Here is a 144,179-nt window from a genome sequence, read left to right as displayed (position 1 = left end):
CCAAAAACAGCTGGGGACCCCAGGTTGAGAACCACTGATCTAAAGATTTGGAAATATAATTCAAATAATCTTTTACTATTGGCCATGCTGACTAAAAGATGCAGGAAAATGTTTCACAGATTTAATGTCACTTTCTAAATGAATGTAAAATGGATGGAAGTACCTGAATGTGTATAGATGTATTGTTGGAAATACAAGAATGCTCCACATTAAAAGCAGTGGCTCCTAAACTTTGGTCCTCAAGCTGTTTTTGACTTGAATTCTCAAAAGTCCAACTCAGGGCTTAAGGGAGTTGACCTAAAATCTCCTCATGCTATATCCACGTCTCCAATGCTCAAACAATTACACCATGTTGGCTCTTTAAAAAGATCTTTGGTATCTGCTGTGGTTCAGTTTCAGGGAAAAACCCTACGGATACCAAAATCCATGGATGCTGATATATAATGGCATGAAACTGTGTCCCTTATATAAAGCAGTAAAATCAAGGTTTCCTTTGAGATTAAAAAAAATATTTTCAAGTCCTCAGTGGTAGAATTCATGGGTACAGAATCTGTGAATATGGAAATCCAACTGTATACTTTCTCACCCCGAGTTTTAACTTAATGTTCATGTGGTCTGCCCTTGTTTTTATTGTCTCCTTGTTTTATTTTGTAATGGATATTATTTACTGTATTGTTTATTGTATTGTGTTGTGCTGTTCTTTTATATGCTGTTTACATTGTATTGTTTTGGGCGTGGCCCCATGTAAGCCGCCCCGAGTCCCCATTGGGGAGATGGTGGCGGGGTATAAATAAAGTTTTATTATTATTATTATTATTATTATTATTATTATTATTATTATTATACTAAGACTAAAACTGTGATTGTGTTTTATTCTATTAAAGTTTAATCCATAGAACCCAGAAAGAGTTACATGCACAGTTTTTGCTTTCCCGTCACAAACATTTTTTGCCCCAATAAATTGTAAAGCTTGCTCCTCCCAGCCACAAGAGGGCATAATTTACAACAAAGATACGTCCTCCTTGCACTCACATGCTCTGGTAGTCCATTTCCATGCTCTGCTTCATAAAGTTCTTGTGACCTAAATATAATTGCAAGACCAGATCTCTAGTTCATTTCTTAGTGCATAGCACTGAGCTGACAGTGACTGAATACTAACTATGAATAATTCCATGTACAAGTGGAGGCATAACCTTAACAATAAGGTCTTCTCACAGCTCTCAAGATATTCATGAGTGCATTTTAGAAATATCGTTATCTGCTTTATTGGTTGGTATTAAAAAGTCAAATGGCTGACATTATACTTTTTTGTATCCCTGGCATTTAATCTGCCGCTGTGCTGTTTGATTAAGGGAGTGTGGCATTAAGTAAGAAAGGGTAATTAGCTCATTTACCATGTGCAAACTGCCATCAGTATAGCATATAACCAGTAGAATATTGCACTCAACATCCTCCCTTGCACCTGACAACATTGTTCTGCATTCAAGGGCTACCTCTCAATGAGGAATCGACATGCCCTGTGTGCTTCGTACTGTGATTAAAAAAATCTTTTTTTCAACCATTCTTACTCAATGTGACAAGAAAGAAATTGCTTCCAAAAGGAGGAGAACCATTCAGAGAAATTATTGAGCTTGGAATTCAGGGTTCCCATTGTTACCTTTGGGTTTGTTTACACATGCCAGAACGCCAGTCTCACTGCCCTGCCTTAGGCAAAGTCTAGAGATACTCTGGAGTTCACTTGAAACTCCAAAGTATCCCAAGGCTTCAGAGCAATCTGGACAGTTGGAATTGGTTCATTTCAAATTGCTCCCCTGCCTCAAAAACACACTGTGTTATCATACTTTCTCTATGTTGCTCAGTGCAGGCTTATCTCCCTGTCACCACCATTCCCTGATGACCACAGAGCTCCATGTGAGCACCTGGCTTTCATGTCTGCTGGTGTCAAAACGGGGTGCCCACACAACCAGAAAGAAGTGGAGATCAACTCCCTCCTCCTTACTTCTTGTTCAGCCACTTCATTCTGAGATCAGCAGACACTACAGGGATGCCCAGGCACACACACACAGAGCTCCATGGCCATCTAGGAGTGGAGGCAGTGACATGGAAAATGAGGTGACGTTGAATGGGGCCAATGCAATTGCTGGTCTAGACAATGGCCCAAGATTCAGCATGTATGTGCTAGGTCCAGGGCTGCTCCAGGCTAAATTTACACCATAATAACCTACCCAGTGTAAACAATCCATTAGTTGTGGCCAAGGTGATGTAATCTGTCTTGTTTATAATTATACAAACATCTCCATGGTGGTATGCATACACACAGAGGGACATACACAAAACCCTTACCATTTGAGGTTTACCAAAAACCTCTCAGGAGCAGGAAGGGAAATGTAATTCCCCAGAAAAAATATATTGTTCTGTTGTGCAATTCAAAATATTGGGAGAAAATCATCTTGCAAAACTTTGAATCTATTTAGAAATTGACCACTCTGGAGGATCTAGAGATTCCTAGAGAGGTGTTTTCAGAATGGAAAATATACTCTTTCGTATTCAATTTTTCCCTTTTATAGGGGTCTTGTGCCCCTAACATCCACAAAAGTGGAGGGTCTATTTTAATTGTATAGCATGAAAAAGCCACAGCTCTTTCTGTGGATGAAAACCGATAGAACTGGTTAGATTGCCTATAGCTATACAACCATGTGAATTTTTGAACTCTGGACACTGTTATGTTAAATGCCTGATTGCCTTCCAAATTTACTCCCATACCATTGATTAAAGAGCAATTCAGTACCCAGTCCGATTCTTGGGAAAGTTATAAAGAGTGCACCTTTTTCATGAGACTGTATCTTGCTTGTTTAAGTAACCATTTCTATGCTTGTAGTCAAGTACTTAAGTACCTGATTGATTCCTGTTTTCTAAAGTGCTGCTTGTCTTTTCATTGATTTTTATGAGCTTCAGTGAAGGCCCCAAATAAGATTATGGTGCTAATAATATGTAAGATGTGATATACTAGAATAGAAATGCGAATTAGCTTGCTAAATTCAATATCAATTGTTCTCTGCACTGACGCATAAGCCTAAATTGTTCCAAGTACCTTCCCCATAAACTATTCAGGCTGCAGCCAGCCAATATTCAAAGGGGGGGGAATCAAAATATGGATACTGGAGAAGGCTAAACCCACATGATTCTCAAGAGAAGTTACCATCAAATAAACACAGTATTTTCTTTCCATTTCATGTTACAAAATGCTAGTGCGCCATTCCTGATACCTGGTGGCAACTATTTATCCAGATGTGTTGGATTAACTCTTATCATTCTCTTGCCAGCTGAGGTCATACTAGCTAGAAATGATGGGTCTTGTTCTCCAATGCATCTAGAAGGCATCATGTTGCAGAAGATTTTTTCAGAAGCTTTGAGCATCCTGTACAATACTTTTTCTTCTTCCTTGGATATTTATGGTCAAGTCACCTTTTAATAACTTTCTGGTATTTCACAGCTAATATTTAATTAATGGCAGAATCCCAATCGCATTGGGATTGTTTGGCAGAGATTGCCCCAGTAAACCCACGGCCCATCCCGTTTTCTTAACTGCTTTTAAAATGTTCCAATTAATTTCTTCATCCCACTTCCTACTTCTTCCTCAACAGTTGCTGACCTGAAGGTTGCCAGTTCGAATCTGCAAGAGGGGTGAGCTCCTGTCTGTCAGCTCTAGCTTGCAGGGACATGGGAGAAGCTTCCCAACATGATGGTAACACATCAGGCATCCCCTGGGCAATGTCTCTGTAGACGGCCAATTCTCTCACACCAAAGCGGCTTCCAGTATGTTCCCAAGTCGCTTACTGAAGACAGACCTGAAAGTGAAAAAAAAAGTTTTGATTTATTTAGCAAAAGGGAAAAGGGAGGAGAGGCAGAGTCGTGCTAACCCAATAGGTTAAAGTCAAGGCAAGCTTCTGCAGCTTCTCCTAATTTTTGGGCCCAAACACCCTGTGTTGTTTGACTCCAAATTGCTTCTTGAGGCAACCAAAAGGAATAAACACACCTTAATATGGACGTTTGTTCAGTTTTTATGTCATATAATTTTTGTCTGACTATGTTGGTTTAATTTATTGATGTTAGGTTTAATTCTTTGATCTTAGCTTTAATTTGATGTTAGCTTTTAATGGCTGTTTTCATATGTGGAGTTTTCTTGGAATTTTATATCAGTATTTGTTTGTTTTATGGAGCCATTGAATGTTTGCCGTTGTATGTTGTAATCCACCCTGAGTCCCCTTGGGGAGATAGGGCGGAATACAAATAGTGTTTATTATTACAGTAGAGTCTCACTTATCCAAGCTAAACAGGCCGGCAGAAGCTTGGATAAGCGAATATCTTGGATAATAAGGAGGGATTAAGGAAAGGCCTATTAAACATCAAATTAGGTTATGATTTTACAAATTAAGCGCCAAAACATCATGTTATACAATAAATTTGACAGAAAAAGTAGTTCAATACACAGTAATGTTATGTTGTAATTACTGTATTTACGAATTTAGCACCAAAATATCATGATATATTGAAAACATTGACTACAAAAATGGCTTGGATTATCCAGAAGCTTGGATAAGCGAGGCTTGGATAAGTGAGACTCTACTGTATTATTATTATTATTATTATTATTATTATTATTATTATTATTATTATTATTATTAAAAAGCAAACGAACAGGAGGAGTCCTGCCAGTTAACAACTGCTTTCCTTTGAGATTCCAGAATACCCAGAAGCATTCATGTAGTGCTCCCTCAATCTATCTTTTCCACAAACATTATCCCAAAACACACTTCTTAACTTTCCTCATTTGAATTTTATTCCTCCCTTCAGGAGTGATTTTCTTTTTGAAATTAGCACAAACATTGCATTTTAAGGATTGGTTTTACTGGTTTTCATTTCTACAGCCCTAATCCTATTTATGTTCCAGTGTCACAGAAAATAAACTGGAAGAGATTATACTGTCTACTTAAACGGTTTGGGCCCCACCTATCTCCACGATCACATCTCCCCTTATGTACCAGCACGGACTCTTAGATCTGGGAAGGCCCTCCTCTCGCTCCCACCACCATCTCAAGTGTGGTTGATGGGAACGAGGGAGAGGGCCTTCTCGATGGTGCCCCCCCCCCGCCTTTGGAACGCCCTCCCCAAGGAGAAAAAGCAAACCCCATCACTATCCTCCTTCTGCAGGGACCTGAAAACCTGGTAGTTCCAACAGGCCTTTGGAAATTAATAGCTCCAAATCCTAACCTGGCCACTGGCTAAGATCCTGCCTGCACTTTACCTACTTCCCCGGCCCTACCACATTGTTGGACTAGTCTAACCCTTTTATAGCTACTAAATAGTTTGTGAGATCGAGAAATCCAGTTGCACTTTACCCACCAGCTTGCACCTTACCCACCTCCATTTATGTTACTTTGTTGCACTAACCCTGGCCCAGCCTCTCATAATGTCTAGGCCCTCCCTGGAATCCATTTGTAGTTGAACTTCACCCAATGGATTAGCATAGAACTGGTTTAATTTTTAATACTGTTTGAATATGTTGTGTCATAGTAATTATGTCGTTGTTTTACTATAGTTGTGTTGTATGTTTTTGTGTTGGAAATTGAATGTATTAACTATGCTGGAAACTGCTCTGAGTCCCTTCAAGGAGATAGAGCAGTATACAAATAAAGTTTTATTATTATTACTTACTTACTTTGAGAAAGGTTTATTTTTCTGCCAAGCAATATGTTCCACTTACTCAGAAGTAAGTCCCAAGACTTTATTGTAAAAGGTTGAAGCTGAAGACATTCTAAAAATCAGTTAGAATGCATGGCAATACACTGGGTATGCACTTCAATTTTTGATAACTCTATGAATGAGTATAACAGCCCCAGCCATAATTTGCTCTCTTCAGGTGTTGCAAACACAGGGCTGTGACCTGTTCAGGTGCATCTATACTGCAGGATTAATGTAGCTTGACACCACTTTAAATGTCATGGCTCAATGCAATGGAATCATGACAGCTGTAATTTTGCCCATTCTTTAGCCTTTTCTGCAAAAAAAAGGCCAAATTAAAAATCCCATGATTCTGTAGCATCAAGCCATGGCAGCTAAAGTGGCATCAAATTGCATTAATTCAACAGCGGAGATGTACCCTTGATCAACTCAATCCACCCTGTATCACAATCTCCCTCTTTTTCTTCTGCCTTCTACTTTACCAAGCATTAGCATTTTTTCCAGTAATTCACATTATCTCATGATACATCCAAAGCATAACAGCCTCAATTTAGTCATTTTCACTCAACATTTCCTTTAACCTGCTTCCAGAAGTGGATTCCTCTTCTTAATGTATGAAAGGATACTTGCCTGAAATGAAATGATACTTGCATTGAATTTATTTTGCTTTATGTATGGGAATAGTGTTATAGATTGTAGCTTATTTTGTAAAACTTGGGTTGTTTTATGAATTAGCATGATGTACACATATTGGAGCCAGCTGCTTCCATTTCTGTATGCTAAGTAGTCCACAGGGAATGCTTAAACCAACCGCAATACAGAATTCACCACTAAAGCTATAAGTCACAATGTCCTTGGCTCCTGGTGCCTCCCATTCTCCTGACCATTCCTCCCTTCATTTGCCTGGCTAGGGTTTTCTAAGAAGGAAATGAATGCTGGTAATTATTTTCTCTAGAATCTGAGAACAGAATAATTGCATCAAATCATGTCATCTTATTTACGCATTTGTCATTCGCTCTCTCGGAGAACCAAATTCAATATCCTTGGTCTGTTAGTAACCTTTAATAATGTATTTAACTCAGGCATGTTGTTTGTGTACCAGAGAGCCAGAAGTACACGTCAGCTCAATGTATCTTGTTGAAACCATTTTTAATTTACTGGAGAACAGTTTTGTAATTCATATACATTTGATGACATCAGGATAGAACAATAAAGCAATTCAGGATGCAAATTAATATACTTCTTCGTGAGCTTTCTCATTCTATGCCAAGTGTATGTTGACCAGATGCAAAGTAAGCTAGGATCCAAATCTTACTATTGCAGAGGTGAAGAATTGCATGGGAGGGACAGGGGCCACTTCCCCAAGCCCTTTTGTGGGCCACACATACTCTTCAACAAGCCCAAACATCTGATTCTCCCCTTTTTCCCCTTCAAGAAACCTCCCCCTTAGTATCCCCCCCCCAAAACTAGACTATTTTTCGACCCCATGACATCAGAGAGCTGACTGGCTCCCTTAGATTCTTCCCCTGTTCGAGGCAAAACTGGAGGGGGGGGGACTGCCAGGGTCAGGAGATGGCCATTGAGGTGGTGTGGAGGAAGGGATGCCATGGTCAATTCCATCAGCCCAGGGAGAAGTGCAACAAAATCCTTGTGACCCTGAGAAAAAGTAGGTCAGGTAGCCTCCATGGCAGACCCCCTGGGTTTAAGGTCCTGTTGTTAAATGCCAGATCTGTTAATGATAAGACAGCAGTATTCCCGGACTTGATCCTGGATGAAAAGGCAGATCTTGCCTGCATTACCGAAACCTGGTTGGACAAGCTGGGGGAGTTAATCTCACCCAGCTGTGTCTACCAGGCTACGGAGTGCATCAACAGGCCAGACTTGGGGAGCAGGGAGGTGGGGTGGCAGTGATCTATCAGGATTCCATGCCCCTGACCTGATCTCCCCGGCCAGATGGGACCGTACCTTGAGTAGTCTGACTTGACCATGGTGGTCCACACTCTAGTTACCTCAACGATGGATTACTGTAACGCACTCTATGTGGGGCTGCCCCTGAAGATTACAGGGAGCGGTCAACCCCCATGTTCAAGCAGCTCCATTGGCTGCCGATAATATTCTGGGCCCAATTCAAGGTGCAGGTTATTACCTATAAAGCTCTAAACGGTTTGGGACTAACCTATCTTCGTGATCGCATCATCCCCTATGAACCTACGTGATCTCTGAGATCCTTCGGGGAGGCCCTCCTCTCTTTTCCACCTTCCTCACAACTACGTTTGGTGGGGACAAGAGAGAGGGCCTTCTCGGCCGTGGCCCCCTGACTCTGGAATTCCCTCCCCATGGAGATTAGGTTAGCTCCCTCTCTATCCTCCTTCAGGAAACAACTAAAGACCTGGATGTTTTGGTTGGCCTTTGGTGAGACAACCATCGGATAATATGCCCTAGATGGTATTATACCCCAACCCTGTATTTTATTAGGTCCTTATTATCTATGCACATTAACTTATCATTTTATTCTTACATAGATGCTTCAGTCTCTCCACCTATGTAGTCAACAGAATTGTGCCTGGTGGTTGACTGATATTATTAATTGTTATAATACTCCTCTTTTATATTATATTAGTGTTTTTATCTTTTATACTGTGAATTGTATTTATGTTGTTGTTTCTCTGTTTAATTATGTTGGTTGGGCTTCGCCCCATGTAAGCCGCCCCGTCCCCGCGGGGAGATGGTGGTGGGGTATAAATAAATTATTATTATTATTATTATTATTATTATTATTATTATTATTATTATTACATATCCATTTTCCCCTGCATCATATTACTCCATTTTGAGGAAAGTATTTGAGGCAGTATTTGGTATTTGTTGGGGTGGGATATTTTCATGTAGTATGATACATGTGGACAGTTTTGTATTATTTTGGGAGGAATTTCCTCCCAAATATACCAATGTTTTAATTAGAAGGTTTGGAAACTGATGTGAAGCTTTAGGGGTGCAAATTGGAGTTTAAAGTCTGTAAGTGGTCTTTAGGTCTTGTTGTGAATGAGTCTTCTGAGGCTGTCAGTGATAATGGTAGGATCAGGAGGGGAAGGAAGAATCCTCACGAGGAGGGCTCGTTGGAAGATTTACATAGGAAGGGAATCAGGGAGATTGATGAGGAATCTTCAAATGAGGATTCATTTGGGGAGTTGAAAGGGGATCCTGAGGTAGAAATGGATGCTGAGGAACCGGTGGTGGCAGAAGGAGTTGGCATAGACTGGGCACGGGCTCCGGAGGATCTTGGGAGGAAACTGGGTCCATGGATGCTGAGGATGCAGGAGAGGCTTGGGTTTCTTCAGAAGCAGATCCTACATGGTCTGCCTGGAGGAATGAGGGCAATTCCGCAGGTGTGGACAGGGTTGGGCGTAGGTAGAGCAATTCTGACTCTGATGAGGAACTTGGGATGCCTGATCCTAAGGCGTTGGCTGTTTGGAGCTTGGACTCTGATGAGGAGCTTGGGACACCTGATCCTAAGGCGTTGGTTGTTTTGGCCATTGTTCCTTGCGTGTGGCAAGGTATTGTTGGGCACCATTGGGTTTCCTGTACTTGACTCCGAAGACTGGCTTGGGACTTTGCAACCGATGTAAGTTTGATCCGGGTTATTCTACGACGGAGGGCTGGAACTGTGTGGGTTTTCTGTTTGGACTGCATTGTTATTACTATTTTGCATTAGCTGCCGCTCGCCTCCGTTGTCTTGGCTTTTTGTGTTATCCTGTGACGTGGACCCTGTTGTGACGACTTCACCCCTTTGGACCTTGGACTGGAATTCGACTTGGCATATCTCTTTGCTCCCAAAACTCGGCTTGGCACCATTTCTATCTCCGTGGCTGTCTTCCGTTACTGATTGCTGGCTTCGTCTTCGACTCTGACGCTGTTTTCCAACCCCAACTTCGGACCAGCTTGACTTCGCTACAACGCTTCACTCCTTTGACATCTGGCTTGAATTTCAACTCCTCAGTGACTAGTCACTATTGTTTCAGCGTTTTCCAGCTTAGCTTGCTTGCGCCATTTTTAGCGAAGCACTTTAGCCCGGTTTGGGCTTTCTTTTGAGTTTTGGGTTTTTTTCTATACTCTTGGGTTTTGGGGAAGTTTTGAGCTTCTGGGATTATTTGTCTTTGTTTGTTTTGCCGTTTTGAGCCTGCATTGCAATTTTGAACTTGATTCAAGCACCTTGGTTCTAATCCGGATTATATCTCCGGATAATTCGGATTATACGCCGGTTTGTTCTTTTGGCATTTTCTTCGTTTTGAATGCTTATTTACACTGAAGTTTAAGTGTTATAAGCTCCTTGGACGGTTTATTGAGCTGTCTTGAGTTGTTTGTTAAATAAACTGCATTTATATAACTGGCTGGCGTCTGACCTTTGACAGGTCTTTTGTATACAAAAGAGAGCTTCCCATAACTAGCTATACCTATCCAATGTCTGTATTCAGGATTACATCAGTCTTAGACTGTATAGCACATGGATTCTTAACCTTTTTTTTTTGTTCCACAGACTTTTTTGCCAGTAAAGTGAAAACTACAGACTCTTCAGAATGTAGCAGCAGATAGTTGTATGATGCTCAACAATGGCATGTGACACTATGGTTTGTATACAGCAGGAGTGTGATCACATGTGCTCTAGCATCCAGTATCACAACTACCATAATTTTAAAGTATGGATAAGCACAAGCAATTTTCAACATGTAACAACTATAAAGTGATATGAAATGAATACTACTATAATTTATTGCATACATTCATAAGTGAAGGAAATGCTAGATTTCAATTTGAGGTCAGAAAAAATAAAGATAATAAGTTTCTTTTCATTCAAGCTCACAGAACCCCTGGTATAGCAGGAACTAGGGTTGCAAGCAACTCTGTCTGCCAGTGGATACCATAAACGAATCTATTCTTTTGTCTTCCTTTCAGTCTGCCTTCAAATCTGATCCAGAGAAAAGGGGAACGCTCTGAAATTGGCATAGCCACAGGGAGAAAGACAAATGAGATTATTTCCTCCAAAATAAAAAATCTTTCTCCTGCCCATAAATTTTTATTTTAATCTTGAATTTTTTAGCATTTTAGCAATTTCTGCTGAAAATCTAGAAATTTAGCTTAATCAGCAAAAGAAAGGAATATGACAGGATGCCACAAAACCACAAAAGCAAACACAAGAAAGGCTTTCCACACATGTTCACTTTGTATGCTGCAAGACTCGCCTTTGATGTAGCTACAGCTGTGTGCAAATATTCATTCTCAGCATTGACACATCTGCTGACACCATTCAAGCATTCATCAGAGAATAGGAAATTTTGTTGTTTTGTTTTTTGAAAATAGCCTATTTGGAGAAAATGTCTAGTGAACTCTTTCTCTGCAAGTTTGTAGAGATGTCATTAACAGTTCAATCACTATATCAGAATGACTTGCAAAATATGCATGTAATCCCTAGTCGCAGTTCCTTAGTTTGCTTAATAATTTTGCATGTGGAATTTTTTCTCTCTTTTTTGGACACCTCATATTTTTCACTAAATTAAATTATCTGGGAATTATTTTTGTCATTACTCATGAAAACCTTTTCCCACATAATGCATTTTATAGTGACATGCTTAAAACCTTTTCCCAATTTCAGCAATATTGGCTGTCACCCTTAACATCCAAAATGTGCAACCTTGTAATAGCTTCATTTAATTCCAGACTAATTAAAGAATTCTCATGAATATCCCCAGTTCTGCACATCACAGATCCAGGAGAGAAAATTTAAGAGGAAGAGAAAGAAAGAGTAGAGCTGACAACTTTAACATACATAATGGAGCTTGTAATAATTTTATTTTATTTTATTGGATTATGGAATATCCCAGTCAGTATCTACATAAAACTGGTGGTATAAATTTACCTTAGACAAAATCCAGTAGTAATTTTCATGTTTAATAGGACCCCTAGGAGAACAGAGTTTGAATCATTGCTCAGCTGTGGAAACCCACTTGGCTTTTGCCTTCCTCCGAGGCTGAAGGCGTTTGACTTGCCCAAGGTCACCCAGTGGGTTTCCATGGTGGAGTGGAGATTCAAACCTTGGTCTCCAAAGTCAAAGGATCTCATCACATTGAGATTCAAAGAGCAGATGATAGTGTCTGTGGGGGGGGGGGGGAGCTGCCTGGCAGCATGGCAAATCCAGTGGATAGTGGGGGTAACCATTGCCCAGTATTACCTGCATCGCCCCCTTACCCATCCTACTGGAGGAAGCATCACTGCCCAGCTTCCTTCTACACTCATCCTATTCTTCTGTGAGAACACAGCAAACCTCCACGTTCTTTGGGCAGCATCCTAGGAAGTAGCTCTGCATCCGGAAGTAGCTCTGCATCATCTGATGGGCTCCGGCAGGCTCTGTGCAGAGGATTTGGTTTCAGCTGCCACCAAAAATATAGAGGACTCGACATGTGCTAGACAGATTGCCACACACTGACACCAATATATGGAGGATTCAAACTCGTTAGGTAGGCTGATCCATTACACTGTGCCCTCCCAGTGTCCTGGAAGCATCCTAAGACACTGAAAAACCTCAATGTGATGAGGTCCATAGTCCAATACATAGTGTGACTCAGTGATGCATGCTCTTGCTGGTTGACTATGACCAGCTTTACAAGATGGTTAGAAAATTTCAGTAAGGCTAGATGAAAGAGCAAATGTTCTAGCAGTACATTCTCTGTTTTTACACCAGCTGCCTGTTGTTTAGAGCACTGGATTTCACATTTAATAACAACAATAATTATTATTTATTCTTATATCCCGCCCCATCTCCCCAAAGGGACTTGGGGCAGCTTACATGGGGAGCAAGCCCAATAAAACAAGATTACAGATATATCAACATACAGTACAATAACATACCATATAAAAACATATAAACATGATAAAAACATGAACTCAATAATAACCAATCAATAGTCGGGCACAGTGGGCGTGTTCAGAGCTGAGAAGGCTGGGCAGGGCCTGTACAGTATACTACATGGGCGGGGCTGATAATAAAGTGCAAGAGCAGATATTAAGTTAGCGCTAGGGGAGCCAAGTCATGTTGAAACGATTAATCAAAGGCACATTGGAACAGCCATGTTTTCAGGCCATTCCAAAAGGTGGTCAGGATGGGGGCTAATCTAATCTCCCTGGGGAGGGAGTTCCAGAGCCACCACTGAGAAGGTCCTCTCCCTCGTCCCCACCAACCATACGTGTGATGGTGATGGAAGCCAGAGAAGGGTCCCCCCTGCGGATCTTAGAGTTTGTGCAGGTTCATAGCTTGAGGGATGCTTACCTAAAAGAAGGTGGTCTTTTTGGTGATGGTGCCCTAAATAAATATAGAATTCCTTGTCTACGGAAGGAAACATCTGTGGCCCATTCTTTAGAAATGCGTAGGAGAAATCTTAAAACATCTTAATGATAAATCTTATTTTTTAAAAGTAATTGGAGTGATGGCTTAATTGCTACAGTGTAAATTTAAGGAGCTACAATTTTGATTTGATATTTATATTATTTTTATTTTCATATAGAATTTTATGTATGGCCATGGGAGGGTAATTGGTTTATATTGCTTCCTGTAAATATATAAACTCATAGATATTGATTTATGAACAAATTAATAACAAAATTAAGTTACTGCCTTCACCTGTTTGCCTGTTTTGTCCCAGCAAGACATTTTGAGCCTCTTTTTCCAGAAAACTAATCATATGTTACTAAGTACCTGTCCTCCAAATTCCACACATCTGGTCATGCTTATCCTTTCCTCAGGCTGCCTACTAGATAGCTATTCATAATTTAGTTGTCACTCAGTTGTAGCTCAGTAGCCTCTAGTTATAGCCTTGATTATTAAACTATAATTGTTTACAGGTGTCCAAATTCCCATGAAAATTGTGGAGCAAAGCAAAGCCATTTGAAAAGAGTCCATAACAGTACAATGACAAGTGAATCATTTTCTTGTCACAAATAGTAGAGGTTCAAACAAACAGTAGAGGGTTGGAAAAAGACTGAGGAAATGCTTACCTTTGCTCATATATTATTTAGAAATGTGGCATAGAAAATGTTTTGTGGCTGCCAAATAAATATGGGCCATTTATTGTTGTTGTCTGTTTTATTTACTTTTCCTATAAATTCACCAGTTTGTACTTTTTTCACATTTGGGATGGAAAGACCTAGAGACGTTGCAAATTAAATGTTAGGGAAACAGACGCTGACAAGTTTGTTCATCCCGGACCATATAGTTGAGGGCTTGAAAGCAGTCTTGAATGGTGGCTTCCATGTCAAGGGGGTAGTGGGGAATCTGTTTTAACATGGACCTTAATGAAGATATTAAGGTGCTCATAATTTTTGGTGAGAGGTTCACTATCTTTAACACCAGTATACCAGGCAGATACAAAAGGTCCTCTCTAGGCTGTGAGCAATAATATATAGCCAGGTGAAATGAGGAAGAACTGTATTTCAGTTATTTTTTTTCATAATTTACCAAATTTCTTTTTTTTTTTTTCATTTTTATGATGGAAAGAAGATGAGGTTTAAAACAATCTGAATGCAGGAGAAAATGAAATTGATTGATTTCCGTGTTCCTACTTTCACCAGACTGTTTTGCCACTGGTCTAAAGGCTTCATCTCAAATACAGTTATACCACAATTAAAGAAGTGCCGTATACACTCACGTATAAGCCAACCTCATGTATAAGTCAATGGCAGGTTTGAGGACCAAAATTATAGATTATGGATTTTATATGACCTATGGATAAGTCAAGGGTTATTCTGCAGAGAGTAGAAAGCACCAATACTGCCTCAGGAGGCCAGCCAACCCACCCAGACATGGACAAAAGCTAGAAGCTTCACCACACCAGAGAGAGTAAGCTTTTACATTTTGCCACTCTATTCAGAGAAGAGGATGGGTCCTTTCCGATAAGAGTTAAGATACAGTACTCACACTGACTCATGGATAAGGCGATACATTGGGGGCGGGGGCTGATTTTTTGAGTAAAATTTCTAGACTTATACATGAGTATATAAGGTAGATGTGTTTCCGAGCATTATTTCTATAATTCAAACTTAGGCATCAGAGGCAAAAACAGATAAAACATGTATAGATTCCTACACCACAAAAAAGAAAAGCAGTCATTTCATTCAGAAGTAAAGATACTCACAAGTGAAATGAAAGAAACAGGTCAGAGAAGCTTTGCATGAGTAAACAAAAACATTTGGAATTTTCTAAAGCCCACTTGAGAGTTTCTTTGAAAATGACTTTTATTCTTTCATCAGACATTACTTTTCTAATCATTTCTGTTTTGGTGGCCAAACATGCTTTTTTGATGTACTGATGATGGCAGTGAACTTATCTGCTTTCCTCTTGTATCTCTATTTTGCTGTTTGCGCATGTTCAACATGGGATTCCAAAGGGAGCTGTTGTTTATCTTTCCTGATGTAAGGATGCAACAACAACAACAACAAACAACAACAACAACAACAACAACAACAAGATTAGAATACTGCTCTTTCCCTGCTCATGTTTTATTGCATAGTTTCTACAACCCAGCACTGAAAGTTTGTGTTTCTGCAGCTTTCCCTGATCATCTTCCCAAAGTCAATGCTGTAAAAAAATCTAGCTAGATAAAGAACATAAAGAAAAGGGAGCTGGACAGGCATAAAATGAAGTTTCTTTCTCAGTGATTTTGTCAACTTAGATGCGCCTGTACATATGAATGAACTGGAAGAAATCAATAAAAGAGGAATGCCTTTGCAAAGGGCCATGCTGTATAATGTGTTAGGACACCTTAACTTAGTTAAGAATGAACCATGTAGTCTATGAAAGATATATAAGATTGTGATCAGGAAAGAGTAAATTTTAAACTTTTTCAAATACGAGGAATGTTAAACCACTAAGCTTTCTAGCTAGAGCCACCAACCGAAAAGGTGAACACCTTTCAACTGGTACACACTTCTAAGGGCCCTGTTCTCCCCCCCCCCCCACCCCCCACCTCACATATAGTAACTATAGAGATGTTAGATGAGGGTAGATGAAGAAAAGGAGAGATAATTGTGGACTTTGGGTTCATCTTTGGATGGGAGGAAATTTTCTGATGGCTTAAATCATGTATCTTTTCCTGTGACTTTTTTCTTGCAAGTGGCTGCTTGAAAGTCCACAAAAATTAGGTTATACACAATATCCAGGGTTTTGTTTTTATGTTCTTATTATTTTAGAGAATTAACCCATTGAGGAATTACTGGAATGACACAAGCGGGTTCCTTCCAGCAAGAAAGCAAGAAAGGTCTCCTTCCAAAGGCATGACATTAATTGAGCAAACTCTCATTTCTCTATAAAACTGTCAGGTCCTACAAGATGGCCAGTTTCATGCTGTTGATTTGGCATGTGCTCTGCTTTGATCAAGGCCATGACACAATCACTCCCCGGCTGTGAGAGGCCAGGCAACATGTAAAAAAACAGACATTGCCCTCCAACCAAGAAGCAAACTGGCTTGGACCAGTAAGGCATTCGCTATTTTGAAAAGGGATCAGATTGCACCACATCATTAAAACATTGGGAGCACAATCCTATGTTGTACTAGTGGGGTATAGATCTACTTTCCTGCGGTTAGGAAGCCACCACATTTCTGATTAATAACAACATGATGCAATAAATTGTATATCTGCTAGTGTGCCTGTTTATCTGAGGTTTACCTGTTGGAGATTCCTGGGAAACCCCTAAGGAAGAAGCAATGAAACCATATCCACTGTACTCCAAATATCACAACAAAGTAGAATGAAGCATTCATATCCAAGGTGGTAACTAAACCACAGTGGGATAGGGAGTCGTTAACAGATTGTTGTAAGTGGGAAAAGAAATTATTTCCAAACAACTTAACAGTAGTAAGGCTTGGTAAAATACTGAGAGAGCCAAGACATGGTGTGATAAGCTGCAAACAAAAATGGGACTAATGTTGTGTAATTGTAGTATAACAGTGTTGTGATATAAGCTCCTGAGAAAGCAAAATAGCTTTATTACAATTCAAAACTCAGATCAAGGTAATGTGGGCCTAAATCCATCTAGAATAGAAGCATTGAACTGACTGCTGAATAGTAAATCAACATTTACATAAATCACATTGATTCCCATTATTCTGTTGAGGACTTGTATTCAGCTGCTGTATTTTACATCTGAATTGCAAGCACAGAACATGCAAAAACTTATTTAAGACTCAATTGTTATCATTTTGATTACCCCCAAAAATGTCCAAGTTCAAAGCACAATGAGAACCAATGGCAAGGGATTCTGAAATAGTTCTACCTCTGATCAAATTATAGGGTAGGCCTGAAACTACGGTAGTGTGTAATTGTACATTTCATTGTAGGGAAAGGGGGAAAACCACTCTTGTCTCATGAGAAACATTCCCTTCATCTCAGAAATAGTGGAACTGGATAAAACTATGCTCCCATCATGCAGTCAGAAAAAAGAACTCGCTTTTTACAAATTGACCTTTGCTATGGATCAAGTCCATAGTGAACTGGGATGTGAACTAACTTGAACAATAAAGCATTTGCTACTCTGAAAAGAGTTTGAATTGGCTGTCTTTAAGCTGGAACATTAAAACATTTGCCGTAATTCAATGATAAATGTAAAGAAACATGACAGGAAGGCAGCAAATACTGAAACAATGCAGCAAAGGCAAGGTTTGGGGAGGCTTAAAGACACACAAGGGACATTAAGAAGTCAGAGCTTCTTTATCTAGTTATACCTTACATAATCAACAAATGCTGTTTAAGCATTGCTTCCCTTTTGTTTTACCATGTTTCCCCGAAAATAAGACATCCCCAAAAAATAAGAACTAGTCGAGATTTTGTAGAAATGAGAAATATAAGACATCCCTCGAAACTAAGACCTAGAAGAAGGAAGCCACCACCACGGAGGAAGGCATCTGCGGTGTAAAAGAGAAGGAGGAAAAGGCACTTGCCTTACCCTCCTTCTCCTTTGTTTTCCTCTGCAGCGGCGGCAGCCCCCTCCTCCTCTGCCTTCCTTGGTAGGTGCTGCACAAAAAAGGGAAAGGAATGCACAGCACCTTCTTTTCTCCTTCCTCGGCAGGTGCTGCATGAAGGAGAAAGTGCTGCACACGCCTTTCCCTTCTCCTTCCCGCAGCATCTGCCGAGGAAGGAGAAGGAGAAGGTGCTGCACGTGCCTTTCCTTTCTCCTTCCTGCAGCAGCTGCCATGCCTTCCTCGGCTAATGGAGTTTAACTTGCAGAGGAAGGCGCAGTGGGCCCCTTCTTGCTTGCTTGCCTGCCACTTATACATCCGGGCACTTCCAGCACCAGACAGGGAAGATGGTGGCAGAAACGGGGATGGCGCTCCTTGCCGAGTGGATAAAGACTTGGGAAAAATCCAGCAAGGGCAAGTTGTGAGTGCAGGGCAGGGCTTCCCAGGGAGTGGGGGAGGGAGGGAAGGGGCTGATGGTTGGGTTTTTCTCTGCCTTCGAGCTCCTCAGTGGCAGGGACATCTACCTGGCAAGGAACACAGTGGGTCGGGTTTCTCTCTCATGCCAGGCCTCAGCCCTGTCTCCCCTGCCAGTCTCTAGATCCAATTTGTCTGCTTCGAATTGGATTATCTGGCAGTGTAGACTCATACCATCCAAGCCAAAACAGAAACCTGGATTACAGTTTAGACCAGGCCTGGGCCAACTTGGGCCCACCAGGCATTTTGGACTCCACCTCTCTCAATTCCTAACAGTGGGAGTTAAAGTCCAAAACACCTAGAGGGCCAAAGCTGGCCGAGGCCTGGTTTAGACTCATATCATCCACATCAAAGCAGATAATCTAGATCCAGAAACCTGGATTCTATGAGTTTAGACTCATATCATCCACTTCAAAGCAGATACCATATAATCTGCTTCAAAACAGATAATCTGGATTCAGAAACCTGTTTTCTATGACAGTTTAGATTCATATCATCCACTTCAAAGCAGATATATGGTTATGCTGGTTTGTGATGACAACTCTGTACAGTATATAATAAATGTTCATTTTTTTGTTCAACAATAAACGTGAATTCTTCTTCATGAAAAAATAAGACATCCCCTGAAAATAAGCATATCTTTGGGAGCGAAAAATAATATATAAGACACTGTCTTATTTTTGGGGAAACAGGGTAAGTACTGTCACACTTTGCATTGCTTTAAGTATTGCTGTCAGTATTGACTAGGTCCTTGACAGACCTATATAATCTCACACAACTCTCTGAAGGTTTTTGAGCTGGATCATACCTTGCATTTTCTATGTCCTATTACACTCAGAGGTTGCTGCTCTCAAACACACACACTCACACAAGCTTGCAACTCCAATATCCTTGTAGCTGTTTTCCCAACTCTTTCAATGCATTCAAATAAGCAGATTCATATCCACAGAAAGCTCATGCTATAACCAATCAGTCCCAATGTGATGCTGGAATCCTTCACTCTTTCTGCCTCCCTTTTTCATGCTGGCACATCTTAAATGAGCCAGTCCTGAGGTCAAATTGTTAAGAAAAATTCTCCACGTTAGAAAAATGTACACAGATATCAGTAGGTTCCTCCTGTATTCTTCATTTCTCTAGTCTACCCTACAATTACTCCATTCTCCATGGACAGCTAGAGGCCTGTTCTGTCTCCCAGGAGTTTGACTTGCATTGTCCCATAGTTGCAGGAAATAGCACCCTTTTTGCGTTTCTTCCAGGGTTGTTACAGACTCAGCAACACCCTGATAGTTAACTATCAACAGAGGTTTGTAGCCAGCCTGCAAAGCCTTTGCTGTTGTCGGCTTGCAAAAGTATCTTTTTGATCTTGAGGGCCACCCCTTTTTCCTGGGGATAAAATCTCTATTTTGAAAAGCCTTTTTTTTTTTGCCTTCTACAAATAGAGAAAGGAACTCAGATGTACTTGTATGGTCAAGCCCGGACAGCTCAGACAAGCCATCGTAAGTACTAACCTTTTGCCTTTAAAACTGGTTCTGAGTTTAAATAGGGAAAGACCTGCTCTTTCTAAAATAGCAACTCAGCACTAGGGTAGAGAATATCCCAGGATTTCTCTGCTTTGGAAGAAGCTCTAACTACTTTGTCTCCAAGCTAGTTTTGAGTTTAGACAGGGAAAGACCTGCTCTTTCTGATATAGCAACTCAGGGTTAGGGTAAAGAGCATCCCAGGATCTATCCACCTTTGAAGAAGTTAACCCAGCAGCCAAAGAGAAAGGTAAAAAGGAAACATCTGCATGATTTTATAAGTTGACTGTTTGTATTTGTAATCTCAACAAATTGTGCCAAGCCTGTCAAGAACTTTGAGAAAATAAAAACCTTGTTTGATGTTCAATTTGGAATGGCCTTAGTTGCTGGGACTCCTGAGCTTCAAGGTAAGGCCCCCGCAGTCCACCTAGCAAAGAAAGGAGCACATCTTAATTTCAACCAAAGGGTGCCTGGGTGTGACGGCACAAGGCCGAACCAGAATAACACCATTCATACAATTACAAATTGTGCTATTACTTGAGTATAAATAGCAGGCGAGATGGGATGGCTCTGAATCACACACACACACACACACACATATAATTGTGAAGAGAACTCTTTTTTGTGCCAGTAAATATCAAATCAGGTTTATACTTCTGGGACCACATATGTAGCTGAACAGCTTTGAAGCTACCCTCATTCACAAATAATACACTTTAGTGAGAGAGTCCAATGAGCACATGTAGGACACAATCTGTTAATTCACCCAGGAAATAGTACAAAGGGAATTCCATTGTTATCTATGACAAAGGAACAATGAACAGAGAGAACGTGATTTCTCCCCACACAGAAACATCATGTAAGCTATGCTTTCTGCATACTGTTTGCAGTATGAAAGCAGCAGGTGAAGAAAGAAACACTGTGCTGGTACAGCTGTACCAGAACCTTCTATTTTACTTTCTTGCTGCAAATGTTTGCAGCCATAGGACAGGCCACCTGTCAATCACCATTAAGTTTGGTTCCGCCCCCTGTTCAGGGCTCTGGGAGGGAAGGAGCCATTTTTAAGTTAGTCTCTCTTAGGAAGCTCAGCTGTAGGACATAAACTAGCTCGTCCCATAAAAGGCTTCCTATTTCAAGAATACCAGGGATAAAGACCTCCAGGGATAAAGACCACCAGGGATAAAGAGCACCAGGGATAAAGAGCACCAGGGATAAAGAGCACCAAGGTTAAAGAACCCCAGGGATATTGATTGTCCAGGGATACAGAACTACAGCACAGAAACATCTGAAAGCCTCAGCTGGTAGGTCCACTCAACAACCAGACGCACTTGGGAGTTGGCAGTGGGTCCCAGACCAGCTAGGCCCAGATAATAGATAGCCTGGGAGGGGTTATAAGAGGGTTTTCACCATTATTCAAAGACTATCGCCTGTCCTGTGGGACAAGACTCCTTGAAGATTTATTATTTGTTCGTCAATAAAGACTTTGCTATTTCTTTAAAGACTTCAAGGCCATCTTTTCAGGAAAATTCCTCAATGGCCCTTCTTTAGGCCCCTGGCTTCCCTCTTGGCGTAAAGCGTATATCCTACATAACAGTCAGTCACAGGCCCAGCGCGTGACAGAACAAACACTCACAAGCAGTTAAGTACAAACTGGAAAATTGATTAGCCACAATGAATTGGTTACAGCAATCGGGTTGCTGCCTGCATGGATCTTGACCCTGGCATCACAATTGGCTGATGAGCTCAACTTTCTGATCTGCTACGGGGGTGCCCTTGGGATGGCAGGAGCTGACTACGGGGGGCAGCTGCCAATCCCATAAGTGGTCCTCCATTTCTACAAGACCTACACTGGTCCCACACTCCCAGGTCCCGTGAGCTGGACCTCTTCTTCCTGTATCCAGGACCCATGCCTAACCACCATAAAGATGCCCACTCCAACCCCCCATGGAGGCCAACTTTCACCAACCCTGATCACCTGCAACCAACATTGTGTGTGCCACCCATCTTGGAGAGACCAGAGAAAGTATATACAAGCTTTTCTGGGTCCTTGCAAAACTAGGTGTAATCATGTTCCTGGTCACATTTTATTCACATAAATTAGCTGTAATCTAGACTTAAAGTTAAAGGCAATGAGTTAAAGGCAGAGAATATAAATATTTTCATTTCTGGGATATATGGAAACAATTCATCTATTACTCTATTTAGCCAAATATTTATTGAAAATGACAGAATCTAAAACAACAAAAATAATTTAAACGTATTAACAAGTTAAAACAAGTAAAACCACATATATAGTATATTCAGAAAAGGTCAGTTAGGTTCCAAAGGATTTAATAAAAAGCCCCAATTTTGTCTTGCCAAACAGCATAGCCCATGTTGATACCAACCAGGCCTCCAACGAGAGAGCGTTCCACAAACATACGAACATAGCAAACTGATAACAACTAATAGATAGCAAATTATAGGGTTTTTTATACTGTGGACTTTCCCCTTGACTCTTTCCACTTCCTTTAAGAACTATTACCTATTACCTTATCAATCAATCTTTATTACAAACTTTAAGCAGCATTATAGAGAAACAAACAAATTATGTGTACAAACGAAGTAAGATGGTTAATAGGAACCATTGCTCTATAATTTCCCCACAGTAGTACTAGTGGGGAAAAGTGAAGTTACGGTACCTTTGGCAGTACATCTGTTCTCAGTTGTTGCACTCTGGGATGGATGTAGTTTAATTTGCTCTCTAGGTGGCTGCATGAAATGCCCCGCTTCATAACAGAGGGCCAGATTAGATGACCTTCTAACTAGAAACATTTAATCTTCCCGTACCGCTAAGGGAGAAAAGAAGGCAGACTCTTTTCTGTCTCCCTTGATGCTCTCCTGTTGCAATGTTTATAGTTCAGGGGTTAACACATAGTTTCCTGTGGAAGAGGGGCTGGCAACCAGAGCTGTGAAAATTGAGCCAGGATGTATCCCCAGGGATACAGGATCACACAAGTACAGGACAAACCGTTCAACATGCCAGTGGATATTGGAGCTGAAATTTACATTAAATGTAAACTGTGTCAACAAGCTATTTCAGGCTTTTCTCTTCATTCACATCCTTCCTGTTGGTCCAAGCTACTGGATTATAACTTTTACGCCAGTCGTGAAAAACATTCACAAATTAGATTTCCTGGCTAAAAGCTTTTTTTGTAGGCATACTTTAACAAAGCATGAGGAAAAATTAAGAGATTCCAAGAATAGTGTTTGCTATTTATTTCTACCAGATAACAGATGCAAGGACAGATGGTCCTAATCAAGTGCCAATAGATGGGTCGCTCTTGTTCCTTTCATTTAAAAGAAAAGTGAGTAAAATATGTAAATAATTATGAAATGTGTAGTGTGCTAACTCATTTTAAAAATCATAATTTTTATATTAAAAGATGACCACCATTATGCCAAACCTGGTGCACAGAACTTCCAAAAGTTATTTTTGTATTACAATTCCCTTACAATTAATCTGAAAGTTGTAGTTCAATGCAAACTATTCTGAATTTTAGGTTTGCCCTATGAGGAGCATCTTAAAGAACTGGGTATGTTTAGCCTACAGAAGATAAGGTTGAGAGGAGACACGATCATCATGTATAAATATATGAAAGGATGTCATAAGGAAGAGGGAGCAAGCTTGTTTTTTGCTGCCCTAGAATGTAGAACATGGAGCAATGGGTTCAAATTACAGGAAAGGAGATTCCACCTGAACATTAGGAAAAACTTCCTTACTGTAAGAGCTGTTCAGCAGTGGAACTCTTTGCCTCAGAGTGTGGTGGAAGCGCCTTCCTTAGAAGCTTTTAAACAGAGGCTGGGTGGCCATCTGTCAGGAGTACTTTGTGCTTTTCCTACATGGCATGGGGTTGAACTAGATGGTCTATGTGGTCTCTTCGAACTCAGTTGTTCTATGATTCTATGAATGCTTTATTTCAGACAAATGCTTAGAGACGGTGGCATTACTCGTGGAATGGTGGTGAATTGCACCAGGTGATACCATCAGATGGTGTGGCACCAAAATGTGTGTCTATAAAATTTTGGTGCAGCATTTCAGCAGAAATATATTATTTTTTTATTTTCAAATTCTATGTAGTTTGATATAAAACCTCAAAAACATTATTCGTAAGCCCAGGTTACAGGTACAGCAGGCTCTCCTTATCAACAGATTCTACATACAGATTCAACTGCTCATGGCTTAAAAACATTCAGAAAAGGTTTCAAAAAACAAACCTTGATTTTGCCATTTTATATAATGGATATTGTTTTATTATGCCATTGTATAAAATGAGACTTGTGCAACCATGATTTTGATATCCATGGAGGGTCCTGGAACCAGATCTTAGTGAATATCAAGGGCCCCCGGTACTGCATCAATATACCTACAAAGTGGCTAAAATTCTCTGCTAATTTAATATTGACCCTTTTATGTCTGATTCGAGCTGTTATTATTACTCAATTACAGCATCAATTTAAATTATGTGATTTCATCTGCATATGCTACATGCTGTTTTTTATCATCAGTGATTGTGTCATATTTTCTGGTGTTTTAGTTCCAATATTGTGGTTTGATCTGATAGGGGAGAAGGTCCATGGGATGGCACCAGAAGTTACTGCATTGAGTGAGACCAATCCTAGCTTGAGAGGCTGTGTGCTCTATGCACAAATGGTGCATTTCCTGGCAAGGGTGTCGAAGCCTGGGATAGAAGAAATGTTTTGCACACATGCATTCAAATAATGGCGGGTAAGTGTCCCTAAGATGAGCACATTATCTTTCCCTATAACAGTGCCTAACAACTTCTTCCTTAAATTAGATGGAATAAATAAGTATATTTGGGACAAGTCTTTTGAGAGAGGGGCTACATCTACCTTTGGCAAGAACATGTGTACAATATATTGCAACACATCTGTTACTGCATATAATTGTAAACAGTTCATGGAAAAATTACATTGATTCTGGCTAATAGTACTTTTAGGCAGATACTACTCAGAAGACCTTGTAAAAACGCTCAATTTCCACCCATTTTCTATTATGTGTGTATGTGTATGTTTTAAAATAGGAGAAACTGAACAACAATGAATTGCAGACAGTAACAAGTGGTGGCTTATATGTAAATGAATCTCTTCCAGATTTTACTTTCACCTTTAAAAGAACCACACAAGGTGTTGAATTTATTTGGGAATAGAGTTCAGCATCTTGGTGAGTTGTATATTGCATCAGTATTTCATTGAGGCATCTGAGTCAAAGAATAATAGAAGTCCCCTGCTTTATACTTTATACACATATGATTGCACCTCCGTCCACCATAGCAATATCATTACCAAATCCGTAGATGATACAACCGTGATGGGGCTTATCTCTGAAGGGGATGAGTCTGCTTATCGGAATTAGGTGGATCGGCTGCTCTTGTGGTGCAGGGACAATAATCCGGTTCCTAACATAAATAAGACAAAAGAGCTCATAATGGACTATAGGAAGAACAGACCGGAAATTCAGCCCTTGATCATGAATGGAGACCAAGTGGAGCAGGTGGCCTGTTTTAAGTTCCTGGGTGTCACTGTTAAGGAGGATCTTACCTGGGACACTCATACAGCAGCACTGGTGAAGAGATCCCAGCAGAGACTGTACTACCTGAGACTTCCAAGGAACCAACAACTGAATGAAAAACTGCTGGTGACTTTCTCCCGCTGTGCTTTAGAGAGTGTCCTAACCTACTGTATTTGCGTATGGTTTGGTAACTGCACAGTGGCAGACAGGAAAGAGCTCCAAAGGGCCACCACTTCTGCAGTGGTGGTTGCCCTCTCCCCTCTCTGAAAGAACTTAAGAAAGCTCAGTGCATTCTTGGGGATCAATCTCACCCGGCATATTCTTTTTCTTTAATTATTGCCATCTGGCAGATGGTACAGGGTGACACAGACAAGAACAAACAGACTGAGAGATAGCTTTTATCCTAGAGCTGTGGCAACGTTGAACTCCATGGTTTCACATTGATGTGGCATTGGGGGCTATGCAGTGGTGGTTGGGGTATGGAGGGATGGGTTTGTTGTTTTGTGGTGTGTGCTGGGGAAGGCATTTAATTTCATTGTGCAATAGCACAATGACAATAAAGCTATTCTATTCTATTCCTATTCTGTTCTAATATGACTTTATATCCACACTTGTGCACAAAGTACCTGCAAATTCACATCAGAAAGAATTAGTACAATCAGATATTAGAAAGGTTACTTTTTGGACTTGATCTCCCTGAATTCCCTAGTCACTAGATAATGGGATTCTGGGAGTCATGGTGTAAAAAGTAACATTTCCAAGCTTTCAGTACATTATTTTAAAATACAGTCTTCGTGAAGCTTTTTAGGTCTATATATCAAATATTTGCAGCATGGGGCGAATGGATACACAGCGAAGTTTTATACCATATTACAAATAATTTCTAAAACTACCCTCAGTTTCGAAAGATGGTTGTATTTGATGTGGAAAGTTGCTTTCTGATACTGGCAAGCCCAAAGTCCCCTTGTGGATACAGAACTGGTCGTACTGTTCTTTGGATCCCAGCCTTCATTAGAACTTAAAAGAAGTGTGCTGTAAATGTTTTATTGCTTATAACTAAAATTTCAAACCCCAGAAGAGATATATTTTAATACATATAAGATCTTGGAAGTGGGGAAGGTTATTGGCACACAGTACATATAACTGTACAATTTAAAAATAATTTCTATGTCCTTTGGTTGGAACATGGATGGAAATCCTTCAGAACCCAAGAGGCTATGCACAAGTTTTTCTGGCTCCTCCAGGAGACCACAGCACTTTGTCAGGAGTGCCATTTTAGTAGACCAGAAGTGATATTTTGTCATTTTCAGCTGCCTTTTAAACTATGATACAGCTGTTTGTGGGTCAAGTCAGGTCAACTTTATTTATACCCCATCCCATCTCCCTTTGGGGACTCAAGGCGGCTTGGTGTGGGGTTGAAAAGCTTAGAATGTCTAGTTTGGTTCTAATGAGTGGAGTTTTATGTTGTTTTTTAGTTGAAAGACCTAACTTTTCAGGAGAACTGTTTGAACTCCTCAAAAAAGCCAAGAAGTAGATACAGGGAATTCATATCAATGTGCCTACATAACATATGCTGTAAATGAGGCAAGTGAGTGAGCAAGCTATATGTTACTGAAGGGGATAAAATACCCTGGAACTTAGCACCCATTTAATCTACTCAGCAGGTTAAACTAGATCATGCCATACATTTAAAAAGAATGCCCCCTCAAGTGATCCAACACATTTGTTTGTCATAACACCTACACATTTCCAATTTAATGTACTTTCTTTTGTGATTAGTCAGTGGTAAGAAAACAAAGGCTTAATTTGCAAATCTGATTGCTGCTCAGGTACACGTTTATGAAAAAGTCCTGTTGTGTATGGGGGGGGGGGAGAGAAATGGATTTGTAGCAAGTAATTAGCATTCCCCTTGACCATTGCCTTTAAATCTATGAAGTCCATTGTTCCAGTACTGGAGACATTAGATATAACACTTTTTTTGTGGGAGACATAGGGAATTCCTCCACTTGTGTTTGACTTCAAGCCATGTAATCCTTTCAAGTGGCCATACATCAAGAGCGCTTTGATGGTCTATTCCTGTATAGCAGGTGGTCAGAGTAGATGGCCCTTGTGGTCTCTTCCATAATTTTATGAATTGTTGAATTTTTTTTAAGTTTCATGGATTGGTTTAGCTTGTTTTCAAAGAATTTTTCTTTTTTCAAAGAATTTTTCTTTTTTTGTATTAAATATATGAACATTATAATGGAAAACACAGAGAACATCTAACAACAACACAAAACACAGCAAGATATAAGTAAGCAAATAACAAAGAAAATAAATAAATTGTGCTATCTCACATACTCCCTACACACGATTATAAATTTCCTCATTACTACACAAATGTACCCATACTCATGCATAACACACATCTACATCTACCTATATACACACATCAAGGGATTTTTAAAAGTATACTGAGGACTGTCAGATTTCAGGGTCCTACCTTTTATGAGAGAGCCATTACCTGTGGTTCCCCCAGACAGTTAAATATATTGGGCTGCCCTTGAAGAGATCAGGTTGAAAAACTAATCATTCATGAAGTGGGGGCTTTGTAGGCCTAGATGAACAGACTCTGCTTACCAGATATTCTGCTTCCAGTATTACATTTATGGCAGCAGGCGATAAGGACACAATAGAATACCTGGAACCTTGGCTAGCCTGTAATCCAGGAAGAGGGGTTGTTGTTGTTGTTGTTGTTGTTGTTGTTGTTTGCATTTAAGTCATTTTCTATTTATGACAACCCAAAGATGAACCTATCACCTATCTTCAAACATGTTTTGCCTTTGGCTTCCCCTATGATCAAGTGAATGTGTCTTGCTCTAAGTCGCCCAGTGGGTTTCCATGACTGAGAAGGACTCTGGTCTCCAGAGTCGTTGTCCAACATCAAACCACTGTTTCAAGGAAGAGGTGTGCCTCACCTCAGTAAAATAAGCCACCCCTACTACTTTGCTATGAGCTAATTCCCACTTTTCCACTTATGTCATCATACATATATTTTGTGTATATATGTGGGAAAGGAGGAGAGCTTCCTCATGGAACCTGAGCAGTGCTGGAATACTAGCAGTATATGTGACATGATGACTGATGATTATGATCTTTATTTTTACCTTGCCTTTCCTCCAAAAATAGGAGTCAGAAATGCTTGCACATTAAAACAAAAGTAGGCTGGTTAAAAATGCAAAAGGTCAACTTTAAATTAGAACTACACTATTAACAATAAAGCAGTTTAAGACACACAAAATGACAGGAAAAAAAACCTTTAAAATACAGTTGGCTTTCTACATTAGTGGATTTAACTTTGGTGGATTTGAAAATCCATGGATTATATTGATATGTTCTCTCTTGAAATCCATCAGTCCTCTGCCAGAAGTTGTCATAGATGTTCTCTCTGGTGACAAAAATTTGTATTTCTTTTTTATTCCTGCTTTTTTTAATTTTGTGGGGATCCTGCCTGCCTAACTGCACCAAAAGTGAAAGCCCTACTATAATACAGTTGACAGAGTATGGCATATTCTTAACTGCCTATTGATTGAAGGACAGAAAGGAAGGGCCATTCTAAGTCTCTTGAGGAAGGGAGTTCCATAGTCTGGGGCCAGTCGCTAAGAAGCCCGTATGAGGTAACTTCCTTAATTGTGCCTGAGAAATCATTGAAATTGTTAAAAAAAGGTTATTCTTTAGGATGCCATGGGCGAAGCTATTTTGTATGAGAATCTACAGTCCTTTAGATTGTCTAAGCTAAAGTAAATAGGTCTTTATAAATCAAAGCCAGCTCTTTAAATTGTGCCCAGAAGCAGACTGCCACCCAGTTAATAATCTGACTGCACTTTTCAAAGGCAGCCCCATGAAGAAGATGTTACAGCTATCTAAAAAGGATTTTAGTCCAGTGCTCTGATTAATCTGGGAAATGGGGATGGGGCTAATTGTTCCCAACCTTGGGTGTCTTTGTTGTAGACTTCAGACCAATTATTTGCACACTTCAGGGAATTCCCATGTCCAAACATAATTGACTGTTGGAGTGAACAGTAGAGTAAATATGTTGATTCGCTGACACAATTTTCTAATAATATTTTAAACATATCTGCATCATGGAAGGTGGGGTAAAAAAGAAAATAGAAAAGAATTGTACTTTATCAATTATGAAACTAAGAAATGTATCACATAAAGCTGACGAATCACAATTATAACAGAATGATAGCATCTGTAGCCAGAACCTCTCACACAATGTCATATCTCCTGCATTGCTGCTTTGCATTTAACCCTTTCATTGATGCACACCCTTTCATAGATGGGGAAAACTCATGAATACTGGTACCAATGACAATTGGTTGCTTCCCTAACAGTAGTGTGATGGATCCACCCTTAGGTTTAGTGTTAACATTAAGGAAACCACCGAAGTTATCAAAATTATAGAAGGGTGGGCAGATCCTTTAATGTTCACAATAAAACCTGAAACAGATTCAGTGCATCAGTCCCTGCTACTAGGAGGACCACTTGTGCATTGTTAAAAAGAGGGCTAAGTCACTCACACCCTAATACTGCAGGTCAGAAAAAGATTCATTTGAGGATTGAGCGCATAGAATGAAATATTCAAAAAAAGAATTTAGCAGGTTTTTGACTCAGTCTTCAAAGTAAAGTAACAAATGGAATCCATTAATGTTAACCTTAGTTTATTGTATTAACCTTGATGGGGAATTTCTACAAATATGTTAAGTTGGCACTTGTTCTTTGTTAACATTGACATTAGAAATCACAGGACTAATAGTGAAAATGATTTTGGTTTGACCCTGTTGCTCACATGTGGAACCTTTTCTTGATGGTGGCCAAAATGTGATCCTTTGGGGGGGGCGGGGATAGGTTTTCTCCTCCAATCTGGTATCCTGCTATACATCTCTGTGTGTGTGTGTGTTTCCTAATACCTAAATGCATGTCATGTTCCTATTCCTATTTTGACGTTTGTTCTTTTTTTGGTGCTGTTTTTTTTAATCATATCAGAAGTGAATTGTGAATATACTGCAAGTTGCTTCAGGTATGAGAGAATCAGCTGTCTACAGAGATGTTGCCCAGGGGATGCCCAGATGTGTTACCATCCTGTGGGAGATTTCTCAAATGTCCCCACATGGGAAGCTGGGGCCCACCCTGTCTTGCAAAGTCGAACTGCCGACCTTCAGATCTTCAGGTCAGCAGTTCAGCTGGCACAAGGGTTTAACCCATTGGGCCATCACTGCTCCCTTATTGATCGTGTGTATATATATATATATATATATATATATATATATATATATACACACTTTTTTGACATATATCCATATTTTTGATTAACATTTATAACTATCGCTAACAGGCTTCAAACGCATAATCCATATTCTCTGGAAATCACCACTGTAGAGCCAACTGGACTGATGTCTAGGGTATAAGAGAATACCAATCTCTATATGTTTGTAGAAGTTGGTATTCTCTTCTACCCTCAACATTGTCCAAAACTTCACCTCAACAAAAATGATCATAAATATGATATATTTCTCATATTGAGGATAAATTTTATAACTGGAACTGAGATCTTACATGGAAACTATAATGTAGCTATGATCTGTCTCTAGTTTTGACCTTCCAAAGCCTACCTTAAAATCCAACTTTCTGTTCTGAGAGGTGGAGTTGCATGGTGCTGGCAAGTGGAGTGCTAAAGGATGGCACATCCATCCTCGTAAAATCAAAGTTAGAAAAGATTAGTCCAAAGGCCATTCCAACCTGCTGCCATGCATGTTTATGCAATTGAAAATAGACAGCCACCCAGTCTGTTTAAAAGCCTCCAAAGAATGAGACTCCATTGTACTCTTTACTATCTGGAAGTTGTTTCTAATGTTAAGGTGAAATCTCATTGAATTCATTGCTCCTTGTACTTTGAATCCATTGCCCCACATCCTAATCTCTAGAGCAAAAGAAAGCAAGCTTACTTCCTCCTCCTTCAGTGAGTCTTATTGAGCTGAGAAGTTATCACAAGAGGACCCAAAGTGGTCTTAATTTTGCTTATACTGTGGTTCACAGGCAGGAGAGGGCTGGATGTGTTGCCTTTCAGCATCTTCATTAACACCACACTGTGCATTGCTGGATTTTAAGCTGGGTATCAGTTGATTTGCAATCGGGACAATGGTACCATGATTGTGAAAAAGGAAACACTTCCAAGGCCACAAGTCTGGTGTATAGCATTGCAATTGACTTACAGGGTACCAGCCTTAATTTTTTTTAAGTATTCAAACTGTGGAAAGTCCTTTGCCCATTTTCCACATTGACTCCTTTTTACTAATCACTGTCATCTCATTTCTAGATACAAAATTAACCAATAGTCTTTCCCTCTCTCTTTTCTCCTTTAATTTCAGAACTCTTTTCTGGGAAGTAAGGAAAATTGCAGTTAAAAGCATAGTGACTGTTATTTATAGTCGTTATTCTTTATGCCGCCACAGCTTTGTTGAGGTGCAAGGAGTTCTCAGTCATGATCTGCTACCATGATCAAAGCCATAATTCAGAACTTGGTTTGCTAAGAAAGATTTTAGCCTGTGGCTGTGTTACCTCCCAGTTAATTCCAAACCTACATAGTGATTCGTGAGTTCTGAGAAGCATATCCTGGGGTTACCGACTCCTTCTTTCTCACCTGGTGCCCACGGAGTCATTTGGGGCTGCAGCAGGACACAGCAGGTGGGTTTCTTTTGTGCTGCCTACAAGACTGATTTCTAAGCAACAATTCCCATCCATTCAGCAAAAAAGACCGTCCTTGTCCATAAATCAAACGAAAAAATATTTTCCCTGTAATTTCAATAAGGCAAGGCATAGAAGGGTGACAGGAATGTGGCTTTCAGTCAGCTGCTATTAATTACGTTCATGAGCTGTTCACAAAACATAACCCAGGGAAATGTAGCGCTGTGGTATTTTCATCAAGGCACTTGAATTGTCCAAACATGGCTGAACTACAGGACACTTGCTAATGCAGATTCTTTGCTAAGTGATCCATAAATAAAAACAAACTTTAAAGGTAAACATTAATAAGCTTTAGTTCTATTCACTCTCCCCCCACCGCTACACACACTAATTTTAAAAGCACAAATGGGATCAACACCAAAGAATGCTTTTGAACAAGAACTGTACGCCAAAGCTTTGAATACAACTCATCCCTATTAGCTTTTTCTTTTCTTTTCTTTTCTTTTCTTTTCTTTTCTTTTCTTTTTTTTTGGGGGGGGGGAGAGAGATGTGTTATCCTGTATTGTGATGACGTGGCATATTTATGAGAAATCTCACAAGGAGAGTCAACAGTAAGATAATTTTCTCCCTCTTGTGGGGCACAAGGTCTTTAAAAAGTAAAAGCATGGCAGTAATTTCCTTTCCGTTCAACAGTCAAGAAGTCTGTTTGGTTTCTGTTCTTTTATACTAGCAATGGACAACTTGTGCCTAACACTAGACTGAAATTCACACGGTCCATCATCAAGCCTAGAACTAATGAGAACTTTGATTCAACAAGTGGAAACTCATACAATCTTTTAGCTTTGCATGTACAATTCATGTATGGATAATGAAATGTATAACTTAGGACTTGATCACATCAGCCTGTTGTCTCACCGCAGTCATGTTGAAGAGGCCAGTGGGAACATATAAACAACACAGTGGTTGGAAAATAGTCACTCTCGTTGCAATCACACTATTGTACTTCCATCCTTTGTTTTTCCTCTCCACTCCTGGTTCTCTCTTTTCCTGCCTTACTTCTTATCTTTCTCTCATCTACACCTTATCACATGGGGGAGCCCAACCTGCTGTTTCATCAGCAAGCGTGGAGAAAAAGCAGGCACAAGGGGCAACTCCGGACTGCATCGGATGGAGTGAATTCAGCGTCCTAGAACACTTTCACTCCGTCTAGAGGAAGGAACTACATGCTGCTCCCTCTTTCCTCCCAAAGTGGAACTCTTCACCTGGCCTTTAAGATGAGATTGTATGTCTCCAAGTGTGCTGCTCCAGCATGGTGATGCTATCACATGGAGGAAGCATTGCCCAAACTGGGCAGAGGTTTGCTAGCTCCATTGGCGGGATTTCTGCCGGAAGTCACACATCATGTGATGGCAAGCATGGAAGCATCCTAAGATATTTGATTTGGTCAGTGTGATCAGGTCTCTGCTCCCATCCCACTTTCTGTAGGCTTTGCCAAACAGATCTTTCTAGCCTCCAAAATATTTTTTTAAACAAAGAAGAGCAGCATTTGTTTGAATCTGTTAGAGGTGACATCTCTGCTAGTGACCAATGGAGGGAAGGGATGCAGAGCATTTGGGAGCTTAGATTAAAGAAGGGAGTGTTTCCTGGTGGGGAAGAAGTGAAATCAGAACTAACATTGTTAAGCCTCCGTCTCCCTTCCTTGGGGCTCACTCTTTCATACATAAAACTAACCTCAGCCTGCTTAGGAATAGTGAGGGGAAGGGGGAGAACGGGAGAATCATACGACTCACTCAAGCAGTAATATTGGAAGACATACTAAGTAGTTTTATTTATTACATAAGTTTAAAACTGATAAAATAAAGGGATCACAAGCTGTTAAATAGATTTCGACAAAAAACAGGCAACAGTGACTGCACTATCTGTAGTTTTAAAGAGTTCTTCCTCTGTACATGAGTCTGGGCATTGTGGACAAGCATACAGATGCTGAGTTGTTTGTTCTGCTCCACAGTCGCACAAGGTGGAGGATTCTTCTAGGTTTTGCCAGGTTGTCTTTTGACCTGCCAACTCCGCTTCTGAGTCTGTTCAGGGACTTCCAAGTTACCTATTCTTGGTTTGCCCCTGGAGGAAGACCCTCGTGGGGGGCCATCCAGTCGGAATTGCCTAATTTTGCTGGGATATTCTTGCTGTTGCTTGAGGAACATTTAGAGGAGTGATGGTTCTCATAATAATTTTCCTTTTCCTTCCTTCCTACTGAGAGGAGGCTGGTATGTGATGAAATAAATAAATAACGGGAACCTTACTCTTCAAAATGCAGAGCAACATATATACATTTATATGAGCAGTTGCATTGACTCACACAATGTGCTTTTAAGATAGGTTCAAATAGTCCTTTTTGATGTCCATGCAAAATGTCTTTCTCTGGCAGCCTAGGAGCGAAACCTCTCTTGCTAACCTCCTTTCCAAACTGAGCTCCAGCAGAAACCTGTAACTGTATCCAAAACTCCCAGGCTTAGTTGGCTCCCTGTGTGTGGCCCAACCAATCAGCTTGGTGCTTTGCAATTTTCCTCTTCACACACAGTGAACCATACAGTGGGTGACTTTCACAGTGTTAACTCATTGCAAAGCAAAAATGCCAGCAATACCTCCTCACCAAGGCTGGGTAGGGGAAGAAAACATATCATTGTGTACACCGCTCAGAGAGCCAGGCCAACCCAAGACAAAAGGGTGCTTTCACTCCATTCTACATACAGAAACCATTTTTTTGGCTGCCATCCCTGGTAATGGGAGCACATCTTCCATAACACTAGCAGGCTGTTTTAGGAATAGATAATGGACTATCTTCCAAGGGACTCAAGGGAAGGGAATGGCTAGAAAAGGACTCAAGATTAATGGATTGGGGACCGCCATGTCTCTCTCCCAGCATCTGCAGCCAGAGGTAGTCATTTGACCCTATCTTATTGTAGGGCCTGTGGGTTTCCCACAGATTTCCAAACATGTGAATGATTGGACAATGAATGGAAGTTCAGACTATCTTTACTATGCCTCCGCTTCGGTGATTTGCCTCTCTCCTTGAATCCTCACACGTGTTTTCTGCTAGTAGTTTTTCTGAATCACTGTGATCTTATACATATTTAATGAAGTAGAGTGAAGGATACCAAGTGACAGTTCTGTGAGGGTGGTTTTTTTTAAAAAAAAATTCAAGCAAGGCATGTTAATCACATATTCACAGTGTTTTGTGTTTTCTCTCAAAGCTGAAAAGCTGTATGAAAGGCGATTGATTACCTTCATAACTTGCTGCAACTGGGCGTGCAAACTCAACCTTTATTGTAGAAACTTGAGACTTGGGGACTCAAACTTTAAAAAGGGTTTCTATAAATAGATATAATTAGAGGAGCTTTTAAAACTCTCGAATAAACATGACTACTTTGAAATAAAAATGCATTATTTATGAAGAGCTCGGTGGGATTACAAAATCACTTAGATGGAAGAAAATGTTTCCTAAACAGAACAGATCAGAGCCTGGAAATTTTCCTTTCAGGATTACAATGACTTCAGAATCTCCCAGCCAAGAGCTGGAGCAGATGTGGTATGAAAATGAAACAATGATGCAATAATAAAGAATTATAATGTCATTGGGTTGTTGCGAGTTTTCCAGGCTGTATGGCCTTGTTCTAGAAGCCTTTTCACCTGATGTTTCGCCCAAATCAATGGCAGGCATTCTCAGAGGTTGTGAGGTATATTGGAAACTAGGCAAGTAGGGTTTATATATCTGTGGAATGTCCAGGGTGGGAGAAAGAACTCTTATCTGTTGGAGGCCAGTCTGAATGTTGTAATTAATCACCTTGATTAGCATTAATTGCCTTGCCAGCTTCAAGGGCTGGCTTCTTCGTGCCTGGGGGAATCCTTTGTTCGGAGGTGTTAGCTGGCCTTGATTGATTCATGTCTGGAATCCCTCTGTTTTCAGAGTGTTGTTCTTTATTTACTGTTCTGACTTTAGAGATGATGTCCAGTTAGAAGTAAGTCCCACCATTTTGGACTAACACTCCCAGATTACCATGCTGCCTTGCCGTTTCTGAGAGTGATAGTCCCAAAAAGTAACTTTCCGAAGTTCTGATAATTACAGAACATCTCCCTATCCCCACAGCTGTGTTCAGTTTCCTCTCTCTTGAGAAAAACAAACAAACCTGAGTGGGCTGAAAAGAACTTTTGTCACTGAAACTTGCCTGGCCCAAGATGACCCCCTGCAGTGTGGTTTCTAAACAGAGCTGTGTTTGCCCTGAACTCCTCCTTGCTCCCTGTCAGTTTGTGGTTCCTGTTGTTATGGGAATAATCACACCACTCGCTAACACCTTCCTATAGCCTTTGCAGACTTCCTGAGAATCAGAGAGAAAAGCTGCTTGTCTCTGCCTGGGAACTTGACAATGTTCAGAATTTCAGAAGCTACACACGGTAAGAAAGAATACACCTTGTTTTTCATACACTCAGCATATTGGCTACCGTTCTTGACACGAAGTCCAGATATTTTCTTCCTTCCTTTCCTTCCACTTTACCAGAAACCCATTTCCCATTTACAAGGAGTTGGAAGCGAAGAAGAGGTGATCTGGTCTGAGAAACTCTAAGTCAAGCAAAATCTTTATTTTCTCTTTTAATTCACCAGCAGAGCCTAATGGCTTAAGGTCTGGTTGGCTGCATGTAGTGGAGATTGTCTCCTCGTCCAGCCTCGGAGCCCCCAAGGAAGTCACATTCAGTACTGGAGGAGGCTTGCTCCCTGTTTCAGAATAAACCCTTCACAAATTGTTGCCTTGGGTGTAAAAGACTGGATGAAGAAAGAAAAAGTTAGAATATTGTTATAAAGCCCTTAACGCGAAGGAGAAGTGTCAACTGTCGACACAAAAAAAATGAATGATACCAACAACATAAATAATACAAATAGTTACGATAACTTTATAGAGAAGAATGGAAGTCAAGAATCGACAAGGACCCTGACCCCCATACCCTTATTACCCCTTTCCCCCTCACTTTCTACCACCCCCCTCCCTACCTCCCATCCTTTCCCCCCCCATACTTTCCTAACCCACTAAAGTGGATTTTATTGTTATTTTCAAAATTTAATAAAAATTAAATTGTTGCCTTGGGTGAGTCCCACTCTCTCAGCCTCAAGCATGATTGCAATCCTATACATTAATCCTATTAATTTAATCCTACACATTAATTATGTCATCACGTCCCCCACCCCTCCCTTTCTACAACACTTGAGGCCTACATTTTATTGCATGACTCACGTTCGGAGTTACACTTTGGCCTCATGTTAGGCTTTGAGCACTTGCCAATAAATGTGGAGGAGGTGACTATTTTGTTGCAGGTCCTGAGTTTGGCTTTAAGATTTTGCCAGTAGGTTGGGAGGCCTCTATTTTGTTTCAGACCTCATGTTGGGCTTTAAGTCTTGATGGTATATATCTGGAGTGGGTATTCTGGCTGTGGCCTTCAGAACTATATTTATGCCCCATCTAGGGCCCTTCCTAGAAGAGACACTTTGCCTTGCTCTCACAGGTGGTGCCGTTTTCTACAGTGTTTGAGTAGACTGCTCAGGCTCATGGCCTAATCCCCTGAAAGGCACTAGAAGTTAAACAGTCACACACTCTCCGCTGTAAAGTAACACACACACACACACACACACACACACGGATTAAACATAAATCTCCATTATATTATTTACTTCATTGTGGTGAATGAATATCCCGACAGTGTCTTTTCAGGGCTATGCTTTTGACTTACGCCAAACTTCATCCAGAGCATTTTCTGGAAAATGCCATTTCTATTTATTGTAATAGCTTGCCAGTTCTGCTTTCTCTTGCTCATTTGGCCTAACCACCTGAACAGCACTGGAACTGGCCTGTTGTTGAATGCTAAGCAGTAGGGGTGTACAAAGCTTTGGAGTTTCATTTCATAATTTGGAGAGTCGTATGATTAATACGAATCTCCAAATTACTAATCAGAAAGGGACCCCTCCACAGTGTAACATACTCCTTTGTCCATAATTGTCTGGGGTAGAAGGAGAAGGGGGATGGTGTGATTAACAAGGGCAGCTGCATGCTGGTTTTTTCCTTGTCTGCCAATCAGAAGAAGAAAGGCAATCATATTGCTTTGTGCAAAGCTGGTCTCCTCCCCTCGGTATCTGTGTCTCTGCGGTATTTGCAGGAAAGAGAGAAAGATGTGTGTTTATAGCAGTGGTTTTCAACCTGTGGTTCCCCAGGTGTTTTGGCCTACAACTCCCAGAAATCTCTAACAGCCAGTTTACCAGCTGTTAGGATTTCTGGGAGTTGAAGGCCAAAACATCTGGGGACCCACAGGTTGAAAACCACTGGTTTAGAGGTCCATCCTGTTTCTGTGTGTTTCTTAAAATTTAAGATTATAGTAGCTTTTTGGTAATTCTGTTTCTTTCTGTTCCTTCATACCCAGTCTATAACCTTCCTCTGTTGAAATTATCCAACCCCAAACTTATATTTTCCAAATTCCCATAGCTAGCTAACTATACTCCCTCCTCAGCCCTTACCTTCCCCCTCAAATCTTTCTTTTTTCAGTTTACTGTGTGTGCTTATTGCTTATAAATCTCATTGATATGAAAGTGATCACACTGGAGCTGTAATATGGGCATGAACAGAAATCTGGCATGAGCAGAATTCTGGGAAATACAGTTTGGGAAGGTGAGGACCTCTGTAGCAGAGTATTCAAAAAGCCACATGCTAAACTACATTTCCCAGAATTCTGCTCGTGCCAGATTTCTGCTCCTGCTGCCCATGCTAAAGGCCCAGTGTAGGTTAACTACATGTTTTAAAACTGAAAAAATGCTTTAAAATCATTGGATAGACTGATTGTTCTGAAACTTGTCAGGCTTGCTGTCCTGCTCATGTTGTCTCACTGTGCCACAATTTGAAGGGATACATCTTGTGGTTTTTAAAAAATGTTTTAGTTGAAAAAAACTTTTTAAATACTTAAAAATCAGTAGATCTTTCTGAAGCTTTGCAAGATCAATGCCCTCCTTATGTTGTCTCATTGTGCAGAAATGTAACCCCGTAGTTTTAAAAAAATTATAAAAACTTTTTTAAATTCCTAAAAGTCAGTGGATAACTGAAACATTGTAAAACATGGCAGGCTTAAAGTCATACATGTTGCCTATAAGTGTGCAAAGTTTTATACTGATAGCTCAATTTGACCTAAAGGTAGCCAGAGGATTGCTATCCCCAAAAACTAGATTTGGTCCGAATTTGGCCAGGGGGTTGTTATCCCAAAAAACAAAACCCCGTTCTGAAGGTGGCCGGGGTTTTGTTATCCAAAAAAGCTTGTTTTGGCCCAAATTTGGCCAGGGGATTGTTACCCCCCCCCCCAAAATGATTTTTCCAGATGAATGGTCAACTGGGAGCTGACTATTGCCATGGGGCAAACTGGGGGCTGGGTGACCCCCTATATAAAGAATGGAGTACACAGAGGAGGGGAATGTTCTGTTTGTGGATGATTTAAAAGAGGAGATAAAGTATATGGTGGCCAGCCTAGTGGGAAAAAGGGACAAGACTGATACCTATCCCTTCTGGTGTCATGATAAAGGTGAAATAGTCCTGGTAGGCACTGTGGCACCCCCTCCCTTTTAGGGGGGGAAGGGTGGACTTCCATAACAGTTTCTATAAGTTTTGGGGGTTAGGGTCCTGAAAAAGGGGCCATGAGGGTTCTCAGTCTTTAAAAATTCTGAGGTTTGGAAGGAGCGTCTTCAGGATGGCCTTCCAGTTATGATCGGCTGAGAAGTGTAGTAAAAGAATTTTAGATGGCTTTCGAGATCTTTGGTGCCGTATGTCCTTGGAATGATAAGAGGGAGTGACACCTGGGAGAATTCTCACTAGGTGGCTAATACGCCATGAGTTAAATCTTACAGATTAAATACTCTTAACTGTGTTTTTCCTTCACAGGTTATTCCAGAAGTTTTTATAAATAAATAGCTCAGGATTGGCCCTTTAGATTCATTTTCTTGTGCCTGGTCTCTTTATTTCATGGTGGGAATTCAAAGAAATCTGGGGGCAAGAAGGATTTGTAATTTCTTTTCTGTTTGATAAATCAGGTGTAGAAACCTGATTGACTGCATTTTCTCCATTTGCCAAACAAAATAAGAGACACGTCTCTTGCCGTTTTCATGGTTGTGTAGCAGAAGGAATTTGAACAGTTGTGGCTTGTGTCACAAGCAATACATAATGAAATTTTCTCTTCTGTAATATATAAACCAGGGGTAGATATATTTTAATGTTGCAAGCTCTGTTTTGTTGCTTGCTATTTGTTTATTTTTTATGTATATACCCTCCTTTTCTCTCTAAAAAGAGACTTAAAACAGCTTACAGTAAAACCAAAACAATACAATTGAAACCTAAACATATACAAACATTAGAATGGAACCCAGAAACCTTTTAACCAGTATCTGAAGTAAAGATTATACATTTAAAATTGAATAATTTGTTGTGGCTATGAGTCTTTCTTCACAAAACCACACTTCAATCTGTCTTCCTTTTAAGAATATAATTTAGGCTAAAGAGCAGGATGAATCCTTTTATGGCTACTGTTATTAAACAATCGAAAATCAGAAATCCTTGGAAATGTCTTGATCTGTCTTCTCTTGCCTTCCCTGTATTTTAACCAATTACTTTATTGGTCAGGATTGTGCCATCATGGATCATAGACATTCAAAATATTTTGCACTTTTCTGTCCCCCTTTCCAGTTCTAAAAATTTAAGTTGCAACTCTTTTCTGATAATAAATCCCCATAAGATCCACTGTGAGAAATGGTTATGTTAAACTGTTTAAGGTTAAGAAAAGTCACTTTACAAACACAGGCACTTTCAAAAGCCAGTGCTGAAGGACAGACTTTGCAGACCCAAGGAACAACAACTACAACATTTAAGTGGCAGTAAAGGATTTTCTGCAATGTATCAATTTCCTGAAGGGATGTTGGGCAAATGTCTTCCGTAACAAAAATTACACAAGAGATCTAATAACATTTAATAGATCAGACTCTTTCGTAGAAGAGAGCCTACTTCCTTTGATGAAGTGGGTTGTGATTTATGAATGCTGATGTAATGAAAATTGTTAGTCATTAAGGTGTCACAAAATATTTTGCTGCTACAGTAGAGTCTCACTTATCCAAGACTCGCTTATCCAAGGTTCTGGATTATCCAATGCATTTTTGTAGTCAATGTTTTCAATATTGATATTTTGGTGCTAAATTCGTAAATACAGTAATTACAACATAACATTACTCTGGTTACACTGGTACACTTATTGTGGGGGTTACGTTCCAGGACCACCAACAAAAAGTGAAAATCTGCGAAGTAAGGACACTGTATCTGTGTTGTTTACAATCTCACTGGCAAGTAGCGTCTCTGTCCCCTCCTCGCCTCTCAAGCACACGCATGCCTTGTGAAGCGAAAATAAAGCTGCTTCAGCCTTCCTTTCTCTTCCTTCAGCTTCTTCTTCCTTCCTTCCTTAGGCTTCTCCTTAGGAAGGAAATAGAAAGAGGGATTTATAATATTATTTTATGATTTATACTATTATTTTAGTATTTATTAAAAACCGTGAAACAGTGAGGGCGCGAAAAGTGAACTGCGAAGTAGTGAGGGAACACTGTAATCATGGTCTGCCAGAATTCTCTTTAGTGGGAGGGTCTGTTCTGCTTGGGGGAGGGGGCGGTGTGAATCTAGATGCCTTTTCAGGGAACTAGTCATGTTGAGCTCCTGACACTGCATTGCTGCATGTAATACACACTGTTTATTGTAATTGAACATAACAGATGTTTCATGTAGGTAGTTAATAAAACCAAAATGACACAGTGTTGTAAGCAATGCTATGCTGTCAACAGCTGCCCTTGCTAGATGTATTATAGCAGCATTGCAAGGCAAAGAACTAAAGTAAGTGTGGATTGACATACGATCATAAGGAAGATGTCTACTGGCAGATGTAATAGTATTATATTTTAAGGCACCAGGAGCCCAGTCGCAAAGCCAGATTCCTTACCTTCTGTGTCAACAGTGCAGTTTGCCAGAAGAAAAAAGAGCACCACCAGTTCACATTACCAAAGTACTGGACTTCAACTGAAATGGTGAATCTAGGAATGAAAGATTCCATGAGCTCTGGTCATCAGTAGGCATGATCATCAAGTTTACAGATGACACCAAACTGGGAGGGATAGCCAACAATCCAGAAGAAAGGAGCAGAATTCAAAACCATCTTAACAGACTAGAGAGATGGGCCGAAACTAACAAAATGAAGTTCAACAGGGATAAATGCAAGATACTTCACTTCGGCAGAAAAAATGGAATGCAAAGATACAGAATGGGGGATGCCTGGCTAGACAGCAGTACATGTGAAAAATCTTGGAGTCCTTCTGGACAACAAGTTAAACATGAGCCAGCAATGTGATGCGGCTGCTAAGAAAGCCAATGGGATTTTGGCCTGCATCAATAGGGGTATAGCGTCTAGATCCAGGGAAGTCATGCTACCCCTCTATTCTGCCTTGGTCAGGCCACACCTGGAATACTAATTCTGGACACCGCAGTTGAAGGGAGATGTTGACAAGCTGGAATGTTTCCAGAGGAGGGCAACTAAAATGATCAAAGGTTTGGAGAACAAGCCCTATGAGGAGCGGCTTAAAGAACTGGGCATGTTTAGCCTGCAGAAGAGAAGGCTGAGAGGAGACATGATAGCCATGTACAAATATGTGAGGGGAAGTCATAGGGAGGAGGGAGCAAGCTTGTTTTCTGCTGCCCTGCAGACTAGGACGCGGAACAATGGCTTCAGACTACAGGAAAGGAGATTCCACCTGAACATCAGGAAGAACTTCCTCACTGTGAGGGCTGTTAGGCAGTGGAACTCTCTGCCCTGGAGTGTGGTGGAGGCTTCTTCTTTGGAGGCTTTTAAGCAGAAGCTGGATGGCCATCTGTCGGGGGTGCTTTGAATGTGATTTCCTGCTTCTTGGCAGGGGGTTGGACTGGATGGTCCATGAGGTCTCTTCCAACTCTACTATTCTAAGATTCTATGATTCTATGCCAGGATTTTCACACAGTGCCCAATTGACCATTATGTTTAAATGTACTTAAGCATAGGGCTCCGTTGGCCCAGGGGAGCTCATCTTCCTGCCAAGTTTTAATGATTTTCTTCATGTGGTGCAATTCTAAATTTGAAGGCATTGTTGCACCCCTAGGCTGCGTAGGCACCTCAAAACTACACTGGAGCCACAAAATATAAGCAAACAAGCTGTTTATTGAAGGTTATAAGTAAGCACAAGCAAATAAAGTTCAGAGTCAATAAAATGGGTTTAAATCCACAAGAGCAATGTACTTGAAAATCTTAAAGCAAGAGTCTAAGAAAGTCACTCAAAACATAGTCCAAACCAGATATCGAACTCAGTCCCATGAAAGACACCAACAATAGTTCAAAGTTCAATTCCAAGGTATGAGACAAACTGGAACCTCAGGAAACAAGACTAGATTGCAGGATCAAACTCCAAAGTAATCCAAGGTAATAGAAATCCAAACAGCAAGGTTACTGGAACATACAACTGGATTCAAAGGCAAAACAAGGCTGGAACTTGAAGCAAAATCCACGCTGCAAGAATATACAGGAACAGGGAGCAAAGATCTTTCTCTCTTGAATTGCAATGTTGCCACCTCTGCTATGGCAGAGAAGAACCAGGCATTTAAGGAAAATCCAAGGTCTTTCTTTCATGAGAAAACTTTTTCTCTCATAAGAAAACTATTCATTAGAGTGCTTCAAAAGCAGTTGTTTACTTCTCCATAAACATTCTCATTCCCTCCTTTGATGAGTTACCACTCCCCTCCTGTCAAACTCATTATCCTCCTCTAAACTAGAATGTCCATCTGGCACCTGGAGATCTGTCCTTGACTGCCGGGAGGAATGTGGTTCACATGTGTGCAACCATTCGGTCTCTGGTCCCAGAATCCCCTGGGATGAACTCTGGCTGCATGTCAGGCCCAAACCCAGAGTTCTCTGGCAAAGCAGGTGCAGGGACAATTACTGGCTGAATGGGCCCAGGCCCAGGCTCAGGCTGAGCTACAACAGGCATTCTGTTTTGGAGTGATTCCCAACATAGAGTTGATAGTCAATGGGAGTGTGCCAGAAAGCAGGTAGTGTAGGCCTATTGGGCCTACCTCCTTCAGGGCCCAAGTAAGGGGCCTCATAACTTAACTAGCACAGGGCCTAATTTGTCCTAAATCTCTCACTACTTGCACACTTAGGGTAGCTTTCCTGAATGAGTCTGTCCACTTGAAATACAGGCTCCCTGTTTTCCTACGGTCTCATGCTAACAAGCACTAGCATATTTTCCAATAAATCATCACATGATGTCTCCAAAGCACAATAGTTTCAGTTTAGTCATCTTCACTTTTAATGAGAACTTAGGTTGTTGTGTTCCCTTAAGTCATTTCCATTCACTAAGGTGAATGTATCATATATTTTTTAAAGCAAATTTGTTCCGAGAGCATTTGCCTGTGCCTTCTTCTGAGTCTGAGAGACTGTGACATTCTCAAGGTCCCCAAGTAGACTTCAGTGGCCAAGTGGGGATTTGAACCCTGGTCTCCAGAGTCATAGTCTAATGCTCAAACTACTATACCATTGATTTGTCTAGGACCTATTTGCCTTTTTGGTAATCCATGCTCAATTCCCCCATATATAGAGATATGAAAAGTATAATATGACATTAACATTTGAATGCTAAATAGTATCTATCTAAGTAAGGTTCAATACTTGGACATGTTACCTTTCAAGACTATAAGTCATAATGCTGGAGGATTCTAGAAGTACAAAAAAGCTAAGCTCTGCCAAAAATGGCCCTAAATGTATGAGAGAGAGATATTGTAATGTACTTTTCTGGTGACTGACTATGGGTGAAGCAGATGTGTGATAGAACTTCTAGCCATAAAACACACAATTCATGACTCAAAGGGGGTTACAAATCAATGAAGACAATACTGGTGAATCAGCATCAGCATCTCAACTTCCTTGCAACTATTTCTTTTATTACATCTCCCTGTGTTGTGGCCACTTGACAAAGAAGCCTTTGTTATCCTTGAAAGATATGAGACATTGTTGCTCACTGCTGTGAAGCTTATTTTGATATGAGGGTGTATCCGGAAAAATGGACATGCCCTCCAGGAGACAGTTTGGAAATGTTACTTTCTCTGTATTCTGGTAAGTTGTGGTTAGCCTCCAAGTAACAGAAACAATAATAACAACAATCTCCTTGTTGAAACAGTTTCACTAGTCCTTTTTAAGGGAAAGTTTGAAGTGCTAGTCATGACCTAGAAATATCAACACGGTTTAGGTACAGATTATCTGAAAATCCATTCTCTGTCTATATGAGCCTGTCCAAGTATTACAATCTTTGGGGAAGAGTTTTCTTTCAATCCCACCACCATCCCGGGTTCATCTGTTAAGCACAAGGGATAGGGAATTTTTGAAGGTTGATCCAATGCTATGGAGTTTTCTTTCAAGGAAGATGGAGTTGGCCCCTCTCTATTGGTTTTTGTTGAACACTGTCTGATGGAACCTCAGTGCTGCTGTTTTTTCTCTTATGTTTAATTGTGTTTATATGGATTGTTGTGTTTTATGATGCTTTTTAATTTTAATGGCAGTTTTGTTTTTGTTTCTGCCCCATACGTAATCCATCCCGAGGCCCTTCAGGGAGATGGTGGTGGGGTATAAAAATAAAGTTGTTGTTGTTGTTGTTGTTGTTGTTGTTGTTGTTGCTGCTGCTATGCCATTTAACCTGGTCTTCAATCTTTAATTGGCTGAGGGAGGAAATGCTACAGGCATGCTGTTTACAGAACATTTAACTCTTGTTTTAAAGGAATGTCTGAAAATATCTGCTGTCATTGGCTTGATTATACAGATAGACCCGAGTTACAAATGTCCAACTTATAAATGACTCACAGTTAAGAACAGGGGGTGAGGTAACAGGAAGTGAGGAAAATCTGCCTCTTGGAAGGGAAATTCACTCCTGGAAGAGTTATCATGGGGAAAAGGTGTCTCCACTGAAGCTTTTTCATCAATCCTTGTTTCCACAACAAGCTACATTTTCCAGAATCCAATTATCTCAGGGACAGAAAGTAAGTTGAAATCTTCTGAACTGGAGCACAGACAGCAGAACAAACACCACAGGGGAATTGATCCTTCCTTAGGCTATCCAAAACTTTATACATATTTGGATGGAGTTACACTTAAAAATATTCCTGTTCTGACTTACATAGAAATTCAACTTAAGAACAAACCTACAAAACCCCTCTTGCTCATAACTTGAGGATTGCCTATATAATGCTTTTTAGATTTCTGTATCTTGTCTTGTGTAAACAATCTTGTTTTAACTTACGGGAGCCAGCTGGCTGTAGCGGTTTGAACACCTGACTGCAACTCTGGAGACCAAGGTCAAATCCCTCCTTGGCAATGAAACCCACTAGGCAAGTTAATTCTCTCAGCCTCAAAAGGAAGGCAAAGGCAAACCTCCTCTGAACAAATCTTATCAAGAAATCCCTGTGATAGGTTCACCTTAAGATCACCACAGATGAGAAACAACTACATGTTTTAACATTATAAGCCACATTGAGTCCCATTTTGGAAAAAAGGTGGTGTATAAGTCATATAAATAAACAACACTTTCCCCCAAACTCTCTTGTAACTTGGCACAGTGGTGCCACAGCTGTGGCTTTGGGTCATCCCTTTGCTTCCTGCTCTTAAAAAGCAGTAACTTCACAGCATAGCAGTCTCTTGGGCATTAATAATGTGAAATGGAAAACTGCTTCAAAAACTCTCCAAAGCACAGTGCTCGCTGCTTATGTTTGTGTGCCCAGAACTCATTAGCATAATATTGGAATGACAGTGCTGTGATTATAATTGTCACCTTCATGCACTGAAATCGAGAGAGGAAATAATTAGTGGAAACCTCAGGTGTTAATAGTGGAGCATAAAGGTGACATGAGCGCTGCTGATCAGGACAGCTAATCCGTGTTTCCTCGTTGACATACAATGGAGGCTGGCAATTAATAAAAGCCCAGGCATGGTAAGCCGCCACCTTGCACTCAGCTATCTCCCCAGCCTCCTGTGCCCTGCAGAAGGCACTACCCTATCCTTGTCAGGATATCCTAGCAAAGAACAAATGGCTGCAGTGAAATCCTATAAAATAGGAACCCTAGACAATTGCTGCCTGAGGCAAGCAAAGGTTCAGTGTTGCCGGCTGAAAACTGGAGAGGAGTCTTGTACCTTTAAACATTAGGCAGAAAAGGGAATTTCAGCACATGTAACTTGTCATATGATCAGGCAATAAGCAATACCTGCTGGCATTTTCAATGCTTCATAACTATAAAAGATACAAGTGCCCACTCCAATTTCCATTCTGACAGTCCTATTAGACACCCATTTCTGATTGACAATACTGGGAATACGGCATGCTGTGTCTTTCCATAGGTATTTTCTGCTTTGAAAACAACAATTGTGAACAGAGGCGGTTCAACCACCAGGCCAACTAGGCAGTTGCCTGTGGCGCCATCTTGTTGGGGGCGCCATTGAGGCAACTCCTGTCTCCAGCCTGCCTCCGCAAGGTATTGAACTGCTTTTTCTGTTGATTTGTTGTAAAACATGATGTTTTAGTGCTTAATTTGTAAAATCTTAATGTAATTTGATGTTTAATAGGCTTTTCCTTAATCCCTCCTTATTATCCAACATTTTTGCTTATTCAACGCTTTTATTTTTCAGTGATTGGTTTTTGGGGGGAGGGCGCCAAAATTCTGTTTGCCTACACTTGAAAAATACCTAGGGCCGGCTCTGTCTATGAAGAACAGACACACTAGAAAAGGCTACAGCACTTTGCTTTTGCCTAAGCCTCCTGGGATGGCTCTTAGGCATAATATTATTTTCCCTCCCCTTTGAATGCAAACTACTTTTACATCCTGGTCTCAGTTTAGAGCAGTTTAAGAAAGCAAAGGGAAAAGGGTTGAAAAGCAGGAGAGAAAAACTGGAACGTTTTAAAAGTAGCTTAAAAGTGGGATAACAGAGGATTGATCAAGAATGTCCCATCAAATTGAAATAGGTGGAGGGTGTGTTTATTTCAAATAGGGTGCAGAAGAAGAAGCTACATTCTGTTTAACAGAAGTCTTTTTTATATGAGAACTCCATTTAATTTTATTGGTTTGAATGATTATCACTCCTAGAGATGTTCAAGCGATGATGATGATGATGATGATGATGATTTTTGTTGGGAAATTCAGAAGGAGTCTGGAGGGAGTCACAAAAAAAAAGCTCAAAGTACAGCTGACACCCAACCAGATAAGTACAAAAAACAATAAAAGGCAACATGAGAAAATTCTTTCCCTTCACTAGCCCTGAAAATATTATGAACTAATTGCATCAGAGACTAAAAATGTAGATAAAAATCTCTACAAATTTATAAAAAGTAATAAAGATGTGATTCCCACAAATTTTGTTGAGCTGCAAGTCCCATCATTCTTTATAGTGACTGGATCAGATGGACATTTGAGTCCAACATCTCTTATTCCTCTGGTTCCCTACTCGTGAGAGATACCCCTGCTTTTTAAGAGTTTGAATTAAGGGGTGAGGAATTTACTGTCATCTAGTAGTTTCAGACGTCAATGCCCAGAAGCTAGTTCAGAGATTATAGGAGTGATAGCCAAAGGCGGGGAGGGGTAGAGAGAAAATCAGGCTGTGCTTTTGCCTTAACTACATTTTACTGGAAGTCGTTGAGGGTTTTTGCCACTGAATTTGTATGCTGTTAATGATAACAGGACAGCCAGCAAGGAGTCTGATTTATTGCCCCTCTATTTTTGAACTGCTCGCCATCTATTAATTGGTTAATCAGCTCAATTAACCAATAAGTGTTCCTGGCTTTGAAAGCAGCAGTACATCCAAATATCAGCCTCTGAATGGTTACATGAATTTCTTTGACCTATGGTGATATCTTTATGAAAAGGGATGAAACAATCAAAGGGAAATTGCTCAAACATTCCAAAGGGGGAAAGCAATGATAAAGACAAAACAGCTCCAAAATCCAAAGCCTCATTTCTATTCAAAGCCATGAACTGAAACCTGTTTTTGTTCCCCCAAAGGGACTCAGTTCAGATTTAAATTCTAGTGTGGGAAAAATGCAATTTCTGTGCTTAAAGCAGCCCAGTGTATAATGGGAACATGGGAACATTTTACTCTGTAACTTCTAGAGCAGTAGTTCTCAACCTGTCGGTCCCTAGATGTTTTTGGCCTACAACTCCCAGAAATCCCAGCCAGTTTACCAGTTGTTAGGCTTTCTGAGAGTTGAAGATCAAAACATATGGGGACCCACAGATTGAGGACCACTGTTCTAGAGGATGCAAGGAGTACTTTGAATTTTAAAAAAAGTCAAGTTGGAAGATAGGTGGGAAGTTTCCATCTTTGAGAGCACATCTGTCCCTGGAAATCTCTGGAAACCTTTTGACCCCTGCTTTAATCCATATTTCATACCACCCATTATTTCTCCTTATTCTGCTTTGAACCAGAGTTAAGAATTTTATTTGACATTATTTTTTTGCTAATGGATCACGACTGAAGTGCTTTGTTTCCACAAGCCTTGCTGTCACAGGCTCTAAAATCATATTTTTGCCTTCATAGTAAAATGTATTTCATGCTTCTTCTCTATGCCACCTATTATGAGCTCCACAGCATGGAGCATATTTAAGATGTGCTTTTACTGTAACAAAAGCAATCAGTTCCTCCTGTTCTGCCTCCATGTGGACTTCAAATACTGATAAATAGATTACCTGGGGTGCCCAAGCCTACCTAAAGGTTGCGTGCTGCAGGTGGAGCAGACAAGAGTGGATATTTTTTGTTATTACACTGAAAAGATGTAAAATCTTATTCTTAGACAGAAATAAAAGAAGAAATTAGAATCAAGAGCGATTGAGAAAACAAGCCTCTTAATCACAAGTTAGATAGAATAACCTGTTCTCTAACATTTCACATATGAAAACTGGGAGATGTGTGGCTAAGCAATATCAGTTTGATCAAGGTGGCGAACATTAATGAGGAAGAATACACAAGCTAGGAGGGATTTGCACTGTTTCTTTTTGCCTGAACTATTGGGTCCCTTCCTGTCCTCTTCCATCACCCAAATCAATTGAATAAACACTATTTTGCAACAATTGAAATAAGTTGCGGGCAGAAGGGGAAAGTGGAAGGAAAAGTGAAGAACTGCACAGTTAAAAGCAATCCTCCTACATTCAGCTTAATCCTAACCATATAATTTTGGACAATTCTGAACTGAAGTCACAGAGATTGAAGGGAGCACTGAAAATGTGTAAAGCCAGTAATGGCTCCAGGTTTTTATTCCTTCGTAGTCAATTGTTGGGTTTTTTTATGTTTTTAATGTGCTTTTAAAAAAATATACTTGGCACATATGATCCTTTAAGTGAATGCTTTTGTTATTTTGGTCTCACGCTGGAGCATTATCACCTTCCTCCTTCAGAAAAGTATAGTATGTATCTTGTAGCTTTCCATTAGTGCATCTGTTGTCTGTTTTCACTTTTTGCTGATGTTCCATTATTTTACGGTTATTAGACATCAATTTCTAGAAAAAGGAAGTTTTTATTGTGTAAGTGCAAAATCATTTCCCCAGTGCTAAATTTTGCCACTGAAGTGTATCTGAAAGAAGCAGAAACTTGATGAGAAGATAACATTAAGGCATGCTTCTCATTGTAAGCAACCAGACATTTCCAAGGATGGAACCACTTCTGAGACAAGCATAAAGTAACTGATGATACTTATCTAGTGCTGTAGACATTAAGTCTCCTCTTGCAGAAGGTCTCATTCAAAGTACAAGACCTTCTGTACTTGATGGGTATCAGGATTTCTTTAAGATCCTGCCAGAAGCAGTTCCATCCCAACTTTGCTCCACATTCCATTTACAAGAGTAAATTGTAATTAAAAAAACAACAACTTTAAAATAATAATAACTTTATTTTTGTATCCCTCCCCATCTCCCCGAAGGGACTTGGGGCGGCTCACAAGGGGACTGAGCCCAGAATACACCATAAAATACAATAACAAAATGCATTTAAAACATATAAACATATAAAATCAGAAGGTATATAAAATACAATAAAACATACAACCAACCAAGGTGCAGTAATCTGTTTAATTGTTTAATATTGTTTATATGTTTAGATTGTTTATATTTTGATGAGATATGTTGTTTTTTTTACCTATGCCGCATTGAATTTTTTCTGGATTTTTAAGCTGCCTTGAGTCCCCTCTAGGGTAGAGAAAGGCAGGATAGAAATGAAATAAACAAATAAATAAATATTTGTAGGTCTGTATGCTCTAATGTCTTTGTTCAAAATAAAGATGAGGCCAGGCTCTGGAGGCTAATGTGTTTGAGAAAGCCGTATTGCTCAATTATTTAATTATATTTAAATCAAACATGACAGGGACTGTGATGTGATGCAAGGATGTCTGGATAAAGTCTACAGGAACACCTGGTAAATAAAAAGTAGTATTAAAAGCAAAGCAGAAAAATGGCAAGATTTGTGAATTTTCAACTACAGACAGTCCCCGGGTTTCAAACATCCAACTTACAAATGACTCATCGTTAAGAGAGGGGTTGAGACAACAGGAAGAGAGAGCAATCTACCCCTCAGAAATTCACTCCTAGATGACTTGTCATGAGGGAAAGGTGTCTCCACTAAAGTTTCTCTCCAATCCTTGTTTCCACAACAAGTGCTTATATATGCATATATGGCTGGAGTTACATTTTAAAATGTACCTGTTCTGACTTACAGACAAATTCAACTTAAGAACAAACCTATAGAACCTATCTTATTCATAACTTGGGGACTGCCTGTATTAAAAGCCTCTCTCTTCAGTTACAGTGGCAATATTTTTAGTCAAGACACTTGTCTACTTCACAAATGTATTGCTAGACTTCACAAGTAAAATTATTATCATCTGTCTGGAAGATAATTAAATTGCTCAGGTCCATGCATTTTTAAATTATTTCTGTTATCAGTCTGATTCTACTTAGGGCAATAGTTCATTCAATTCTTCAGCTAACCTTTTACTGAACCAGCATCGAAAAAATAACCCTGCATCCAGTATAACCAAATGGATCACAGTGGTCTTCTAATTTTCTTTAGGGTGGGGGTATAAGTATAAATTCTCCTGGATTTATATTTGAATAGATCCTCCAAAAGGTAGCACTTCATATAAAACACAGCTTTCAGAATGAAGCTTATCTCTCTAGTACAATTTCTAAGCATGAAAGGGCTATGAAACGTATTGGAGTGAACACAATAACTTGCCTCTTGCCTGTATATTTTGAAAATTGCTTCCCATATGCCTTGGGATCTGATTTGTGACCTGTATATTGGAGTGTCCCAAAAAGGCCTTTATTTTCTGAGAGATGAATTGATTCCTCAAGAAACTATCTTCCAACTCTATTTTCAGAACTATGCTACTATACAGAAAAGAATCCCACCAGTAAAGTAGCAATGTTGCTCTCTGGGTTTTAGTTCAATGCAAGCCCACAAATCATCTCAGCACCCTGGAGAGCTCTTTCAAACTTCATCCCCTTCCAGATATGGATGCTATTAGCTGTCACTGATTCAGAGCCAGTCCAAAAAAACTGGGAGGAAACACTGGTTTGCAGGCTACACGTTGACCCCACCTAATACAGGTAGAGGTGCTTCATTAGATACTTTGGCTCAGTTTGCTAGATATTTGGAAGCCCTATGTACTATACAGAACATGGCCTGGTCCCTACGTGAGTGGTTAGGACTAACTAAAAAATGAATAGTTAAATGGTGAGTCAACATGTAGGTAAACCTCATTGGTTCATTGATTCAGCACTTGGTAGGACAAGCCATTAGATTCAGGCACATATCTACTGAGCCTTTTGCTTGAATGCAATTCGCGATCTGAAAAAAATATTATTGAAATAATATTAATATTTCTCAATCGTGCCTCTTTTTTTCTCTCCCCTCTCAAGGGTCACAGATAGCCATGATTCCCAAATATTCCTTGAGGGGACCATTCAGAGGGCACATGAGTATCAAAAGTAGTCGTAAGTATTAAAACATCTTCAGCTGAAGAAGTGCTATGCATACTTTTGTTTGATTTGTTAAATACAGGTGATATGTGTGCAAGGACTATAGAAATGCTGGGATTTCCTAACATGGGATGCTTCTGGAGGTTCAGAATATTAATAATAAGCAGTCAGCAAAGTTTCCATTCAGATTTTGTTTAAAAAAATAGAGTGTTTGGTGGTTGTATTTTTTAAAGAGATGGTTTGTAATTCTTCTAGCATCTGTAGGACATGCTTCATTACACAACTGAAAACAAGGTGAGTAAATGATATTGTGCAAACAAGCAAGAGAGAATTATAGGAAGTTTTAAAATAGAGGAGGACCACTGCAAAAGGATAAGAAGCTGTGTTACTCCTCTCCCCAGAAAGTTTGGAGGGTCACACACACACACTCCAACAAAAATCCCAGCCTCTTTGCCCCATGTGCTGTCTAGGGAACAACGGGAACATGTTCATAAATAATATATTCCTGATTAATCCATTCTTGGTAAAATGTTACTTAGAATTAATATTCTGATCAAGCAACATTCCAAAAATGCCCATAAAATAGAAACAGTTTGTAAAAAGTTCTGGGGAGAATACACATTACTGCTTTTAAACTATAATTTCCAGATAGAAATGAATGTGTGTGTACACGTATATAGGAACAGAGGAATACCATCATCAGTATGAATATGCTCAGGGTAGACTGCAATGAGCTAAGGCAGTAATTCATTCCCTAAAAATCAATGCCAAAATGACAATATCAGTTAAAACTACAGTTCAGTAACTGAAAAAAGAGAAAGCTGAAACATTTGCAAAAACAATGAATAAAAAAGCACTAAAGAATTAAAAAGCAAAGGAGAATTTTAAAAGTATTTGCCTGGCTCCTAGAAAATATTGCAGAATTGTGGTAACACCATTACAGAAGAACTCTTATTGTCACCTCTGCCATCATATCTCACATAGTGACAGTAGTAAGAGAGAGGCATCTGTTTGCAGTCTCACTGAGTAGTGAGTATATGAAGGAAGGCAGTCAGGCGAATGCCAGGCAGCGACTGAGCTCCAGGATGTGTGGGGCTTTAAAAGTAACATCAACACCTTCATATGAATAAAATTCTGATCTATTAATCCCCCCTCCACCGAAAACCCTCATTTCCATTGATAGTTTATCATACCTGGAAACCAGAAAACTGAAAATCTTCAAAATCTCAAACTTTGCCACTGACTCCTCCCTTTCACTTTCAGGGCAGGGGCTGTGGCACTCTTGTGCTTACATTTAGGGCTGGAGAAAGCCTGAGAGACCTGGGATAGGCTGATCTGTGAAATAGTGACAGATATGAATTTGTGCAAGTTAAGATTGGTCTCCCCCACCCCGTTCTTCCTATTCTCCCTTTCCCGCCATTTTTCTTTTGGCAGGGGCTGGCAGGGCAGTAGCAGTTCACAGGTGGTAGGGGCTCCTTCTTTTCCACATCTTCACCTCTGTATTCTCCTCCTTATTTTTCTGATAGAAAGAAAAAGTGTTGGACTGGGATGGGGTTCCCTTTCTATTCTCATTTGTTCTTTCTCTTAGGATCAAGTTGCAAAATGGAAATTTACTGATTCAGACTTCCCTTCTGGTTCCTCCTTTATCATTCCTGCCATGACCACATTATCTGTCTTGTTTCTTTTTCTCTTTACTGGTTTCTTTTCTCTTTTCGATCCTCTTTTTTTTTTTTTTAATTTAACCTCTCCCTTTCACCTCTCCCTTCCTCCCTTCTTGCAGCTATCCCAACTACATGGCACTCTTTATAGCAGCCTCTCATACATAGCAACCCTCCACCTTCTGATAGACAACACAAGTAGTGAGCAAATGTAATGTGATGCTGGAGAAAGATATGAGAATATATGAAATGTATATGTATATGCAAATTCAGGAATTTCAAAATGGGGGGAGAGGGAATCTGAAACCTCTGAAACATTTCTGCTCCCAAGTATTTCAGCTAAAGGATACTCAGGCCATTATTTTCACTAAGATACACAATCTTGTATGTAAGGGAACATTTTCATCCAATTCAGCAGAAAGACCTAATGTCTTTGATTATTATCACATTTGAGATCCCAGCCATCACACTATATTAGAGCCTGACCTTCCTCCAGTTAACAATTTTCTGATGTTCCTTGTATACCAGAGGTTATGTTAGATATTTGCCACAAGTTCTCCTATCTTCATTGTGCTTTGACTGTTAGATGTATAACGACCAGGTTGTGAAATTTGCTATGATTTCAAGGAATCTATTTTTTCCTAACAATATTCCATCTTTTAAGCAGTACCACATAAACTGAGCTATTTTTAGTCTTTTCATATTTTTAATATGTGGAATTTTGGGATGATTGATCTGCATGAATTTTGGTTTGAAAAGATGTGACCCGCAGCTCCCAGACTAATGTGTAAATTGGATCATAGTTATGCACCATCTTTCACACTTCCCAATTATGCATCTGACATATTTCTCAGAATAAAAATAATATGAAAGTATATTGAGAGAAAATATGTCTCAAAATACACAGTGCTGAATAGCTTCAGGTACTAAGAAAAAAGGCTGTTCAAATTCCCAGGTGCTATGCAGATTTTATTCATTTTTTAAAAGCATAGATAGTGTTGAAATGGGAGATGAAAGCTCTATGGTTGAAAAAGATCCTACAAACTGAATAATTTTTTCATCTAACCATGAATGCAATTCTCCTTTGAGGAGTCAGACCAGATCTTGGAAATATTACATTTTAACAATAACTCTCATAATCCTCAGCTAATGTGGCCACTGACCATAATTCTAAGAGTTCTAACCCAAAAAAGGTAAATTCCCTAAATTATGCCTTAATTCTGCATTCCATCTATTCTAAGAACTACAAATTAACACATACCCAATAAAAACTCAACTTGTAGCTATGGCAAATTACAAAAGCAATGACAACAAATATGCACCATGTTCAAATGAAACGAAAAATTGCTAAGGGGATGGGAGAGAATACTAGTTCGTGGGTATCAATAAAGTCTAGATGAGGCATTTGATAGACTGGGATTTTCAGATTATTGTGTGGAGGATTGGCAGATGCTTCTCGTGGCTCCTTTCAAACTATGGTACAGCCCGCATATCCGTAGGGGACATATTCCTGAACTTCACATGACCTGTGGATAATAGTGAACCCTTTTATTTTCAATAGGATGAATTGTTTAGCTTTTAAGAGGATGTAGCTTGTACAGGAGGTCCTAAGTAAATAAGTGAAACCATGAATAAGTGAAACTGTGTACAGACAGTCCCCAAGTTACAAAAATACAGGTTCTGTAGGTTTGTTCATAAATTGAATTTATATGTAAGTCAGAACGGTACATTTTTTATTGTAACTCCAGTCATTCATATATATATATTAGCTGTGCCCTGCCATGGGTACCCTGAGAATCATTTGTTGACCAGGTGGAATAGCAGTGAATAGCCTTGTAGCCTCAAAGCCTGGCTGTTTTCTTCTTATGCAAATCCTTGTTTGGTGAGCTGGAATACATTGGAATAGGCTTGTTGTTCGGAAGGCTGGGTACTTGCATTCTAGGGGAATGGTTTTTTGGGCAATTTGAATTGCACTGAATAGCCTTGGTGCTTCAAAGCCTGGTCGCTTTCTATATAGGGGCATCCTTCCTTGAGCAGGCTGAATGGGACGGAGTAGCCTTGTGGCTTCAAAACCTGAGGGTTTTCTGTCTAGGGGAAATGTTGGTTGGTCAGGTTGAACAACACTAAATAGCCTTGCTGCTTGCAAGCCTGGCCATTTTCTACCTTGTGGAATTCTTGGTTGGCCAGGTTGAATAGCAATTAATAGCTTCAGTGCAGCAAGTATAATGCTGCATTTAGTCATCTTGATTAGCATTTAATGGCCTTGCAGCTTCAAAGCCTGGCTGCTTCCTGCCTGGGGGAATCCTTTGTTGGGAGGTGTGAACTGGCCCTGGTTGTTTCCTTTCTGGAATTCCTGTTTTCAGAGTGTTGCTCTTTATTTACTATCCTGATTTTAGAGATTATATTGTTCTGTATTATTATTATACCACAGTAATTTTTATATATTGTATTTATAATCTTATATTATCTGTTTAAAACTGGATTATATGAGGCCCGTTCTACACAACTGTATAAAATCCAGTCTGAACTGAATTATATGGCAGTGTGGACTAAAGATAATCCAGTTCAAAGCAGATACTGTGAATTATTCTGCCTTGGCATTCTGGGTTATATAGGTGTGTGGAAGGGCCTTGAGTCTACACTGCCATATAATCCAGTTTAAATCAGATAATCTGTATTTTATAGGCAGTGTGGAAGAGGCCTGAGTAAAGAAGCCCAGAGCTCCATTGTGGCTGAGTGGGTTGCTAGGAAACAAATTGGGTGGGGCCTACCCTTCTAACTGGCAGCTAGGGGGGGAAATGGCTTTTCTTCATCCTCTAATTTGGACCTTATTTTTCTAGGTTTTTTTGTTTGAAAGCCATATTTTGGATGACTGTATCTTTTGTGGCTAAATTTGGTGTGATTTGGTTTTGTTGTTTACTCCATAGTAAAACACACACACACACACACATATATATATAGAGAGAGAGAGCGCGCTTTGGATAGAATCAGGAGGGGTTAACATGGTGGCGTAGTGGACTAAAGCCTCACGACTTGAAGGTTGGGTTGCTGACCTGAAAGCTGCCAGGTTCGAATCCCACCCGGGGAGAGTGCAGATGAGCTCCCTCTATCAGCTCCAGTTCCACGTGGGGACATGAGAGAAGCCTCCCACAAGGATGGTAAAAACATCAAAAAACATCCGGCGTCCCCTGGGCAACGTCCTTGCAGATGGCCAATTCTCTCACTCTAGAAGTTGTTCCTGACACGGAATAATAATTAAAAAAAAACACCCCTGTGATGTTTTTTTTGTTCTCTGTGTCCCTGTTCAGAAGATTTCATCTCACTTTCTGTCCCTGTGGTAATTTGATTTTGAAAAAAAAATGGCTTGCTGTGGAAACAAGGATTGATGATAAAGACACCTTTTCCCCATGATAACACTTACGGGAGTGAATTTTTCTTCCTAGGGGTAGATTTCTATGAATTATATGTAAGTTGAATATTTGTAACTCGGGGACTGCCTATATATTGCCTCCATGGATATGGGGGTCATATTGAACACAATTATAACACTATATTCCACTTTAACTTTTCTGCAATGTTCTGTGGAATGCTGAGATCCATAGTCTGGTCTGGCACATGATATTTCTTGCTTAGACTTCCTAATATCTTTCCCTGAACTGCAAATCCCAGGGTTGCATAGGATGGAACCATGGCAGTTTAAGTGTCATATAGTGCTGTAATTGTATAGTGCAGTGGTTTTCAATATGTGGGTCCCCAGGTGTTTTGGCCTACAATTCCCAGAAATCCCAGCCAGTTTACCAGCTGTTAGGCTTTCTGGGAGTTGAAAGCAAAAACACCTGGGGGCCCGCAGATTAAGAACCACTGGTATAGTGTGAAATAGCACATGGCCAAATGTTTTCGCCACCCATTCTCTGCTTGAATAATTATAAACATTCTCTGAATTGCACAAAAACATTGCACAGAACAAGCTTGTGATCACATCTTAATTGTGTGTGATGTTTTAATGCAGCAACATAAATTCAATTATGAGTCCCAGCTGTATCCATGGAACTTAAATAAATGTTGATTTACTAAATGTTCATGAATTCACAAGGCAGATCCAGTTGGGACTAACAACTGGATATAGGCCCAATGCATCAAACCTATTCGTTCATACTTGGGAATAGCTCTTATTAAATCAATGTGTAAGTAATCATGCACTAGGTTAGGTTGCAAATAATAGAAAATAAAAAAGTTGTTTGATATTTGTAGTAAGTTTCTTTTGCATTATCTCAAAAAGGATAATTAAAAAACAAAAAACAGTAACAGATGAAACAAAAGAAACAAAGTGCCTCATCTGTAAACTTGGCTCCAACAATCCAGAAATGCCTTTCATTTTCTAGTTTCCTGGCTTTTTGTTAACTCTTAAATGTAGTTCAGAAGGGTGCTACTACAGTGAACTGAAATACTAAAGCGAAGAGGGGGCACATTAAGGAAAATGCCTTTAATTGATCTTTTGATCCATTGGTTTCAAGTTGTGGCACAGGTCAGTTTGATCCACATTGTTTATTAAATATGAACAATCATTAAGGTAGCATTTATTTTTGTCTTACTACCTTCAATAAATGGGCTACAGACTTAATATTAAAAGTGCCTCTTGAGGACATGGAGGATTAAACAGTCAATCAATTTTCTGACTTCCATTACAAATGCAGTCTGAAACTGTCCAAGCAATATGTATGAAGTAAAAACAGCAAGTCCAGACTTTCACTTTTTTAATTAACATTATCTTCTCAAAGCTATCTAGTTTCAACACCTCTATGTCATGCTTGGAAGCAAAAGAATCCCCAAGAGTAGGCAGCTGCTCTGTTCAAAGGAGAGATGAAAATAAGAGGACAGAAAAGGAATGATTTCTTTATAGACAAAAGAAAACAAGACTTCTATATACAGTCAGTTCTCCACATTCACTGAGATTTAGGAACACAAGATTCATGTGAAAGTGAAAACCACAAATAAAAAATGGTGAGAGAACACATCTCTAGGAATCTGGGTTCTCCAGTATAATTGCACCAGAGGACCTAGAAATTCCTAGGGAAAACATTTTAATCAAATCCGTAAATAATCAAATCCACAAGAATAACACTTGCAATGGAAGGCTGACCATAACTCTTGATAACATTTTGTCTTTCTTCTTTCAAATGGTTGCATTCTTTACCTATTTTTGCACACAAAACACAACCTGGTATGTATTTTGGAAAGTGGGAAGAACATTGTTTGAACATTAAGAACTCCCTAGATCAGTGATTCTCAACCTGGGGTCCCCAAATATTTTTGGCCTAAAACTCCCAGAAATCCCAGCCAGTTTATCCGCTGTTAGGATTTCTGGGAGTTGAAAGCCAAAAACAACTTGGGGACCCCAAGTTGAGAACCACTATCATAGATGTAGTGTCCATTTGTTAAAGAAGTCTTTGATTTTTGTCATCACAAAACTTATCACTATTGAATAAATAACAGTTTGGACCTTATCACATTGGGAAATACTCCGTTTCTGGGACTATTTGAGAATGATTTTGAACTGGTTTCATCACATGAAATCAGAATCTGTCTGCAAAGTGTTGCAGACAGAATTCTAATCATGTTTTTTTGAAATGCTATGGATTCTTCTCTTGCTGAAGTGCTATTTTTGTATGGGATAGGAAAATCTGTATGCACCCCATCAGCAATGATACTTTAAAAGGTCATAGAGTGATGTAGGAGGTGTTTTGAATGGATTGGGAGGAGCCAGCCTTCCGTGGTGTGATGATCCAAAGCGCAATATTTTCAAATCATAAGAATCATAATAATCAGGTGTGATGAGAAGAATATGCATCCCATCTCAATACAGTATGCATACTACTAGCATATTGTCCACATTCATGGTACACAGCTTTCTGTCTTTATGGAGCATTAGCATCCCAAAATAAAGGATTGTTTTGGCATTTTTTTCTGTCTATGTAAAAGGAAAATATTTCCAACCCTCAAAATAGGGGACATCCTAGAGACAATTACTATCCTTATAAGGGACAAGCTAACAGAAGGGACTAGAGGTCCAGAATCTGAGACTGCTACCAAGAAGGAACTTTTCCTGTGTTCCCACCAACTTTCCTCGTGACGTGGTGGAACTGAGAGAAAGGCCTCCCCTGTTGATCTCAGGGCACACGCCAGCTCATGCAGAGAGATATGGCCTTCCAGATGGCCTGGACCTAAGTCATATAATGCTTTATAGATTATAACCAGCAATTTGAATTGTGTCCAGAAACAAATTGACCAGGAACAGCTCTATCTTGTCACAATTAAGTTTCAATTTGTTTTCTCTTGTCCGATCCATTACTGATGGCAAGTACCAGTTTAAAACCAAGGCAGCCTTCTTGGATTGAGGTAGATAAGGATGGCAGAGTTTGGTATCATCTATGTACTGATATACTATACTCCCAAATTCTGGGGGGCACAGAAACCTGAGGAACCCCACAGGCAAATTGACAGGGGGTTGAATAGGAATCCCCCACCATCACCTTCTGGGTTTACCCCTCTGGGAAGAAGCAGAGCCAAGTAGAATCTGGGAGACTTTGATTGTCTATAAGGAAGGATGGTATGATTCTGGAGCAGCAGTCAGACAATGAATATATTTCATACAGAATTCACTTAAGAACTTACGTCTTCATAAGTGGATTTATACCTGCAGAAAAAAGAACTGAGCAATTCTGCCACATTCATATTCAACAAAGGGCAGCTCTTATTACGTAGGGAAGGTGGCAATCCCAAATCAGTTGTGTTTTTAAAACAATTTTTCTAAGCTTTGATCAAATTTACAGATTTTTTTTTCTTTTTCACACAGGCAGATTCTAATAGTGGGCAGGATAACAATTTCTAGGATATATTGATATGTATAAATGTATTTAAAGCTCTGCTTTGACTTCCTCTTTTTAAAAATACATTTTGAGCATCAGAATTATATTAGCAAATTAGTTTCATCTCATAAACATTTTAAATAGACATCCCAGCAACAATTTCTTTTAAAATGTCCTGGCTTCTTTCAATTTCGCAACATCATACTCCTATCAAAAATACAGTTGAGGATGAATATACTATTGTTGCATCAATAAACATTTAAAAGAAAAAAACACTATATTAAGGGTAATGGCTTCCAAAAGGCATACATTAAGGGAAATTGCAAACAGTTTTTCATGCAGATTTGTTTAACACACACACACACGGTGTTGCAACCTGATTTTTAGAAACAGGTGAAAACAAAGTTATGTTTCAAAATTGTGAAAGGCACTACAGTTAATTTAGCCAAAAGGTCAAGAAATGAAATGTGAAGGTTGTAGAAGGTAAACAGGTCCAGCTGTCTCTTCCTGAGGGGAAAGTGTTAAAACTGTCAATTTGGAAAAGACTGTAATGGAAGGATGACATTTTCTGAATAATGAAGGCTTTGGGTTGTGGTTTGTGACACACACCCATAGATGCTAAATGACAACCCAAGACTGTTGAGAGGTATTCAAGGTATTCAAATCTCAAAAGGTATTCAAATCTCCAAAGCCTAGTTAATTGCATCCTGGGATATTGGCTGCTGTAATTTCAGATATCCATCCATAATTTGTAAAACTTTTTGTAGAACCAAATTTTTAAAAGACCCTAGTAGTGTTTCATCGTTGGTAAATCTCCACTGTAGAATTAATGCAGTTTGGCACCACGGCTCAATACTATGGAATCTTGGTGAGACACCAGCACTATTTGGCAGTAAAGCCCAAAAGACCTTGCAGCGGCATTCATTCTGAGCATAAAGTTTTGGGAATCTCTCCAAAAATGGTGAAGTCAAGGTGTTTTGGACTGCAGTATTCCTCAACTCCCAGTTTCATAGGTGTTGCCTTTTCACTGTGAAAAGGAGTTGTAGCCCAACACAGTCTGAAGTGATCAGGTATGGGAAGGTTAACTAAATGTCCAGCCCCTCTGAGGTCAAAGCCATTATCAACTATACACAAACTAGTCCTCAAAACTTTATAGAGATTTTCAAAAAGGAATAGCTTGGCTTTTCTTTTATTTATTTTTTTTATTTTTTATTTTTTTGCAACTGGCCCAAAAGTAGATGGATAAAAACTAAACTCATTTATGTGTTTTTGTTTCATTTCTGGTATTTCCAAAAGTTTTTCCTGCATGATGGCACTAAATGTGATGAATATTTAATATCTTGGTAACTTTTGAAAACAACCTGTGAAAATGCACTCAGAATTCTAGAACAGTGTTTTGTTCCTATTTATGTAATCCCACTGCCCTAAAAATTTGGAAACCCTCACTTCATACTTTTATTGAAACAACATGGGAAGCTTTCCGTGTTGCCATTGATTTTAATGGGGGAAAGCCATGTGTTCCTTACACACATCACGCTTCCCCCATGGGATCAGCTGCCAGAGGAGCCCGGCAAGGCCAGGCGTGTGGTGGTGGCTTCCCCATGCCCCGTGGCAAAGCAGAACAATGTGGGACACTTTGTTCAGGGTCAACTTGAAGTCAAAAACAATAACAAAGTTTAAGAATCCAGATCACTTGTACAAGATATTTTCTAAATCCACTAACTGAAATAAAGGTTCTATTTGTTTTCTTAGCCTTTTCTCCTGGTTCGTCGTGCAAGCTGTCAAGTCAGTACATCATCCAAGACCAAATGGCCACACATTACAGAAAATTGCTATCTGCCAAAGGTATTTGGAACACCCAACAATAACTATGTCCATCAAGCTGATTTCACTGGAGAAAGCTGAGCGTCTTAGATCAACTTCATAATAGTTTAGCGTTGTTTCTCAAGACCCAAAACTGAAAGTCTGTGATAATATCCTACAAGGAAATATATCAGTAGAAACAGACTGATTTGATTCAGTGGAATAGCGGCTCCACTGTGGGATTGAGTCTGAACTTCAAAGTTGTTCTGCAAGATTCTTGACTGTATACCTCAAATTAAATCACCCTATTAGAATCAGAGTCTCTGTTTCCTATTGAATCACAAATCCATATATGTGTGTGACTGTCTGTCTGCCTGTCTGCCTGCCTGCCTCCCTGACAAAGGCTTTTGCTAGGTAAAGTAGCCCTCTGTGATATCACTGGGTTTGCTGTTGCTCGGTAAAGGCTAGGTAAAATGGCCCTCTCTGATGTCACTGGGAAGGAAAAGTGACGTGTGTATAAGTGGTGGAAGAAAGAAAGCAGCCATAAAGAGAGCCATGTTGCCCTGGAAACTTTGTGGCATTGCGATGTAGGACCTCAGAGCTGGAGAAGGGAGAAAGGGGAGAGGAAGGAAAGAAAGGAATGGAGAAGGAAGGGAGGGAGGGAGGAAGAAAAGAAGAGAAAGAAAAGGGGAAAAGGTATGAGGAGAGGGAAAGAGAAAGAAGGGATAACAGTAGGAGGGGCACCAAGGGTATGTATTATCCACACTACACACTTATAACAAGTGGTACTATTTTAATGACCATGATTACTCCCTGTAGAGTCTTAGGATTTGTTGTTCAGTGAAGGGTCTTGGCTAATGGGAGATGCAATGTGCAGGGAGATACATGGCAAATTTGTCTATATTGCATCAGTTTTACCTACCTGCACTGCTGCTGTCTCTTTGGCTGAATGAAATGCATCTGGTTACATCTGTTCTACCTCCTTATCAACTAAAAAAAATCTACCCTCATGCATTGGCATGCTTGCCCCTCCTTTGATTTTTCTTTAAATTAAACTTTTGTTCACTTTTCACCTGACACATTCAATCATGGAGAAAAATGAGCAGTGGTGGAGCAATGGGTTAAACCCTTGTGCCAGTTGGACTGTTGACCTGAAGGTTGGGTTGCTCACCTGAAGGTTGCCGGTTCGAATCCGTGAGATGGGGTGAGCTCCTATCTGTCGACTCTAGCTTGCAGGGACATGAGAGAAGCTTCCCAGCTAACACATCTGGGCATCCCTTGGGCAACATCTCTGTAGACAGCCAATTCTCTCACACCAGAAGCAACTTGCAATATGTTCTCACTTCTGACACGATAAAAAAAATGGGAGAAAACTAGGAGGTCACAGGCAACTACTGCAGGTTTCCTCTACTTTGGCCTTTCATGCTAATAAAGAATCTGAGTCATTTAACGGTAGCATGGAGAGGCACTGGTGGTTCACACTCATTACCTTTTTCCAAAGTAGAGCAGTCCCCCTTTTTCTTGGCTCAATCTCACCATGTTACAAAGAAGGCATAAAGAAGAGCCAAGCAGAACACGAAGACACTATTCACAGGCAGGATACAACCTTCAGCAGATTCTGTGTGACTCTGTTGCATTCTTCAGAGCCAAAATTTATAGAGGCAAATTCCTGGCACACCGGGAGCTCGGAAGCTCAGTAGATATCTCATCTGTCCAAATCAAGTTTGAGGCTTCTTTCACTCCCATCACGAAGCTGCTTGCTGTAGCAAAATTCAGCATGTTCCCTTTGTAACTGCTAGCTGCAAATCATAGCTCCAGTTCACACAGATTTCAGGCATTCAAGGTAGCTGGAAGAAATATTTCTTGAAAGTTGTTTTCCAGCATTTAAGCTCCGTCCATATGTTATAGCACCAAAATACAATGGCTAGAACTTGTAGGGTTTTTTATTGATTTAGTAGCTTTCATCAGCAAAACTACCAGTTTAATTCTGCACACGGTTTAGAGTGCTGTTATGATCTATAAATTTATTTATCGTATCAGAAGTGGAACAGAGACTGAGGGTACAGTTGTAATGATCTATAAGTATGGTGTGGTTTAGCTCTAGATTATCTGAGAGACCGCATTTACCTGTATTAACTTCTTGGAGTCTTAAAATACTCAGTAGAACACTTTCTTTTGGTCCCACCATCTTCCTGGACACAGGAATGGGCCTTATTGTTTGTCACCCCCAGGCTGCGGAACTTCCTCCTATGTGAAATTAGGTTACACACACACATATAACTTTTCTCAGGAGATAAAATTATTTTTATTTAACCAAATACTTGATATTTAATGGGTTGTGAATAATCTTTCTTTAATGGGTGTGGGTGTACTATATTTTTATCTTGATTATTATGCATTATTTTCTTGTTAGACAAAGAATAGAATAGAGATGTTTGAAGACAGAAAGGGAAGAAATGCACATGCAATCAGTGTTACTATAATTTTGGATTTGGGGCCAATATTAAAATCTATGAAATGTTCCTATTTGTGTGTACTAATTTCTATCATAAAGTTGGTGATAGTCTAGAAATGAAACCAGGGGTAGGGGTGTCATTCATGCAGAAAGCAACTCTCTGCATGGCAAAAAATATAGGCTGGGTATATTTTCATGTTTCCTTTTTTCATAATAAGCCACTTAGATGTATCCCTGAGACATAGGTGCTGAAATAGCAATATTGTCTCCTTAGGTGTTCTGGTTTTTGCAAGGCTCGTATCATCCCAAAGTGCTAGAGATATTCATAATGCCTCAGCGGATAGATTTTGCTTTTACAGTTAAGCTAATTTATTGATTGATTGTGCATACAGAAGATGGCTTTTCCTCTGATAAAATTTGATTTATTGTAATTGTATAGATTTCAAACTGTCATGCATTTAGCCTACATGGGTTATCCAGGGTTTTTTTACCAGTGTGATAGCTCATTAAAATAATGTCTATTTATGCTGTGTGTGTGGTTTTTTTTAAAGGAGCCAAATAAAAGTTTGAGAACCAAAATATGCACACTACTTAAAAACAAAAGCAAATACATACCTTCTATTTATATACATGGGTAATGTCCAAATTTTAAGCTCATATACTATCATCCATGTTATATGTAAAGGATTTACAGTCCTGGGTTACTTAAGAGCACAAGTTTAATTGAATCCAGACTTTCAGCAGTCTTGGCCCCCTATCCATTGTAAGCAGGCCTTTTCCAGCTCTTTCCTGTAATTTGAAAGTGAAACACTGAGAAGACAGATAAACATTTTTTGTTGTTGTTAATTCAGCTGCTGTTGATTCATCTGCTCCAAAGAGTTTGAACACAAGCATCAAATGTAAGTATAACTTGCTTTGCTTTCAAAATAATGTCTGGTTTCACCCTGTTTGGTCTGGAAATATTTGTTTTGGATGATCTCTTTATTTCTCTCTCAAAAACACACACATACATACATAGAGCACTCATGCCATTTTGGAAAAAAAATGTAATGCTTTTAGAAAACCAAATGACACCTCACAAAGGTACAACTGCTTTAGGTTTGTGTGCATTGTATGGATTGGTGCTGTGTGAAATATGGACTCTAAAGTGTCCTCCATGACATTTGCAGAGCATAGGGCTCTGTGGATTTATGTATGTGAGCCTTGTCTTCCACGTCTCACAATCCATGAGAATCCTCCCTCTTCCAACCATTTTGTAGAGGACCTAAGCAACATTTGGTTGCAGTTTTAAAGCCAGAGGAAAAGAACAGAACCATAAGCACCCGCTCTTCAATGTACAGCCTGGAGTTCCATATTCTTCAACTGTACCAATTTGGCAGGGACAATCCAGATTAATCCTCTATTGTCACACTTTTTTCAGCTGCTTTTAGTATGTACCAGTTTTTTTTCTCCAACTCCCACTTTCCCCCTTTGTCTCAGGGCGCATCTACACTGACCATGTTGCATGAGTCATGGAATTGTAAGGTTGGCTGTCTGGCAGCACTAACTTGGGTTTGGCACTGCTAAACAGGACTCCTTCCTGTGTTGTCGAAGGCTTTCATGGCCGGGATCACAGTGTTTCACCCACATATATGGCAGGCATCCTCAGAGGTTGTGAGGTATATATATACCTCACAACCTCTGAGGATGCCTGCATAGATGTGGGTGAAACATCAGGAGAGAATACTTCTGGAATATGGCCATACTGCCCAGAAAACACACAACAACCCCAGGACTCCGTCTTGCCTTCAGAGCACTGGTAGGAAGGGTGGCGGACTAAACCATCCCAGGGCTGATCCAGCTTTCACCACTCTGGATTGGCCCCAGGATGAGTCCGTGTAGATCTGCGCACAGTTTACTTCAGTTGCTGCGAAATGAGTTCAAAATGCTAAAGTAGTTTGCACTCAGTTAGCTCTTGGGGAGGAGGAAGGGGAGAATCTTGACCTTCCTATAGGCTCAGACAAAGGCAAAGTGCTGCATGCCCACCTGGCTTGCCTGTTCTTCATTTTTGCAATCTTGGCCACACTCTGGTGTTGCGAGGTCACATACCCCATTATTCATCTGGAAAATATTGGAGGGCATGGAGTAAGGTCTGAATACCTAAAGGTATCAGATTTCATTCTGTTCTTGGAAGCTAAGCAGAGTCAGTGCTTGTTAGTACTTGGATGAGAGACTATCAATGAATACCAGTGCTATAGGCTATATTGCAAAGGAAGGAACTAGCAAAACCACTTCTGAGTATTCCTAGACTTAAAAAAGCTTATTCATGTGATTTCTATTAACCAACATTTGACTTGAAAAGACACACATACATATGGAATTTTGGGAATGCAGAATCTGCTCTTTTCTCCCAGTTGGAGAATTGCAGTTAGATACTGCCAAGAGTCTTCATCTGGATCTACACTGCCATATAATTGAGTTTCTGAATCCAGATTTTCTTATTTGAGCTGGATTATAGGAGTATACACTGCCATATAATCCAGTTTAAAACAGTTTATCTAGATTCAGAAACTCAATTACATGTCAGTGTAGATGGGACCGTCCTCCCTCCATGCAATTACAAATGGCTGCTGTCCACTTTGCTCCAGCCTTTAAATGACTTTTTGCAGTGCACATTGGTGCCATTAAGCTCCCTAGCATAAGGTGGAAGAGATGTTAAACAAGGAAGTGTTGAATATCATTTTCCACAATGAATTTAAAAGCACAAATACTCACAAAACCTCAGGTAACTTAATCATATCTTACCAATAGAATTTTGTATTTAAGGTGCTTCCAGGCAAGGCTTTTATTTGTATCTAGTTGTATAGTATTGCACTGACTCACTTATCAAAGTTAATGGGAGGTCCACATGACTTTTACTTCACATTGCAGGTGTCACTTGTTTCCTTATTACAAGCTGACTGTCCTTTATTGTAAATGCTTGGGACCACAAGTAATTTGTATTTTGGGGGAATTTAGAATAGCTGTATTTGCATGTAGATCTAATCTTAACAAATGTGGAAGACCTGATCAATACAGTAGAAGTCGTCGGATCCTTAGGGGCAAGTGACCATGTGCTCCTGCAGTTTGTGATACAATGGAAGGCGGAAACTAAGACAAGTCAAACACGCATTCTGGACTTTAAGAGAGCTGACTTCCAAAAAATGAAGGAAATACTGAGCAGCATTCCATGGATGCCAATATTAAAAGACAAGGGAGTTAACGATGGATGGGAATTTTTTAAAAGTGAAATACTCAAGGCGCAAATGCAAACAGTGCCAACAAAGAAAAAAAACATGGCACATGCGAAGAAGCCAGAATGGATGTCCAAAGAACTTCTAACTGAGCTAAAACTCAAAAGTGACATGCACAAGAAGTGGAAAAGGGGAGAAATCACCAAAGAAGAATTCAAACGTATAGCCAACTCCTGTAGGGAAAAGGTTCGCAAGGCTAAAGCGCAAAATGAGCTCAGGCTTGCCAGGGACATTAAAAACAACAAAAAAGGCTTTTTTGCTTACGTTGGTAGAAAAAGAAAGAAAAAGGAGGCGATAGGGCCTCTGCGAGGAGAAGATGGGTTGATGGCGACAGGGGACAGGGAAAAGGCAGAACTGCTTAATACCTTCTTTGCCTCGGTCTTCTCACAAAAAGAAAGCCATCTTCAACCTCAGCAACATGAAATGGATGAAGGATTTGGGGAAATCCAACCCCAAATAGGGAAACAAGTTGTCCAGGAACACCTGGCCACTCTAAACGAATTCAAGTCGCCAGGGCCAGATCAACTACATCCAAGAGTACTGAAGGAACTAGCGGAAGTTATTTCAGAACCACTGGCGATCATATTTGAGAGTTCTTGGAGAACGGGAGAAGTCCCAGCAGATTGGAGGAGGGCGAATGTGGTCCCTATCTTCAAGAAGGGAAAAAAGAACGACCCAAACAATTACCGTCCGGTCAGCCTCACGTCGATACCAGGCAAGATTCTGGAAAAGATCATTAAGGAAGTGGTCTGCAAACACTTAGAAACAGATGCAGTCATTGCTAATAGTCAACACGGATTTACCAAAAACAAGTCATGCCAGACTAATCTGATCTCTTTTTTCGACAGAGTTACGAGTTGGGTCGATACAGGGAATGCTGTAGATGTAGCGTACCTGGATTTCAGTAAGGCCTTCGACAAAGTCCCTCACAACCTTCTGGCAAACAAACTAGTAAAATGTGGGCTAGACAAAACTACGGTTAGGTGGATCTGTAATTGGCTAAGTGAACGAACCCAAAGGGTGCTCACCAATGCGTCGTCTTCATCTTGGAAAGAAGTCACGAGTGGAGTGCCGCAGGGTTCTGTCCTGGGCCCGGTTCTGTTCAACATCTTTATTAATGACTTAGACGAAGGGTTAGAAGGCACGATTATCAAGTTTGCAGATGACACCAAACTGGGAGGGATAGCCAACACTCCAGAAGAAAGGAGCAGAATTCAAAACGATCTTGACAGACTAGAGAGATGGGCCGAAACTAACAAAATGAAGTTCAACAGGGACAAATGCAAGATACTTCACTTCGGCAGAAAAAATGGAAATCAAAGATACAGAATGGGGGACACCTGGCTAGACAGCAGTACGTGTGAAAAAGATCTTGGAGTCCTTGTGGACAACAAGTTAAACATGAGCCAGCAATGTGATGCGGCTGCTAAGAAAGCCAATGGGATTTTGGCCTGCATCAATAGGGGAATAGCGTCTAGATCCAGGGAAGTCATGCTCCCCCTCTACTCTGCCTTGGTCAGACCACACCTGGAATACTGTGTCCAATTTTGGGCACCACAGTTGAAGGGAGATGTTGACAAGCTGGAGAGCGTCCAGAGGAGGGCAACTAAAATGATCAAAGGTCTGGAGAACAAGCCCTATGAGGAGAGGCTTAAAGAACTGGGCATGTTTAGCCTGCAGAAGAGAAGGCTGAGAGGAGACATGATAGCCATGTACAAATATGTGAGGGGAAGCCATAGGGAGGAGGGAGCAAGCTTGTTTTCTGCTGCCCTGCAGACTAGGACACGGAACAATGGCTTCAAACTACAGGAAAGGAGATTCCACCTGAACATCAGGAAGAACTTCCTCACTGTGAGGGCTGTTCGACAGTGGAACTCTCTCCCCCAGACTGTGGTGGAGGCTCCTTCTTTGGAGGCTTTTAAACAGAGGCTGGATGGCCATCTGTCGGGGGTGCTTTGAATGCGATTTCCTGCTTCTTGGCAGGGGGTTGGACTAGATGGCCCATGAGGTCTCTTCCAACTCTACTATTCTATGATTCTATGATTCTATTCTATGATATTTTAGAGATGAGACTCAAATCTAAACCCAAAATTCACTTATTTTCATATGTGCCTTATGCCCATAGCCTAAAGATAATTTAATACAATATTTTAAATAATTTTGTACTGAATACAAAGTTTGTGTACATTGAATTATCATAAAGAAAGGCCTCAGATATTTTGGATTTCAGGATATTGGATAAGGGATCCTCACCCTGGATTTCTTTCATTTTTCTTACCAGAAAAAATCTATTAATAGTAAAAGGGCAGAATAATTGTAGCCTGGAAGAATATAGAATAACCAACATCTTTGATGTATGAGTGGTAGGAGTCCTCTGTCTGAAAGCACGCTTAGTATCTGATTATTATCATTCTGAATCTGACTGGCACAGCATTGACCTCATTCACGGCAAAGGAGTTCACAGTAGAATGCTGATGACAAAAAAAGATTCAACCTATTGTAAAGCATTTATGTTTTAAGTACAGAAGCATTACTTTGCATCCTAATGCCACCTATAGGCCAGACGTGTTTATTGAGATATTCCAAGTACAGTGATACTTTGACTTAAGAATGTAATTTGTTCAGTGACTGAGTTCTTAACTCAAAATGCTCTGATCTCTAAGCAAATTTTCCCATTGAAATGCATTACAATGCTGTTAATCAATTCCAGCCCACATCCTCCACCGCATCTCACGTTTTTAAATAAGAAAATGTACTTTATAATTAACAAATAATGTATCAATGCACATTCATACAGAACAGTAAAAAATAAAGATCAGTTTTAAAATGGTAGAATCACAAAGTTGTGGCAAGGAAACACAAAGTGAAGAGGCAGAAGTATCATTTTCTTCATTCTGTACTCATTCCAGCCTCCCTCCTTCCCTTGCTCTCTCTCCCTCTCTCTCTCCTCATGAAGCCAAACATACCTGGAATAAGAACCTCACAAAATCAGCTAACCTAAAGTTCCTCAAAGTGGCAAAAGCAAAGTGGACAGCAATCTCCCAAAACAGACAAGAGTATGAGGCACGGAGGCATGAGGCATTCAGGCTGCTCCCTAGCTCCTAACTCAAAATGCTGCTTTTATGTCAAAGCAAAACCCGGACCGAGCAACATCTTTTAACTCAAAACACTCTTAAGTTGGGACGGTCTTACATCAAGGTTCCACTGTATCTATATTGGGCCAATGCTTTTATTAGACAAATTCCAAAAATCACAACCTATTGTGCAAGAATTGGAGTTTGATAAAAAGTAACTATATATATTGAATCAGTCTAAATCAGCCTTTTCAACTCTGAGAAGCAGTAAACCATTTCTCATAAGATCACAGCCAGACTATAATTCAGATTCTCCAAAAAATAAATAAATAGATGAGCTACAAGAATGTTGCATGTATAATACAAATGCCAAGATGTTAACTATAAGATGCTTGGTTTTTAAATCTTTATATCTTATTTCTTCCTTTAACTGGGTATGTTGGGCAGGGGGACCCTAATGGGCAGCAGTTTCAAGCTTCATTTGGAGTCTTCAAGTTTCTAGGAATAAAATCAGGGACCTTTCCAGAAATCTTCATCATATGATGGTTTATAACTGTAGCAAAAGAAGCAGTGTAGTGAATGAAGCTGAAGCCACTGTGTGCATGTGGGAGGGAGAAGGTTGTATATGTTTAATACTCCTAAGACTACTTGTAGCTGCAGTTAGCAGCTCTTGCAGCATCTAGTAGAAGAATGTAATTGAGTAACAGTTTTGAGGAGTTGGACAGTATCCTGGGTCACCTACGACCTCATCACATTGCGGACAATGAGGGGAGCTGGGTGATGGATTCACACCCATGATTTGCCCCGCTGCCCTAAGAATTCCCTGCATCAAGGACCTGCATGTGATGAGGTTTCTAGAGTGCATCTACACTGTAGAACTAATGCAGTTTGACACCACTTTGGCTGCCATGGCTCAATGTTATGGAACTCTGTGATTTGTAGTTTGGTGAAGAAACAGGAATTTTGGATAAAGGCCTTATAAAACAACAACTCCCATGATTCCATAGCATTGAGGCATGGCAGTTAAAGTGGTGTCAAATGGTAAAGTGTAAATGCACACCTAGTTGAGCCCCCACAATCTCCTTAGCTCAGCCAGCTCTGGGAGCAATATAAAGTTCATCAGTCAATATACAGCAGTAAATACATATTCGACAATACAGAATCTACCCACCCATGCAAATATGTGTGAATAGTGTTCTGTTCACTTCTAAACACATATTCCTATTCAAAAGATATACATATTGGTGATGGAAGAAGAGGACAGTGGTAGAAGGTAAGAAATCTTACAAGGTCAACATAGAAAACATACCCCATTGCTTTACATTTGCCATTGTTTTTCAATAGATATGTATGGAACTTTGTTAAATGAAATATACTTATACCTATATTTAGGCAATAAAGAATTTTTCCTTGCATCTGTGATCGCCTACTAGGAAACCTACTCAGTAATTACTTGTGTTAGGAAGATGCAGAGTTCCTTATGCTGAGCCACATCTCCCAGAATCCCCTTGAATGAGCTTATCTTGGAATTGTAGTCCACCACAGAAACTTTCCAAAGTTCTGTTCTGAGTCAGACCATTAGTTCATCTAGCTCATTCTTGTTTACTTGAGGAAATTGCTCACTAGCTTTACAGGCGGGGGCGGAGGGGCATTCCCAAATGTACCTGGAGATACCATGGATTGGATCTGACAGTTTATCTTCTAAATTTTGTGTTACATTGCTGAGCTGTGGCTGTTCCCTGAAGGCTTTTTCCTAAACACTTTTCTTAAAGTGTTGCTGTTTAAAGGGCATATGATTGCACCACTTCGGGAACAAGGAAAATATTTTTGATTTTAGAAAACAGAACTGCTAAATCCATCCCAATGTAAAATTGGCAATTGTGCCTTACTGTGTAGAAGAACACTACTCTTGCATGAAAATCCCACGAATTGCAGGCTGACTAAGCCACAATGCAACAAGGTAGATTTAGAATCTCTATGATGGGTCTGGGGCTTAGAAATGGAGATGAGCACCAACCCCCAGAGTCAGACATGACTGGACTTAATGTCAGGGGAAACCTTTACCTTTACCTATGATGGGACTACAGCTCATGGCACTATGCCATGGCATCCAAGATGGGTATATGGGATGATATTTAGACCTAGATGGACGTGGATGCTTGCATTAATGGTTGGGTGTTGGGCTAGAAGACTAGAGTTGCTGCAGTGGACAGTCCTCTATCCTGCATAAACTTCTCATATTTGCCTGAAAACTCTCCATCACTTTGTCCCATTCCCCAGCTCCCTGTTCTTATATACTGATATAACCTTTCTGTGACCTTTACTTATACAGCTCCACCACTCCCAGCCAAATAAAGCTTACTTCCCCACTGAAATTACCCTATAATCTTTCCCCTTTGTATCTGGAACTAACTCTCAAAATGTCGCACTGTCACAACCTACCTCCCTTTCTTCCTTCCTGTTAGGCTGCTAACAGGAGCTAGCTACAGGGAGCGTACGACGCCTCTCCTGAGGCAGCTTCACTGGATGCCGATAATTTACTGGTCCCAATTCAGAGTGCAGGTTATGATCTATAAAGCCCTAAACGGCTTGGGTCCTACTTACTTGCCTGACCGAATTTCCCCCTACGAACCAGCACGAGCTCTTAGATCCACCGGGAAGGCCCTTCTCTCGCTCCCGCCTCCATCGCAAAAACGACTGGTGGAGAGAGGGCCTTCTGGGTGGTAGCCCCCCCCCCCCCGGCTCTGGAACTCTCTCCCTAGGGAGATTAGATTAGCACCTACCCTGGCCACATTCCACAAAAACTTGAAGACTTGGATGTTTCAATGTGCTTTTGAACTGTAGGTCCATTTGCATCACAATCCAGTCTTAACTATTTACTGCCTAACCCTCAGCACTTTACCCTATTCCTGAATCCCATTGCCTTGCGTTTTGGCACATGCCTGCCTTCCCTATAATTTCTTAATAGCCCCACCATTTAGTCATGATGCGCGCTATGTATTTTTTGAATGTTACTTTACTGTTGTTGTTTTAATTATATATGCTGTCATTGTATTGTTTTATCTGTTGATTAGACTTGGTCCCGATGTGAACCACTCTGAGTCCCCTCGGGGAGATGGAAGCTGGTTATACATAAAGATTATTATTATTATTATTATTATTATTATTATTATTATTATTATTATTATTATCCTTCCTTCCTTCCTTCCTTCCTTCCTTCCTTCCTTCCTTCCTTCCTGTATATCATTAAAATACACCTTTCCCAGAAAACCCTTTGATGCAACCAAATATCTTTTTGTTTGTTTCAGTACAATACATCTACAGTTTCAGGGGGAAATGGTCTCACTAGCCATTTTCTTGGCCCTCTAGAGGCATGCTTTACCCATGGTATGCTTTCCCCACCAGAAGTTATCATTGAGTGACACTGGATGATTTGGCAAATTACTGGAGAGGAAAATGGATATGCTGGGACCAGAGATAATTTAATAGTGTTCATATCCTCTACAGATAGAGGTGTATTACTGTACATTTGTTTCCCACCTTTCCTCTCCCTTGGAATTTAAGGCACCCTTCATTGGTGTGATCAAGTAGTCTACAATAGTCTTGTGCATTTCTATGGAATCACTACTCATTTCTGTTTGCCCCATTCAGATGACCCCGTTTCAATTTCCGGCCACCACTTCTGAAAATGGGTGCCTATACTAATGAGCTTGTCTACCCAAGGTCCAAAATTTTGAAGATTTGCGGCCCTTGGGCAGCAAAGCACCAGGGCTTGCCAGCCAGGACCTACCATACATCTGAGCGGGCCCGGTGCCTGGTACTCGACTGTAGGCCCTGTCTGCCAGGCCTACAAGCATCGAGTGCTCAGCGCTCTACTGTAGGCCTTGCGATCCAGGCCTAAGAGTGTTGAGCGCTCAGTATTGTAGGCCCAAGGATCTACAGCTGAGTGCTCGATGCTCGTAGGCCCAGCAGGAAAGGCCTACAGCCGAGCGCCAGGTGCTAGGCCAGCTTGGATGCAAGCCCTGGTGGCAGGGTCTATGAGCGTCAAGCACTCGGCTGTAGGCCCTGCCTGCTGACCTTACAAGTGTCATGTGCAGCGCTCAGCTGTAGGCCCTGTCAATCAGGGCCTACAGCCGACACACCAAAAATCTGCCAACCAAATGGATACCATTCCCCCCTTTTTCCCTTTCACTCCTCTTTCCATTCTGGAGGGGGTTGTACCATCCTGTGCCATCCAAATGGATGGAACGGTACGAATACACAAAAAAAACAGATGAATCAATATCCCTGCCCAACTCTAGTCTCCAATCCAGGCACAAACTAGATCCAGACCAAATGTATCCATACTGCACAATTACAACACTTTGATACTGTTTTAACTGCCATACTCTGTCTTAAAGAATTCTAGGATTTACATTTTGGTGAGAAACATTGGTTGCATAGCTAGAAAATTTTAGTACTGCAGTTCAAGGAAGCAGGTGAAATAATTCTAATTGCCCCAGTAAACTATACACTTCAGAATTTCATAGGAAAGAACCAAGACTACTAAAGTGCTCTCAAACTTCCATAATTGTGCAGTATGGCTACACTGAGTGAGATGGAAGGAAAAGACTCATCAAAATCAATGACAACAGAAATGTACAGGATTATACAGGATTATAGAGTTGAAAGTGACAATTACCTGACAATTACTAGATGTACTGGAGTATTCTCAATTAACAATCCTATTACAAGCATTCTAATCTGTTTTAGATTTAAAGAAAGCAACTTTAAATTGACAAAAAGAGCAGTTTCAAATGAGTTAAGAAAAATGCACCACCAGGGTTAAGATTGACAACCCCCATTCCATTTTTAACATATCCCATAGTGTGTCCTCAAATTCATGACTAAATATGAATTAGCTAGTAATAACTTATTATAGTGATGCTGGTAATGAATTAATTTCTAAGTTTTCACATAATCAAATTGGTTTTCAAAATTAATATTCCAAAGCTTAATCCATCTCATAGCCTTTGTACAAAACAGATATCAATATTCAACTTGTTTGTACAAAGGATAACCACTTGCATATGTAGTAGTGACTGCTATTAATATGAGAATGGAAAGCTGGTTTCCCTGGAAATACCTATAAATTTCAACTAAGTTTTTCATCATCTATAAATTACACTGTTGAGCAAAAATAGTTTTTGCCTCTTCAGGTAAATTGGGTTTTTTAAGCTACTTCAGAGCTAAGATTATTCCTTCAGACTCTTTGATCATTGAACTAAATCTACGGGCAATGCATAGCTTTGCTGATGTGGTTATTATAGTACTTTGACTGATTGCTGGGAAACAAGTATCAGATCTTTCCAGGTTAAATGTCCTACTTTTGATCATAAAAAGAGGCCTCAAAGCAGACATTAACACTTTGTGCCAGCATAGGTAGCTTTAAATACAAAGACTCCACTTGACACTTGAAAGAGCCCCCCAAAAATGAAGCCTAATTTGCATCATGTTGTTTGCATTAATTTACCAAATGAATGCTTCACATGACATTGCATTTATGGTAGTACATGTGTTATTTTGAAATTGTTACACTGTTATTTACAAAACAAAAGACAGCAGTTGGGAAAAAAACATGAAATTCCTTGAGCATTTTCATGGATTCTATACCCACGGATTCAACCACCCCCAGCTTGAAAATATTAAGTGAAAAACTTTCAAAAACCTTGAATTTTGTCATTTTATATAAGGGATGCCATTTTACTGCACAAATATGGGTTTCGACATCTGAGGGTTGGGGGAGTCCTGGAACTAAACCCCAGCAGATATCAACGGCCCACTGTAAAAAGACTGAAAAACGTACAATCCATTATATTTGACAACTGCTAGCTGACTTCAGCTTACCACGTCTCTATGAATGAGAGCTCTCCAAAAGCCCTAATTGCCAACTGCCGTGCTCTGGTCTTGCAAACTCAAGCCTGTGGCTGTCTTTATTCAAGCCATTCCCAGTAGAATAGTTTTTCTCTTTTCCACTTTTCCAATGAGTCATCTTGTGTCAATAATATGTCAGTTCTGATTTCTTTACTAAAGTCCCCATGTTGATTTATGACTGATTAAAAGTCTTTGACTCTTAATTTCTCCATCATCTATTTTAAAGTTGAATACATCATCTGTAGTTATTTTTGCTTTCTTAATACTCATTTGTAACATTGCTTTTGTACTTTCTTCCTTGACTTCCCATGATAGTCACCCAAACCTTTGTTATTTTCCACTAGCTTCCTCCCATTTCCACAGCCTTCATAAGGTGCTTCTACACTGTAGAATGAATGCAGTTTGACACGACTTTAACTGCCATGGCTCAATTCTGTGGAATCTTGGGAATTGTTGTTTTACGGTTTAGCAGACTTTGCTGCCAAATAGTACTGGTGCCTCACCAAACTATGAGATGCTTCCACATAGACAAAGCCAAGTGCTTCCATTGGGGTAAAAGTATTGTGCAGCTATCCTGTTTCTTCCTCCTTATGGGGTTTTTGTTGTAAAAGTAGACCTGCTTTCAGAGGATCTGAACCTAACATATCAGCCAAATTCTAGTAAGGGGGCGATCTTCTACTTGCAAGTGCCCTACCTAGTTTCCCACCACTTCTTCCAAATATGACAGCAGAGGGGCAAGAATACACAGGAGGATTACAAATGAAAGATAAAGTGCCTGGAACCCTGGTAAGAACAGCTGAGAGAGAAGCTTCTACAACTCTCCCACACGTTGCTGGCCACTTGAAAACCTTGCAGCCCAGACTAGTAAGAACAGCAGAGAGAGGAGCCTCCCGTGAGTGGCTGCATTGGGCTGCCTCTAATGTTGGGCCTTTTCCATCTTTGCCTCCTCTGGCGTCGCCGCTGCAGCGTTCAAACCAGACAGGCGGTCTTGGGGCCTCCTCTACCGTAGCCCCCTTGGCTGTTGTGTTCCACTGCTGACTTGTTCTACCACCATTGTCATTGCCATCCTTGGAGGAGATGCTGTGACTTACCATTGCTCAGTGTTTGAACTTTTATTAGCAAGCCACCCCTTGCCTCCCCCTGGACCAAACAGACTGGTCTGGGCTAAATAGACTGGATCAGCTGGGTGCCTTTTTGGGAATCTTTCATCGGCCCATTGGGCATTCTTTAAGGACAATTGGGTGTGGGTAGGCTATGTGTGACAACTATTTGAGGGTGTTTCGCTGCTATTTATCAGCATTTTGGCCCTTTAAGCCACTGGACTGTAATAGCTTAACCGTGCCTCAATACAATGTAAGTCTGATATGTTTGAATATGTTCTAAACATTTAAAATACTATTTTAATTGATATGTATGTGTTTTTACAATTTTATAATATTGTGTTTTATTGATATTTTTATTATCTGAATCTGGCATTGAATTATTGTCATAGTTTGTAAGCTGCATTGAGTTACTTCTTCAGGGTTGAGAAGGGCAGGGTATAAGTACAGTAAATAAATAAAATAATTCAACCCAGTCCCACAATCAAATGACACAAATTAGGCAAAGCAATTGATTTATGAAAGCCTCCTTTGGAAAGACTCTAGATTAGCGTTAGCAAATAAAACGCGATGATATAAAACATTTTGACATATACAAAGGGTACCATCCTTCCCAAATGGGCAATGTAGCCAAAAATACATAAACTTCACTAGGCCAGCTGAAGTTGTGCTGAATTCAAACTCTTTTCAGCATAAGGATATTGAAAATTCCTTAGGACTATCCTCACTATTCTTCTGTCATTGTAGTGATATCCCTGAGATGGACGAGATTTGGATCTGGTATCACTGAACTCTACCTTCTCCCCATCTCTTCTTTGCTCCCTTTTTTTTTCTTTTTTTGGGGGGGGGGCATTTTAGGTACAGTGTTCTCCAACAGAACATTTCTGCCAGCATGTCATTCCATCAGTAGATCTCTGAGATCAGTCAGCAGAAGGGCATTTGTACCAGCAGGATAAGCTGCTGTCTCATCCTAACCCTCTATAGTCAGTTAATATTTCAAACAGGATTGCACAGGCAACTACCGTAGTCATTTCTTCTCCACACATAGGCCATTGCATTTCACTTTGACTGTCTTTTTTGGAGCAAATATGAGTTAAATGACACGTGGGCCATTATTACCCTCATATTCCCAGCTTGGGGAAATGAACACAGTTAATGAAACATAATGTACTCTGTTTATTTGAAACAGATGAATATGGTCATTGGCCCAGAAAGAAAATATCCTTTATAATGCAAAAAAAAATGTGTGAGCTTGTAACTGAAAAATCCTATCAATGCCTACTTGCAAGTAAGCCTCACTGAATTCAGTGGGGTTTATGCACCTGTAAGCAAGGATAGGATTTACGATATCATATTGGATAACTTTTACTGCAAGTCTTTGTAATCCACTGCTTATCTTCACCTCCAAGTCAGTGGGTAGAGAATTCACTCTGAACTTTAGTCTGAACTTCAAAGTGACTATCCATGATGCTGAAGCTATTGTGGTCATTATAGATTCCACATCTTGCAAAATTCTTCTGAATTACAAACTGAAACTCAGAGTGTTTTTCACTGACCTGAAAGCTATGAACTGCCATTGTGTTTTCCCTAAACATGCCTAAGATTTAGTCTTGTCTTCCTCTTGTGCAGGGGTCCTTAAACTTTTTAAGCAGAGGGCCGGTCCACAATCCTTCAGACTGTTGAGGGGCCAAATTATCATTTGAAAAAAAAATGAACAAATTCCTATGCACATTTCATATGTCTTATTTGTAGTGCAAAACAACAACAACAACGAAAGAACAATACAATATTTAAAAATAAAAACAATTTTAACTAACATAAACCTATCAGGATTTCAATGGGAAGTGTGGGCCTGCTTCTGGCCAATGAGATAGTCAAGTTAATTAGGATTGTTTTTGTTGTGTGCCTTCAAGTCATTTCAGTCTTTGGGGTAACCTCAGTCAAAAACTGAATGCGGGGGCCAGGTAAATGACCTTTGAGGGTCACATCTGGCCCACAGGCCTTCATTTGGGGACCCCTGCATGGTAGCATATTCACTGTTCTGCCTCATATAAGAATCAGCTCTTGATGGTAAACAAGAGGAAACAAGTGGATTTTTTGTTGTATGTGTACAAGACATTTCCAACTTATGGCAACTCTATCACAAGATTTTCTTTAGCAAGATGTGTTCTAGGTGGATTTGCCTTTGCATTCCTTTGCAGCTGAAAGACTTCTTCAAGGTTATGGAATCTGTAAAACTTGAGCTAATCAAAATGTCTCATTTTCCACCTTGAAGCTCATTCCAACTTCAATGCCTAGCAGATGGTGAGGTATGTTCTTTTCCATACATGGACATTTCTATTTCTTTTTCTAAATTCATGTTGAATTCATGCACATTTAGGAAAGACACATATTTTTCTCTGTCATTGGCCTGTCCATTGATGTCTAGCAAGTCCATAATTCGACACCTTGTGAGGGAAGATCTACCTTCATGTAATCACACAGTGATTGTGCTACATCATTCCTCTGCAGAATGTTGATATCCACTAGACTGTACACCTGTCAGTGTGCCTGCTTCTGTAGTCCTATGGAAGACACTGATTCTGCATTGCAAAGATGTAGCATAAAAGTTCTACATGCAGAACTACACAGTATTTCCCTGCAAACTAAGATAGCAATAATGTACAGTTGAAATTAATGACACACAGGGTTGACAACTATTAACAAGTTTGTGTATTCTTTAAATACTACACTAAAGTACTGATTTTAGTTACTCTCTCAAGTCAACATATTGTCCACATTCAGTAATTACATGATGCATGCCTGTTTGTCTTTATGAAGGGCATGTACCACCACCACCCCCAAACTACTTGTATCTACAAGCAATATTAACAAATATTACCGTCTGAAGTGCTTCTCTTCAGTATTTCACTCAGCCAGTAATGTCCTGTTCCAGCATCGTCCAATCCACCACACATATATGTTATTTCATCAATGCCTTTCAACAGTTTCTTAGTGTTCATCTTTGCTGTCTATTTTAGTGCTGATCTCTGCCCATCTTAGGGCCCTTCCACACAGCCATATAACCCAGAATATGAAGGCGGATAATCCACAATATCTGCTTTGAACTGGATTATTTGAGTCCACACTATAACCCAGTTCAATGTGGATTTTATACAGCTGTGTGGAAAGGGTCTTAGGCCTCTTCTACACTGCCATATAACATCCAGACTATCTGCTTTAAATTGGATTATATGGCAGTGTAGACTCATATAAACCAGTTCAAAGCAGTTACCGTATATACTCGAAGATAAGCCGCGTTTTTCAGCCCTCTTTATCAGCTGAAAAAGCCTCCCTCGTCTTATAATGGGGTCAAAGTCAAGCCGGGCAGCGGAGCCTGGAGGCGTTTGTTTGCAATATATGATATATTTCTCTCCTCCCTTATCAGTGTGTTCGTTTTTCCAAAGCCTCCCTCATTCTTAATGAAGGGAATGTTTTGAAAAGGAAAATAAGCCCTTGCAAGTCAGGAAGAAGAACACCCATTAATCTTATAAAAGCATTTTCCCCTGAAATATTTGTTTCCCCTGAAATCTCTGCTACAGATATGTAGGCACTTCCCCTTGCAAGCCTTTGCAATTTGTATCTCTCTTTATATATTAATTTTATGTATAAATTTCCCCTCATATGTTTTGCAAATCCTATATACATCTAGAGATTTCCATATACCTGTATATCTGTGTCTATGTATATACATTATTTTTATATATGAATTTTTGCCTCATATGTTTGCAAGTCTTTGCAAATCCTATGCAGATATAATTATCTATATATAGAGAGATGTCTAGCTAGATATATATGAATACAGATATATAGGGCTTGGAAATACTTCAGGGGAAATACACATGCACACACACATATAGAGATTTTTAGATAGATGCAGGAGGGAAATGCACATATATAGAGATGATTTCCAAATGTTTCAGGGGGAAATGCATATGTGAAATTAGTATATATAATTATAGATCTATATCTAGCTCTGCATTGTTTATATAGGCATTGAATGTTGCCTGTTACTATGTTGGAAGCCGGCCTGAGTCCCCATGGGGAGATAGGGCGGGGTACAAATGAAATTTTGTTGTTGTTGTTGTTGTTAAGTTATTGTTAATACCATATTGCTTTTGTTGGCCCTACTTTTCCACTTACAGACCTAGTTTACTGTTTTTCTTTGAAATATGGTAAATATTCAAAAAAAATGTAACTTGCTGGTGCCTCAATTAATATAATTTTATTGGTATCTATTTTTATTTTGAAATTTACCAGTAGTTGCTGCATTTCCCACCCTCAGCTTATACTCAAGTCAATAAGTTTTCCCAGTTTTTTATAGTAACATTAGGTGTCTTGGCTTATATTCGGGTCGGCTTATACTTGAGTATATACGGTATCTACTTTAATAATTTGTATTATATGTCAGTGTAGAAGGGGCCTTAGTTTCTCCCTCCCTCCTAAATGAGCAACATCATACTGAAGCCCAGGAATCTCCCCAATTCAATTTTTTGCAGTGATCTTTCAACTCAAAATTTCTCAAATGGTCAAAAACAGTGCAAAAACTAGTGGTTTTCTACCCAACCACCCACCCACCCAAATATCTCCAGACCACTTTAAAGGGGGGGGGGCAACCAAAAATAAAACTAGAAGTGATATGGCATCACTTTCAGTTAGATTGGGTGGGCTGATAGAGTTTGCTGGGGATACGGGAGGGGGGGACATATCCCTTACGCCAGGGGTCCTCAAAGTTTTAAAGTGTAGGGCTGGTTCATGGTCTCTCAGACAGTTGAGGGGCCGGACTATGATAAAATAGTACAAAATTAGGATTGTTGTTGTGTGCCTTCAAGTCGTTTCAGACTTAGGTCAACCTTAAGTCTAAAGTTTAGGACAGGGGCCAAGTAAATGATTTTGGAGACCCATGGACCTTAGTTCGGGGACCCCTGCCTTACTCCATCCACAGTTACCCACTCCTGCCTGTTTTAACTGGTAGCATGCTGAGACCTTTCTTATTATCTTATGCTACTTTGCAGCTTTACTTCCTCAGGGAAAATATTAGTCAATGGAATTAGTTTTCAAAAGTAAATCATTTTTATTGTATTAAGTTCCTAACAAATCTTGTCAATAAATGCCCATGATAGGCTCATCTTGGAGTCACCTTTGGCTGAAAATGACACACAACAACAAAGAGAATCTCCCACATGCCCACAGTACAACAAACAAAAAATCCAGACAAAAATAAACTCTATTGCATACAGAGACTGGATTTTCGGGGGCCTCCTCCCAGTTAACAGTGTGTATTATTTCTACTTAGGTTGAAATTTCTCAGCAATGTTTGTAAGCTGGATCTGCAATGATACATACATTGTAAGTTATTTTAACGCAGAAATTAATCCAATTGCAATTGAATTATTGCTTGACTGTAACAAGCATGCAAGGGAAATGTGTATAGGATTGTTGCTTTCAGTTACTACAGAATAATCCCATCAGTAGTAAACAGTTATTCTGGGGTCACGTTAAATGCATTAAACGTGTTCTTAGTTCTTTCAGTGAATTCAGGTGCTTAAGGTTAGCTGGATCATGCCTTTTAATTTTTTTAAAGATTTTACTTCATTAGATGAACGAGTGAATGTTAGATTGCCATGGGAGGATTTCAGCCTATGTGAATCATCTGTACTAATTTATATCTATCAATTAAGTACATAGCATTTTCCTTGCAAGTTTATTGCTTACCATTAATCAGCACTAATTAGATTGCATTGCATTTTGTGACAATTGACTTCTTCTGCCTTTTAAATAACTATTCAGGGTTTGGTTTATCATTTCCCTCTCCCACACTGCTGCCACTAACTGCTACCCTCCAGCAATTGTGAATGGCATGAAGAAATTGCAACCAATTGGTAGGGAAGTGTTTCACCATCTTTCCAAAACCTAGGGCCATCCAGTGAAGACACTTGCTACAAAATCCAGTACACCCAACATAGATAATCCATGGAATGCATTGCTATGAGATGTGACAACCATTACCACAAATGGCTTAAAATATCATTCTGTGAACTCAATAACCATTGCCATCATGACTGTTTTTGGGCTTATGGTTGGTCACTACACTTGACATTAGCCTTCCAGATTTTTGAATGCCACACAAATGCACCCAAAGCTCTATAGGGAATATTGGGGCATATTTCTTTTTACTCCTGGGGAGTACAGTTAGGATTCAAATGTGATAGAGTTGCCCTCCACAGATCCCAAAAGATCATTTTTGGCATTTAGAGAGAGAAAATGTTCTTGGCTGGCCCTGGAGGCCATAAAAATTATCCAAGAAATCATATACAATTCACAGGCCACACTTTGCCCACCTCTGCTCTAAAGCTTCAATGACTTCTAAAGCTGACCAATGGAGTGGTTTTGCTACATATACAATCTTGGTTGCAAGAGTTTATATTTGTTATTTTACAGATTCCTAAGCCAGTTGATAGCTTAGCAATAAAAACATCAAACTGAAAGGGAGGACAGGCAGTTAACACCATTCTGTCTTTTAGAGGTCTCGTGAGTGCAGTGCTGATTTCATTATCAATGTAGAGGGCAGAACACCACAGGGTTCTTTCTGGCTTCCTGCAGTTCCATGATTAACGTAGATGTATCAAATCATCCAAGCTTATATCCAGTTCTGAGCTCCCACTTCAACAAGGTTGACAAATTGGAATGTGTCCAAAGAAGGGCAATGTGTGTGTGTGTGTGTGCGTGTGTGCGTATGTGTGCGTGCGTGTGTGTGTAATTAGGTGAATGCCTGTGAGGAAAGATGGACGGAAATGGGCATGTGTGAAGCCTGTAAAATAGGAGGCAGAGGGAGGATCAGACTGAAAGCTTGAAATACCTGAAGGATCATCACACTGGAGAGGGGAAAGCCTTGTTCTCTGCTGTACTAGAGGGTAGTAATAAATCTAAGAGGTTTCCTTTTCAGGGGAGTAGATTTCACAGCAATAGTGCAAGAGAAGGTTAAGAGGGGATAAGTTAGCCATGTTTAAATATTTCAGGGTAAGCTTGTTTTCTACTTCAGAGAATAGGGTTTGGAAAAAATTGGCTAATGAAACAACAACAACAAATTTATTACCCATCTCTCCTTGTGGCTTGAGGCAGGGTACAACAGAGTTAAAACAGAGAGATAACACACAACACTATTAAAATATATGACAACATACACACAAGACCACACCAATAAAATTCACAAGTTAAATTTACTTTGTGGGCCTGTCAAAAGAAATAGGTCTTCAGTTGTGTCTTGAATTCTGACAGTTGATTTAACTGTCGAAGCTCTTCCACCAGGTCATTTCACAGTCTTAGGGCAGCGGATGAAAAGTTCCCCTGGGTGACCATGGCCAGTCGGGTTCTGGCAGGCTGGAGTAAACATCCCTCAGAGGACCTATGAATCTGAGGCAGATTGTTAAAGTTACTGGAGAAGAGATTCCACCTAAGCATTACACACAATCTTCCTGACAGTAAGAGCTGTTTGATAGTGGCATATGCTGCTTTGGTGTGTGGTAGAATCTCCTTCTCTTGAGGTTTTTAAACAGAGAGTGGATGGCCATCCTTTGGGAGTGCTTTAATTGTGTATTCTTGTGTCAGGGGGTTGGACAGGATAGCTCCTGTGGGATTTGAAGGTAAGAGTAGTCTGGTATTAGAATGAGTTACCTGCAAAGTTCTATGATTGCATAGTTTCACCCACACTCCATGTTTTTGCAGGAGGAAAAACTGTCAATCTGTTTAAACATCCATAATCTTAGCTTGTCTTCAGGCTATTGGAAGGACACCATCTCCCTGTATGTTCATGATCTAAGATCTTCTAGAGGTCCTTCTCCTTGCCCCACTACTTCTCCCAGACTTTGGAGCCTCTCTCTAGTGAGACTTGGCTGGCGCCATTCTTGCTCCCCTTCCATCAGCAAATGAAAAATTTCCATCAAGCTTTTAGAAATTGACTACATTGGCTTTTGAATAATATGCTGATTTCTCATTGTCTTATAATCTCTCTTTCAATGAATTTTAAAAGGTTTTAACTGTATTGATTGTTTAACTACTTTTAGATAACACATATTTATTGGTGTTTTGCAAGTTTTTAATCTATACTGCTTTTAATCCTTTGTAAAGCATCATGAGTCCTCCTAATATAACAACAGCAACAATAAACACCAATTGCAATAACAACACAACAACAGGGAGAGGAGTGCCATGTGTACAATCTGGAGACAGGCTAAGTAAAGGCAGAGAGACCATTCCTGCCTCCTCTTTCCCCCTCTAACCTGTTTTATAGCACATTTCTCAGACTCACATAAATCTTGAGTTATTAGGAAGAACCAACCTGATGAAAAAGCAATAGCAAATGCTCTAAAATGCAGTATTGATTTGGCAATAAAAGTTTGAGCATTCTTCTGTATAAGCCTGTGAACTTTTTAATGGATGTTTGGCATATAGCTGTGAACCCATGCATGGTGTTCCAGTCAGAGGAAGAGAAGGTTGGAAACTAGGCTACTTTTAGCATGTTTTGCCTGGAGGGGCACATTTAGGTTCCAAGGGATTAGAAACATTTCCCACAAGGGAGGTGGGGAGAGGAGGATGGCCCCATATTCAACCCACAGCCTGCTGCCGGCTGAATTCAATGGCATATTCATTCTTAATTATGCTCAGGACCCAAGTGTCAGAGGTAATGCAGCACTAGGCTGTAACGAAGGACCACATCCTTTCTTGTAATGGGGGTGTTGCGTTCCTACAGGTTTAGGTATCTCGGGTAGAGATGTGCGAGTTTGCAACTGCAAACTCAACAGGTGGAATCCTAATAGGTGAAACCTTTAAAACTCCAAGCAGTGAAACACGTGAACTTGAAGAGGCATCATGAGCCATCGACCTATGATGCACAGGTGAGTGGTGGCTAAAAACGCCTCTTGTGGTTGACCCGTTGTCTCACTTTACCATGCTCCTTTTACCCCTTAAAGGGGAGGTTCTGCTTCCTGGTCGAGGGCACTTTAGCTTGTGCAGATCCATAAATATTACAAGGACCAGGATTCTGTAGATGGCATAAAATGATGTAACATTTAGATTTTTGTTTTGTTTTTTACGACTCTGGATTATGTGATTTTAATTTGTTATTTTTTAGTTTTATTTATTCAAATAATCATTCAGTTCATACAGTTCTACATCATCACTACGTTGGGAGATACCAACTTAGATGCATTTTGTAGATATTTTCCTTCAGGTTCTTGCATGCTGCATATTTCATTCTTCTTTTCCATGTCTTTTCACATTGGGTCATTTTTATCTATTGGCCTATGTTTTGAGCCCATCTATCCATCAAGTCTTTTACTACTTCCTCTTTCGTGTACCAAGTCAGTCTATCTATACAAGTCCTTTTGGTTTCTGTAACATCGCCACATCAAATCATGTTTTTGCAGTCTGGAAGCCCAAGGTTCTGAGTTGTTCTTTGAATTTCTCTTGCAGCTGTCTATATAGAAGCCAATTACATTTAGGGCCCATTTGATTCAATTCTTCTAGAGATTTCATTTCTAGGTTTTCTAAGTTGGTCTGGATCAGCTTAGGTTAACCATTTCCCTTGTAAGATGTTCTCCCTTTTCTAGTATTTCTCATGTGGAGATATCCATTCTGGTGTTTGTGTGTGTGTGTGTGTGTATGTGTGTGTGTGTGTGTATCTGTTCCAGGTGTTTAGAATTGGTTTCCAAATACAATGGTCATTAAATATACCTGTTGGTTTGGCCTTTTGTATATCCAAAGATGCATGCCATCCAAATTGAAGATTTATGCCTTCTAAATCAAGTAGCTCATTTGGTTTTGTTGGTGAATATCATTTAATGGATACTGCACAGGGAAGTATCTATTTCTTCCTTGTACAAAACTTCCTCCATGACATAACATTGCTTGATAGTATATGGGTGCACCTCCATGGTCAAGAAGTACCTGGATACTTTTGGTCACAAAAGGAGGGATAGTTGTCATCCTCCTGAACTCCCAGCATGAAGCATAGAACAGAATGCCCAGGATTCTTTTTCCCATCTACCCTACTGTAGCATCATGGTGTCTGGACATACTATTTCCCATGAAGTAATAATGGTTCTCACTACAACTGTTATCAGCCTCTTCCCACTGAAGAGAATGAGCCATCATATCTCTTGATACTTGATATTCTTTGTAAGTGGTTTGTTGTCATTTTGTACTTTCATGTCATTTCCAAGTTGAGACAATTCTACAGTGATGCTAATGTGGTTTCCTCAGCAAGACTTACCATTGTCCTTCATCTAAGGCTGAGAGGGGCTTACCATTATCTTCATCTAAGGCTGAAAGAGTGTGATTTGCCCAATGCCACCCAGTACAGTACATCTCTGTACTGTATTGACTGATTGACTGGTGATTTCAACCATGGACTTCCAGAGTCCTAGTTCAAGAATCAAACCACTACACCAGTACTGGGTAGATTATACCCCTCACCAAAAAATAACAATGTCATTGGATGCACGTCTGATTTGAAAACTGCAGAAACAGTTTCACCTATATTGCGATGTTTTGTTATTTGAGTATGTGCTTGTTGACAGAGGTTTTTAGAAGGTTTTGAATATATTTGAAGGGAAACTATATATATTAAGTCCAATGGAATCAACCTGTTCCCAAGGTTAAGTAAAAGGTAAAGGTTTCCCCTGATGTTAAGTCCAGTCGTGACCGATTCTGGGGTTGGTGCTCATCTCCATTTCTAAGCCGAAGAGTCGGCATTGTCCATAGACACCTCCAAGGTCATGTGGCCGGCATGACTGCATGGAGCGCCTTCCCGCCAGAGCGGTACCTATTGATCTACTCACATTTGCATGTTTTCGAACTGCTAGGTTGGCAGGAGCTGGGGCCAACAGCGGGCGCTCATTCCGCTCCTGGGATTTGAACCTGGGACCTTTTGGTCCGCAAGTTCAGCAGCTCAGCACTTTAACACACTGTGCCACCAGGGGCCCCATTCCCAAGGTTAGGTGATCAGAATTACAAATGTGAACAGCTGAAGGGTTGTAAATAATAATAATAATAATAATAATAATAATAATAATAATAATAATAATAATAATTTATTTATATAACACCCTATCTCTCCAAGAGAACTCAGGGTGGTTTCCAACATAAGGCAAAACATTCGACTGCCGAAAGGACACACCTTATGGAAGCAGCATATTGACACAGTACTAAATGCTCCTCAGATAGCAAATTGTATAACCAATTGGGAAAATGAATCATTCTGTTTCCTCCAAAGCAATCTTTTGCTCCATAGCAATGTTTCACAGTTTAATAACTTAGCTGTTTGTACTTGTATTGCAAAAGCCCTTGGTGAAACTGAGCTTTGTCCTTCTGAAATAGTTGCCAAAGCACTAAACAGTATGGTGTTACATTTTAATTTCCTCAAATACCACACATAGGTAGAAAAGAGTAAACACATAGGTTATTTATGATTAATTTAATATTTTTATATGCAGGTACCATATGACATTGTAACTTTCATATGTTGAACTGTTAATTGAGTAGACCTTGGCTGCAGTTAGCTACAATGAGAGGGACAGTTGTTCTTAACTCTATCCCTAAAATAAGATACCACATTTAAAGTGTGGATTTTTTTTTCATGTCAGGAGCGACTTGAGAAACTGCAAGTCATTTCTGGTGTGAGAGAATTGGCAGTCTGCAAGTACATTGCCCGGGGGGGGGGTGCCCAAATGTTTTACCATCTTGTGGGGCGCTTCTCTCATGTCCCTGCATGGGGAACTGGAGCTGACAGACGGGAGCTCTCTCCACTCCCCAGAGTCGAAGTGCCAACCATTTGATCAGCAGTCCTGCCGGCACAAGTGTGGATTAAATCCCAGAAGAAATTCGCTGCTCCATTGAGGCCCGGGCTGTGGCGAAGGCTGGTGAGCAGCCAGCTGCAGCCAGCTGCAACAAATCACTCTGACCAAGAGGACATGAGTTCGAGGCCAGCTCGGATCCTGCTTTGCCTTCTGTCTTTGTTCTATGTTAAGGCATTGAATGTTTGCCTTATATGTGTAATGTGATCCGCCCTGAGTCCCCTTCGGGGTGAGAAGGGAAGAATATAAATACTGTAAATAAATAAATAAAATAAATTGATGAGAGATTCATCAACTGCTACTGCCATTGCCTCAACACCAGAGCACCAAGGCACCAAAGGGTCAGGGACAGCAAGCATTTGAGCATAAACACCCTGTAGGTGTATTATGCTGGTTTTAACTGAACTAGTGCAGATGGTGACAGTAGGAGAAAAAGAGGTGGGGAAATAAGCTGTTAGAAACTGATAGATTTTTCCTGTTTTCCCTCCTGACACTTTTTTCTGTGGTCTGTGGCACTCAAATAGGACAATTCAGGATGACATAGCCAGCCTCCTCCCACCCCTGAGCTGCATTTGCATAGCTACAAATGAAATTCAAGCTCTCGGTCTGCATTAATCAGACGTTAGCGGCTGTAACTGCCTTGCACTATTGATAAAAAGACTCATTGAGAAACATCAGGCTGAATAAGGATGACCGAGAAATTCATTTTCTTCATATTCCATTGTGAATTTAAGTAAAGCTGAACTCATTTATAATGTGAACATATTAAAATTGTCCTTCTTGAAAATAAAGGCAGCAGAGAAAAGAGTTTGCTGTTAAAACCCATACTTATTATGCACAAACAAAACATTTAGTTCAATATACCAAAAAAAAATGAAAAGGCATATATGTGCAAAAGTACATGTAATTCAAAGTACAGTAGAGTCCCGCTTATCCGACTTTCGCTCATCCGACACACCGTATTATCCGACGCCCGAGGCCATCCTCCCTCCCTCACTCACTCACCCGCCCTACCGGGCCAGCCGGGTCCTGATTCTGCGTGGGTGAGGGAGGGCGGGTGGCAAAGGCGGCATCAGGAGCAGGAGCCTGGCCTCCCCTTCCTGCCTCCTCCAGACACAAGCTCCCTAGCCCACTCATCTTGGCGGCAAAGGTGGTGGTAGAAGCCACCTTGGCCGTTTTCCCTTGCTCGCTCGCTCACTCACCAGGCCAGGTCCTGGTTCTGCCACCACTGCCACTGTCGCTGCCGGGACCTGGCCCTGTGAATGAGCCAGCGAGCAAGTTAGCGATGGAGGCCGAGCGGGCAGCAAAGGTGCAGTGATGGCAGAAGCTTCCACCTCCTCTTCTTTGATGGCCAGCCTGCCAAGGAGGAGGAGGAAGATTGCCAGCAACAGCAGCAGAGGCAGCATGCAAGTCTCACTTGGGGGTTGTGCTGCCCCAGCTACTTGTCCGCTTCTTCCTCCTCCTCTTCTTTGATGGCCAGCCTGCCGAGGAGGAAAAGGATTGCTAGCAACAGCAGAGAGGGCAGCATGCAAGCCTCGCTTGGGGGCTGCGCAGTGCAGCTTATTGTCTTCCTCTCCTCCTCTTCCTCAATGGCCAGCCTGCCGAGGAGGAGGAGGAAGAGAAGGAGGATCCCCAGCAACAGCAGAAGAGGCTCCTTCTTCTGCCACCCTTACTATTATCCTATAAGTTTAGCTTATCCAACATTCTTCCCACCCGTTTATGTCGGATAACCGAGACTCTACTGTACATTCAAAAATGCAAACTTTTCAAAGAATGCACATAAAAGTGTGTACAATGTGAAGGAAAATAGGATCAACCCAAGTATGAGACCTAACTCTTTCTGTGCTTCTTAACTTCCAACAATTGAAAATATCGTCAGTTCCTGTCTTCAGAAACCGTTATGTATTGTTGTTTTCTTGGTCTGTGTAGACCAACCATAGGCAACATGTACTCAGACCTCTGAATGTTCCTAGATTCATCACACTCACAATAGCAATGGTGAAGAGAAAAGATTTCGGCATTAAAACACATCCTCTTCCTGGAAGCTACTAGAATTGTGATTCTTCTTCAAAATAACATGTTGGGCTTCCATATATCTTGTTTGATGGCAAAAGTGCAATTTTTTTCAGTTCTGTTTAGGAGTAGTTTGAAATGGCCCCAAGCCTACTGCATTTCCTCTTCCTTTCAGTAGATTACAAGTTGAGCATCCCTTGTATGGAATTCCAAAATCTTCCAGAATCCAAAATGGACCACATGGGTGACTGAGGTACTGATACCCCTGCTTTCTGATGGTCCAACATATACAAACTTGGTTTTGCGCACAAAATTATTGGAGATGCTGTATAAAATTACCTTCAGTTTATATATAAGGGATACATGAAGCATCAATGAGTTTCATGCTTAGACTTGGGTCCGATCTCCCAGGTATCTCATTATGTTCATGTATGCAAATAAAGCTTTTTAAAAATCCAAAACACTTCCAGTTCAAGCATTTTAGATAAGGGATGCTTAAGCTGTATTATGGAATATTTGAAACATGTAGCAGAATGTTCAGAAGTTTCATTTAAAGCTCTTGGGGCTGTTTATCTGCCTAATTTCTCCAAACAATGCCATAATTTCTTTGTCATTGTTTTCAAATAGTTAAATAATCAGACAAAAATGGACATGTCTGTCTGCCTATCTGTCAGATTTTTGTTTGTTTGTTGTCAGTCTAATTGCCTAAATGCAAAGTACTTCTAACGCTGCCCAACTCAAACAGGCTGGTAAATAACTCAGTAGGCTGATCGTCCAGTTCTGTTTCTGTACTTTTATTCCATGCAGTAAATTGTTTTATCACATTGTTTGTACTGAGTTTGACAAAATGATTACAGACTGCTCCAGACACATTCGCAGAAAAGTAATGGTGACTGAGAAGGCAGCTGCCACTTATACTCATGCCAAGAGGAACAAGGAAAACAGAGTGGTGATGGGTAATCAAACTCATTATGTGTACAAAGGTTAAGGGTTAACATATACTACTGGGAACAAAACGTGTTTTGTAATAATGCTAAAGCAAGAGTTTTGTGACCAAAAAGAAAAGAGTCAGTGTCTGCTACAAACAATTGCTTTTTTGTGGCTCATGCAATGCTCTGGCGTGGACTGGTCTATGCGGTCACGAAGAGTCGGAGACGACTAAACGACTGAGCAGCAGCAGCAATGCAAGATTGTCTTCTTGAAACTTTAACACACAAAACATCTCAACATATATTGCAAATAATATGGAATAATCCTCTTTCTAAGCATCTTTGTTTGGAATGGACATTGGTGAATGTCATATCCTGTGAAGAATAATTTTGAAATTGGCCTCTACTGTGTGCTTTAAAAGTGAATGGCTTTGAGGAAATATTGTTAGAAGACACAATGAGACCAATTATCATCAACCTTTTTTTGACCTGTCTTTTACATCTACCATTACCACAAGGCCTGTTTTCAATTTTTTTTCACCATATTTTCTCTCTCCTTCCCCTTCATTGAAGTCATAATTCTTCTTTCTGTATTTTTCCTTTGCTCCATCTTATTCCTTCCTCTTTCTCATTGACTTTGCTTTTATTACTAACTGTTTTAAAATGGGAAGAGGAGTAGTTTTGTAAGCTATACCTTGGACACGTATCAAATTAAATACCAATGGCTGAAAATTCAAACTGTAGATGCTACAACTGCTGTTTCAATGTTCAGGCTAGAGCCAAATTGAAAGAAAATTTCATAGGGACCACAAAATTCTTATTTGGGGAAGGTTGCCTTCATTTTGGTGACCCCATTAATAGCTACACCTCTGATAATTTGTAGATATGATTTTAATATATGAAGATATTGCAAATTATTTGTCTTCTGGACATTTTTATTCTATCCATCCATTCTAACTGCTACTGCAGTTACTTATACTCCAGAGGGAGAGAACAGCAGTCAACATCTCCAGGACATCTAACCCTTATCCTTGTGTGTCACATCTTTTTTATTGTAAATCAGAGGGCAGGGAACTGTCAAATTAACATGTGTGTAAAGCACTATATACTTTGATAGTGTTATATGAAGAAATGTTTATCATTATCATCGTCATCTTTTTGGTTTTGTTTACTGAATGCCCACTGATGACAAACCAAAGCAGCGGGAGATAAGGGATTTGAACTGTATATAGTCGCCTTTTCCCATTCAACCATCCATTTCTTAACAGTTTTCCTATATCCAGACAGGGACCAGCAGAAAAGAGAGAAGCTAATCCAAGCAGTTGAGAAATACAAGAAAGAAATGGTTAGAAATCCTTCAACACCCTCAGGCCATTCCAGGAACATTTCCACTGAGAATCATAAAGTAAGTGGGTGTATTTGCTATATGATCTGTATGTAGCCTACTTTTGGGGGGAATGGCTTATAAGTCGTTTTTCTGCTCCATGGGGACTACACTCCAGGCTTGTTTAACATTTATGTGATTGACACTGCTGCTTCTGTTAGTTAGGTAATACAGAAAATCCTACCCCCACCCCTCCCCCCCCCCAAAAAAAGCCTGGAATGTACTGAAATATTTAAAAGTGTGTCTCAACCTGTATGTTTATGTACACATAGTCTCCACTTCAAATATCAGCATAGAGATAGAGATAATTTTGTTTTGCCTTCATATTTAACCAATTTGTCCTAATTTTGTACTTTTTGAACAAATTCTGGATTGGAAAACAATTGTATATATCTATCAGATTACACACTTCTGTGCTGGAATTCTGCTTACAACAGTGAGCATAGTATATAGGGGAAAAGATGCATACAAAAATTGGGGAAACTTGTGTACAAAATGCAAATGTTTGAGGGCATCTTCTATAGAAATAAACATCGATTTCTGTGCACATTTAAAATCTGCATATGGAAATTGTACAGAATGGTTTAATGAATGATCACAGTAAAACATGCAGAAATTGGCTAGAAATTGCTTGCTCTATCCCTACTATCAGGGTGCTTACAACGAATAGTGGTATGTTTCCTATTTTCAGGATAAAATGACACCATTCCTTGTGAAACATGATATTAACTTTTGCTCTGAATGTTGTGCTGGATCATAATCATAACCATTTCCTTCCTACAAAGCATTAAGTCCTGATGGAATGTGTTTTCCCTATGCATACCTCTGCAGGAACCATATCACAAGTATTTACGTAAAAGAAAATACTCTTTTGGGAGAGGCCCCTATATTATCATTATATACTATGGAGATGACTTGCAGCATCGTATTTTGTTCCAAGGTGGAAAATATCTCTGCTGAACAAGCTGTACTCTTTGGATCAGTGCCTGTTCAGCAGCAGTGGCCTCTCTGTATCCCCTTTTGTTCTTTTTCCTAATGAAGGGTTTTCCCCTCTTTAATTAAAACTCTTATTGTTATCACACTAGCATTAAGTTGGAGATTATATCATTGGTACTTAATTTAAATTGTTTTCCTCCACACCATTTGGTTCGCCCACTCTGCAACTGAAAGTAATCGGCACATTTCCCATGTGATCTGACATGTTCTTGCGAGTTGGAGTCATTTGACATAAATATTGGGAGGATGACTTGAATCGTGCTGGATGTTACCGTCTGCTCAAACTTTCAGCAGACCACCCACTCACTTCATCTCCTATACTTGCTTACAAAGCAGAATGTTGAAACCTTCATGGCAAATACCTGCCCTAAAAACACGGGGTGGTTTTTTGTTTTGTTTTGTTTTGTTTTTTGCTAATTCTGTCATGAGCTGATCACAGCCTTCCACACTTGTGCCATGTAAAACAAAGAGATAGTGTAGGTTGCCCAGGATATGTTGCAACTCAAAGATTAGTACAACCTAATTACCCTAAAGCAGTGGTTCTCAACCTGTTGGTCCTCAGATGTTTTGTCCTTCAACTCCCAGAAATCCTAACAGCTGGTAAACTGGCTGGGATTTATGGGAGTTGTAGGCCAAAACACCTGAGATCCCACAGGATGAGAACCACTGCTCTAAAGGCACCAGATCATGTTAGATCTTGGAAGCTAAGCAGGATCAGTCCTGATTAATTTCTGGATGGGAGATTGCCAATAAAGATATTTTCAGTGGAAGGAACTGGTAAAAATATCTTTGAGTATTCCTTGCCTTAAACCCCCTATGAATTCATGGGTCATGACAAATATCCTTCCATACTCAAAAAGAACAGGGTAGCTCACAAATAATACCTGGGGGTAGAGGTAGGTTAAGCTGCAGGTATTTGTCCCAGGGGCATGGGACCTGCCCTTCAAACAAATATATGTAGAACCATAGTTACATCTTATGGAACCTTGGAATTTGTTGCTTTTATGCAACAAAATGGGACACAAGTGGATTGGCCACATAACGTTAGAGTGTGGTCAAGATGGCAAAAGTTTTTAATGAAGAGGAACAGAGATGCTAAGAGAGGCTGTAGCAGTTTGCTTTTGTCTGGGCCTACCTTAAAGAACAAGATGTCATCTGCTTCTCCATTTTCCTCCATTGAGTTGAGCACAAACTGCTTTTGTACTTTGAAAGCTGTTTGTAACAACTGAAATAAGCTGAGGATAAAGGGGGGAAATTGTAAGGAGGGACCCTGGATCATTTATAAATACATGCGAAAATACCAGAATAATTTGGATTGTCTTTGTAAACTTGATACAATTGAAGGGTATGAGTTCGGTGAGGTACTCAGGTTCCTTAAGGTTCAAATCCCAGGGTTCTGAACCATGGCAGTTAATGTGGAAATTATAGTTCTACAGTGTGAAAGGGTTCAAAGCCCATTTGTTACTCTAATATTCTGCCTCTTTCTTCAAAATCTCATTTTTTGAAAGTCTTCCATCACTGATTATTCTTTTTTTCCCAATCTGCAGTGGCTACAGAGCAACCTGAATTTGCTTTCAGGTGGAAAAATGTCACCCTTGAAAAAAAGAGAACATTGCCCTCTTAATTATTTAAAAATGACACTTTCAGGTCATCAGTCTCCAATTTTAAAGTCAGAGGAGATCATTCAAGATATTGTCCAATGGCCTTTATCTCAGATTTCCAATAAAGGAAGAAATACGATACAGCAGCATAGTCCACAGGTTCGCTGGTCTTATCCCCCCCTTCCGAGCCACAGCAGGATGAAGACGTTTCAAATACCTTGGAAGACAGCTCTCAGTGGAGATCTACTAGACACACATGCATGGTGCTTTACGAAAACCAAACAGCCTTTTACGCCCAAAGTTTTAAAAACAGCAAATACATCTTTCCTTTCAAGGTACAGGTATTATAACCAGCCATCTAAAAAGAAAAGTCTTTCAGCTGCCACGCAACAATATAAAAAGCCAGCTAAGATTTGCAGGTAAAGTACTGATCAGCTCATCATGCATGCAATTATCCTACTGAGTTATCTACTATGAAAATTCAAACTAAGAGCATTATGTGTATGATTTCTTTTTAATGATAATTGGGGAAAACAATAATAATAATAATAATAATAATAATAATAATAATAATAATAATAATAAAAATAAAAACAATAATAATAAAACTTGATTTTTACTGCGCTCTATCTCCCCAAGGGAGACAGAAAGTACTTTTGAAAGTATTACATATTATTAGATTTTTTTACTTAGCTATTTATTTTGGTGTGATAACTAACATTCATTAATTGTTTCACAATATAATTTTGGTGAAGGTCCTTTTAGGGAATTTCAGTGCAGTTTTGGCTATACTTTTTACAGTAAGATTGCATATCCATATTTTCACTGATCCATGCCCAGGGGAAGTTGGTCGCTATGAATTTACTAGATCCTCCAACTAATTATATAGTTTACTTTCCCTGGGAATTATATGACAACATCAGTGAGAATTCAATACACAAAACTAAGGAAAAAACAAAACATATCAACATCAGAAGATTGGATTACAAACATTTTTGCAGTAGCCAAAATGGACAAATTAACTTTATTTGTATCCTGCCCCCTCTCCCAAAACGGGATTTGGGTGGTTTACAACAAGAATACAATATACAAAGCAATAATAGCAACCAAAACAACACTGTAAGTTCATTTTATGCAAGTCTAGCTTTATTTGTAGTCAGTTTGTTAGTAGCCAATTTTTTTTAGTCAATGTTTTCAATACATTGCGATGTTTAGGTGCTAAATTCATAAATACAGTAATTACTACATCACGTTACCATGTATTGAACTGCTTTTTCTGTCGATTTGTTGCAAAACATGATGTTTTGGTGCTTAATTTGTAAAATCATAACGTAATTTGAATTTAATAGGCTTTTCTTTAATCCCTCCTTATTATCCAACATTTTTGCCTATCCAACATTTGCCAGCCCGTTTATGTTGGATAAGTGAGACTCTACTGTACTTGAGATGAAGATATAGATGTAATAACAAATATAAGGCTTCTCTTCTCCCTCAATTCTCTTCCTCAGTAATACAGGGTGTTTGAAAAAGAACTCCCTAGTTTTAATGTAAATTACATTAAAACTAGAGAGTTATTTTTCAAACACCCTGTATAGTAGACATTTATACAGTTCTAATCTACTAACCAGAGCTCCACTACCCTCAACCTCTTTTTTGGTCTTCTTTTCTCTTTGTGTGATTTTTTTAAAAATTCTTAATAAAAACTTATGGAGAAAAAGATTACCATAGAGTTGCCTTGGAGGACTTAGCAAATTCCCAGAGAACAGCTATTTCTATGTATGTCTAGGTCTTCCAACAAAACTTTATTGTATCCTGGGACCAGAAGTGGGGCAATTCAAGGGCATTCCTAATGACATGTAACCTCATCCAGCCAGGAACCTATCCCCCATGAATACAGGGGGATTACTGAACTTTCATAGTTGTTTTTAAAGCAATTACAATAAATGTGCTTGCAATGTACTAAAAGCGTATGGCTTTTGTCACAACTATTTCTAAGTTCTGTGTAAGACTTCATGACCTCAGATAATTTTAAACTGCCATCAGTGTTATTTGAAATGTTCTTTTTCATCTTTCAGGTCTTTGGAAGATAAATCTCTAAGATCTTATGCAGATTATCACACACAGCACCCAATCAAGGTTACTGTAACCTTGTTTAATTTTGGATGAAATGTTATGAGGAGTAATAATATTCATATGTGAAGTTTTAGAATGTGAGTGTAATGTGATTTTACTGAAAACAATTGACAACATCATAAGAAATACTGGTGTGTCCCCATCCCTCTTTAATTCTACTTTGAAGCTGCAGTATATATGCATTTTTTTTCCTACAGGAAAGTTCTAATGAATTAAATGGGACTCACTTCTATGTAGATATATGCTGGATTTGCTGTGAAAAGTAGCTGATTGGTGCTATTAAATAAAAATTAATTAACTAAAATGTTTAGTAATGACATTTGCATATTTAGCATTTAAAGTATTCACAGGCATATAATGAGATTCATCGTCATCAAGTATAGGATCTTGGTGGTGACTGTAGAGAACTATTCTTGACCTGCATGTTATTCTGCAGAAGGAACATTGATTTCCAGGTGAAAGTCAGTCCTGGTCAGGAAGACGGTGATCGGGCATTCGGACAATGTGGCGGAGTTGATGGTGGAGGATCATTGCTTCTTTGCTGGTGGTCTTTGCTTCTTCCAGAACACTGACATTTGTCTGCCTGTCTTCCCAAGAGATTTTCAGGATTTTCTGGAGTCATTTCAGAAGTTGAGTGTGATATCTGTAGATGGTCCACGTTTCGTAGGCATATAACAGGGTTGGGAGGACAATAGTTTTGTAGACAAGCATCTTGGTATCCCTGTGAATGTCGGAAAAATGCTGTACTTGCAGAGCTCAGATGGTGTTGTATTTCAGTGTCAATGTTGATTTTTGTGGAGAGGCGGCTGCCAAGGTAGTGGAAGTGGTTTACATTTTCTAAAGTTGTACAGTTAAACTGTATTTTTTTCTCAATGTTCAGTTAGAGCTTTTCATATGCTTCTGCAAATGTGTTTAGAGTGGCTTGTAGGTCTTCTTCTCAATGTGCACAAGCTACATTATCATTTTCCCCAGCATCATTATCTTGGAGAAGATAATGATGCTGGGGAAATGGAAGGAAAAGGGAAGAGGGGCCAACCAAGGGCAAGATGGATGGATGGTAACCTTAAAGTGACTGGCTTGACCTTGAAGGAGCTGGGGGTGGTGACAGCTGACAGGGAGCTCTGGCGTGGGCTGGTACATGAGGTCACGAAGAGTCTGAAGAAACTGAATGAATAAACAACAAATACGTTATCATCAGCATATTGGAGTTCTATAACAGATGTTGTTGTGACCTTGGTTTTGGCTTTCTGACTGCTGAGATTAGACATCTTGCCATCTGTCTGATAGATGATTTTCCACACCGGTGGAAAGCTTCTCCTCAACAAGGTGCTGTATTATAGCGATGAAGATGGGGGAATATGGTTGGGGCAATAACACATCCCTGATTGACACCTGGTTTCACCTTAAATGGATAACTTTGGGAGCCACTGCTTTCCAAGACTCTTGCCATCATGTCATCATGGAGGAGCTGCAAGATCTTCACAAATTCGTCAAAGTATCCAATTTTTTGGAGGATGGAGCACTGCAATTCACTGTGTCGAATGCCTTTGTAAGGTCAATGAATGCCATGTACAGAGGTTGATTTTGTTCCCTGCATTTTTCTTGGAACTGTCGCACAGTGAAGATCATATCCACTGTTCCTCTGGAATTCTGGGAGGATGTATTCTGAGATAGGTAGAAGGCGGTTTGCGATTATTATTGTGAGGATTTTCCCAGAGGAGGTTAGAAGATACCTCGATAGTTTCCATAGTCTGTTCTTTTCCCCTTTTTAAAAAGGATGATTGTGGTGGCATATTTGTAGTCTGCTGGGATTTTCTCAGTAAGCCATACTATTTCAATGAGCTGATGGAGTTGTTGTCAACTCAGGTCCACCCTCTTTAAAGATTTCATCGGTGATCCCATCAGGTCTGCTGATGGGATTTTGTTATTTTTTTAGTTGGCTGATAGCTTTGCTGACTTCCTCCAAATTAGGCAGTGCTGCAAGCTCATCCCTGGTTTGTTGTTGCAGGATTTGCAAGATAACCTCTTCAACCACATTGGAGTTGCAATTAAGGAGATTGTGGTAGTGCTCTTTCCAACATAGTGCAATTGATCTTTTATCCTTAAGAAGTTTGGTTCCATCTGATGAGTGTAAAGGGTATATGCCATGATTTCTTGGAGAAGGGCTCATTTGGAGTGCTCTTAAAGGGCTTGGGTGTTCATTTTATACCTTATCTTTCTTCCCTTGAGTTTGTGTTTGGGAGCGATCTTGATGGTCATCATAGATCAGATTGTCCAGCAGTCATCAGCATCTATCATGGCTCTTGTGAGGAGCACATTGTGGCAGTCTCTGGCACGTATAATTACATAGTCTAAAAGGTGCCAATGCTTTGACCGGGAGTGCTTCCATTATGTCTTAAGCTTGTTTTTCTGGTGGAAGAGTGTATTTGTGATGATAAAGTTGTGTTCCGCACATTTGATGGGAAGTAGGATTCCATTCAGATTGCTGTTACCAACCCCATCTTTTCCTTTGGTCCCTGGCCACAGGTTGCAGTTTTATCCAGCTCTCACGGTAAAGTCACCCAGGAAGATGATTTTGTCCTCCTTGGGTATCTCCTACAGGATGTTGTCCAACTGATAGTAAAAAAAAATTCCTTGATGTCTTCATCAGCATCTAGTGTTGGTACGTAGGCACCTATTATGGTTGCCTGTTGATTTTTTGCAAGTTTTATTCAGAGGGTTGAGAGTAGTTCATTAATGCCAATGGGTGCTTCGGATAGGTGCTTCGCCAGATTGTTTCTGAGAGCAAAGACAACTCCATGTATTCTTTGTTCTTCTTCAGGCAGTCCCTTCCAGAAGAAGATGTAGCCTCTTTTTTCTTCCTTCAATTGTCCCTCTTCTGCTCTCCGGGTCTCCTGAAGTGCTGCTATGTCAATGTTAAAGGATCCCAGCTCCCTTGCAGTTATAGCAGTCCTGCATTCAGGGCATTCACTGTCTGTGTTAGTCAACAGTGTCCATACATTCCAGGTTCCAAAGTTCTTTTTTTTTTTTTTTTGCCGCAAGGTGGTAACCCCTCTGTATATGGCAGTCCAGTCAGGGATGAGAGAGACAGGCTATGTTTGGGGCATCTTTTCTAGCCCTCTCCCCTTGTGGAGTGAGCAGAGTGAATCCTAAAAAGGGCTGCTCAGTCGTGGATACATCTGCAAACTACTCAACTGCCTCAAACCTTAAAGTAGAGCAACTGAATCCATATCCACCACCCACATGCCAATCTGTGACTAGGAGATTTCACAGTCCTGCCCCTGTCACCACTCACTGATCGCCATGGGACTTTTGTTGGTTTAGTTTTATTTTTCTTGGAAGACGCCTGTGCATGAAGTTTTTTCATTGTGTGGTGGTCAGTGCACAGCCAATCAACACACAGTCTTCACAGAATAAGGGTCCCGTCCAGTAGCATGGTTAACACGATGACGGTGGCTTCTCATCCGTTGCAGCCTTTCTCCACCTTACAGCCATTGCAACATATGCCATATTGTCATCCACCTGCCTCGCTGTTGAGGTCTTCAAATTGTGCTTGGTCTGGATCCTCTGCTGAGGTCCCTCCTGGGACATGACTCTGACAATTACACCTGCAGGTTTGTTGGAACATGCAAGCTCCTTCACCACGGCAAGGTGATAATCCATCAAGGGAAGCATAATCCTTGATTATAAATGTAAAATATAATAAATCTTGAAAGCACAGTGTTTAAAAACATAGAAATACTACCAGAATTCTCACAATCCAGCATATTTCTCACAATCCAGTAAGTCATTCTGACAATCCAGTAAGTCATTTAAACTCTTGTTTTAATGACTTACTGTGTTTTATTATTTTTTGTACATTGTTCAATATATTTATGCTGTTGTTTCTGTAAATTGTGCTAGTTGGGCCTTGCCCCGTGTGAGCCGCCCCGAGTCCCCATGGGGAGATGGTGGCGGGGTATAAATAAAGTATTATTATTATTATTATTATTATTATTATTATTCCATCAAAAAGTGACTAAAAGCAAAAAAAAAACCATGTAGCATAATGTGAAATTGTATGGGAAAAGCACACTATTATGTCACTTTCAAAAACCTTACACTTTAAGAAAGCTATTAACAAGGTACTATGATCTTAGAGTGGGGTACTATGATCTTGTTACTGAGCAATGAAGATTAAACACACTAAGTGTGAAAAGTCTTTGTGTGTACAATAGAATTGCAATTATATAATATATATAATCAATGTGCTTTTTTCAGGTTAAGGTGCATAGGAACCAAAGCCAACCAAAGCAGGAGGCAATAAAATTAATCCCCTCAAACGCCCCATATTCCACCTCTAGTAGTAAAATATGATCATGACAAATTAAATATCTAGTATTTGAGGCACACACAAAATCTGCTTCCTTTAGTGGTTGAGTCACACTGCCGTATGGTAGCGCTGGCTTGTTTACAGCTATGAAGTACCATCCAAGTGTTTCTGAAGTGAGAAACAATTGATAGGTTATGCACCATAATATTTCATACTCAAATGGCATTTCTCATAGACTTTTTGGAAGGAAGAGCTGTTCCTCAGGGAAAGAGGACATGCCTGACCTGTTAAGATATATGTAGTAAAAGGTGTTTGAGAGCTAATGCCTGCCAAAGTAGCTAATAACTGACCCAAGAGAAAACAGTGCTCCCTCAGAATGAAGTCAGGAAGGAAATGCTGGGAATTCCAGCATTCTAAGAGGCAACACTTTGCCCATTCATTCCTAGTCTATATTCACACTTCCTATGGATTTTTCATTGGCTAATTTGGATTTATTATGTGAGGAAGCCTAATGACTTTGAACTGACTTCGTAAATAACTATGTTATACTGGAGCTGTCCAAGTGCTGAATTTCTGGAATGATGGATGTTTTAAAAATGTGGCCTGCATTAAAAGAGGAGAAGATTGATCTTTCAGGTCTGGGCACTCATTTTCTCCCATTCCTAGCTGGCAACAGAGTTTACTCGTTTAACTTAAAGGTTCTTTTAGATGTACTGCACTCCCACAATGTGGGCAAAACGTTAGGGGAAGAAAGAGATAGAAAGAGCATGTTTCATTGGGAGCAGAGAAGAAGTGGCAAGCCAATATTGCTTTTCTATGTTGCCATATTATTTGGTTAGCCAGGTTCTAACACAGTGGTTCTCAACCTGGGGTCCCCAGATGTTTTTGGCCTACAACTCCCAGAAATCCCAGCCAGTTTACCAGCTGTTAGGATTTCTAGGAGTTGAAGGCCAAAATCATCTGGGAACCCCGGGTTGAGAACCACTGTTCTAACACAACCAGTTCCTTCTTTGGAGACCTTTAAGCAGAGGCTGGATGGCTATTTGTCAGGGGTGCTACAAATGCAATTTTCCTGCTTCTTGGCAGGGGGTTAGACTGGATGGCCCATGAGGTCTCTTCAAATTCTATGATCCTAGGACCAGAACCTCCTTTGAAATCTGCCTTTCCTCCATGACATCACAAGGACCGACTCCCTAGTTTCCAGGGAATGGGATGATGCTGACGTAGCAACATGTGAGTGTAATGGATCTTGTCTACCTTACAAGGTTGATATGTGGCCTACTTCACAGGACTGGAGTGCAGCCATTTTGTGAGCAGGGCTGAGGGTGCGGCCATTTTGTAGGCCTTACTTGCAACAGATCAGCAGAGCAAGGGGGAGGAGCAGTCAAGCATCCATTACCATATGTGCGATCTGATTAGCTAAATGCAAATGAGAAGTTATTTAGCAACTGGAGATGGGTGGAGACAAAGTGACAATTGGAAGCCAGAGCATTCTTTTTCAGTTAAGGCTTTGGAATCCTTTCAGTGAGCAGTTGCTTTTTCAAAGTCAGTCAGTTAGGAGTTGGCCTTTGGAATTCAGTCAGTTGGGAACTGTGTTTTAAAAAGAAAGCCTCTTTGAGGAAATATAGTTAGAGCCTTTAAGAAGGGAAAGGCTAAGAACTATATTGTGAAGTCTAGAGAGTCTAGGAGAAATGGAGTTAAAAGTAAATTGTCCTGCTTGTGTTTCCTTAGTATGTACACAGTAATCAAGTTATATGAACATCCTTTGAAGTAAACCATATGACTTTAATGAAACTACTAAGCATCTGTACTGTTCAATGTTTATGAAACCATCACACAGATTTACTGTTCAAACTACAAATAAACAACCATTTATTGGTTCTTCTCATACAACGTTTCACATGTCTCTCTCTCTCTGTCAAAAATCCTAATATAGAAGAGGGTCCTGAATTGGTGGCAGCATTCAATAAAAGTAGTGAGTTCAAATCCTCTACATATTTGGTGACAGCAGAAATAGAAACCTCTGCAATTCTGGCAAACTTGAAAAATCCTCCCTATTGCATATTGTTTTAAAAAATCTTATCCATATTGAGCATGGGTGAATGAATGTGTCGATCGATCAGTAGGTATCTTATTCCAAATTACATACACTGGATGTCGAACACAAATACTCTACCTTTGAGTTTGTCCTATATTAATTAAAATGGAGATGAGCTGCGAGAAGGGCTAGGTCGTTTTTTATATGCAGTGCAAGGACAGGAAGGAAGGAAGGAAGGAAGGAAGGAAGGAAGGAAGGAAGGAAGGAAGGAAGGAAGGAAGGAAGGAAGGAAGGAAGGATGTGTTTAAGAGGTTTTTAACTTAATGGCAACCCTATCACAGGGTTTTCTTGGCAGAATTTGTTCAGGAGCTTCCTTTGCCTTACTCTGGGACTGAGAGTGTGAGTATTGCACAGGGATTTGAACCATGTTCTAGTCCAGCATTCAAATTACTAGACTATGGTGACTCTTTCTCAGTCACTCATAGAATCATAGCATAATAGACTTAGAAGAGATCACATGGGCCATCTAGTCTAATCCCTGCCAAGCAGGAAAAGCACAATCAAAGTACCCCTGACAGGTGGCCATCTAGCCTCTGTTTAAAAGCCTCCAAGGAAGGAACTTCCACCACACTCCGAGGCAGAGAGGTTCACTGTTGAACAGCTCTCGCAGTCAGGAAGTTCTTCCTAATCTTCAGGTGAAATCTCATTTCCTATAATTTGAACCTATTGCGCTCACTCGCTCTCCCTCCCTCCCTCTCTCTCTCTCTCTCTCTCTCTCACACACACACACACACACACACACATACACATGAGGATGGTGTAATACTGTGTGTGTGTGTGTGTATATATATATGGAGAAGAGTGAGAGAGCACTTTATGCATCCTTAGAGGAAGGCAGTGGCAAGCCTTCTCTGAATAAATCTTGCAAAAAAAAAAACCCTTTATGATATGGTAAGCATAAATCTTCTATAGGGTATGTAATATATATTATGCAATAGACTTCTTAATAATTAGTCATGCATTTAAGGAAGATCAGGGATAAAATACTCAAGACATTTTGTCATTTGAACTACTGAGAACTTTTCTCTGTACATATATACCCATGCTGTGTTAATTATAATATTTTCCTGTTATGTTTTTACAATTTAAACAGTATGTAGTCCATAATTAGTTTCTAAAGTTTCTCTTCTAGAAAACTAACTATGGAGAAGCAAGTTGTGTTTAATATAAGGCTATGAAAGAATAACAGGATATAAAATTTGTGTTTCTTATTAATATTTTCTCTATTTAAAAACTATAGAAGCAACCCCAGAGCTCAGTTTCTCTACAGTCAATGCTATGTGCAAAGTAAGTGATTTTTTGTTAAATAAATAGATGACAAACTGCATGTTATTTAAAAATATTAATACACTGAAGAAGAATCCAATCAATTTGGTGTATGAGGCTCCTCTCCGTGCTGTTTCTCCAGTAGCTGACCAGAAGCTTACAAGTAGAACAAATAATCTATTTTAGTAGGGAGGTTTAATTGTTAAGGAGCCCTGGTGGTGAAGTGTGTTAAAGCACTGAGCTGCTGAACTTGCAGACCGAAAGGTCACAGGTTCAAATCCCGGGAGCGGAGTGAGCACCCGCTGTTAGCTCCAGCTTCTGCCAACCTAGAAGTTCGAAAACATGCCAATGTGAGTAGATCAATAGATACCGCTCCGGCGGGAAGGTAACAGCACTCCATGCAGTCATGCTGGCCACATGACTTTGGAGGTATCTACAGACAACGCCGGTTCTTCGGCTTAGAAATGGAGATGAACACCAACCCCCAAAGTCAGACATGACTGGACTTAACGTCAGGGGAAAACCTTTACCTTTACCTTTAATTGTTAATAACTGCTAGAGATGAACAAAACATCAAGAGTGGAATTGACATAATTACCATTGTGAGTCCAAGTTGTTGTTAGTTTGTTTTTTCCGTACAAATACTGATTGTACTTGGTTCAATGTATGACCAACAGTTCAAGAGAACTAGGTAGAAAAACTAAGTTTCTTTACCTGGCAGGCAAATAATTTTAATGTAGAAAGGCAAGTAAAGTCATTTTTCTGATACCCTGCCATCAGTCTAAATAGGGGGTTGTAGGTGTCTTAATGCACTATTGGTCTTACTCGGTGGCTTCCAGCTGGGCATATTATTTACTCTTCCCTGGCTGTCATAATACCAAGTTCGCCTTATACTCAGTACTCCCATTCAACTCTATCGAGTGCTTGAATTTGGCTGTCTCATGCCTCTATGGTTAGAATGTCTTTCACCTGACTTCAAAGCGTTAATATATGTTAGAGAAGGAAAAGAAACAAGGTAAAACATAAGGATCCATTTTGACTTAAAAAAATAAAAATCTCTGTTTTATAAAGAGAAGAAGAACTGAAGTATCTTCGGTTTCTACAGGAAGTCACAGATGACATTTTGATGAGAAGCTGTTATGGCAAAAAGTAAGTCCTTACACTTTTTTAAAAAATCATTGCTAATTCATTGAAACAAAGAAGCAAATTATAGTTATAACATAGAAGACTATATGATTCTATACCAAGTGCATATGTTTGGATCTGTCAGCTTCCAATACAAGCAAATATCTTTCTCTGTGTCAAGTTCTCTATGTCAATTTCTTTTAATCCAGTATAAAATCTGAAAGAATAGGAAAATTTTATAATATTTGATTTTTTAAATCTGCTGATCTGCTTATATTATCATTACCCTCCATTTTCCTTATATCACTGTGACTAACCTTATTGAATAGGGTCACAGGAAAGATGTATAGCAATTGCTATTCTAATACGAAAAAATAAGCTAGTAAAGACTGCAGTACACATGCAATTCCCCTGACTATCTAGCAAAGGTAAGAAGCTGACTAGGCATCAGTGATATACAGCCTGTAAGATATACTATGTGTTTTCTTAGCAGATAGAGATTGCCTGCAAACCAAGGCTAGAGGAATTACATATTACCTTTAAAAACAAACAAAAACACAGGAAACAAGTCATGGTATTCAATTGGCAAATGAGTCTCATGGAAGAGAGGACTCTCCCACTATCCTTTGTATTAAATGACAGATATCTTCAATTTGTTATTATTTATTCTAGAGGCACTATTAATGCATAGCATAGTGGTCTTTCAGGTTGTAGCACATCATATACTAGTTGTCCATAAACTAAGTTATTCCAGGATGTGAACCTAATAGGATAGTTTGGGCTTTAGCAAACTTATTTGCTTGAGAAATAACACCAGGTATTTTCCAATCCAACCATTGCTTAGCTATTGTGCCATAAATTAAAGGAAGGAATACCTCAGCAATTTATATATATTATAATATATATTATATTATATTATATTATATTATATATATATATATATATATATATATATATATATATATACACAATACCTCAGTAAAATATGCATTTTACCAGAAAAGTAATCAGTAAATAGTTTTAAGGGCTTTTCATATGTGATGCTTAACAGACAGTGCCAAACAATCTCGGTGTTCCTCTAAACATGATGCCTATGTGTGAAAAGCCACCACAAGTCCCCAAGGGGAGATGGGATGGGGTATAAATAAAGTTGACTTGACTTGAAAAATCCCCTTGTTACATTTTAATTTTATATTAACATTGCAACTTCACATATATGTTTCCATTTGGAGTAGGTCTTACTGTATTGAATAGGGCTGGCTCTCACATAAATGTAAATAGGCTCCAACTCTATGCACACTAATGATCTCAAAGGTACAAACAGATGCAATGAAAATCACTTTACACAAACAAAGGCCAAAATCCAACACTCTGATTAGGAGGAAAGTGTGATAAAAATAAAATAAAATAAGCATCCTTCTATTCTCCAAGCCTGGAACCAAGGTGACACATAACAAAGATTAAACCAAAGCTAACACTCTTTGCCTTCCACTTGTACTGCCTGCTTCTGCACAGCCTGAGAACTGTCTCCAGAGTAGGAATGCCCCAACCCCACTGCTACAGGTTTGGCAGTGCATTGAATGCTACAAACAGAGGCCGTTCTTTTTAGCTGCCCCAGTTTGGCAGGGACAGTCTTGATAATTTTCTGTCATCCCACGTTTTTATCTTCTTTTAAAATGTCAATCCTCTCTCACTTTCCCCATTGGTTCTCAGCTTACTTCGATTGATGCAAACTGTGTTCAAAGTTGAAAAAAGTTCAAAGCACAAAATTAGTTAACACTTGATTAATTCAGCAGCAGGAAAGAAGAGGACAGGCAGACTCATGCCTTTCCCAGTAGGCTCAGGTAAATATAAACACAGCCTTTCCTATCTTATCTGTTCTTCCTTAATAACTTTTGCCATCTTGATCACATTTTGGTGTTGCTCAGCCACACAGGTCCTTTTTTCATCTGTGAAATATGGGAGAGTATGCGAGGGGCTAAACAACTTCCCAGTTCTACTAATAGCAAAACCACTCCATTGGATTCTGTCCATAACAAGTCCTTTTAGTTGCTGTGAATGGAGGGGGTCTTTATTGAGATAGCAGTGAGGAAGAATCCATAGGTATGAACATTAAGATCCAAGCTTCTTAATTGGTTTGAAAAATAGTTTAGCAACTGTTTTCCTTGCTTCTATTTTTATAGCTGTATTTTGATTTCCTTTCCTCTGCTGATCTACATTTTTATTCTCTTTCTAAGTGTGTTAGGTGATGTATTTCAAATGCACTATAGAGACAGAAGGTGTGATCTTGATGAGGTGAGATATATATTTATATATCTGTATGTATGTAGTTTATGAAATGCACTCTCAGCAGCCATGGACTGATGCGACATCTGTCTAGAACATCAATTTATACTATTTGGACTGCTGCAATTTTGAAGTTAAAAAGGAAATAATAATGAATGCCTGCAGTTCTGGCTCAAATGTGTGAAATGGGAGGGGGAGCCCAAAATGATATTTCTCTTGATATATATAGCATGCAATGAAAAATTGTATGAAATGAAGTACCAAAAAATCCATTCTGATTTAGATGAAAGAAGTCTTTTATTATGAAAAATGTTTGTCATGATCCATTTCTGCTGTTTCTGCCATTTGAAGCAACAAATAAAGCCAGAAAGGATTTGTAATCCTCCACTTTTAGAAACAGATCAATTGATACATGAGTTAAACTACAAAGCCTTGCCACCAACTTTGAACTTCCCTTGCCTTCAAAAGCCTGTGCTTGAAACCTGTTTTAATGGTACAAAGTGCATGGCAAGCACAACTGGGCAACCAAAGGGCAGCATAAGGCATTTTTGCATGTTCAAAAAGATATACAACCTCTAAACAGATTGGAGTGGGTATGTCATTATCGACAGAGAAATATTGATCTTCTTAGCTTTTTTTAATACAATTTATAATTATTATCTCATCCTCATGATTACTTAATAACTAGTTCTTATTTTAAATAATTGTTTTAGGAGAACCCCGTGGCAGAATGCTGCATTTTGATCAAGTCTAGTCTTTGGTTTTCAAACCGAGATAGCTACCACATTCATTCAGCCTTCTCCTAACTTCTGCAGTGACCTTGGAAACGGTGTAGGGTTGCTGTTGTTGAAGTATTTTGTTAGTACATATATGTGAAAAATTATTCAGTTCATATTTTAAAGCATGTGTATCTAATGCCTCACTTTCACTGAATCAAAATTCCATTATTCTTTTAAATCCAGACTTCTTTGAGGTTTGAATTTCCCCAATCAAAAGAGGTCCACAAAATGTGTTTTCTAGGACACTGCTTCTTAAATTGTGAGTTCTGACCCCAAATAGGGTCTCCTTAGCTCAAGGTTGGGTTCCCAAGAAATTTGAACATCACCTAGTGGCTGTTTTAGACATTTACACAAATCTACTGTGCAGTGTGTTGTCGAAGGCTTTCATGGCCGGGATCACAGGGTTGTTGTATGTCTTTCGAGCTGTGTGGCCATGTTCCAGAAGTATTCTCTCCTGACGTTTTACCCACATCTATGGCAGGCATCCTCAGAGGTTGTGAGGCATGGATAAACTAGGCAAGGAAAGGAAAAAATATATATCTGTGGAGAGTCCAGGGTATGGCAAGAGTCCTTTGTCACTGAGAAGCCAGCATTAATGTTTCAGTTAACCATCCTAATTAGCATTGGAAAGGTTTTGTCTCTTGCCTGGGGGGCATCCTTTGTTCAGTCATTAGTCGTCCTTGGGGCTCCTCTGCCCTCAGAGTGTTGGTTCCCATCTACTGTTTTGATTTTAGAGGGGTTTTTTGGTTTTGGGTTTTTTTACTGTGCAGTGTTTAAAGTTGGCTCTGCAGAAGATGCTTCAGCTGTACTTCATGAAAAAGAAAACGACCCTTGCAAATGTAAAAACTGTTCAGGCTGAAATGAGTTATGATTGGAAAAGTTTAAGAAGCCCTGTTTTATGGAAACATCATACTTTTCAACTGTCACAATTTGTTATGGAGTGTCCTGATTGACACTCTGCCATGCCACCTTTTCAGCTGCTTTTAAAGTATACTCATTTCTCTTTTATCTCCCAACTATCCCTCTTTTTCCTCTTTTACTTCAGTTGTAGCAAACTCAGTTCAAAATGCAGTAGTAATTTGCCTTGAAATAAGTCATCTAGGGGGACAGGAGAGTTGGAGCCAATTTTGCCCTTCTTATTTGGTTCAGGCAAAAGCAAACTGCTATCCCTTCTCCTAGCCTATCTATTCTTCCTCCTTAATTTTCCAATTTTGAAATGGGAAATGCACTCAAAATTGCATTACTAAAAATGCACTTAAATGCATCACAGTAGGAAAACTACCTGCAAAAATAAACATATACATAATTAAAAGTGAGGTAAAAATGCATAGAAAAACAAAAAAGATAAATTTGTTCATCCCAGGTTATTAGTCCTTCCAAGGTTCATCTCTCTTCATACAATATGAAAGTAACCATACAGAAGCAACAGAGTATTTGGTTCTGTAATGTACAACTCGGGGTTGACTTTAAAGAAAAATGGGAATTTCTTCTTTACTGAACAGAAGGAAAGAATGGCCTTATTGTGTCAGGTATCTCAATGAAAATCTCAAACCAGTGTGTCGCTGCTGTGGATAAGGCATCATTAGATAAGAATCAGAAAGAAAACTGCCAATATCATATGGCTTTGTACAAGTCTATGATGTGACTACACCTAAAATATGGTATACTGTTCTTGTACCTGAGAATCAATATTGTGTAGAAGACACAGAAAAATACAATAGTCAAAGGGCAGACAACTCCCCTCAAAAGTGTTGGGGGCTCTTAGCTTTAAAGCCTACACAACTCCTAGATCCATTTTTGTGTCTATGAACAGTCTGCATACCCCTGAATTGGAAGGAAAAATGCTGTGTTCTAGGTTTTTGAGCACAGGGGTAGTGGGGATAGTCATTTTTAGGCATGCAGAAGCTTTTCTTTGACTTGTCAGTCTTTTTCTAAAACCAGTAAGCAACTTGTTCCTTATTGGTTTTAAGTAGGCTTCTATTATTCTGAAAATAGATGAGAAGGTAACCAACAAACACCTGAAAATGTACTTAATTGACCAGTAGCACCTTTCAATACATGTGTGTGTGTGGGGGGGGGGGGGGAATGCTATAGGCTATTTGCCAGCATTTGCTGGTTTGAGAAGCATTGTGAAGAGTGATAAAAATAGTCCAGCCCTCCAGGATTCCTTGAGGGGTCAACATGCCCCTACTCGATGCCCAGCTGCCCTATACTGGCTTAGATGAAAAGTGAATTAAAATGAAAAATTATTATCAGCATGGGGTAGATATGGAGATATTTTTTTCTTGCTCTTCCATAGTATTAGAATCAATGGTCATCCAGTGCAGTTGAATGATAAGGACATATACATGGAAGCACCTCTTGACTGAACTAGGGAGCTCACTACCACTGTTAATAGTAATGGCCAGTAATGTGAAAAGCTTTAAAAACAGGCCAAAATCATGATGAGAACAAGCATATCAATGGTTACAAGTCAGGATGCCAGTGTGCCACCTCCTGGATCAGAGATTTCATGCCCCTGAATATTGATAGCCACACAAACCATTCCCTCACCCCCAAGTTCCTTGTGCAACACTCAGAAACAGACATTCATGCGTGCATGTAAGCGCAGGTTATGTGCATGTCTATCGCCCTCAGAATTCCAGCCACAAGCACCTAATCCAGCACAGTAGTTATTATATTCTTATATTTATTTATTTTATTTATTTTCCATCTTTCTGTGGAAGCAAAAGTGCTGCATATCATTTTCTGGTTGGTCGTCAGTGAAAGCCCTGCCCAGAATGAGACAATATTAACTTCCACAATATTTCTAAAACATATTTCTTTGTACTATACTCTGAGAACTTTGTGCCATCTTATGCTGGGAACAACAAGTGGTGATATGTCTTTGGCTATACTATGATCTTTTCATATCCCACTTTTTTCTCTATGAAAGGGACTCAATGTGGCTTTCAGTAAAGCAAAATGAAAAACAATTTAAAAACCTAAAACTATATTGACATTAAAATAAAATTGAATATTAATGCTATCAAAAAGTAAACAGTTAAAATCCTTTAGAATTGATTCAAAAAAAATTTCAGGGTTAAATATGTTCAGACTAAACTGCTGATTGCAGTTTGGTCTGAACCCAGAAATGTTTTTTCTTTACCCAGTCCACCAGGATGAGCTGATGTACATCACCAGGACCATTCATGATCAGTGCTATATCAAAGCAGGTCACAGGAAATGGAGACAAGGGGGCGGAAAGCAAGCATTCCCATAGGAACAAGTGGTTTTGAGCTTGATGCAACCTATAGAGCACATTGGGGATGTCCATTTATAGACACCCCAATCTCAAGATGGCTTTGAACACTAGTATGCCTCTGCTTAACGATCCACCATCACCTATACAGATGGTGGTTCTAATACACTCGTTTTCTTCATTTTTATGTGAATTGGGGCTGAAAGTGTAGAAAATAACTCTCAAGGAAGTATAAGATTACGAAAATCAAAAGAAGAATGCGAGCCTATGGATGACCAGTTTTCATTGTGTATGGAAAATCATTGCCCCACTTCAGGTGGTTCGGTTTCCCTCTACCTGTCTTGCACCCATGCACACAGCCCAAAAGACCTTCAAATCAAGGAACAGCACTAAATCAAACAAGATGCCAAAATAGGCAAGCCATCCTTTCCTGTTGTTCAGTACTAACATTATTCAACAGTTTTCTGTGAAACAAGAGATTATGTGGGAGTTAACCTTGTTCACTATAAGAACATTAAGGGGTAATCTAGATAGTTACAGAGTAATTGGATGGTGGAGTGGTTTCGTGTCATTCTAAGTGATCAAATGGGTGGTTTTGGTAACTGCGGTGTTCAGGTATTAGTGTGAATAACAGTTTAGTAGACTGCTCTAAATTAGTTAAAGAACCATCAGAGGAGAATTTTAGGTCAATTTTTTAAAGATAGCACTTGACAAAATGATTAATTATAGTGAATGGATTTATAATGTACCCTGGCAAGGTAATTCTGAATGTTTCTCTTTTAAAGTCACATCCTGCAAGACAGAGACAGATTTTAATGTGACCATAGTGAGGAAGCTGCTCTTGCATGCTAATAGCACCGTTGGACTCTTACATCCAGCCCATAATATTTTATTGATCTTCAAACAGAATATATACACAGCACTTAGAACACGTACGGTGAAACAGTAAATGTCACCACTGTTCCAAGAAGAACTGGGTGTTATATATTTATCTCATTCATTTAAGCATACATGGTTGGCATACATGGTATTTTCCCCCACTGTCCTGCATCTTCTCTTCACAGAAATACTATGTGGTTTGTTAAACCTTTATGCTCAAGGTCACCTTGAACTTCAAAACTGAAAGTGATTCAAAATACCCAGCTTAGTCCAACTATTCTGTCTACTGTACAGAATTTAGAATGTAACCCCATGGCACCTATGATGAGAAGGCAGGCTGCAAAGGGCCACCACAAACATGTTTCTCCCCCCCCCCCCTTTCCCTTCTCTGAACTACCATTTCACTCCATCAAATGGCTGGGCCATTTGTCTCCTGCACAACATGTGGGCCTACAGATATTTATTTGGGCTTCCAACTCCCAGAAATCCTAGGTATCTTGTGCAATTCCCAGGAATTCTGGAGCTGAAGTCCAAAACACCTAGAGGCTCACAAGTTGCGTAGACCTGTCCTATATTATAGCTATATGATGTAGTCTTCACCAGGAGCGGCCCTAGGTTTTTTCAGTATGTACACAAACCTACGGCCGTGCGCCCCCCCCCGAAATTACCCCCCCCCCCAAGATCTCGTGAAATCTCGCTGAAAACTTGTGACATTACACAAGATCTCGTGAAATCTCACGAGAATAGCAAGTACTTCCTTGTTCCTCAGTGAGCGACCCAATGGTTGCTGCCGCCGCCACCGCTGCTTCGAGAGCGCCCAGCAAGGGCTGCACCCAAAGTGGCAGCTTCATGGGCCTCCATTAAGAACCGGCCCTGGTCTTCAATATGTTGCTCACTATTCATGTTGATTGTGTTGAAAGACAACATTGCAGAATATTGCATAGTCAGGCCCGTATGGTATATGCACATCTGAATGCACATTCACATTGTAGCTTTTGTGAGCAGCTTTAATTCATGATCTGGAAAAAGGTGGTATATGCTATGCTAATTATATATATATATATATATATATATATATATATATATATATATGATGCAATATAATATACAACAATAAATAATAATATAATATATTGTACTGTATATACATATAATATTGATAATCATATTATAATGGAATATAATATAATAGTACTAATAATAATACTAACAATATTAATTATATATTATACGAAGGTTGAATGAAAAGTAATGGCTCCACCTTCGTTACTTGGGTTTGAGTGGGAGTATTTTAATAAATCAAACGCAGAAATAATCCTTTAATTACCACTATTCACTTTTCCACATAATCACCAGACAATTAGATACATTTCTGCCAATGATGAACAAGTTTTCTGAAGCCGTCATGGAAGAAGCTGACACTCTGTTTCCGCAACCAGCGTCTCACAGTTCTCTCAACGTCTTCATCAGAAGCATAATGATGTCCCTGCAGATCTTCTTTCATCATCGGGAACAGATGGAAGTCAGACGGTACTAAATCTGGACTGGATGGAGGATGCTGTACAGTCTCTGAAGTGCTGCTGTGGTGGCATATAAAGTGTGTGGTCTGGCATTGTCATTCGGCAGGAAAACATTTCCCTTTTCCTTTCGGACCCTTGTTAGACATCATTTCAAAATTTGCCGCGTTGTGATGTAGCACTCTGAATTTATTGTTTTTCCGCGTTCAAGGAAATCAACATGGATAACACCATCTGCATCCCAGAACACTGTTGCCATGATTTTTCCAGCTGGGGGCTGTGTCTTGAATTTCTTTTTCTGGGGCGAGTCTTTGTGTCGCCATTCCATAGACTGACGCTTCGTCTCCGTAATGGTGTACCCACGTTTCGTCTCCTGTCACAATTGAATGGAGAAAGGCGTCACCTTCATTCTCGTAACACGAGAGGAGTTCCTGGCAAATTTCAAGTCTGTGAGCTTTCATTTCACGCGTCAGCATCCTGGGTACCCATCATGCAGAGATCTTCCAATAGCCAAGCAAAGCAATAATGTGGCCCACACGTTCTTGTGAAATGCCGATTATCCTTGAAATTTCTCTCTGAGTGATACAACGATCATCCTGAATCAATCTGTCAACCTTTTGCATGTGAAACTCAGTGGTTGCTGTCACAGGACGTCCGACTCTTTGTTTGTCACGCAAGTCAGATGTTCCCACCTCAACATCTTTAAACTTACTTGCCCAACGATGCACAGTACTCACATCAACACAATCGCCATAAACAGTTTGCATTCTCTGATGAATCTCCTTTGGGTGACACGTTCTGCTGTCAAGAATTCAGTGACTACATGTTGCTTAAGTCACATTGACCGACTCTCTGCGCAGGGTTCCATACTTTTCACTTTAACAACACAACCATTCAATGCTAAGGCCTCCCACCAATTGCAACTGTAGAGGAGAGTCTATTGAACAAGCCAGTACCTGCCGCATACCAGTACTGCCATCTGTTGAGAAGTTACGAAGGAGGAGGCATTACTTTTCATTCAATCCTCGTACATTATATGTAATATTACTAATAATATTACAGTAAAGTGATATAGTTCAATATAGTAATATATAATGCTAATATTGTGCTATACTAATAATATAATATATTGTATGTACATATAATTTGTAAGCTGCTCTGAGTCCTCTTCGGGATGAGAAGGGTGGGATATAAATGTAGTAAATAAATAAATAACAATGTTGTTAGTTTCTGTAAATCAACGTACGGTTATCCTATGAATGAGAAGCCTCCAAGAGCCATGATCATTAACTCAAGTCTTGCATATTCAAAGCTGTGGCTTCCTTGACTGAATCAATCTACATACAATTTTTTCTTCCTCTTTTCCTGCTGTCTTTCACTTTGCCATCTTTTCCAATAAGTTTTTTTTATCATGTCAGAAGTGAATTGAGAATATACTGCAAGTCACTTCTGTCGTGAGAGATTCGGCTGTCTACAAAGATGTTACCCAGGGGAAGCCCAGATGTGTTACTATCCTGTGGGAGGCTTCTCTCATGTCCCCGCATGGGAAGCTGAGGCTGACAGATGGGAGCTCACCCCAGTAGGTCACACCATCTCATAGTATGTTCAAAGTGGAACAGCCTCCACTAGGGAGAGTTCAGGCAGGATTTTCCCTAGGAGTCATTCATTTGTCAGCTTCCTTTACTGCCCAGCTCTCACAACTATACTCATAAATCAGAAATACTCTTCCCTGAATGCCTCTTACTTGGTATTTAATTAAATATCTTTGCATTTAAGGTCTTATCTAGTTCCTTTATAGCTGTATTTCCAAATCTTAGCTGTCTTCTGATATCTTGACTGCATTCTCCATTTTGATTAATGACTGAGCCAAAGTATAAAAAAGCTTTTATTTTTATGTCGCCATTACCTACTTTATAGTTATATACGTAAATAATCTGTGGTCATTATTTCGGACTTCTTAATATTCAATGATAACCTTGTTTTTTCATTTTTTTTCTTTAATTTTCAGCAAAAGCTTTCCAAAGTCTTACTATTTTTTGCAAGAATTATGGAGTCATCTGCATATTGAATCTTGCTTTCTGTGTGATATGTTCTGCACATAAATTAAACAGATATGTTTAGAGTGAACTATTGTTTCCTCTGACCTAATAGCAGTAACCCTAAAAGAGTTTTTTCATATGTGAGGTTGCCAAGTAGTCTGGGTACCCACATTGATCCCAGCAGTGCAGTGTTTACTTCTGCTAAAAGTAAATGTGTATCAGGGTTGTGCTCATTACATTTCATGTAACCAGACAATATGTTCAACACTGAAATTGTATTGTTTGTTGACAAATTTTGGGCAAAAGTAGAACCTATGCTTTTTGAATGAATATATCAAGAATCTCCCTACTACTGAGAGTTGTAACCCAGCCAACAAAGTAAATTTTGAAGCTGCAAGCAGAAGCTCAGGGGAAAAAACTAGTTTGTTGTCCTGCATCGCGTTATCTATGTGAAGGAAGGACAAAATTTAGGCTGCTGGGTTTTTTTTCTTTTTCTTAGACTACCACAAGACACCAAATAGAACATGGTGCAACAGAGATAGGTATACTTAAGAATTTGTTTTGAGAACCAAAACTGAATAGAATTCTAAGTCCTTTCACGCACCAAATTCTCCTTCTCATTAACATCCTTTCCTTCACTGCATGAATTGTCCACTTGACCGCAAGTGTTCCAGTTCACATTCATGGAATCTGGTAGGGTATATTACATATTTTGGTTCTCCACCCCATTTGTCTAAATATTCTACCTCTTCTGCAATTCTCAGCATTGGTTAACAAATTCACATGTTTTTATCTAATAACCTCTTCTCTGATTTTGGAGTTCCTTTTGTGATAGGGTTCCCATAACAGCCCTTTTGAGTAAGCATGCATAGAACTGTAATCCACTCCAAAGCTAATACAACTGCATTTAAAGTCCTTGTTCCTTGTCACATTTAGGATTTTATTCCAAGCCATCCAGTTTGAATAATGCTTTAAATCTAATTCCAAAACCTAACAAGAGTAGACTAAATGATTTGATGGGATTTAAATAGTCCTCCCGCCCTATTGCTGGGACTATCAAATGGACTTAGGCCATTAAAGCATACTTATCCCTCTCCCCACAAAGAAATAATTGTTAAGTGAAATAGCATATTATTCTCTTACAATTTTTGAATCCCTGTTTGGTCATGGAAACCCACAGAATGATCTTAGGTAAGTCACACTCCTCTGAATAAATCTTGCCAAGGAATCCCAGTGAGAGGTTTGATTTTACCATAGGTCAGAAATGACTTGAAGGCACACAACAATAAACCACTGAAGGAGTGATAGGATTATGTAAAACCCATCAAATCAATTAGTCTACTCTTGTACACTAACTAGCTGAGCCTAGCTGGGCAAACGATGGCAAAAACATACGGAGTGGAAAATATGTATATGTTTGTCAGTCTATCCACTCATCTGTCCATCTTTGCTTCCTCTTCCCTAACTTCCCAACCCAAACAGCTCACCAAGATGTATTTTTGAGAGTATCCTGTTGTGAATAGTAAATAGAACAACTCTCATATTTGTTTAGGAAACTTTCTGTGCAAAGCTATGGCATTAAATGAGAGAGTAGAGTCGTACAGCTGCTATATGTGTAATAGCTTTAAGGACACATACACTAAAAAATTCCACTTCATCTAAAAGCGCACCAAAAATTACATATAATGAAGGAGAAAGCATAACAGCAGCTATTCTCCCATTCATATGCTCTGCTCACATTTTTACTATTTGGTGCCAGAGAAGCAAGGAGTAATGAATAGGGAAAAATTATCTGGAATTGTTGTCTGTGAGAACTGAAAAATTACAACTTTAGATATTTTTAAATGAATTCCTGGACCACATTGCTATCTTAATACAGCTGTTGTATACCTTCATGTGTTTCTGAATTATGGCAACACTGTATCATACTCTGCATGAAATATGGGCCGGTCCTAAAGTATCCTAATTTCCAGGCAGATCAACTGTGAATCAACTTTGCAGAATTCCAGTCATTTTCATTTTCCCTCCCAGATTTTGGGAGACCACACCTCCTAATCCTAGTGAAAAATAAATCACCCTCCAAATCACAAAACACACCCAAGAACAGTGGTTCTCAACCTGTGGGTCCCCAGGAGTTTACCAGCTGTTAGGATTTCTGGGAGTTGAAGGCCAAAACATCTGGGGACCCACAGGTTGAGAACCAATGCCCTAGAACCTTCATGAGGCAGGATTTTGCGTGCCCCGTTTTGCATGCCCCCATTTTAAACTAGAAAATATATATTTTTAGAAATACAGTACTTTTAAAAAGGAAGAATAAAAGAAATGCACTTCTAGACAAAAATTGGCTCAAAGGACACACATTCACATTTTATTGCCAAATAATGGCCTCCTGAAGAATCTAGAACACGATTTATCCTTTAAGTGGTACCCTGGGGGGTGGTACATCCACACTGTCAAATTAATGCAATTTGATACTACTTTAAATGCTTTGGCTTAATGCTATGGATTTGTAGTTGGGTAAGGCACCAAGACTCTTTGACAAAGAAAGCTAAATAATAATAATAATAATAATAATAATAATAATAATAATAATAATAATAATAATAATAATAATTTTATTTCTTACCTGCCTCTCCTAATGGCTTGAGGTAGGTTACAAAACAATTAAAATACATAAACATAGCAAAAACACTACAAATACACACATTAAAACGTACCTCCATAAAAGTTTCATACCAAAACGTATCTCTATGAAAGACATATTAAAACAGATTAAACAAAGGACATGAATTAAAATCCATGTTTATGTTTAAAGACTGTCTGGCAGGCCTGCCAGAAGAGACAGGTCTTCACTTGTGTTTTAAATTCTGACAGTTGATTTAACTGTTGGAGCTGTGCCGGCAGGTTGTTCCACAGTCATGGGGCAGCTGATGAAATGGTCCTCTGGGTGGTGGCTGCCAGTCGGGTTCTGGCTGGTTGGAGCAGATGTCCCCCAGAAGACAAAAGTATGTGGGGTGGATTGTATGGGAGAAGGCGATCCTTTAAAATCCTTTGCATGGGAGAAATAGATCCTTGTAAAAGCATGTATAGTTCTTATGATTTCATAACATTAAATCTAGACAGTTAAATTGATATTAAACTGCATTAATTCTACAGTGCAAATTTACTCTTGGATGGGATGTCAGTATATTCGCCAGCTGTCCTTAGAGTAATGTGTTGATCCTTCCAGTAGTCTTACACAAGAGTAAACTGCTGCAACTTTTCTTAGTGTGTTATTCCTTATTCATTATTTATGCCATTTTTGCTTATATCGAAATACTCAAAATCAAATTTTCTCTAAGCACAGCTTTTCATACAGAATGCAATTTTCACAGATGTTCTGATGCATTCTGCCAGCATTCACCTTCTCTTCCTCCTCCAAATCTATGCTCCCTCCTTGGATTTGAGAACAAATCCATGTTTCCAGGTCATGAGTTTTGCACTAGAGTGAAATACCATCCCCTAGATAAAAAATGGGTCTACTGATACATGTGAAACTTAATTAGGCAGAATAACTCAGAGGTACAATATTTGAAGTTTCTACTTGTTATTCAGATATCCTTAAGTTTGAAGTTATTGATGATTTGGGGATTTATTTGTTTATTTATTGGTTTCATTAAGCTGCTGCATCTCACTGCTGAGTCATATTTAGCTTGGGGTCTGCTAAGATTCCTAGATTATTTTCATACATATGATATTGCCCATCCTATAACTATACATTTCTTTAAAAAAAATGGCTACTTTACACTTCTCCCTGTTAAAATTCATGTTCTTGGCCATCACAAAACCTCAAACAAATTCATTTTTCTGCTGTTGGACATTTTAGATTTAGTCAACTGGACTAAATTTGGGCTTGAAAAGTAATGTAGTTCTGCAGTGCCTCTGACAAGGTGTTGGTTCCTACTGTTCACTGCACATTTATGCAATCAAGCAACAACTATTTTAAAGGAAAAACAAAAGCAGATCAGCTTAGCTGGACACAGCTTAAAACCTGAGTCAACAACAATAGTTTCAACAGCAGTTGTCATTTTGGGTAATGAGTATCTGTTGAACATGGCAAATATTTTACAACTCCCATAAATCATAAGACAGGAACCTTTGCTTTTCTGGACAGACCACTAAGTAAAATGGGAAGATGAAACTAGGCCAATGAAGAGCCCAGAATAATTGTGCATAATAACAAGAGTTAAAAAGGTAACACATTGTACAGAAGAGCTATTCTCAGAAGAAGGCTTTCTTACTATCTACTGACATTTCTATTTTAAATGAACTCCACACATTTCATGGACAAAATCTACCAAGGCATAATGCTTTTGCTCACATTAGTCTTGTGCCTTAAACAGGCTGATCCTTACCATTATGGAGCTCCTTTTTTCTCCTTACTCCTCTCTAGCTTACAGTTTTATTAAATTGCTTCCTATCTCTTATTTATAGATCTCTTCCTCCCCAGAGTCTCAATTTAGAGTCCACTTCTGCTCTCAGTAAAAAGAATGCAGTCCAATACCAATTATATAGATACAGAATCCATATTATAGAACAGTGGTTCTCAACTTTTTGGTCCTCTGGTTGTTTAACAAACTGTCAGGAATTCTGGGAACTGAAATCCAAAACAACTGGAGAATCAAAGGTAAAAAGAACTTAATAAAAGAACTTAATGGGGTCTCAGAAACTTAATTGGTTTTGCAATATTTGTTATGGAAAACCATTCCAAATTACAAGTATATAAATCACCCTTTATTTGCACATCTAAGTACCTTCCTGCTCTCCCCATTTGACAGGGATAGTCCTAATTGTTCTTCTGTCATCTCACCTTTTAGCTGCTTTTTAACTGTGCTGCTTTATTCCTTCATCTACAACTTAACTTTGCTTTCTCCAAACTTGAGTTCAAAGGGAAACAGCAATTTTCACCCAATTAACTTAATAGGGAGAGAGGTCAGAAAGAGTCCGAATCTTGCTCTTCCCAGTAGGCTCAAGCAGAAGCTAACTGCTGCAGACTCTTCTGGCTTGTCTGTTTTTCCTCCACAAGCACATTCTGATGTTGTTTGGCCTCACATGTCCTGATTTTCATCTGTGAATTCAAAGTGCAAAAGTAGCTTTCACTCAATTAATTCAGTGGAGGAAAAAGAGAGGCAAATGTCACCCTTGTCTGTATGCTCAGGCAAAAGCAAACTCCTGCCTTTCCTAACTTGTGGTTTCTTTTGTATTAATAAGTTTTTCCATCTTAATCTCACTCCATGCAACAAGGCTGCAACAGTCCCAGTTTATACCTGTGAAATGTTGGAGGATGTGGCTCTGTGGTTCTCATAATTATTATGTAAAGATGGAAACAGAAATTAATGTTTGGAGAGGAAAGTGTTTATAAGCACCCTTAATATAGCCACAACATTAGGGCAAGTAGCAGAATTATAGCAAAACTAAGTAGTCTGTAGTGACAGATGTACTCTCTAAGGGCGGTTACAGATAGCCCTTTTAATATGGGACTTCCCGCATCAAAAAGAGGTTTGTCCAGACAATGTTTCTGGAAACCACAAATTAATTCACCACAAACCAGGAAAACCTGGTTTATTTTGTGCCTTCCAGGAAGACGCGGGATATACCACTACTTCTGCTGTCTGGACTGCAGTCCTGACAGCTGTCCTGCAATTTTCCAGGCCAAAATAGCCCGGAAAAACATGAGGACAACACCCCCTCCTCAAACCCCTTTAAAAAGCATCAAAAAAGTAAAATAACTTACCCGGCTGGCATTTCCTTTCTGCCGGCCCTCTCCTGACGCTTAGGAGTGACGCGCCAGGAGAAGGGGGGGGGAGAGGAAAATCGCTCCTGCCCACCCCCCTTCCTAAGCACCAGGAGAGGGCCAGCAGAAGGGAAATGCCAGTCAGGTAAGTTATTTAACTTTTTGATGCTTTTTAAAGGGGTTTGGGAAGGGGGTTATGGTGTCTGGGTGTTCTCCCAGAAGGTACCGGGAGAACATCCGGACACCCAGACACAAAAGCGTGGGCTTTTGCGGCTGGTGTGCAGACTACAGTCCGCCCTGACCCGGGTTTTTTAAACCCAAGTCGAAGCGGACTTTTCCACTATGTGGAAATGCTTATAGATTCCGTTTTCTATCCAGTTGATGAGAAATGTTATATGGGTGGCTTTTCTCGTGGGCAGGCCTCTCTGGTGAGGAATTCTCAACTAAGCAAAATTGTCCCCTAGGAAATGCATGTAGCATTAAAAAAAATAAAGTAACAAATGTTTTTGTACATTTTGTTTTCTTTAAAAATATATTATTTGTTGAGACTAGTTAATTCTCCCCAGTTTGTGTATTGTGGTTTTAATTGCATAGCCATATTTTACAGCTGTTTATGATTTTTAATGAAATATTGAACACTGCCCTTGGGAGAACATTATACCCAGAAGAACAGCTTATAAATAACAGAACCCACTGTCTGATTTCCTCACATGTGACAACAATCACAAGTGGCTTCCTCCGCATTGGAAATTCTTGTGTCATCTCATGGCAAAGAGGCCTTTCAATCACCCAATTCTGAACAGTAGTTTTTATGGCATTCATAAATTTCAGCCACAAAAATGGCATAATGAAAATGCTTGTAAATGAGGACCTAGCCTCTGTTATGACAAATGATGGATTTGTTGTTGTTGTTCTTGTTTTTTACTTCTTCAAGACCGCTTTTTAAAGGCCTATGCTAAAATTTAGATTGCTGTGTATTACTCTTGGGATTAAATTTGAGAGCCAATGCAGATAATAAAGGGCAAGGAAGGGCAAATAGTTGCATTATGATTCTTGAGTAACACTTTGAGTTAGCTCTTAAATAACAAAAGTGAATCTATAAGATAGTGATATCACTAGGGTTTGATATCACCCAGTGTGGGATAGGGAGGCAGCACCTGGAGGCCCGGAGGCCACATGACCCAGAATCTGAGAAATTAGCCTCTCTTGTTCCTCGGGAGAGTCCATCTGTTGTTGAAAATCAGGACCCCAAACTCTCCATGGGTAGTCTGGCATGGTAGTTGCTAGAGTGGTCCAGCATTTCTGTGTTCTTAAATAATATGATGTGTTCAGGTTGGGTCATCAAGTGCTCTGCTATGGCTGACTTCTCTGGTTGAGTTAGTCTGCAGTGCCTTTCATGTTCCTTGATTCGTGTTTGGGTGCTGCATTTGGTGGTCCCTATGTAGACTTGTCCACAGCCACATGGTTCTTTCCAGGTTTTATCTCAGTATTTTCCTGGAAATGTTTCCTCATCCCAGTTGTCAGGTCAAACCCCCTGCTGGGGGATCCCATTCAAAGTGTGTCTATACCTTCAGCACCCATTGTATGGTTAGTCAAAGCCCATTGTCCTGTTCCGGCCAGCAGGTCCACTATTACCCCTAACCAAACACATTCCTGTCTTCCTGCACTCCTTTCCTGGGTGGATCAAGAACATCCTCTGGACTTCAAAGGACAGTTTATTAAATGTCCTGCTATGACTGCAGTAACAACAGATGTCGTTCCTGGACCTATCAAGGAGCAGATCCTAGTTGGTTCGCACTTAGGCCAACCAACAACCAACATGGCTGCGTGGCAGCGTGCCTCCTCGCCCACCAGCAAAAAATAGACAGCTTCAGCTTATCATACCCTTGAATGGTCCCAAATTGTCAGACTGTCCTGATTAACTCTCTGTTATCAAACCTTTTCTGTTGTTTATAAAATGCCTCTTCCCACTTTTCCCTTTGTCATCAACTTACTTCACTTGTTGTAAACTGAGTTCAAAGTGCAGTAGTTAACTTGCCAATCAAACTTAGCAAGAATAGACAATAAAAGAGAAATGATCTTGCCCTTTTTGGGAGATTCGGGCAAAACAAAACTACTGCTGGCTTTCTGTTGAATGTTAGAGGCTATGCAATATTTGTACTTGAAGAATTTTTCAAAGAAAAATAAGTGAAAGGTTTACATAGGAACTGAAGTATACAGTACAAGGGTTGTCAGCAATGCTTTCAGTATGTCAGATATTAACTTGTAAGTTTGTCTCTGTACTCTAAGAAGAACTGGGCAACTTCTGAGAGTTGAAGGATTGTTGTAATGGATGCTCACAAACCACTGTTTGCTGCCCCTCTGCCACTAAAATTTGGCTGTCACAGAAGTCCCTACTGCCTTTGAAATCACAATTTAGTAAAATGATCCTCCCATACCATAGAGTCCTATGGATTGGCAATAAACGTCTTCTTCCTGGAAAAGGGGAAAAGAAGGGGAAATGCTTCATGTTAATTTTCAACAGGTGGAAATAGATTAGATATAACTTTTATCTGGTGGAATGGAAAGACACAGGAGAAGCACAATGACATTGGGCACCTGCAGATTTCTAAGAGGAAGAAACCTGGATTTGGGTAAGGCTAAATGTACTTGCAAGTGTTGGTATACCCATTCCTGTGATATTAGGAGGCACCATTTGACAATGCAGAGCTCTTAAAATTGCAATTAAGCATGTGAAGAAGACATTCCTAGTGAATTGGGTTGGTATAATATCTCAGTTACTAGGATATAATTCCAGTAATATGTAGTGAGACTTTCACAGCCTTGACAAAACTTTTCTCTTTAAACCTTCTCTCACCCCTTTTCATTTTTTTAATTAGGTAAAAATGCAAAGAATCTTTCAAGCCCTGAAGCGTGACTTGAACATCTGCACTCATTTGCCAGATTCTTCTGTCAGGTACTCTGGCTTGGAGCCCAAGAATAGCAGGCTCAATGCGCCTTATGTGTAGTCACCAATTTTCAAGTTGTAAAGGTTCTCTGAAGCAGTAGCAGCAGCAGACAAGTGCAACAGACTTTGTTACAAGTGAAGAGGGTTTACTATGCAGAGCATAATGTAGTACTAAACCTTAGTTCAGCTTAGCTATTTGCAGAAGCTACCTGTTAAATTCCAGATTTTTCAATGCAGACATATTTTCAAGCTTATGCATTAATAGCAAACACTGTGCACTGATTCTTGCATTGTGAAAAGATCATCACCTATTCTCAAGGAGGACACTTCAGCAAGACCTGGTGGAATCTTGACCCCATTCTGTTCCTGTTTAGTCACATGTGTGCTGGTTTTCATCTGTGAAATGCAATAAGGGGATTGCAATGTTGATACTTGAAGACCTACTAATTTTGAGGATTAAGGAGTATTTGTTTCAAAGAAAGAAAAGCAAAATGTCTACCAAGAAACTAAGGTACATAGCATAAGGTTTGGCAGCAATGTCTGTATGGTTTGCCCCGTAATCTCAGCAGAGGTGAGCAACTTCTGAGCAATGAGGGATTGTTGTACTGAAATCTTCCTAAGTACTGTTGGATGTCCCTCTGCCACCAGAATTTGGCAGCCACTGAGATTTCCACTGCTTTTGTGGTTACCATCAAATTTTGTTAAGGTGGTTCTTCCGTATCATAAAATCCTATGGATTGATAGGGCAAACCTCTTTCTTCTGGAAAAGAAAGGAAAGGGGGAACTGTTTATTATTGCAATGGTGGCAGTTTTCAGCAGATGGAAATAGACAATGTAACTTTCAACTGGTGGAATGGAGGAACACTGGGAAACAAGAAAATGGAAAATCAACAGGAAGGGTGGAATTGAGTTTCCTGTTAAAAGGGCATGACTGTCATTTTGACCCAATCCTATGTTGCACATAAGAAGATATCAGTCCGGTCAAATGCAATAGACACACAAACAAGAGGAAAAGGAACAAAAATCTTTACTCTTGTCAGCTGAGATACAAAAACAAATAGCTCAGCAAACTTACATAGTCCTTGTAAGTTGCACAGAGTGAGGCTTCTACATGCAAAAGATTAGAACATAAAACAAATAGCTATTCCATCATAGCAAAGAGCATAGCTGTTAAGTCATTATTAACTCAGCATCTCCAAACTGTATTCTAACATCCATACAGTTATATCCCACCAGGTGTGGTCCAAGCTTGCATGCTGACCTACATCAGCAGCTGCTCATAATAATTAACACCATAAGGTTTTCTTTAACACACACAGATATACCTGATCCTGTTACTACTTACTGTAACATCCTATTGGTCAAAGTAAGATGGTTACTTGCAAATCGAGGAACTAAAACTCTCTGTGCTGTCTCATCCTTGAATATAATGTTTCCATTCTGAGAGAAGATACCTTTTTTCTGGGTCAACCAAATGAACTAATATGTACATTAATCAAAGGTCTGGAATTACTGAACACACAAGAAGCAGCTGAAAATGAACTCAATGTATTCTAAATTAACAGAAGTGTTGAAAATTCCAAAATGTAAATGTAGCTAAATTTAATTAAAACTTATGTTCAAGGCAATGAAATGTTTGTTGTTGTGAAATATTTTCCCATCTGTTTGCTTTACTGTGGGACTATAAAACCCAAATCCATATTTATCAGAGGAAAGGTTGAGTTGTCTATGATCTCAACTTGCTTTTGGCAGTTCTCAAGCGCCCCTTCTCCCAGTCTCTCCATCACATTTACTTTATTGAATTTTGATTAAACTTTGACCCAAAAGAATGATTTATCAGTCTGGAGTAGGGATGTACCTCCAATTAAACACCAATCCCTCCAAACCAGCAAAACATTAACAAAAGAAATAATAATAATAATAATAATAATAATAATAATAATAATAATAATAATACACTTTTATTTATATTCTGCCCTTCTCCCCTAGGGGACTTGGAGCGGATTACAGCATTTACATACATAGGAAAACATTCAATGGCTTTACAATCACATGAGACACACAAACAAAAACAAAGGCAAGGCTTCTCCTTTCATTTCTGGCATCTGGAGACGGTGCTCATCTCTGGCTCTGGGAGATGCTTTTTCTCCATTTTCAAGCCAAGGAGCCTGCGTTGTCACCTCCTGGTCATGTGGCCGGCAAGATTGTTTGCTTTTTCCCGCTGAATCTACTCTGTACTCAGTACTCAGTAGATTCAGTACTCAGAATCTACTACTGAATCTACCTATGTATCTACTCACATTTGCATGTTTTTGAACTGCTAGGTTGACAGGAGCTGTTGCTGACAAATGGGAGCACATCCTGTCTTGAGGATTTGAACTGCCAACCTTTAGATCAGCAGTTCAGCAGCACAAGGGTTTAACCCATTGTGCCACCGCGGCTGCTGTCAAAGTAGATTTCAGTAATTTTCAGCCAAAAATGTGGGTCTGCAAAGTTCTGCATGGGGAGAAATTGGTCCCTGCTCCCACCTTCAATCAAAGGCAAGATGTGCCACCTACTTGAGAATGCATCCATGAATTCTTGGAGGATAGTGCTAATGTAATATATTGGTCAGCCTTACTGTACATGTAGATAGATAGATAGATTGATTGATTATGATTCCCATACATCCTTATTTTCTCAGACCTGTCCTTTTTTCAATGCTAAAATTATTCAGGCTGATTTATTTAAATTCTGGGTTTTCTTACAAAGTCTAGACTAGAGGAAATGGGAGATCAGGTAGCAGAAATCTGAAAAGGAGGAAACGAAACATGCCAGGTCAAAGCAGGGCAAGGAAGCCCTTGAAGCAGACAGCTTCAGCCATTTGGGGCTTACCAAATGATTCACCAGTTTCCAGCTGAGGCAACTGTCAAAGAAGTCAGGAAAAGGAAAGGCACTGGCTTAATTAAACCTAGCTGTGGCCTTCACTTGATCAATCAAAGGGTTTATTTCCTATTTTTGCCCATTCCATGTATCTCCTTTTTTGCTTTTGAAAATATGGTAACTCTAACACATATGATTGCTTTCTATTTGGAGAAGCACAATAATTCATTGGCATTGTAAACTTAACATCATCTGAAGGACAGCAGGTTCCATTGTCCTTGCCTTCTTTGTAAGGTGAGTGATATTGCACAACCTCTTTGACCCATATAACGTACAGTGATGGGGATAAATCTATTTTTTGCTCTAGCTAGCGTAAACCCATTGGAATGCTAAAAGTTGTTAATCAACACAAGTGGTTACACTCTTTCAACCCCAGAAAAACCCATAGTAGGATCATCATAAAAAGCTGGAAATAACTTTAAGGCAAACAACAACAATACATTGAATAAACAAAAAAAAATCAGCTGTACGGTGCAATTCTATGCATATCTACTCAGAATTACACCACTGAGTAACTTGAGGTTTCCTCCTAGATAGATGAATACAAAACTATAGCATAACTTTGTCTGAGTAGGCATATGTAAAATAAGAAAAAGAGAAATTTTCAATAAGTGATTTAAATGTAGAAGTAGTACAATATCAGAATCGCAGTTATGATCGCATACTTTCTTTATATACACAAAGACAGGGAGAAGTATTTTTACTTTGCTTCAGGTAATGAAGCCTAATAAGAAGCAGACATGTCTGAATGTTTATTGCAAATGTCAGAAGATTTACCCTGATTCCTTCTGTATTCCCTGGTTTAATGAGCTCTTGGTCTCAAGGTCCAAGATGGGATCAGACAAAAATATTTAATGCCACCATTAATTCCAGCCCTCTGCTATACTTTGCATTTCTTATTTTATCTTTATGATCTGGTCTTCTACATGTTTAGCATCACTAGGATTAGGATGATATGCCCTCAAAACACTTGGTGATAAAAACATTATGTCCTTTTTGTCTTCCTTTGCCATTAAAATGCATATTAGTTGAATATTAGTTACCTACTGTTGTCTGTTACTCTCAGCTATTGCCTGAGTTTACTTGGGAACATTATCCATCTGGTATATCCGTAAAGCTCATAAAGAGATGGGATTTTATTTTATTTGAGTTATATTCGGTCTTCCTCCCAACATATGGTGCAGCTACTGTTTCTGACTGAGGCCACAGGTATTTTAGTGTGGTCTTACACATCAGAGGTGTTCAATGCACTCTGAGATGTTTGTTCATGGCATAGCACAACTCAAACAGTCCAGGAAACCATGGATGAACCGAATACATTAACTTGCCCTACAATTTGTCCCAAAACATGTACTTTGGAAATAATATCTGAATCTAGTATATCGATTTGCTCTAACAATTTAATGTCAACCATCTCCACGAAGACAAATGTAGTTGACATAAAATTAAGGATAAATAACAGTTCTATTTCATTAATCATTCAGATGAATGCCTATGGTAAATGAACATTTTTCTTCCTCTCCACTTTTATTTATTTATTGCATTTCTATACCACTTTTCTCACCACTGGGTGGACTCAAAGCGGTTTACAACATAATAAATTACAAAAATGCAATGCCAGACATATATAAAGCAGTACATATCTAAAACATAACATATAAATATGAATCAAAACTGTTAAAACTGAACAACACATCAACATAGACATAAAACATAGTAGGCATATTGGACATTTGAGTCCTATTGCAATTTCACTGGCCATTTGAACTGCTGCATCATGCAGTCAGCTTGTGGTGTGCTTTGACCAGTCCGACCAGTCCCCCCTCCCATTCTTTCAGTGTGTGTGGGGGGGGGGTCAACCTGGCACTGGTGAGTAGGAGAGACAGCAACATCGGGGGTCTATTGAGGTAGAATGGAGGCTGTACCCTGCTTCTGCACTAATGGGGTGTCCCAGATGGAGGGTAAAGGAGGGAGAGGCACCAAGTGGGGTTGGGCCAGGGAATGGAGCTGCAAGTGCTGGAGGGTGAAGGAAGTGGGAAAGGCTAGAAAAAAATGGGGAGTGGGAAAGGGGTATCCATACCCACCCATAGTGACTGGGCATCTCAGGAAGACAGTGCCAGTAACAGGAAGGGGGCAAATGTGGTGTGTATAGGAGGGAAGGGGTCTCTTCCGCCTGCACTGGATCCAGGGAGGCCTTCCTTCCCACTTGGGGCACCAGTTCCTTGTTCCGGAAAAAGGCCCCGTGAGAATTAAGATCCTTCTTACTTGGGTTCCAGTTTGGGGTGGGATCCTCCTGTGAGGTGGGCGGGTAGGGCTCTCCTTGCAGGACAAAAGGCGCCACATCTTGCATGAAGGAAAGGCCCCATTCTTGGCCCCAAGATGTGTTCTGGCACTTGAGGAATGAAGATCCGGGAAACATCCACTCACCAGAAGTTCCTTGTCCCCTTCCTGTTGCCGCTTTACTCCTAGCTAAGTTGAACCTCTTCTAGAGAGTGGCCTGGATGACCAGGGCAATGAGGGTGAGGTAGAAGAAGGGGGGCTTGGGATGCTGCTGGTGGGGCTTAGCCGCACACTTCCTCTTGGGATGCCTTCCTTGCCCCCCCACCTCCTTCTTCTTCTGGGACCTCTTCCTCTTCTCCAGCATAACCTTCTCTTCCTTCTCCTGTCCTTGGTGCCTCATCCTCATCTTCCTCTCCTTGATGGTCAAGTTTTTTATGGGTGATATACATTAAAGGCACCCAGATCCCATCTGATCTTGCAAACTAAATAGGGTCAGTTCTACTTAGTACTTGCATGGAAGACACCGAAAAATACTAGGTGATGTAGGCTAGCTTTTAGAGGAAAGAACTGGAAAATCATTTCTGAATATTCCTTGATTCAGAAAACACTGAAATTCATGGTGTCATCATAAGTCAACAGACGACTTGAAAGCACACAAATAAACATAGTACTGTGTAAATAGAAGATGGCTTCTACAATGGACCTATCTTCCTTTCCAGTATAATCCCAGCCCCCCCCCACCTTAGTTATTGTGCAAAACCAACCAAAAATACTTTAAACCTTATAGAAGAAAATAATTATTTCAACTTCGATGAAAAAATCTCGCTCATGAAAGGGTCTTGATTTTGGAGTTTCCTTTCTCCCACTGCATAACACAACAGATGACTATGTTCAGTAGTTGCTCCACTCCAGGTCTTGCAAAGGGTTTTTGGGGATACAGGGATAACAGAAGAAAGGAAACCTCCATTTTACAATATTCTCTTTCAGCTCATACAAGATTCAGTATTGGTCTACATTTCTATCTTATGCCCAAGGACATTTCAAGCATACTTTGGTTTGTTAGACGCTCAGAAATTGAAAGCTGGTGTTCTAATAGTCTCTTCAGAACACTGGAATTCAACTTCAATAACACAAGTGCTTTCTTGGCATTTCATGTCTCAAGGAGAAAAAGTAATAACAATTATATTGAAGCTTAAATTGTTATCAACAAGTATTTAGTGGAATAAATGATTATCTGATATTTTCTGTCCGGAAAATATGTCTCAGGAAACTATAATAAAATCATTGCAGTTTCTGTGCAAACCTCTAAAACATGTTTGCTCTAAAACAGCATTTTCATCATAGAAAAAAGCATCTGGGGTGAAGAATTTTTTTTTTCTCTCAGCAAAAACTAAACTATTTTGTTGCACAAATAACAAATACACATTTTGTATAAAAGAATCCCCCCTATTACAGTATTTTTGCCTAGAAAACAGGATTTATTTTCTACAGAGAAAATAATATTTCTGTGTGGGGATATACTGGGGTTTTTTTTAGATGCTGCTACTTCTTTTGCAAAAAATACTGTTTTCTGAACAAAAATATCACACATATAAGTCTGAACTTGTAAAAAGGTTTAAAAAACTTCACATTTTTTTCAAATAGTTCCTTGGTGCAGGAAAATTGCTCAAATGACTTGTTCCTTCTTTCAAGAAGAAAATTAGCAATGGATTACATCCCTACGATGCACATTGCAATTTTACATGATGCACAGATGGAAGGCAGAAACTTGTGAAAGTGACTCATTTCCCAGAGAAAAACGATCCATCCTGATCACAAAGGCACTGTGCTATTTCTTCTCTATGGCCTTATCACACCACTCCTTTTGGCCACGTTATTCCTCTCAAAATCCTCTCCAGCCAGTCTTGTGAGGACATCCAATTGTTGATGATCTCTGTCATACCACTTGCACTTTAAGAGTATCCTTTGCACAGTTTTGGCATCCACATTATTGGCATCAGTTCTGGCTCCTGGTCCTCAGTTTGTGATTGTAGCCATAATAGCGCTATAGTGGCATGATGGTAGAATGTGCTATACTGTTATGACAACAGAACAGCAAAGAAACAAATCAGAAACCAGATGACAATTAAGAGTGGGTTAAACATATTAGAAAAATCATCTTCTCCACCAAAGCACCAGAAGTTTCGGTGCCAGAGATTGCCTTGGGAATCCTTGAGAGAGGAATACAGAAAGACAGCATTACATGACATCCGCACCTGAACTGGTTACTGAATTATTGCAGGAAAAGAGAGACAACTAATGGATTATTTCATAGCAAAGGTCACCGACGGAAAACACATCGCCATCTTTATTAATGATCCTGCAATGAAACAATACCTGGAGAGCAACATCATGTGATAATGCTAAAATACTAGTGGAAGTAATGTGTTGCTATAGTGCTCTAGCTTCATAGTGTGATAATGTCCTTAGCATTATGTTATAATTCTGTGCATTCCAACAAAAGGGAATCTATATAGAAAATGGGAAATGTTGTGGTATGAACTGTATCTTACCATAATCTTGGCTTGATTTAAGAACAATGAGTCCTGCTGGATCCTAAAAATGTTCTGAAGACATTATTCACATTCATAACTTGGGATCAATTACTTTAAGCTACAAATACCGGAATCCCAGGGCCAACATGTCCAATGCCTATGCTTACTAGAAGACTTATGGGAGCTGTAGTACAAAAAAGTAAACATTCCAGTCTCTGGTCACATTACCAAGATTCTAAAAAAAAAAAAAATCAAGTAGGAGTAATTATTAAGCCTATCCCTGATATCTATTCTAAGCAGCTCAAAAACATGTCTGCCTGGTTGAGAGAACATTTTCAATAACACATGTGCCCTGTCACTCTTTATGTTCTCAAATGTAATTTGACATAAGACAATTGCTTTTTTTTGGGGGGGGGAGTTGCACTGGGTTGGTGAAGATGGAAGAGAAAGAAACTAATCTTGACTATTTAAAAAGGGACTGTACATTTATTTAAAACCTCAGGGTGCTGCTGTATAATTGCTAGGATAATTCACCATAGCTCTATTAATGCAAATTGAACCACTCTAATTATAACCAGCACAAAATCTGGGAAAGCAGTGAATCCACATATCCATGCAAGAAATAATTTCTGTGTTTTTAACCATTCAAAAAGAAACTGTATTTGCCTAATGAAAGCATTCTTCTTGGCAAAAAAATTCAATAGTGGTTTTGAAAACACTTTTTGCAAGCTCCCCCCCCCCCCCCCGCTCCATTGGCATGGGCTATCTATTTATCTTTAGTTTCTATTTGTGTACTGAAATTAAATTTGATATAACAAAGCATTACTGGCCCTCATCTATATCTTCCTGTGTCAATGTGTCCGTAAACTTCAAGAAAGGCTGGTAGGTAATAAGACACATCTAAAACTTACACAAAACAGTAGATGTTTGGAACTGGTAGTAAACTAAAAGATACACACTTAAGAACAAAAATAAAAAGAAACCAGTTTCTTTGGATGACATGCAGAACATGCATAGCACTAAAAAGAAGCAATAAAATGAAAAAGTATTTAGGCTAATAATTTGTAGAGACTTCACAACTGTTACTCTTCCTAAGGAATTCAGAATGGCATAAATGGAGTTAATTTTCATTGCTTTCTACACAGATTGTTATGGTCACACATGTAAGTTTTAGATGTGTCTTATTACCTACCAGCCACATATTAGCCCCATAGTTGACCATAGATTTTAATGGATGGTGTACAATTAATAAAACTGGAATGGTATTCAGATGGTTCTCCAAATCTTGCTCTACTGTATCTCCTTGGCTCTGTTGGCTAGGGGTGAAGTCCAGCTATGGTGTCACTAGGGTTGGTATCACCCAGTGCTGTAACTCATGGTGTTCTTCCATTCCAGAACATGCTACAATATTATAGCTAAAATACCAGAAAATTTGTCAAAATCAGCACTTATAAAATCCCAGCAGCAATGAAAACAACAGCATATGCAGACAAAACCATGTGATTTGATACCTCATTATAACTGGGTAATAATGACAGTCCATACACTTTAGAAGCCTGAAAATTGGAATTATGATAGAATGTTAACCCTGCAGTTACAGTAGAGTCTCACTTACCCAAGACTTGCTTGTCCAAGGGTCTGGATTATCCAATGCATTTTTGTAGTCAATGTTTTGAATACATCGTGATATTTTGGTGCTAAATTTGTAAATACAGTAATTACAACATAACATTACTGCGTATTGAACTACTTTTTCTGTCAAATTTGTTGTATAACATGATGTTTTGGTGCTTAGTTTGTAAAATCATAACCTAATTTGATGTTTAATGGGCTTTTCCTTAATTCCTCCTTATTATCCAAGATATTTGCTTATCCAAGCTTCTGCTGGCCTGTTTAGCTTGGATAAGTGAGACTCTACTATATGCTGATACAGTATCAGTAAGCTGGTCTTGAGAAAAAAATGTTTTTAGTGGTTATATCTAACTACAGGTATGTTTTTATAAGACATAATACTTTTCTGCTGAAATAAAACACGGTTACTATACACCTAAAGCCGTCTTCCTTCAAGGTTCCACATTGTGTGGGTTGCAAGAGTATAAAAAGCTTCCCCACTATAGGTAATTTTCCTTCAGCCAACAATGAGAGTAACTGGGGTGAAGGGAGAAAGCAGTACCGAGCATTGGTGTGCTTGTTGTCTCTCTCCCTACTACCATGTTAAGGCTACAGTGTTTTGAATATCGGAATAGGGTTTTTGGTTTTTTGGGATTTTTTTACTATGGTCTTACCTTGAATGCCCCATGACTAAATCCCTTTCTTCCAAATTCTGTGAACACTAGCAAATTCTTAATGATATTGCAGAATATAGTCTGGAAGGATACCAGCAGTTAGATTGGCACAGAACTAAAGCTATAATTTGTCCCATAACTGTAACTAAATTGTTCCCTGGGCTTTCATAGTAATATTTTTTTTTTTAAAAAAAAATATTTAATTCACATTTGATAGAGTTGAAGTTGGGCTCCTGGGATTTCATTTTTAAAATATGTGTAGATCATGTTCCTGACCCTACATGCATGTGAAGCAGTTGTCATTAAAATGGCAAGTCATCAGACAGACTATAACTAGATTTCATCAACTATTAGGAGTGAAAAAAATAAATTTACTAAAAAGGCAATGAAGTAGGCATTTTTTAATCAGTGTTTGCAGACAGTATTTGAATGAATTATACATGTTAACCGAAATATAACATATTTCTTGGTGAGTAAATCTGCAATGGTGCATAAGTATTAGATGTCAACACCTTCACAGCCATTTAGCTATGTGAAGCTTGGGCCACAGGGTGAGTGTTGTTAAGGTTCAAGATACACAATCAGCTATTATAAAGAAATAGTGAAATTCAATAAGACTGACCCATGTTCCACATGAACGACACCCACATCCTGAGCAGCAAATCTGTAGCCAAAATACAGGGGAAATCAACATGGTTTGTTTCCTTGCAAGTAAGTAAGTAAGTAACTTCATTTTTCTACCCCACCACCATCTACCTGCAGGGACTCGGGGCGGCTGACACAGGACAATGGCCCGAAAACAGTAAACAAGTACAACAATTAAAACATATGACAATGAATAAAACACAGTAAAATCACATTATGCAAACAATACATTACATTAAGCATAAAAGCCAATTAAAACATAAAGTAGGTAAAAGTAAAATAAAATACAATGGACCACCAGGATGGTGGAGGGGGATAGTATGGAGAGGCCAAATTGAACTAAAGTGCCTTAGTAAAGTTATAAAGTGCTTCGGGGCAGAGGATAAAGTGCAACTATTTCTTGACCGTTGGATGGGAACAGATGTCCAATTTATTATAAGAACTGAGAATGATGCAGAAAAATATGTAAGTTAACTTTGGTCATGGGGAGTAATTACTCAAAAGCGCAATGAAAGAACTAAGTTTTCAATTGCTTTTAAAAAGAAGCAAGAGTGGGAGCCTGTCTAACCTCCCTAGGGAAGGAGTTCCAGATCTGGGGGGGGGGGCACTACTGAGAAGGCCCACTCCCTCGTCCCCGCCAACCAAGCCTGCGATGGAGGAGGGAGCGAGAGAAGGGCCTCCCTGGATGAACGAAGAGAGACACGGTCACAAAGGTAGATGGGTCCCAAACCGTAAGAACCTACACCTTGAAGTGGGACTGGAAAATAAATGGCAACCAGTGGAGCTCCTTAAACAGGGGAGTTGATCACTCTCTGTAATTCGCTCCCGTTAGCAACCTGGCCGCCGAACATTGGACTAATTGTAATTTACGGGCCGTCTTCAAGGGCAGCCCCATGTAGAGTGCATTGCAATAGTCCAGTCTAGAGGTGACTAAGGCATGGGCCACTGTGGCCAAGTCAGACTTCACGAGGTACAGTCGCAGCTGGCGCACAAGTTTTAATTGTGCAAAAGCCCTCCCGGCCACCGCCGACACCTGAGCATCAAGTGTCAGTGATGAATCCAGGAGGACCCCCAAACTGCGGACCTATGCCTTCAGGGGGAGTGCAACCCCGTCAAGCACAGGTTGCCACCCTATACCCCGATCAGATGTACGACTGGCCTTGAGGACCTCTGTCTTGTCAGGATTAGGCCTCAGCTTGTTCACCCTCATCCAGGCCATCACAGTGGCCAGGCACTGATCCAGTATCCGAGGGGCTTCCTTGGAGTCTGGTGGAAAAGAGTAGTAGAGTTGGGTGTCATCTGCGTAGAGATGGCACCGAACTCCAAAACTCCGGATGGCCTCACCCAGCAGTTTCATATAGATATTAAAAAGCATGGGGGATATAATGGAATCTTGCAGGACACTACAGGTCAATGGCCAGGGGTCCAAGCAGGTGTCCCCCAGCTTCACCGACTAGGAATGGCCTTCCAAGAAGGACCAGAGCCACTGGAGCACAGTGCCCCCAATACCCATCCTGGAAAGCTGTCCCAGAAGGATACCATGGTCGATGGTATTGAAAACCGCTGAGATGTCCAGAAGAACCAGCAGGGACACACTCCCCCTATCCAGCTCTCTGCGGAGGTCATCCACCAAGGCAACCAAAGACGTCTCAGTACTGTGTCCAGACTGCGAATGGTCTAGAAAATCGGTGTCTTCCAAGAATCCCTGGAACTGAGAAGCCGCCACCACCCGTTCCACCACCTTGCCCAAGAAAGGGAGATTGGAGATTGGCCTATAGTTGTTAAGAATGGAGGAATCAAGGGGTGCCTTTTTAAATATGGGCCTAATTATTGCCTGTTTCAGGCTAGATGGAAAAATCTCTTGCTCCATCGAGGAATTTATTATCCTCTCGAACCAAATTACTAGTCCTCCCTTGGACAGTTTGATAAACCAAGAAGGGCAAGGGTCAAGGGCACAGGTAGTCGCTCTCACTGCTCCAAAGACCTTGTCAATGTCATTGGGTTGCACAAGCTGAAATGAATCCAGCAAGATTGGACAGACAGACACCTCAGGCACTCATCTGGCATTGAGTTAACACCGGCATCCAACTCAAAGCATAACCAAGCAACTTTATCTGCAAAATAGTGTGCGAAATCGCTGCACTGAGTTGCCAGGTTGTCAGGGATCTTCTCCCCCTGAGATGGGTGGAGGAGCTCCCCAACAACCCGAAACAACTCTGTTGGTCTATTAGCTGCAGAAGCTCTGCGGGCAGTCAAGAAAGCCTTTCTGGCTGCCCGCAAAGCCGCGGAGTAGGCCTTAATAGCAGCTCTAGTCCATGCTCGGTCGGCTACCCTGCGAGTTTTCCGCCAGTTGCACTCTAGACCCCTTCTCATCCGCTTCATCACAGCCAATTCCTCTGTGAACCAGGGAGCACTAGTGAGTCTGCGGGTTGAGAGGGGACATTCAGGGGCGATCGTGTTTATCGCCCTGGTCATCTCACTGTTATAGTGGTCAACCAAGGCGTTAACAGGATCGTCAGCCTCTATGACAGGAAGATCCTCAAGAGACCTCAGGAAAGCATCTGGATCCATAAGCCTCCTGGTGTGGACCATCTTAATCGGTCCACCACCCCTGTGGAGGTTAGCGGTTGCGGTAGTCTTAGTGTGACAAGATGGTGGTCGGACCATGACAATGGAAGAATGTTTTGCTCTTCCACCCCAACCACACCACCGTCTGCAATAAAGACTAGGTCAAGTGTGTGTCCTGCCTGATGGGTGGGTCCAGATATATCATGGCAGCCATGAAGTCCTGTGCTGCACCTGTTAAAGAGGCCTCTGCATGGATGTTGAAATCCCCCGGCACCAGGACAGGGACAACTTCTGCTAGCTCAGGCAGAGATACTTCTGTGTCACGGGATGGATGGTACATGAGCAGAATCCCCAAACTGTTCCGGACTCCCACGTTCAGGTGGACACACTCAAATCCCGAACATTGTGGAATGGTGCATCTGGTCACGGCGATGGACTGCCGAAAGATCACTGCAACCCCTCTTCCCCGCCCCCTGGGCCTGGCCTGCTGGTGCACCCTGAAACCAGGAGGACACCAACCAGGTCTCGGTAATGCAGGCCAGGTCCACCCTCTCATCAAGGATTAGATCCTGGATGATAGAGGTCTTACTGTTGACGGACCTGGCATTCAGTAGCAGAACCTTAAGCCTAGGGGGTCTGTCATGAGGACTACCAAACCTAGCCTTCTCCAGGGTTGCAAAGGTTCGGTTGTGCTTCTCCCTGGGATAATGGCAACCGTTCTTCCTCCTCCCCCACATGACCTCAATTCCCCCCCCCCCCCGGAAACTGTCCCCCCCCCCGCCAAGGGAGCCAGGTAAGTCAGAACTACCAACTAGGGGACCTAGTCAGCTCTCCATAGAAGGAGAACCATATGGAGACCTGTCTTGTGTTGAGGCTAGGGATATTTCTTGTGAAAATAGTATTAGGGACTCGTCCCAGATGTTGGGTGGACTATAAAGCAGTAGAGTTTGTGAGCAGGGTTGGGAAGATGGATGGGCAAAAACTTGTGGTACTAAGGGGCAAGAATCTACATTATGGGGGGGCTGTCTGAAGAGGTTGGGATAGAATTGTCACTAGTGGATGGTAGATCTAGAGGATGTGATTTTAGACCAGTGATAAGGGGGCGGATTAAGAGATCCGTAAAAATCCTCCTAATGACAATGCCCCATACTTTAAACCGGGCTCTAGAAACTAGTAACTCCCTAATGGTAAAAATGTCTTCAAATGTAATCAGAAGACGCATATCTAATCGATCTAATGCGCGGACATCCTCAATATGGTTAGCAGATCCAATATCTGCTCTCTCTGAAGACACACAATATGTTGGATATTTCAGAATAAGGGATATTCCTTTGAATAAGTGATCTATCTTCTCTTTCAATGTCTTCAATTGTAATAAGACAAGATTGAATGATTTCCCCAAAAGTTCACACATCTGGGTTAGGTCATTTTCCCAATGAGTTTCCAGTAAACCCTTCATCTTTCAACTATCCAATAATCCACTATATTGTAACTACTCGAGATCTTTGCAAAACCTTTCACAACCTTCTGAGAATTCTTCAATATCTCACTTTCCTTTAACTTGCTATATTCTTACCCTATGAGATCAATTGATGATTCCCCATCTTTCCAGTAATAGCAACCAACAAAAAAAAGAAGGTAGTGGCTCCAGATGGTATGGCGGAGGAAATCACCCTCAGTCACCAACAGCAGTCCCCAACACAAGGAGAATTGGTCTGCAGGCTGCACCTTCCACTCTGGAGAAGCTGAAGTCCCCTGTGCTCCTTTTCACCTCCTCCTCGCAGGTCTGTGGTGTGTGGAAGGAGGGGGGCAGCTGGGGTGTGGCTGCCGCCGAGGACAGTTGGTCTGCAGGCTGCACCTTCCACTCTGGAGAAGCCGAAGTCTCCAGAAGGAGAATATTACCTTAAGTCAGTGGTTTTCAAACTGTGGGTCCCCAGGTGTGACGCCCCTGGCTGCGAGAGCACTGGAAACCAATACACCGAAGCCAATAAACAATCTAATATATTTATTAAGGATTTAAGAAATTAAAACAAAAATAAGCAGAAGATAAAGTTCATCAATAGACCTTCCGGAAAAGGTAAAATATAGTCCAGTAATATATTGTCCAATATATAATATTAGAGTTTAAAGTTTGTAATCCAAGAACCGAAACGCACTCAAACTTCCAAGCAGTTTGAGTGGGGAAATGTCCAAGTCTTTTTCTAGAGTTCAAAAGCAAGTCCAAGGCAAGGATTTGAGGACAAGGCTGGATACACGGCACGACTAGGCAAGGCTGGATTCACGGCAAGACAAAACAAGGAACACGGCTAGGCAAGGCACGGCAAGGCTGGAAAGTGGACTTAAGCGCAGTCCACACTTGGCTGGAAGCGAAGTTAATCCTCCAAACTGACACGTTGACTCCACGCTGGCTAGCCAGCGCACAGAACTTTTAAGAA

The 144,179-nt window shown here is 39.9% G+C and overlaps 1 protein-coding gene and 1 long non-coding RNA gene across 2 annotated transcripts; both read left to right on the top strand.

Moving 5' to 3' along the window:
- The first annotated feature begins 36,259 nt into the window (after positions 1-36,259).
- Positions 36,260-105,475, top strand: LOC103283034 (spermatogenesis-associated protein 7 homolog). Its single transcript, XM_008125848.3, has 7 exons — positions 36,260-36,482; positions 53,101-53,175; positions 63,437-63,529; positions 66,794-66,841; positions 95,418-95,539; positions 98,062-98,534; positions 100,191-105,475. The coding sequence occupies exons 1-7, from the start codon at positions 36,455-36,457 to the stop codon at positions 100,279-100,281; spliced, it is 930 nt and encodes a 309-aa protein (XP_008124055.2). The 5' UTR covers positions 36,260-36,454; the 3' UTR covers positions 100,282-105,475.
- An 11-nt stretch (positions 105,476-105,486) lies between these two features.
- LOC134292345 (uncharacterized) lies at positions 105,487-130,143 on the top strand. Its single transcript, XR_010003432.1, has 4 exons — positions 105,487-107,945; positions 108,996-109,073; positions 111,287-111,344; positions 128,443-130,143. It is a non-coding gene; the product is annotated as an uncharacterized LOC134292345 (long non-coding RNA).
- The last annotated feature ends 14,036 nt before the right edge of the window (positions 130,144-144,179 follow it).

The sequence above is a fragment of the Anolis carolinensis genome, chromosome 1, assembly GCF_035594765.1.
Source record: "Anolis carolinensis isolate JA03-04 chromosome 1, rAnoCar3.1.pri, whole genome shotgun sequence".
NCBI classification, from domain to species: Eukaryota; Metazoa; Chordata; class Lepidosauria; order Squamata; family Dactyloidae; genus Anolis; species Anolis carolinensis.
Note: the sequence above shows the minus strand (reverse complement) of the source record. Positions and strands in the feature narration are given on the sequence as shown.

Bases quoted from the DNA above. Each gene is read 5' to 3' on its own strand.
- LOC103283034 (XM_008125848.3), top strand. From the start codon at position 36,455: ATGTTCAGAATTTCAGAAGCTACACACG. The intron at 63,530-66,793 runs GTATTTGGAACA...TTGTTAATTCAG, and splicing joins AAAATTGCTATCTGCCAAAG to CTGCTGTTGATTCATCTGCT. The intron at 98,535-100,190 runs GTAAAGTACTGA...TTCATCTTTCAG, and splicing joins AAGCCAGCTAAGATTTGCAG to GTCTTTGGAAGATAAATCTC.